Source organism: Stegostoma tigrinum, chromosome 1 (genome assembly GCF_030684315.1).
Source record: "Stegostoma tigrinum isolate sSteTig4 chromosome 1, sSteTig4.hap1, whole genome shotgun sequence".
NCBI classification, from domain to species: Eukaryota; Metazoa; Chordata; class Chondrichthyes; order Orectolobiformes; family Stegostomatidae; genus Stegostoma; species Stegostoma tigrinum.
Window position 1 is genome coordinate 151196396 of NC_081354.1, and position 121896 is coordinate 151318291.

The 121896-nt window shown below is 43.1% G+C and overlaps 1 protein-coding gene across 1 annotated transcript; it reads right to left on the bottom strand.

The window, feature by feature from the left end:
- Positions 1-58358: 58358 nt before the first annotated feature.
- Positions 58359-117329, bottom strand: oacyl (O-acyltransferase like). Its single transcript, XM_048540047.2, has 16 exons — positions 117145-117329; positions 114804-114943; positions 114648-114726; positions 110765-110906; positions 110425-110669; positions 107490-107561; positions 102756-102926; positions 101317-101419; positions 99102-99203; positions 82889-83054; positions 77336-77415; positions 75682-75795; positions 74135-74264; positions 71284-71470; positions 65427-65569; positions 58359-58802 (listed from the first exon to the last, which is right to left on the bottom strand). Exons 1-16 carry the CDS (start codon positions 117287-117289, stop codon positions 58701-58703), a joined length of 2121 nt encoding a protein of 706 aa, XP_048396004.1. The 5' UTR covers positions 117290-117329; the 3' UTR covers positions 58359-58700.
- Positions 117330-121896: the final 4567 nt, after the last annotated feature.

A 121896-nucleotide genomic window follows, 5' to 3' on the forward strand; every position in this document is an offset into this window, starting at 1 on the left:
TCTCCCCTTTCTCATTTTCCTAAAAAAAATTCATACATATATCACTCACTATTTTGCTACATTCATGCAATTTACTACATTCATGCTATTTCAGTTACTCTTGTGTGAACACTACTCATATAGACATTTTCAATTCTGATACTTGCGTTCAACATACTAGTGTTACAATAACAAAAACTTTAGCCATACAACTCTGGCCCAAAGTTCTGCAGCTTCTTATCATCACTCAGAGATTAGAACAAGGCCACACCGAGACACATGCTGCACACCAACCTTTGCAACAGCTTCTATCTGGCGTTTCAGCCTACAGATTGTGCAAGGCCAGCCACTGTTTAACACTGTATTTAGTTTTGCAATCTTCAGCAGGGAATAACAAGTTCTCCCCTCTCTAAACCCTAACTGTGTCCTAACCCCAAGCCTCAAAAGTGACTTGGCCCCCTCAGTCACCTCCAGCCCTGCTGTGCCTTCTCAGTTCACATCCCTGTTGCATTAGCTAAAAGAGGAAAAGTTAAAAAGTGAGACTTCTGAACAATCTTGAAGAAATTGTCAGGACACCAGGACTTTAATGAAAATACAAGATTGTGCTGACAAATTATGCACATCCGATTGTCCACATCAATGCTAAAGTGTTTACTTCTACACAGCGGAGAAAAGTGCCTTCTAATTGATCTCAGTGAGTTTGTTGGTGCAGAGACTTTGGTCAAAATCCCAATGGCAGACTAGCACAACCAGCTAATGCCAGCTGAATCTTTATTGCAGTTTCCCATTTTAAATCATGGTCTATATGAGAGAAATGTGGTCATTGCGTACAGCTGATAATTACTATAATAACTTGGAAGGGATCCATGATTATAAATCATTTCTTTAAGGAAACTAATGATGTGGAACAAAAATGTTCTACATCATCAGTTTCCCTTATTCTTTAAAAGTGATTTATAACCTTACGTATTTTCCAAGTTATCACAGCAATTATCATCTTTAAATATACCAATTACCAGACAATAAATTGAGGTCATTGTATAAATTTAAATGTTACAATAGTATTAACGGTTAAATCGATGCTTCCCTACTCACTTGTATGAGCTTGAGCTCAATATCGACAATTGGATTTGGATAAAGAAGTTGAAACCAGTTCCAGCTCACAGCACAGAGAAGTAAGAGACTCAACTCTGTCGTTTGTCACAGGGCAGCGATCGTAGATTGATTGAGAATAAATTCTGAAAACATTTTATGATGTTTTATTCATGGGCCCCTCCAAATATTAAATGACTCATAATTATTTTGCACTTATAGATCTGTGTGTGCAGAAATATAAACGTCAGAGAGATTTGGCTGGAAGTAGAGATAAGCTTCAACTTTGAAACTAGACTTTGTTCATGTTTGCAACTATTGCCCTTGTAACTGCAAAGTCAAAAACGAAAGTTATCCTCAATCTTTCATTTAAATGCAGGGATTACACTTCCTTGCTGCACTCAGTGTTTGCCAATAAACATCTGCCAGGATCTCTCTTTGGAATGTCAGCCTTTTGAAAACTCTTCTTCCTTTTGATATAGTTGCAGTCTGCACATTATAAATGGAACTTCTTACAGGGGCAGTAAACCTTCTCTACAATATATGGTGTCTGTAGCTACTCAGTTGCAGCAGGACTGGATAAAGATGATCCAAATGAAAAATCTAGGTAATTCCTGATAGAATCAGGGCAGAAAGCTGGTGTGATTATTGTGCTGAAAGATTAGATTAGATTCCCTACAGTGCGGAAACAGGCCCTTTGGCCCAACAAATCCACACTGCCCCTTAGAGAGCATCCCACCGAGACCCATCCCCCTATAACCCACACACCCCTAAACACTAGAGGCAATTTAGCATGGCTGATCCACCTAGCTTGCATATCCTTGGACTGTGCGAGGAAGCTGGAGCACCTGGAGGAAACCCACACAGACACAGGGAGAATGTACAAACTCTGCACAGACAGTTACCCGAGGCTGGAATTGAACCCAGGTCCCTGGTGCTGTGAGGCTGCACTGCTAACCACTGAGCCACCGTGCCACCTGAAAGAGGCAGAATTTTTTAAACTTAACTGATTTTTCCCTGATCAACCTGTTCAGGGATGTTGCTGAGCACCTCTGGAGCAGGTGGACTTGAACCCACGTCAGCTTGGTGCAGGGATAGGAATGTGACCATTGCACCACAACAGGGACCCCTAAAGAGCCAGAGTTACTTTATTAAGCCAAACAGAACCAGCTGAGAATAGAGAAGTGAAAAATGTCAGAATTTATTGAGTGTGGGCAAACAGATGCTAATGTGAAATTGTCCAGGAGAAAGTGAAAATATTAAAAGACTGATAGGAAGGGGTACAAACATTAGGACACAGAAACAGGAATAGCCCATTCAGCATCTCAAGCCTGTTCCAGCATTCAATAATATCTTGGGTGATAGGTGGCCTGACCACTGTGCCCTGCATCCTCTGCTTAACAAAAGATTATCTCTCTCAGACATAGATATTTTTATTTATTCATTTATGAGACATGGGCATTGCTGGCTGGCCAATATTTATTGCCCATCCTCAGCTGCCTTGAGCAGGTGGTGGTGAGCTGCCTTTTTAAACCACTGCAGTCCATATGCTGTAGTTTGACCCACAATGCCATTAGGGAGGGAATTCCAGGATTGTAGCGACTGTGAAGGAACAGTAACACATTTCCAAGTCAGGATGATGAGTGGCTTGAAGAGGGACTTGCAGAGGTGGTGGTGTTCCAATGTATCTGCCCTCCTTATCCCTCCAAATGGAAATGGTTGTGGGTTTGGAAGGTGCTGTCTGAGGATCTTTAGTGAATTTTTGCAGTGCATCTTGGAGACAATAAACACTGCTGCAACTAAATGTGAGTAGTGTCGGGAGTGGATATCTGTGGATGTGGTGCCAATCATGAGGGCTGCTATGTCCTGGACGGAGTCACTAGTCACCCCCATCTTAGATATTGTCTGATCTTGTTGCAATCGAACATGGACTCCTTCAGTATCCGAGGAGTTGAGAATGCACTGAACATTGTGCAATCATTGGAGAGCATCCCCACTTCTGGCCTTATGATGGAGAAGGTCAAAAATCACATGACATCAGATTACAGTCCACCAGGTTTATTTGAAAACACAAGCTTTCAGAAACCCTCTCCTTCAGGTTTTCGTGAGAGAGGAAGCAAAAAAACCCAGAATTCATAAGTAAAAGATCAAAGGGTCATACACTGATGCGAATTAAACAAACCTAAGATGCTGTTAAATCTTTAAACATTTTGAAAGGAGATCCAGGTTTTGATTCGTTAAGATGCAAATTCCTGAATTTCTGCCTGGAGAAAAGTAAAGATCTTACCTAAGAAGACATCGCATCTCAAGTCAGACAATGCATTTTAGGTATGAGGCCCTATTTAGATTCAGATTTCTAGAGTAGTAACTTATAAGATGCCACATTAACAAATTGTGTGTTTTTTGAACAAAATAAAATGTATCTGCAAATATAAATCTATAAATGCAAATTCACCCACAAGTGTGTGTGTGTTTGTCTGTGTGTGTGTGTGTGTGTGTGTGTGTGTGTTTGTCTGTGTGTGTGTGTGTGTGTGTGTGTGTGTGTGTGTGTGTGTGTGTGTGTGTGTTTATGAGAGAGCGAGTTTGTGAGTGAGTGAGAGTATATTGCGGTGGGGTTACCTGCAGTGCAACATGAACCCAAGATCTCAGTTGAGGCTGTCCTCATGAGTTCTGAACTTGGCTATCAGCTTCTGATTGGTGACTTTTGTTGTGGATCCCAAAGTTCACCTTGGAGGACGTTTACCCAAAGACCCAAGGCTGAATACTCTTGACTGCTGAAGTGCTCCCCCACTGGGAGGCAACATCCCTGTTTGGTGATCGTTGCGCCCATTCATCCATTTTTGTTGTGTCTGCATGATCTCACCAATATACCATGCCTTGGGGCATCCTTGCCTGCAGTGTATGAGATACACAACATTAGCCGAGTCACATGAGTGTATGCTGTGCTCGAGGTGGGTGGTGGCCCCACGAGTGATAGTAGTGCCCATGTTGATGATCTGACACGTCTTGCAGAGGTTGCCATGACAGGGTTGTATATTGTGGTGTTCAATGTTGTCCTGAAGGCTGGGCAGTTTGCTGTGGACATAGGTCTATTTAAGGTTTCATTGGTGTTTGAACGTGAGAAGTGGAGGCATAGGGAAGACCTTGACGAGGTGTTCATTGTCATCAACAATGTGTTGAAGGCCGTAAGGAACATAATGTAGTTTCTCCGCTCCCAGGAAGTACAGGACGATGAAGGGTACCCAATTGGTGGCATTCCATGGCCGTCCCCTGAGGGGATCAATTTGGTTTCTTGCTGTGGCACATCAGAACTGATGATCGATGATTTGAGCATCGTATCCTGTTCTTATAAGCGTATCATTCAACAATTCCATGAATCAATCATGTTCCTCCTCATCTGAACAGATCCTGTGTGTGTGTACTACTTAGCCATAAGGGATGGGTCTTTTAATATGTTCACAGTGGAAGCTGGAGAAGTGCAACATCATGAGGTTATCCGTAGGCTTGCTGTAGAGTGAAGTATTGAGCTATCCTTCCTTGATGGAGCTGTGCATGCCCAAGAATGAGACCGATTCTGTAGAGTAGAACATTGTAAGTCTGATAATGGGATGAAACTTGTTGATATCACTGTGTGGTTGATTCAGTGATTCCTCACCATGAGTCCAGGGGAAGAAAATGTCATCAATGTGTCTGGTGTATAGTGTGGCTTAGAGGTCCTGTGCAGCAAAAACGTCTTGTTCAAGCATGTAAATGAAAATGTTGGCATATTGGGGTGCAAATTTTCTCCCCATGGCTGTGCTGTGTGTCTGGATAAAGAACGGGTTGGTGAAGGTGAAGACACTGAGAGAAAGTCATTACTGATGTTTAGACCCAAGACATTGTGCTGAGGAACTCCTGCAGAGATGTCCTAGAGTTGAGATGACTAACCCCCAACAACCACAACCATCTTCCTATGTGCCAGGTACCATTTGATAGCCAAGGTAATCAGAACTGCAGATGCTGGAGAATCCAAGACAACAAAGTGTGGAGCTGGATGAATACAGCAGGCCAAGCAGCATCTCAGGAGCACAAAAGCTGATGTTTCGGGCTGAGACTTTTCATCAGAGAGCTGATGAAGGGTCTAGGCCCGAAATGTCAGCCTTTGTGCTCCTGAGATGCTGCTTGGTCTGCTGTATTCATCCAGCTTCACACTTTGTTACCATTTGATAGCTATTGATTCCAGTTTTGCTAGGGAACCTTGCTGCCTCATTTGGTCAAAGGCAGCCTTGATACCAAGGTCTGTTATTTTTACTTCACCTCCGACAATCAGCTCTTTTATCCCTGTTTGAACCAAGGCTGTATTTGGGTCAGAAGCTGAGTGGTCCTTGTAGGAGCCAAACTGTGTATCACTGACAAGGCTATTGCTGAGCAGGTGCTGCTTGATAGCTCTGTAAATGACACCCTCCATCACTTTACTGATGATCAGTCTCATATTGATGCAGCAATATTTGGCCAGGTAGCATCTTCCCCATTGTTGGTCGGATTGCAGTGTTGTAACTGTCCTGGAAGAGCTTGGCTGGGGCTGTGGCAAGTTCTAGGGCACAAGCCTTCAGTACTATTGCCAGAATGCTGTCAGGGCCCATAACCTTTGTAACATCCAGTGCATCCAACATTTCTTGATATCACATAGAGTGAACTGAATTGGCTGAAGACTTTTGTCTATGATGCTGGGGACCACGGGAGGAGGCTGAAATGAATCATCCACTCAGCACTTCTGACTGAAGATTGCTGCGAATGCTTTAGCTTATCTTTTGCATTGTTGTACTGGGCACCACCATCATGGAGGATGGGGATATTTGCAGAACCTCCTCCTCTGGTGAGTTGTTTAATTGTCCATCACCATTCACAGCTATATGTGACAGGACTGCAGATGTTAAATCTGATCTAGCCCTGCTTGGTAGCTTCACCAGGTTGACACCTCATTTTTAGGTATGTCTGGTGTTGCTCCTGACATGCCCTCCTTCACTCTCCATTGAACCAGGATTGATCCCCTGGCTTGATGGTAATGGTTGAGTAGGAAATATGCCAAGCCATGAGGTTACAGATAATGCTAGAGTACAATTCTTCCACTGTTGATGGCCCACAGTGCCTCAAGGACGCCTAGCATTAAGTTGTTAGATCTGTTTGAAGTCTCACATTTAGCATGGTGACAGTGCCACACAATATGATGAAGGGTATTTTCATTCTGAAGGCTGGATTTTGTCTCCACAAGGACTGTGCATTGGTCACTCTTACTGAAATTGTAACAGACAGATGCATCTGCAGCCAACGGATTAGTAAGGATGAGATCAAGTATGCTTTTTCCCTCACTTGCCTCTGCAGATCCAGTCTAGCAGCTAGGTTCTTTAGAAGCCGATCAGTAGCACTATTGCTGAGCCACTCTTGGTGGTGGACATTCAAATCCCCCATTCAGAGTACATTTTCTGCCCTTGCCACCCTCAGTGCTTCCTCTAAGTCTTGTTCAACATGGACAAGCACTAATTCACCAGATGAGGGACGATGGTACGTGGCAATCAGTAGGAGTTTTCCTTGCCCATGTTTAATTTAAAGTCACGAGACATCATGGGGTCAGGAGTCAATGTTGAGGATTCCCTGTCCCATCTATGGTGCCTGGGACATTGTCTGTTAGGTATGATGCCATGAGCATGACTATGTCAGGCTGTTGCTTGAGTAGCCTGTCAGAAAGCTCTCCTGATTTTGACACTAGCCCACAGATGTTAGTAAGAGGATTTCCCAGGGTTGACTGGATTGTTTCTACTGTATCCACTGTACCCGGTGCGGCTTCCTCTACATTGGGGAAACCAAGCGGAGGCTTGGGGACCGCTTTGCAGAACACCTCCGCTCAGTTCGCAACAAACAACTGCACCTCCCAGTCGCAAACCATTTCCACTCCCCCTCCCATTCTCTAGATGACATGTCCATCATGGGCCTCCTGCACTGCCACAATGATGCCACCCGAAGGTTGCAGGAACAGCAACTCATATTCCGCCTGGGAACCCTGCAGCCATATGGTATCAATGTGGACTTCACCAGTTTCAAAATCTCCCCTTCCCCTACTGCATCCCTCAACCAGCCTAGTTCGTCGCCTCCCCCCACTGCACCACACAACCAGCCCAGCTCTTCCCCCCCACCCACTGCATCCCAAAACCAGTCCAACCTGTCTCTGCCTCTCTAACCGGTTCTTCCTCTCACCCATCCCTTCCTCCCACACCAAGCCGCACCCCCAGCTACCTACTAACCTCATCCCACCTCCTTGACCTGTCCGTCTTCCCTGGACTGACCTATCCCCTCCCTACCTCCCCACCTATACTCTCTCCACCTATCTTCTTTACTCTCCATCTTCGGTCCACCTCCCCCTCTGTCCCTATTTATTCCAGCTCCCTCTCCCCATTCCCCCTCTCTGATGAAGGGTCTAGGCCCGAAACGTCAGCTTTTGTGCTCCTGAGATGCTGCTTGGCCTGCTGTGTTCATCCAGCCTCACATTTGATTATTCTGGTCAATCTGCTCTGCTTAACTAACATCTTCTATTAAATGTTTTGACTAATGAAAGCAAGTATTCCACATGCCTCCTTAACCACCTTATCACTATCCTGTTGCCGTTACATGTGAACACATACACCAAGGCCCCTCTGGTCTTCTGTTCTTCTTACAATTCATCGTGTACTCCCTTGCCTTGTTAGTCATCTCCAAATTCATCACCTCACGTTTTTCAGGATTAAATTTCACTTGCCATTGTTTTGCCCATCTGACCAACTCAGATCTGACCAAAGTCTAAGGCTTTCCTCCTGACTGTCGGTCCGCCTCCCCCTCTCTCCCTATTTATTCCAGTTCCCTCTCCCCATCCCCCTCTCTCCCTATTTATTCCAGTTCCCTCTCCCCATCCCCCTCTCTGATGAAGGGTCTAGGCCCGAAATGTCAGCTTTTGTGCTCCTGAGATGCTGCTTGGCCTGCTGTGTTCATCCAGCCTCACATTTTATTATCTTGTTTCTACTTCTGTCTTTTCTAGTGCCTAATTTGATGCCGAGTGGTCCATCCAGTTTCATTTCTTCGTCAAGTTTTTGTAGCGATTGATACACCTGAATGGCTTGCTAGGGCATGTTTGGGGTGACATGTAGGCCAGACCAGGTGAGGGTGGCAGATTTTCTTTCCTGAAGGACATTACTGAACCAGATGAGCATTTCTGACAATTCACAATCAGCAGATTCTTAATTCCAAATATGTTTTCATTGAATTCGAATTCGATCAAGTGTCATGGTGGGATTCAAACCCATGTTCTCAGAACATTAGCTGAGCTTCTGAATTAGTCAACTAGCGATACACCACTAGGCCAACACCAACCACCATCACCACACCTCCCCAACAACCCCACCCTCACCAATTCAATAATTTAAAATGAGCAACTGCTCCTGCATCCACTGCTATTTGTGGAACAGCATTCAAGCATCTACCACCCTTTGTGTGTAGAAGAACTTCCCAACATCTCTCCTGAATAGTTTGACTCTCATTTATCGGCTATGTCCCCTTGCTCTAGAATCCCCAACCATTGGAAATAGATTACCTTTATCTACCCTGTCTTTTCCTGTTAATATTTTGAAGATTTCAATCAGATCACTCTTCATCCTTCTAAATTCTATAGAAAGCAAGCTTACTCTGTATAATCTGTCCTCATAACCTAGCCTCTGAAGGCCAAGTGTCATTCGTGTAAATCTAAATTGTACTCCCTCCAAGGCCAATATATTATTCCTAAGGTGTAGTGCCCTGAGTGCTCCAAGTGAGGTTTAACCAGGATAACAAAGTGTACAGCTGGATGAACACAGCAGGCCAAGCAGCGTCTCAGGAGCACAAAAGCTGACGTTTCAGTCCCTATGAACTATGAATCTGCACCCCAAGGTCTCTTTGTTTGGCAATATTTCTCAGGACTCTATCATTAAGCCTGTAAGTCCTACCCTGATTTGACCTACCAAACTGCTACATTTTACATTTATCTAACTTAAACTCCATTCCTCGGCCCTTTGGTCCATCTGATCAAGGTCCTTTCATACTCTGAGATGACATTCTTCACTGTCCACTACACTATCAATTTTGGTATCATCTGCAAACTTGCTAACCATTATATATTGACAGCCAAGTGATCTACATAAATGACAAAAAATAATGGACCAATCCCTATGACACACTACTGGACACCAGCCTCCGAATCAAAAAAAAACCCTCCACCACCACCCTCTGCCTCCTACCTTCAGTTCAATTCTGCATCCAAATGGCTAGATCTCCCTGTATTCCATGTGATCTAAGCATGTAAACCAGTCTACCAGGCAAAACCTTGTAAAATGCCCTGCCGAAGTCCACATAGATAACATCCACCACTCTGCCTTCAGCAATCTTTTTTGACACCTTTTCAAAAACCTTAAACAAGTTAGATTAGATTCCCTACAGTGTGGAAACAGGCCCTTTGGCCCATCAAGTCCACACCACCTCTTGGAGCATCCAACCCACACCCATCCCCCTATAACCCACAAACCCCTGAACACTATGGGCAATTTAGCATGGCCAATCCACCTAGCCTGCACATCTTTGGACTGTGGGAGGAAACCAGAACACCCGGAGAAAACCTACGCAGACACAGGGAGAATGTGCAAACACCGCACAGACAGTTACCCGAGGCTGGAATTGAACCCGGGTCCCTGGTGCTGTGAGGCTGCAGTGCTAACCACTGAGTCACCATTTGAAATCTTGCATCAGATCTCCTGCTCTTCTTCTTTCCAAGGAGACCAGTCCCAACTCCTTCAATCTATCCTGTAATGGAAATTCCTTATCCCTGGAACCAATCTTTTCTGCACTTTCTCCAATGCGTTCACATTCTTCCAATATTGGTGTGTCCGGACTCCACTCAATATACCAGTTGAGGTCGAATAAATGATATATACAAATTCAGCATCAACTCTTGCTTTTGTACTCTATGGTTCTACTAGTAAAGCTGAAGATGTTGTGTGCTTTATTAATTGCTCTCTTAATATACCCTGTTACCTTCATTAATCTGTGCATATATACACGCAGATCCATCTTCTCCTGCACCACCTTTAGAATTGTACATTCTAATTTATTATCTTTCTATATTCTTCCGAACAAAGTGCATCACCTCAAATTTCTCTGCATGGAACCCCATCTGCTGACTTTCCACTCACTCCACCCTCTTGTCTATCTTATTTTGAAGTTCTATGCTATCCTCCTCACAATTCACAATTCTTTGAATTTTTGTGTCATGGTTTCCTTCTTATGCCTGCAAATTGAAAATCTGAAACTGGTCCAGTAAGGATTTTTAATTCAATCCACAGCACTTTAATGGAGGTGTAGCAGGTTCCAATCTACCTGTCCTCCCACTGAAAATTGTTACAGATACAGCCCAACCAATGCCACTGTCCAGGAATGCAGTTAACAAATGCAGTATCGATTCGTTGCCATACCCACGACGTAAAAGGACAAAAAACAGATACATTAACTCATTTAATGGAGAAATAGCTAATGCATTTAGTAGCCCATCGAACTTTCAAAACATTAGGTTATGAAAGTACATATTTTCCTGCATCTTCAGTTGTGTTTATTCAGAATTTTATTCAATTTCAACTCCATCTGCTTCTCCATTCATTGATTGTTTTGCCCATTACATCAGTTAAGAAGTGCTTTTAAATTGTCTTGTTACCCTATAACAAATTCATCTTTATGATCTCCTGGTGAATGTTTTTTTCTTAAATATTTAGGCGAAGCCTTACATTTTGTTAGTCAAGTGATATGTATTGATTGTATTTCTCTCCATAATTATAAAGCTGGCACCGTGAACTGCAAGGTGTCACACGAGGAAAGTGTACGTGACACCATATGTCAAACTTGGCTTGTGAAGAATGAGCAAATCATTATCAAAAACTAATTGTGGTTTCTTGAGTTACATCTGACCAGGTAGAAAGACAGGTTGGGAATCTATTGATAAACAAGACATATTCATTTGTGATCATTATCAACAAAAAACATAAAATAATTTGAAATAAATAATCAGCGTAAGGAGGAAAAAGGAAACAATGAAACTACTTAAACTACTTTTGAAAATATTAAAAACATGGGTAGTGAAGGTATCCTTCCAACATAGGGAATTATTAAGGGGACTTTGAAAGCATGGAGACCTGAGAACAGAGAAGCAATTGCCGTTGATTATTCTAGCCTTATTCTGACTTAGCCCATACATTTGCTCCACTGCATGGATTCATTGTCGATTGAAACTGACCTGGTTCTGGAGTATCTATCATGTGAGCATTTTCACTCATGCACTCTTTTAGTGTTCCTCACTGTGACTCACAGAATATCTACCTGAATAGTCGCAGATTGTAGACCTTTGCCAGAAACTTCGTGAGACGCTACATTTTTAAAACGCTATTAACTTTACTGCACCAAGCAACATTTTTCCAACAACCTAAATTTTAACCTCACTGCGAAGCATCTTCCACGGCTACCTAACCTGCAGAAGTTACCCTCCTCCCTCCAGACCAACCTCAGGGGATCTCTCTCGCACTGCAACTATTTCAGAACCCTCTCCCCATCCCCATTTTCTGATGAAGGGTCTAGGCCCGAAACATCAGCTTTTGTGCTTCTAAGATGCTGCTTGGCCTGCTGTGTTCATCCAACTCCACACTTTGTTATCGCTTAACTTATCACAGATTGTGGCTATAAGTCAACATACATGCCAAGTATAAAAGCAAACCATTGTGGGTTTGGGTGGTTGCCATTTGGAAAAATGAAAAGAATCAGTAGTTTGTGTTAAATTGATGAGGCCTGGTTTATTTAGCCAACTAATTGTACAAAGTTACCTTTAATTATCAAAGTACCTATTCCATCTTTAAACTGACCTCTTCAATCAAACATTTGTCCTTCTACTCTACTAATACTATATGTAATAAAATGTGAGGCTGGATGAACACAGCAGGCCAAGCAGCATCTCAGGAGCACAAAAGCTGACGTTTCGGGCCTAGACCCTTCATCAGAGAGGGGGATGGGGAGAGGGAACTGGAATAAATAGGGAGAGAGGGGGAGGCGGACCGAAGATGGAGAGTAAAGAAGATAGGTGGAGAGAGTATAGGTGGGGAGGTAGGGAGGGGATAGGTCAGTCCAGGGAAGACGGACAGGTCAAGGAGGTGGGATGAGGTTAGTAGGTAGCTGGGGGTGCGGCTTGGGATGGGAGGAAGGGATGGGTGAGAGGAAGAACCGGTTAGGGAGGCAGAGACAGGTTGGACTGGTTTTGGGATGCAGTGGGTGGGGGGGAAGAGCTGGGCTGGTTGTGTGGTGCAGTGGGGGGAGGGGACGAACTGGGCTGGTTTAGGGATGCAGTAGGGGAAGGGGAGATTTTGAAACTGGTGAAGTCCACATTGATACCATATGGCTGCAGGGTTCCCAGGCGGAATATGAGTTGCTAGAATACACCTCCTCCCACCCACCCTCCTGCAAAAATTCCATCCCCTATTCCCAATTCCTCTGCCTCCGCCGCATCTGCTTCCACGATAAGACATTCCACTCCCGCACATCCCAGATGTCCAAGTTCTTTAAGGACCGCAACTTTCCCCCCACAGTGATCGAGAACGCCCTTGACCGAGTCTCCCGTATTTCCCGCAACACATCCCTCACACCCCGCCCCCGCCACAACCGCCCTAAGAGGATCCCCCTCGTTCTCACACACCACCCTACCAACCTCCGGATACAACGCATCATCCTCCGACACTTCCGCCATTTACAATCCGACCCCACCACCCAAGACATTTTTCCATCCCCACCCCTGTCTGCTTTCCGGAGAGACCACTCTCTCCGTGACTCCCTTGTTCGCTCCACACTGTCCTCCAACCCCACCACACCCGGCACCTTCCCCTGCAACCGCAGGAAATGCTACACTTGCCCCCACACCTCCTCCCTTACCCCTATGCCAGGCCCCAAGATGACATTCCACATTAAGCAGAGGTTCACCTGCACATCTGCCAATGTGGTATACTGCATCCACTGTACCCGGTGCGTCTTCCTCTACATTGGGGAAACCAAGCGGAGGCTTGGGGACCGCTTTGCAGAACACCTCCGCTCAGTTCGCAACAAACAACTGCACCTCCCAGTCGCAAACCATTTCCACTCCCCCTCCCATTCTCTAGATGACATGTCCATCATGGGCCTCCTGCACTGCCACAATGATGCCACCCGAAGGTTGCAGGAACAGCAACTCATATTCCGCCTGGGAACCCTGCAGCCTCATGGTATCAATGTGGACTTCACCAGTTTCAAAATCTCCCCTTCCCCTACTGCATCCCTCAACCAGCCCAGTTCGTCCCCTCCCCCCACTGCACCACACAACCAGCCCAGCTCTTCCCCCCCACCCACTGCATCCCAAAACCAGTCCAACCTGTCTCTGCCTCCCTAACCGGTTCTTCCTCTCACCCATCCCTTCGTCCCACCCCAAGCCGCACCCCCATCTACCTACTAACCTCATCCCACCTCCTTGACCTGTCCGTCTTCCCTGGACTGACCTATCCCCTCCCTACCTCCCCACCTATTCTCTCTCCACCTATCTTCTTTACTCTCCATCTTTGGTCCGCCTCCCCCTCTCTCCCTATTTATTCCAGTTCCCTCTCCCCATCCCCCTCTCTGATGAAGGGTCTAGGCCCGAAACGTCAGCTTTTGTGCTCCTGAGATGCTGCTTGGCCTGCTGTGTTCATCCAGCCTCACATTTTATTATCTTGGAATTCTCCAGCATCTGCAGTTCCCATTATCTCTAATACTATATGTAGTTCAGTTTCACTTTTTCCTTCATAGTATTCCTGTGAAGGGATCTGGAGCAAGTTATTTGATTGTCAAGGTGATCAAGGGATGTGGGTTTAAAGCGGGAGAATGGGTTTGAGAAACTTATCAGCTATGATTGAATGGTGGAGCAGTTTTGATGGGCTGAAGGGCCTCATTTCTGCTCCTATGTCTTATGGTTTTATAGTCTTATTACATTAAGGGGTATGTATAAGTATGAGTTGTTGCTTGTTTGAAGCTGTTATTATTGTTCGATTCTCCTCATGTAAAAAAGGTAGAGTCCAAAAAGAGGAAGGTGCGAAGCGACCGGGAAGAATGAATTTGTCAGTTCTATTTAGTTTGTTATATATCTCATAGAGTCATAGATGCAGAGATGTACAGAACACAAACAGACCCTTCATTCCATCTCATCCATGCTGATTGGATATCCTAAATCAATCTAGTCCCATTTGCCAGCATTTGGCCCATATCCATCTAAATCTCTCCTGTTCTTATATCCATCCAGAAGCCTTTAAATATTGTAATTGTACTCGCCTCCTTTGCCTCCTCTGGCAGCTCATGCCGTACTTTCACCACCCTCTGCATGAAAAACCTGCCCCTTAGGTCCCTTTTATATCTTCTATAAGGTCACCCCTCAGCCTCTGATGCTCCAAGGAAAATAGCCCAAGCATATTTAGTCTCTCCCTATAGCTCAAACACTCAAACTCTGGCAACATCCTTGTAAGTCTTTTCAGTAACAAGTAAGCAACTTGTAAGTAACAAGTTTCACAACATCCTTCCAATATCAGAGGGACCAGAATTCAACACAGTATTTTAAAAGCGGCCTAAACAATGTCTTGTACAGCCACAATACGACCTCCCAACTCCTATACTCAAAGCACTGGCCAATAAAACCATGCACACCAAATGCCTAACAAAAACTGAAAGAACTGCAGATGCTGTAAATCAGGCTGCCGATGTGCTGTAAATTAGGAGCAAAAACAAAGTTGTTGGAAAAACTCAGTAGATTTGGCAGCCTCTGTAAAGGAGAAAACAGAGATAACATTTTGGGTCAGCGACCCTTCTTCAGAATTATTTCTGGAGAATGTCACCGGACCTGAAAAGTTGACTCTGTTTCCTCTTTCACAGATGCTGCCAAACCTGCTGAGTTTTTCCAGCAACTTTGTTTTTGCTTTGTATACCAAATGCCTCCTTCACTATCCTATCTACCTGGGACTCCAATTTTAAGGAATTATGAACCTGCACCCCAAGGTCTCTTTGTTCGACAACACTCCCACGAACCTTACCATTGAGTCTAGAAGTCCTGCTCTGATATGCCTTACCAAAATGCAGCACCTCAAATTTAATTAAATTAAACTCTATCTGCTGTTCTTTGGCCCATTCGCCCATCTGAACAAGGTTGTGTTGTACTCTGATATAATCTTCTTTGCTGTCCACTAATTTTAGTGTCGTCTACAAATTTACTAACCATACCTCCTTTGTTCATATCCAAATCATTTTTGTAAATGATAAAAACCAGTGAACCCAGCACCAATCCTCAGGACACACTGCTAGCCACAGGTCTCCAGTCTGAAAAGCTACCCTCATCCACCACACCCTGTCACCTGCCTTTGAGACATTTTCACATCCAAATGGCTAGCTTTTCCTATATTCAATGTGATCTAATCTTGCCAACTAGTCTACCATGCAGAACCTTGTTGAACAGTTTGCTAAACTCCATGTAGGCAACATCCACCATTTTACCTTCATCAATTGACTTTGTCATTCCTTCAAAAAACTCAATCAAGTTAGTGAGACACAATTTCCCACTCATAAAGCCATGTTGAATATCCCTAATCAGTCCTATCATTTCTAAATGCATGTAAATCCTGTCCCCCAGAATTCCCTCCAACAAATTACCCATTATTGACTTCAGGCTCACCAGTCTGTAGTTCTCTGGCTTTTCCTTACAGCCTTTCGTAAGAAGTGTCACCACGTGAGCCAACCTCCAGTCTCCTAGCACCTCACCCATGCTTATTGATGATACAAATATCTCAGAAAGGGGCCCAGCCAGCACTTCCATTGCTTCCCTCAAAGCTCTGGGAAATACCCGATCATATCCTGGGATTTTATTTCCCTTTGGGCATTTTAAGATATCCAGCACCCCTTCCTCTGTAATATGGATGCTTTTCAAGCCATTACTATTTAATTGCCCAAGTTCTCTTAATTCCACATCCTTCTCCACAGTAAACACTGAGGTGAAATATTCATTTTGTATCCACCTTTCTCCTGTGGTTCCACACGTTGGCCTTGCTGATCTTTAAGGGTCCCTATTCTCTCGCCAGTAACTCTTTTGCCCTTAATGTGTTTGTAAAATCCCTTTGGATTCTCCTTAACCCCATATGCCAAAGCGAATTGATGCAGTGTGACATTTTGTTGCCTTTCAGCATATTTCAGTGATGGTATTGTTACTGCTAATTTCCCCTTTTTGTCCTCCTAATTTCCTCTTTCGTGTACTCCTACTGCCCCTATACTTTTCTAGGGATTCACTTGACCCCAGCTGTGTATACATGACAAATGCCTCCCACTTTTTATTGACCAGAGCCTCAATTTCTCCAGCAATCCAGCATTCCCTATATCTACCAGCGTTGCCCTTCACACTAACTGGAACATACTGTCTCTGGACTCTTGTTATCTATTTTAAAGCAATGAGCGTTTGTGCTATGCACAATCAAAAATAGCCCAATATTCTCTGAATTCCTTTTCTCTAACTCCACGTTTCTGTATGACCTATGAAAAAATAAATTCACCATCTCTAATATGTGGTCAAAACAATTAATGTTGCTATTTTTAATTCACATGTTATCTGAAATATTCCAACCTCTATATGTATGTAAATCTAAATGTTCGTTCATGGCTTATAGCTCTTTATCCAGTCTCAAGCTTTAACTTTGCTCTTCAGAAGTCTATCAGAAGCCTTTAATTTGATTACTGCACTAAATAATATGTGAATGTTCAACAGATAAAAGATAAATGCTCCTTGAACAACAAACAATTTGACAAGTACACAGTTCTATTACAGATTTATCTCTATGCTGCAAGATAGAAAAATCAGAACAGAGAAAATATAAATAAAACATCTGTAGAGAACATCAGAATGTTCAATTTTACTTAGCAGTAACAATACCATCACTGAAATATGCTTAAAGGCAACAAAATGTCACAATGCATCAATTCACTATGATAGTAAAAGTAGGAAATAGTTTATAGCTTCAATTTCTCACATCCTTCTAATCTGTCGCCTGCTGTTTCCAATGAACAAATGATGGAAGAACTCAGCTATATGTAGCTTCAAGGTGTTCTTATGCACTTTCAACAGCTTCTCAAGACTAACTATACAGACAGCTCATATCAAGTTGCAAATCTTATCCCTCAGTCAATGTTGTCATTTTTCAAATACAACAAACACTTTAGCTATATGTAAAAAAAAGCCATTAGATACACTGGCAATTCCTTTTTCACAGATTACTCCATCACTGGAGATCTTGTCTACCTGCCTTTCTCCCTAAGTCTCTCCCTAGTTTTACTGACACCACCAAATTCAATACTGCTAAGAATTTGCCTTACTCATTTTTTGACCTTCAAGTACCTGTTATTTCCTTTCATTTCACCCCCACTGATTCAAATTTAAGATATATCATACCTTCTTCAAATCATGCAGAACGTCAAAATCTTTAACCAGAGGTCCATGCCTGAGGTGAGGGGATAGTTTGAGAAAGATAATCCTTCACAGTAACCTCAGCCAGTGCAGGAATTGAACCCACGCAGTCAGCATCACTTTGCATCTCAGAATGGGGATCCAGCCAACTAAGTGAACCAAACCCTTCATGATTGAACGGCCATGGAACTCAAAAACAAAACATCTGGGCATTATTGACAACTCTGGGAAAACTGCTACTGTCTGCAAATAAATTGAGTACAATTACAAAGTGCTGACAATGCCAATGAAATCCTACAACACAGACATGAATGTGTGTAAAATTTTCCTTCTGAACATTTATCTATTTCAATTCCTCTTTATGGCTGTTAGAATTGCTACATTATAACAGAGGTTGCATATCAGAAAGTACTTCATTGACTGTAAATGATTGGCAACATTCTGAAATGATGAAAGGCCCAGCAAAAATGCAAATTCTCTCTTTCATTTTCATTTTCTAAATTTATTTTATGTGATCGTGGGATGTGAGAGTCACTGGAAGGGACAACATTTATTGTCCTTCATAAAACAACAATGAGATTTCTTCTTAAATCCTATGGTGGTGGTACATCCACAGTGCTGTAGTGAAGGAAGTTCTAGATTTTTAACACAATGGCATTGTAAGAACAGTGTTATAGATTCGAGTCAGGGCAAAATGTGGTCCAATGCACCTGCTTCACTCGTCCTTCCAGGTGATAGAGCTCGCAGGTTCTATTGAAGGAGCTTTGGCAAATAGTTGTGGTGCTTCCATTGAGTGCAGTGGTGGAGAGAGTAAGTGTTTAAGGTGATGAATGGGACTCTGATGCAATGGGTTGCTTTGCCCTGGATAGTGTCGAGCTGTTACAGACAAGGAACTGATCTGTAGATTGTGGCAGGTGGATGGCACTTTGGAGGTTTGCTTCAGAATTCACAGCTTCTGATCTCCTTTTGTAGCTGCAGTATTTGTGCACTTCAGTTTTTGGTCAATGTTGAATGTTGAGATATTAAGGCCGTGAGATTCAGTAATATCAATAATGTTGGTCAAGGGAACATGGTTCAAATTTCTTGTTGACAATGATCGTTATCATGTTGTTGTGTGGTATGAAAGCTGTTTTGCAGTTGCTAGCCCAAAATCATTAATTCATAAGACAGAGGAACAGAAATAGGTCGCTCAGCCCATTGAGTCTTCTCCACCAATCAATGACTTCGTGGCTGATCTGATAATTCTCAACTCCACTTTCCTACTTTTCCCTGTTATGCTTGATTCCTTTACTAATTGAAAATCTATTTGTCTCAATCTTGAATATATTTAATGGCCCTGAATTGACAACCCTCTGTGGCAACAATTCCACAGATTCATTACCCTCTAAGAGAAGACATTCCTCTGCCTTAAATCTCTGCCTTAAATGTTAGACCTTATTCTGAGATTGTGCCTGCCGTTCTAGACTTACCCACAAATGGAAACAATCTTTCTGCATCTACCCTATCAAGTCCCCTAAGAGTCTGGAAGGTTTCAATCAGGTTGCCTCCTAGTTCTCGCAATCCCAATTTGTGCAGGCCTAAGCTACTCAAACTCTCCTTTTAATACTGAAAGAACTGCAGGTGCTGTAAATCAGGAACAGAAACAAAGCTGCTGGAAAGCTTAGCGGGTCTGGCAGCATCTGTGAAGGGAAAAACAGAGTTAACATTTTGGGCCCAGTGACCCTTCTTCAGAACCTCTGAGGAAGGATTTCTAGATCCAAAACATTAACTCTGTTTTTTCCTTCACAGATGCTGCCGGACCCGCTGAGCTTTTCCAGCAACTTTGTTTCTGTTCCCCTTTTAAGACCCCTCCGTACCCAGTATTACCTGAGTGATGCTTCTCTAGATGTCTCTAATACCGAAATATGTTTCCTTAGATAAAAGGCCCAAAACCGTTCACAGTATTCCAGTTGTATGACCACTGTATCGTATAGATTTAGCAAAATCTCCCCATTCTTATATTTAAAAGCCTTTGAAATAAAGGTCAACATTCCATTTGCTTTCTGAATCATGCACTGAACTTGGATCCTAGCTTTTTGCATATTACGTGTACTTTTTATATTACATTCAATTGTCTTTTCTTTATTTGTTCATTTGCGGGATGAGGGTGTCACTGGATGGCCACCATTTATTACTCACACCGAGTTGCCCTTGAGAAGGTAGTGGTGAGCTTATCCAAGTAATTAATATATATTTCAAATAATTGTCTGCAAGTTATTCATGTCAACTAGCTTCAAAAGCGCTCCTAATGACCTTCCTCCATCACAAGGCTAGAAATAGAGATACCCTCTAATGATTGCATATTGTTCAGGGACATTCTCAACTCGTCAAATATTGAAGCTTCAGGTATTGAAAAAGCTTGTGTTTATATGTTGATAAGTGTGGGGTCATCCATATTGGTAGGACGAACAGCAAAATGGACTATGTTTTAAATGGTAAAAAAAATTCCAGCATGCTGGTGTGCAGAGAGACTTGTGTGTCATTGTGCATGAATCACTAAAAGTAGGATTGCAGGTGCAGCAGGTAATTAAAAAGACAAATGGAATTTTGTCTGTCATTGCTAGAGGGACGGAGTTTAAGAACTAGGAGCAGGAGTAAGCCATCGGGCCCCTCGAGCCTACCGTACCATTTAATAAGATCATGGCTGATCTTGAGACTCAGGTCCACTCTCCCGCCCACTCACCAAAACACTTCATTCCCTTACTGTTCAAAAATTTACCTAGCCTTGCCTTAAACATATTCAGCGAGGTAGCTTCAACTGCTTCACTGGACAGGGAATTCCACAGATACACAACCCTTTGGGTGAAGAAGTTCCTCCTGATTCTGTCCTACATCTGCTTCCCTTTATTTTGAGGTGATGCCTTCTAGTCCTAGTTTCACCTGCTAGTGGAAACAACCTCCCTGTCTCCAGCTTATCTATTCCCTTCATAATCTTATATGTTTCTATAAGGTCCGCCCTCATTCTTTTGAATTTCAATGAGTATAATCCTAGCCTACTCAGTCTCTCCTCATAATCCAACCCTCTCAACTCTGGAATCAACTGAGTGAATCTCCTCTGCACCCCCTCCAGTCCCAGTACATCCCTTCTCAAGTAAGGAGACCAAACCTGCACACAGTACTCTAGGTGTGGCCTCACCAGGACCCTACACAGCTGCACCATAGCCTGAGATAACAAGGTGTAGAGCTAAATGAACACAGCAGGCCAAGCAGCATCAGAGCAGCAAGAAAGCTGACGTTTTGGGCCGAGACCCTTCTTCAGAAATCTAGGCCCAAAACATCAGCTTTCCTGCTCCTCTGATGTTGCTTGGCCTGCTGTGTTCATCCAGCTCGACACCTTATTATCTCAGATTCTCCAGCATCTGCAGTTCCTACTATCTCTGCAGCAGAGCCTCCCTTTTTTAAAACACCATCCCTCTAGCAATGACAGACAAAATTCCATTTGCCTTTTTAATTACCTGCTGCACCTGCAATCCTACTTTTAGTGATTCATGCACAATGACACACAAGTCTCTCTGCACACCAGCATGCTGGAAATTTTTTACCATTTAAAACATAGTCCATTTTGCTGTTCGTCCTACCAATATGGATGACCCCACACTTATCAACATATAAACACAAGCTTTTTCAATACCTGAACCCCTGAACAATATGCAATCATCAGAGGATATCTCTATTTCTAGCCTTGTAATGGAGGAAGGCCTTTAGTAGTGCTTTTGAAGCTAGTTGAGCCGTGGGCATTAGCCTATAAAACTCTACAGAGATGTCCTGGAAATGAAATAATTAACTTCCAACAGCCATGGCTATCATGATTTGTGCTGTGTATGACTCCAATCAATAGAAAACATTCTCCTGAATTCCATTGTCTTCCATTTTAGTTTGCTCAAGGCACTTTACTAACTTCCAGTTTCCTGGCCCTTACTATTTTCTAATCCTTCCACATCTTCTGCCCCCCCACCAGGGAACTCTGAGATCCATCCACTTCTTCCTTGTCCCATGTGAAGGTCTAATGGTAGTGTTCAATTTTAAGAATGATAAATGTCTAATAAATAATACCCTATGGTTATTAAGAGCAAGGAAAGATACAGAATAAGTTGTGTAATTGAATAATAATTAGAATAGGTTTATTGTCACGTGTACTCAAGTACAGAAGTACAGTTGTACAGTAAACAGCTTACAATGTCATGTGGTGCCATCTCAGATACAAAGTACCAAGATGCAGAACTTAGATACTAAATAGAGAGATAAAAAAGAGTTACAATACCTTACAGTTATTCACAGTATAAGTTGGAAAAATAAGAACTGAAGTTAAAAAGATAAGCATTAGGGTCTTTCTATAAAGGATCTGCAGTAGATCAGCACAAGGGATTTCCACTGCTACTCTGACTGGGCTCGCAAACCTACACCAGGCTCCAGTCCAACAACCGTCCTCGCTCCAGGCACAATGACCATCCTACACAGTGTGAGCCTCCAGTCCCCTGGCCATCCCCACATCACGCAGGCCTCCAGCCGGATGACCGTCCCCACATCACTCAGGCCTCCAGCCGGATGACCGTCCCCACATCACTCAGGCCTCCAGCCCCCTGGCCATCTCCACATCACTCAGGCCTCCAGCCAGATGACCGTCCCCACATCACTCAGTCCTCCAGCCTCCTGGCCATCCCCAATCACTCAGACCTCCAGCCGGATGACCGTCAACACATCACCAAGGCCTCCAGCCCACTGGCCATCCCCACATTGCACAGGCCTCCAGCCGATTTTGCTCTGGTCCACAGCTGCTCTGATGGAGTAACCACCTCTCCAAAGTAAATGTTTTTTTTAAAAGCTAAAAGGATACTTTAAAGGGAGAGAAGAAGAAGAGCAAGCAAAGAAAAACCAAAAGAAAATGATGGAATGGACAAGCCCTGGACTGGGGATCCCAGATGCCTGGTGGCATGGTGGCTCAGTGGTGAGCACTGTTGCCCTGTAGCACCAGGGACCTGGGTTTGATTCCATCTTTGGGCAACTGTCTGTGTGGAGTTTGCACATTCTCCCTGAGTCAGCGCAGGTTTCCTCTGCGTGTTCCAATTTCCTCCCATAGTCCAAAGATGTGCAGGTTAGGTGGATTGGCCTTGCTAAACTGCTCATAATGTTTAGGGATGTGTAGATTAGGTGGACTATAGGTTGATAGGTCTGGATGGGATGCTCTGAGGTTCAGTGTGGAATTGATGGGCCAAAGGGCCTGTTTCCACACTGTAAGGATTCTATGAGTCTATGCCATCTATACTGTTGCTGCCATCTTGGAATATTAGAAAGCTATAGATTTTTCATGATATAACATCCATTTATTCAGGCAGTACTTGCTTAGCCTGAATTTATGGTTGAACATATATTTCTCCACTGACTTACAGTCAGTGAAAATTCAAGAAACAAAGCAAAATGGGCTGGAGGCCTGTGCATTGTGGGGATGGCCTGTGGGCTGGAGGCATAGGTGATGTGTTTGACGGTCATCCGGCTGGAGGTCTGAGCGATTGGGGAAAATTCAAGAAACAAAGTGATTTATGCAAAAGATTCTTTAAATAACTTTTCAATTAAAGGCTTCCATTAAAACATGAAATGCTAAAATCATACATTGTCTGTCCCCTAAAATAATTGTTCTAACGTGTGGTGAATATTGACAAGACTGAGATTTATTTCTCATCCGTGTTTGGTCTGAAAAACAGCTTTCTCCTTGAAACATGCAGTCATTGTGACAGGACCACTGTGGTACTAGGTGGGGAGCCTATTTGCATACCTTTTGTAAATAACATGACTGACACAACTATCAATTGATGGCTCATTCTGCTAACCACTTAAAAGTCAAGCTGCATTTTCAGGCGATCTGGATATAGCTTTATTTAGACTTTTTAAAAAAAAAGTCTCACAGCAAGTGGATTTTGCTGGTTGGGTTAGCATTTATTAGCCATTCTGAATTGCCCCAGCGAAAGTAGTGGTGAACTGTCTCCTTGAACAGCTACTGTTCATTTGGCACACGTGCAGCCACTGTGCTGTTTGTGAGGGAATTCCAGGATTTTGACCCAACCACAGTGCAGGAATTTCAGTCTGACTTCAAGTCAGGATGGTGTGCGGCTTGAGCGGAACGTGCAAGTCATTGTGTCCCCATGCATTTACCCTTACTTCTAGGTGGGAGAGCTGCTTGTGATTGAGGGTATGTTAATGAGTTGTTGTACTGCATCTTGTGATGCCACTCTGAGTTGCTGACAGAGAGTGAACATTGAAGGTGAGGATATGGTGTCAATCAAGTGGAATGGTGTTGAGCTTCTTGAGTTTTGAAGGAGCTGCTCCACTCCAGGCAAGTGGTAATTATGCTATCACACTCCTGACTTGTGCCTTGGAGATGGTGGAAAGAATATGGGGAGTCAGGAGTCAAATTGCATAATTCCCAGCCTGTTATAGCAACAGTATTTAAGTGGCTGGTTCAGATCAGCTCCTTAGTTCTTCATGAGTGTATATTTGTGATTGTTATCTTTTGTTTAATGATTAAACTAATGGATGGGGTACAAGATTTATCACTTGAAATGAACATATTTTAATAGACAACCTTTCACTTGACTACTGTGAAAACATTTGCACCATTTTGCTCTTGATAATCCTTTTTGATGAAAATGTACATCAATTATTTGTTTTCATTTTTCAACTTGTTTTTCCTCGAGAAACTTTTGTTTTGATCTATAAAAAGGGTTTGGCCTAGGTAAGGTGATTGTGAAAACAGAATTCAGTAGTTTACTTCTGTATTTTTATAGCATATCAATGCTAAAAGCAATAAAATTTTAATTACCGTTGTATTACAGAAAGAAACAGACTTCATAGAGAGGGACGTAAACATAGAACATAGAACAATACAGCGCAGAGCAGGCCCTTCGGCCCTCGATGTTGCGCCGACCTGTGAACTAATCTAAGCCCCTCCCCCTGCACTATCCCATCATTATCCATTTGCTTATCCAAGGACTGTTTAAATGCCCCTAATGTGGCTGAGTTAACTACATTGGCAGGCAGGGCGTTCCACTCCCTTACCGCTATCTGAGTAAAGAACCTCTGACATCTGTCTTAAATCTATCACCCCTCAATTTGTAGCTATGCCCCCTTGTACAAGCTGAAGTCATCATCCTCGGAAAAAGACTGTCACTGTCCACCCTATCTAATCCTCTGATCATCTTGTATGTCTCTATTAAATCCCCTCTTAGCCTTCTTCTCTCCAATGAGAACAGACCCAAGCCCCACTGCCTTTCTTCATAGGGCCTGCACTCCAGACCAGGCAACATCCTGGTAAATCTCCTCTGCACCTTTTCCAATGCTCCCACATCCTTCCTGTAATGGGGCGACCAGAACTGCACACAATGTTCCAAATGAGGCCGCACTAGCGTTTTGTAAAGTTGCAGCATGACATTATGGCTCCGGAACTCAATACCTCTACCAATAAAACCTAACGCACCGTAAGCCTTCTTAACAGCACTATCAACCTGGGTGGCAACTTTCAGGGATCTATGTACATGGACACCAAGATCCCTCTGCACGTCCACACCACCAAAAATCTTTCCATTGACCCAGTATTCTGCCTTCCTATTATTCCTCCCAAAGTGAATCACCTCACGTTTATCCGTATTAAACTCCATTTGCCACTTTTCAGCCCAATTCTGCAGTTTATCCAAGTCTCCCTGCAACCTGCAACATTCTTCCACAATGTCCACCACTCCACCTGCAAACTTACTAACCCATCCACCTATGCCTGCGTCCAAGTCATTTATAAAAATGACAAACAGCAGTGGTCCCAAAACAGATCCTTGAGGCACATCACTAGTGACCTGACTCCAGGCTGAATATTTTCCATCAACCACCACTTGTTGCCTTCTTACTGAAAGCCAATTTATAATCCAAACTGCCAAATCTCCCTCAATCCCATGTCTCTTTATTTTCTCCAATAGCCTACCATGTGGAACCTTATCAAAGGCTTTACTGAAGTCCATGTCCACCACATCAACTGCCCTACCCTCATTCACATGCTTGGCACCTTCTCAAAAAACTCAGTGAGGTTTGTAAGACATAACCTGCCCTTGATGAATCCATGCTGACTATCTCCAATCAAATTGCCAAGCAACAGAAACATAAAGCACAATTGTATCGGAGATAATGGGAACTGCAGATGCCAGAGAATCCGAGATTACAAAATGTGGAGCTGGATGAACACAGCAGGCCAAGCAGCATTTTAGGAGCACAAAAATGCTGCTTAGCCTGTTGTGTTCATCCAGCTCCACACACTTTGCTGTCTCACATTAAGCACAATTATTTACATTTACATTCTTTAAAAGTGTAACAGTTTCTTATCACTTTCACAATCTCTACAAACTTCCAACATCATTGCATCCTTGGTAGTACATCCAACCATGATATTACTTTTTCCAGCAATGTAACAATTTTCATTTTTGGATGATCTAACGAACAATGGCTACATCATATGAATTAACAAAGGAATTCATTTCTCCTGTGATAAAGGCAAATATATAGTTTACTATTTGCCTTTCTAACTGCTTGTTGCACCTGCCCATTAGCTAGTAGTGACTTTGTATAAGGGTACCCAAATCCCTTTGGATATCAACACTTCCAAACCTCTGATCATTTCAGAAATTCTCAAGACAACAATCAATAGATTGCTAGATACTCATGAGATCAGTTAATTAAGAACATTATTAAGGTAGATTGATCATCCATATATCAACCGGAATGGAGGAGCAGGCTTGAGGAGCAAAATGGAATACTCCAGCTCCTACATTCCTCTGTTCCTATGTACTCTGCACCCCAATCTATAAACTCACATTACATTCCATCTGCAATCTTATTTCATACACACTAACTTGTCTAATTCCCCATAAAGTCTCTTTGCATCCGTTGCACACATTTCCATATATTTTTGTGTCATCCATAAACTTGGAAATACTATATTTCTTCCCCATTTCAAAATCAATGTTCTGGATTGTGAATAACCGGGGCCGAAGCATTGCCTCTAAATGTATCCCAATCATTGCAACAGGGCAACCTGAGAATGATTCTATAGGTATGTGAGGAATAAGAGGATGACTAGGGTGGAATAGGGCCAGTCAAAGACAGAAGTGGGAAGTTGTGTGTGGATCCTGTAGAGATCGGAGAGGTGCTAAATGAATATTTCTCATCTGTTTTCACTCAGGGAAAGGAGAAGATAAGACTGAGCTATGGGCTACTAGAATTGAAAGGATTAAGATTGGTAAGGAGGAGGTGTTATCAATTCTAGAAGGTGTAAAGGTAGATAAATCCCCTGGGCTGGATGAGATTTTTCAGAGGATTCTCTGGGAAGCTAGAGAGGAGGTGGCGGAGCCTTTGGCCTGGATCTTTGAGTCCTCATTGTCTACAGGTTTAGTACCAGAGGACTGAAGGATTGCAAATGTTGTGCCCTTGTTCAAGAAGGGCAGTAGAGATGACCCAGGTAATTGTAGACCAGTGAGCCTTACGTCTGTTGTAGGAAAGGTTTTGGAAAGGATTATAAGAGATAGTCAACATGGATTCATCAAGGGCAGGTCATGTCTCACAAGCCTCATTGAGTTTTTTGAGAAGGTGACCAAGCATGTGGATGAGGGTAGGGCAGTTAACGTGGTGTACGTGGACTTCAGTAAAGCCTTTGATAAGGTTCCACATTGTAGGCCATTGGAGAAAATCAGATGCACAGATTGAGGGAGAATTAGCAGTTTGGATTAGAAACTGGCTTTCTGCAAGAAGGCAATGAGTGGTGGTTGATGGAAAATAATCGGCCTGGAGTCAGGACACTAGACGTGTACCTCAAGGATCTGCTTTGGACTGCTGTTTGTCATTTTTATAAATGACTTGGACGCAGGCATAGGTGGATTGGGTTAGTAAGTTTGCAGATGACACTAAAGTCGGTGGAGTGGTGGACAGTGTGGAAGAATGTTGCAGGTTGCAGGGAGTCTTGGATAAACTGCAGAATTGGGCTGAAAGGTGGCAAATGGAGTTCAATGCGGATAAATGTGAAGTGATTCACTTTGGAAAGAATAATAGGAAGACAGAATACTGGGTCAATGGAAAGATTCTTGGTAGTGTGGAAATGCAGAGGGATCTTGGTGTTCATGTACATAGATCCCTGAAAGTTGCCACCCAGATTGATAGTGCTGTTAAGAAGGCTTACGGTGTGTTTGGTTTTATTGGTAGAGGTACTGAGTTACGGAGCCGCAATGTCATGCTGCAACTGTACAAAACACTAGTGTGGCCTCACTTGGAGTATTGCGTACAGCTCTTGGAAGGATGTGGAAGCATTCATTGCAAAATGTGCAGAGGAGATTTACCGGGATGATGCCTGGCCTGGAGCGAAAGCCTTATGAAGAAAGGCTGTGGGACTTGGGTCTGTTCTCATTATAGAGCAGAAAGCTAAGAGGGGATTTAATAGAGACATGCAAGATGATCAGAGGATTAGATAGGGTGGACAGTGAGAGTCTTTTTCCGAGGATGATGACTTCAGTTGTACGATGGGGCATAACTACAAAGTGAGGGGTGATAGATTTAAGACAGATGTCAGAGGCAGGTTCTTTACTCAGAGAGTGGTAAGGGAGTGGAACACCCTGCCTGCCAATGTAGTTAACTCAGCCACATTAGGGGCATTTAAACAGTCCTTGGATAAGCATATGAATGATGATGGAATAGTGTAGGGGGTTGGGCTTAGATTAGTTCACAGGTTGGCGCAACATCGAGGGCCGAAGGGCCTGTTCTGCGCTGTATTGTTCTATGTTCTGTGATTTATTTATTCCTACTCTTTGTTTTCTTTCCATTAATCCTCAATCTATATACTAATGCTTAAGCGTGTGCTCAAATTTTCATTAGAACTTCTTGTGTCAGACATTATTGGAAGTCTTCTGAAAATTCAAATAGTCTACATTCACTGGGTTCCTACCTATCTATAAGTAACACCCTCAGAAAAGTTTTTAACAATTTTGTCCAACATCATTTTCCCCTTCATGCGTCCATATTGTGTCTGTCCAATCAATCATTAATTTCTATATCTCCAGTTGTCTCATTTTTCCAGTAGATTCTAGAATTTCTCCCATTACTGACATCTGGTTAGCTGGTCTACACTTGCTTCTTTTCTCTCTCCCTCCGTTCTTAAATAGTAAGGGTCACATGAGCCAACTTCCAGATTGCAGGCACCATTCCAGAATTTTGAAAGATAATCAACAATGCATTAACTATCTCTGTAACAGTGATGAAAATAGAGAAGGCCAGTGGGTGAATTTCCCCTAGGAGTCTTCAGAACTTCCTAGAAACTACAATGGGGACAACCAGGCAGAGAAAATTCACTCCAGGCGTGGAACAGTTCGGATAGCTGAGTAGCCTGGTCTTCCAACCACTGGCTGTTTGTATCGCCTATTTGCTGCTGACAGGATCATAGTAAAAGCGGGAGAGAAATATTCTGTGATTCGAGGCACATTGAGAACATGATCATAGATCACAAAACGGTATAGCACAATACAGGCCTTTCGGCCCATGATGCGGTGCCGACCTATTATCCTAATCTAAGATCAAACTACCCTGCATACCCTACATTCTACTATTTTCCATGTGCATATCCAAGAGTTGCTTAAATGTCCATAATGTATCTGACTCCACTACCACTGCTGGCAGCGCATCCCATATACCCACCACTCTCTGTGTAAAGAACCTACCTCTAACATCCCCCCTGTACCTTCCTCCAATCACCTTAAAATTATGCCCCCTCGTAACAGTCATTTCCACACTCGGAAAATGTCTCTGGCTATCCACTTTATGCCTCTCATCATCTAATACACCTCTATCAAGTCACCTCTTATCCTTCTTCGCCCCAAAGAGAAAAGACCTAGCTCCTCAAAAAACCTGCATCCTGGTAAATCTCCTCTGCACCCTCTCTAAAGCTTATACATCTTTCCTATAATGAGGCGACCAGAACTGAACACAATATTCCAAGCATGGTCTAACCAGGGTTTTACAGAGCTGCAGCTGCAGCTCTGAAACTCAATTCCCCTGCCAATGAAAGCCAACACACCATAGACCTTCTATCAACTTGGAAGCAATTTTGAGGGATCTATGGATGTGGACTCCAAGATCCCTCTGTTCCTCCACACTGCTGAGAATCCTGCTGTTAACCCTGTATTCTGCATTCAAATCCAACATTCCAAAATGAATCACTTCACACTTTTCTGGGTTGAATTCCATCTGCCACTCCTTTGCCCAGCTCTGCATCCTGTCAATGTCCCATTGCAACTTACAACAGCCCTCCACACCATCCACAACTCCACCAACCTTTGTGTCATCAGCAAACTTACTAACGCACCCTTCCACTTGCTCACCCAAGTCGTTAATAAAGATCACAAAGAGCAGAGGCCCCAGAAGAGATCCCTGCAGAACACCACTAGCCACAAAAGCTCCAGGATGAATACTTTCCATTTACTACCACTGTCTGGATAGCTAATTCTGTACGAGACAGCCAAATTTCCTTGAATCCCATGCCTCTTAAATTTCTGAATGACCCTACCATAGGGAACCTTATCAAATGCCTTGCTAAAATCCATATAGGCCACATCCACTGCTTGACCTTCATCAATGTGTTTTGTCACATCCTCAAAGAGTTCAATAAGGCTTATGAGGCATGACCTGCCCCTCACAAAACCATGCTGACTATTTCTAATCAAACTTGTGCTTTTCCAAATAACCATAAATACTATCTCTCAGAATCCTCTCGAATAATTTGCCCACCACAAAAGTAAGACTGACCGGCCTGTAATTCCCAGAATTCCCAGGGGAGGCAATGGCCTAGTAGTATTATTGCTAGACTGTTAATCCAGAGACTCAGATAATGTCCTGGAGACCCAGGTTCAAATCCTGCCATGGCAGATGAATTTGAATTCAATAAAATATCCAGAATTAAGAATATAATGCTGACTGATCAATCCATTGTTGATTGTTGGAAAAACCCGTTTGGTTCACTAACGTCCTTTAGGGAGGGAAACTGCCATCCTTACCTGGTCTGACCTACATGTGACTCCAGACCCACAGCAATGTGGTTGACTCTCAGCTGCACTCTGAGCAATTAGGAGTGGGCAATAAATGCTGCATAGCCAACGACGTCCTCATCCCGTTAATGAATAAATTATTATCCCTATTCCCTTTCTTGAACAAGGGAATAATATTTGTCACCCTCCAATTATCTGATATTACCCCACTAGACACTGAGGATGCAAAGATCATCGCCAAAGTTACAGCAATCTCTTCCCTCACATCGTGCAGTAACCTTGGGCATATCCCGTCTGGCCCAGGGGACTTATCTATCCTCATGTTTTTCAAAATTCTCGCACAATCTCCTTCCTAACATCAACCTGTTCAAGCATATCAGCCTGTTGTCCTTACAAATGTCAAGGTCCCTCTCCCTGGTGAATACTGAGACAATATATTCATTAAGGACCTCCACTCTCTCCTCCGACTCTGCGCACAAGTTCCCTCCACTATTCCTGATCGGATCTACCCCAGCTCTGGTCATCCTCTTGTTCCTCACATAAATACAGAACGCCTTAGGGTTGAATAGGAATGTGGCAAGAAAATGAATGTGGCAGTGAGCAAAGCTGCTGTACCAAAGGGTTGAGGCCAGAGGCTGTGAGATGGGAAGTGAGTCTAGGCATAGGTGGTGGAAAGAGGCCAAGACTGCTTGGCTGGGTATGGGAGTGGCTGGGGGAACGGAGATAGCAACATGAGGAGGGGGTGTAATTGGGTGCTGGCAAAAGGCTGCCAGTTCAGAGGAGGGGAGCAAGATGAGGGAATTTAGAGGCTGTGAAGATAGTGAAGCTTCAAACAAGGGTGAGGACTAGAAAGGGGAAAAAGGAGTGGCATGAGGGCAAGATGGCCTGCAAAGGGCAATGAGGGTAAGCAAAGAGTAAAAGGAGGCTGAATAGGAGGGAAAGGGACTGCAAAAGGAGTGAGCTCAAGTTTCTGATATAAGATGCTCTTGTCCTAGTGAGAACTTGCCGCAGGCATGAATGCATTTCCTTTGGATGATTCATTTATATATATCATCATTAAGGAGCAAACAGGCACACAGGAAAACAAAAACAGGGAATAGCCTTGTAATAGATGTTTTTATAAATGGGAGTTGCCAAATCTAGTTCAGGGTTTCGTTGCAAATTTGGCATCTGCTTCTATTTGGCGGAAATTCTTACTGAAATGGAACATTATTTTTCTTCATGCCAGTAGATGTCAAATAAACCTTGCTAGCTCATGCTACAGACTATTCACGGAAGTTGTGACAGAGTACTACATGAGAGTTACATTGCTAATTTTTGTGAGAGAAATCACATTTGATGCTGTAATGGTCTTCTTCAAGGTGACATTTTCAACAGCAGTTTCTGCACAGTCAATTACTTAACATCAGAAGCAATAATTTGCTCTTCTCTCAATCACTAAAATGGTTGATAATAATGAAGTTGGCTAAGGCCAATCCTAAAGATGATTTGAAACTTTTCAGAGATAATGGGAACTGCAGATGCTGGAGAATCCGAGATAACAAAGTGTGGAGCTGGATGAACACAGCAGGCCAAGCAGCGTCTTAGGAGTGCAAAAGCTGACAGGGCCTAGGCCCGAAACGTCAGCTTTTGTGCTCCTAAGATGTTGCTTGGCCTGCTGTGTTCATCCAGCTCCACACTTTTTATCTTGAAACTTTTCAACTCTTTTTTAAAGCTTTTCTTATGTAAATACATAAAAATAACTGAACTATTTAAATTTATTCTTTTATTACCATTGCTCAGTTGAAACGTGGGCCTCATGGGCAAGACCAGATGTTCTCATCCCTAACTGCCCTTGAGAAAGTGTCAAAAATCTGCCTTGTTTAGTTGAAGAGCTGTGTTGTAATGTAATCCTCGAATTGTATTGTTGGAAGGGAAATGCTATGATTTTGATCTAACAATAATATTGTGATCAGAAATGAGATAGGAAGAAGGTTTCTCCTTTCTCCACCACATAATTAACTGAAAGAAAATGTGTTAGGAGAAGTTCTTTTTTTAACTCCTGGAGTGCTGGTTTGAGAACAGGTTTTATGTGGATTAAAATTGTTTATTTATAAATGTTCATTTTACCTAATAGGAAGAACAGTCAGGGCCAGGTTAATGAACATGGGGGAACTGATGGTCTAAGTGTATTTATTTCAATGCCAGGAGTATAATGTGTAAGGCGGATGATTATAGAACTTAGATTAGTACGTGGAACTGCAATGTTGTAACCATTACAGAAACTTGGTTAACTGAAGGGCAGAATTCAGGGTTTAGCTATTTCAGGCATGACAAGGAGGGATGTGAAAAGGGGTGGAGGAGTTGCATTACTGACTAAGGAGATTGCCACAGTTGCATTAAGGTAGAATATCTTGGAGGGCTCATCCAGTGAGGCCATACGGACAGAATTCAAGAATAAGAAAGGTTTAATCATAATGATGGAGTGATTCTACAGGCCTCCCAATAGCCAGCCGGAGAAAGAAGAAAAGATTTGTAATGACATCATGGAAAGATGTAAAAAACAACAGGACTGTTGTAATGGGTGGCTTTAACTTCTCCATTATTGTCTGGGACTCCCTCAGTGTCAGGGCTTAGAGGGGGCCAAATTTGTTATGTGCATGCAGGAGAGTTTTTTGTAAAACAATATGTAGATAGTCCAACTAGAGAAGGGGTCATACTCTACAAGGGAATGAACTTGACTAGGTATTCAAAGTTTTAGTTTGGGGGGGGGGGTCAAAGAACCAATTTGGGAACAGTGATCATGATTCCATGGGTTTTAAGATGGTATGGTTAAGGATAAGATTGATCCTTGGATGAAAGTGCTAATTTGTGGGAAGGATTACTCCAAAAAATTAAGAAGGAATTATAGAAATTAGATTGGAGGCAGCTGTTTGAAGGTAAATCCGTTTCTGACATGTGGGAGCATGTTTAAAAAGCAGGTTGATCAGAGTTCAGTACCAGCATGTTCCTGTGAGGATGGAAGATAATGGTGACTAGATTCATGAATCTCAGATGCCAAGAGATATTGAAACTTTAGTCAAAAAGATAAAGGAATCATATATAAGGTTCAGGAAACTGAAGTCAGACAAGGCTCTTGAGGAAGGCCAGAAGGGAGCACAAAATGTCCTTGGCAAGAAGAAGGGCGTGGATGATCGTAAGATTAGGGAGGGGTATGTTGATACTTTAGGATACGTTGATATTAAGAATGAGGAGGTGTTGGGCGTCTTGAACAATAATAAGGTAGATAACTAAGCAGGGTCTGAGGTGAACTATTCCAGGATACTGAGGGCGATAAGGGAGGAGATCGCTGGGGCATTGACAGAGATCTTTGCATCCTCTTAACCACAGGCAAGTTCCCAGGAGACTGGAGAACAGCCAATATTGTTCCTTTGTTTCTGAAGGCCAACAAGGACAACCCAAGAAATTGTTGGCCAGTGAGCCTTACAACAGGGAAATCATTGGAGAAGCTTCTTAAGGGCAGGGTTTACTTGATGAAGGATGAATGAACTTACTAAGGATGGTCAGCATGGTTTATGTGGGGAGGGGAGGTCTTTCTTACAAACATGATTGAGTTTTTGGGGAAGTGACAAAGCTGATTGATAGGGGTAGGACAGGAGATGTTGTCTATATGGACTTTACTAAAGCATCTGATAAGGACCCTCATGGTAAGCTGTTCCAGAAGATTAAGTCACATGATATCCACTAAGTTGATAATTTGAATACAAAATTGGCTTGGTCATAGAAGACAGAAGGTAGTTGTTGAAAAGTGTCTTTTTGACTGGAGATCTGCGACAAGTGATGTTCTGCAATAATCAGCATTGGGACTTCTGTTGTTTGTAATGTATTTAATTGATTTGGATGAAAATGTAGGTATTCTTCTTAGTAAGTTTGCAGACATTACAGAAACCTGTGGAATTGTGGGTTGTGAGGAAGGTTGCCAAAGGATACATCAGGGCATAGATCAGCAAGAAAGCTGGGTGGAGAAAAGGCAGATGAAGTGTAATCTAGACAAGTGTGAGCTGGTGTATTTTGGAAGGTCAAATACAAGAGGGAAGTCTACCTTAAATGGCAGGACTCTTAGCAGCATTGATATACAGAGGGATCTTGAGATACAAGTCCATAACTCCCTTAAGGTGGCAACACAGGTCGATAAGCTGATAAATAAAGCATGTTTGCCTTCATTGGTGGGTCCTTGAGTATAAATGCTGCAAAGTCATGTTGCAGTTTTATAAAACTTCAGTTAGGCAACATTTGGAATATGTTTTGCAGATCTTATCACTATGCTATGGGAATGATGTGGAGGCTTTGGGGAGGATGCAAAAGAACTTAACCAGGATGTTGCATGGATTGGAGTGTATTAACTACAAGGAGAGGTAGGAAAAACTTGGATTGTTTTGCCAAAGCAGAGGCTGAGGGGTAACCTGATAGATGTATATCAAATTACGAGAGGCATGAATAGTATAGATAGTCAGAGATTTTCTTCCAGGTTGGAAATATCACATACTAGGGAGGATAGATTTAAAGTGAGAGGCAGAAAGTTTAAAGGGGATGTGCAAGGCAAGCCTTTTACGCAAAGAATGGTAGGTACCTGGAATAGGTTGCTAGGAGAGGTGGTAGAAGATGATATGATTGCAACAGTTAAGAGCCATTTAAATAAACACATGAACAGGCATGAAACAGGGGGATATGGACCACGTGCAGCCAGATGGATTAGTTTAGAATGGCACTGTGGTCAGCACAGGCATAGGCTGACGGGCCTATTCCTGTGCTGGACTGTTCTATGTTCTATGTTCAAATTTGCTTACTCTATGTGACAGCAGATATCTGGCTTTTCCAATTGAAGTTGTGTTCAAGTCCCTTGTTGGAAAGTGATATTCTGCAGGTGAAGGAAAAAACCCCTTCTATGTCTGTCACAAAACATCATGCAGAGCTGTGTCCTCATTCCAGACCTTGTCCCTGCAATGTCCCCTGGAAGCAATCCCCTATGCCCCCACCACTGGAACTGATTCCCCCATCCCCTTACTTTTCATTCTGACAGACCCATACTGCCTGCCATGCTGTCTGACCCGATCCTCCTTCCTTCAGTGTGGAACACTGGGCTTCTCCCAATTTGCCTCTTTCCCTCCTTACCATTGGATCCAACTCTCATTCCCTGATGGACCTAAACACCTTCTGCACCCTGTAAGCCAGCTGAATAGCGAAGTGTGACAGAGATTACAAATGGAGGTTGAATACAATTCTGCTGCTTCAAATGGCCAACTCACTTGTACCTAATTTTACTTTATGAAACCTGGCCTGAAAATAGGCCTGATTTGCTCTGATGGCAGAAGCCCTTTTATTTCATGTAGCGTTACAATCAACTGTGTTCTCATCATTCCTGTAGTCCTAGTGAGTTTGCACTGTGTTGTCGAACGCAGCAACCTTCAGTTAGAAGTCTGGAAAATGGGGTAGAAACTGGCACACTAGAGCCCCTCCCATGATCACATTTGGAGGTTTCCTCAATATACCTTAGAGTTTCTCTATGCAGTGGGGGCCTGTCCCAACCCTAGTGAAACATAATTGGCCACTTAATTAAATGATTTGCCCTTTCATCTCTGTTCCCCTTTTGGGAATATGCAGTGGCAGTGGGAAACATCCAGTTCTCTTTTCCCTCATGTCTTAAATTTTATGTTATAAACCCTTCCCCTCTCCCAGCCTCTCCCTGCAGAGCTGGTAAAATTCCTGCTGTTGTCACTGGTGTCGATGTTGCTGTGCAGATTGCTTCAAATGCTGGGAGACTAAACATTGCCCAGGGTATCAAGGAAAATCTCTGCAGTTCTTCAAGTATTCTCGAGGATTGGCTATGTCACTGCGTCAAACAGCTGGGGCTTCAATTTTATGTCCTATCTGAGCAATGACAGCATTTGCTCAGTACTACACTTAAGTGTCACAATAAATTATGTGCTGTACAGCTTCGCATGGCATTCCAAACCATCACCTCCAAACACAGACTGTAAAAGGCTATTAGCTCAGCCATGTTTCACTGTTCAGTTGATCTTACCAAACAGTCATGCAGGTTAACAACTCTGCAGGATTCAGATACGAGAAGGTAGCTTTAGAAGGATAGCGACAACTGTTCCTTATGAAGGACATAACACAATGTACAAAACCCTCCAGGCACACATCCTGAAGGACAATAAAGCTGCAGCACCAACAATAAGCAATAGTACAAGTTCAATTTTCAATGCTTCCATAAAATGTTCAAAAGCATTTAATAAAGGTATAAACTAATTTCTGTGCCAAAGGAGAAAAGCATGTGAAATAATTGCACCAAGGATGGTATCCCATTACCAAACCATGCATTATTTTGGATGTGAGTTTGCTCGCTGAGCTGGAAGGTTCGTTTTCAGATGTTTCATCACCATTCTAGGTAGCATCATCAGTGAGCCTCTGAAGAAGCGCTGGTGTTATGTCCCGCTTTCTATTTATCTGTTTAGGTTTCCTTGGGTTGGTGATGTCATTTCCTGTGTTGGTGATGTCATTTCCTGTTCTTTTTCTCAGAGGATGGTAGATTGATTTGGAGCCAATGTGTTTGTTGATGGAGTTCTTGTTGGACGGCCATGCCTCGAGGAATTCTCGTGGGTGTCTCTGTTTGGCTTGTCCTAGGATAGATGTGTTGTCCCAATCAAAGTGGTGTCCTTCCTCATCTGTATGTAAGGATACGAGTGATAGTGGGTCATGTCGTTTTGTGGCTAGTTGATGTTCATCTATCCTGGTGGCTAGCTTTCTGCCTGTTTGTCCAATGTAGTGTTTGTCACAGTTCTTGCAAAGTATTTTGTAGATGACGTTCGCTTTATTTGTTGTCTGTATAGGGTCTTTTAAGTTCATTAGCTGCTGTTTTAGTGCGTTGGTGGGTTTGTGGGCTACCCTGATGCCAAGAGGTCCGAGTAGTCTGGCATAATACCCTTACTGGCATAACATTCACAAAAGAGGAGGAAAACAACACAAACTGCCATTCCTAGATGTCACAGTCAAGCGAACAGCCATTGGGGAACTTCAAACCAGCGTCTACAGGAAAACAACACATACGGACCAAATACTGAACTACAGGAGCAACCATCCCAACACCCACAAACGAAGCTGCATCAGAACATTATTCCAACGAGCCACCACACACTGCAGCACAGAGGAACTACGCAGAGCAGAGGAAAATCACCTATACAGCATATTCAAAAAGAATGGGTACCCTGTGAACACAGTCCGCCGATTTCTCAGCAACAAACCCAAACAAACAGACAAAACGGGCTCAGAAACCATAACCACTCTCCCCTACATCAAAGACATTTCCGAAATGACTGCCAGACTACTCGGACCACTTGGCATCAGGGTAGCCCACAAACCTACCAACACACTAAAACAGCAGCTAATGAACTTAAAAGACCCTATACAGACAACAAGCAAAACGAACGTCACCTACAAAATACCTTGCAAGAACTGTGACAAACACTACATTGGACAAACAGGCAGAAAGCTAGCCACCAGGATACATGAACATCAACTAGCAACAAAACGACATGATCCACTATCACTAGTATCCTTACATACAGATGAGGAAGGACACCACTTTGATTGGGACAACATATCCATCCTAGGACAAGCCAAACAGATACATGCAGGAGAATTCCTAGAGGCATGGCATTCCAACCGGAACTCCGTCAACAAACACATTGATTTGGACCCTATCTACCATCCTCTGAGAAAAAGAACAGGAAATGACATCACCAACACAGGAAATGACATCACCAACCCAAGGAAACCTAAACAGATAAATAGAAAGCGGGACATAACACCAGCGCTTCTCCGGAGGCTCACTGTTGATGTTACCTAGAATGGTGGTGAAACATCTGGGAACAAACCTTCCAGCTCAGTGAACCAGCTTACATCTGGAACAAAATAAAGACCCACTCTCTTGTGGACCAAGAGGAGGAGAGCGCTGTGTTGGAGGTGGAAGGAAGACGTCAGGTTGGCTGTGCACCCTTGCAACCGGTGGATCTTAATGCTGGCTTCAGCCTAATACTTGTTCAGGGGAGCAGCCAACCTGCAACGATGGCTGCGGCAAGTGCTCGTGCCCCAGGTCAGGGGGTCCAGAACACCATCCGTGTTTCCTTGAAGAAGGTGGATGAAGGTGCACCTGTGGACCGCACCTTCTTCGTGAAGAGGGTCCTGTTGGACTGTTGTGGGTTTGCTGCTGCGGGCATTTACTGCCTGCAGGATTTCCCCGGAGGAGGTTTTTATGATGTAACCTTCAGGAGTGCCAAGCTTTGCGAGCGCTTCCTGGAGGTTTTCAAGGAGAAAGGAGGTGAGGGCCCTTTCTCTGTATTGACCGCTGTCCCACTGTTCGTAATGCCAGCGCAGAGGAGCCGTATGGTGACTGTACATATGTACAACCCGCATGTGCCAGCAGTTGATGTCCTGACCTTCCTTGGAAGGTACGTGAAGGTGGAAGGGGACCTAACTGACATCATGGACACCTTTGGCATCTGGACTAGTAAGAGGCAGGTCAAGGTGACGCTGAGGATGGGTGCAGACGGGAACATCATACACCCACCATCCAGCTTTGTGATCGGAGGGAGCAAGGGCTACCTGACCTACGCAGGGCAACCTAAAGTCTGCCATGCCTGTGGTAGGTTAGGTCACGTGGCGGCCGACTGCAAAGCCACCATCTGCAGGAACTGCAGGGAGGAGGGACACCTTGCAAAGGATTGCCCACAAGAAAAAAGCTGCAACCTTTGCGGGGAAGCGGGCCACCTCTACAGGGCATGCCTGCGGTGGGGGATCACCTATGCCCAGGTCGCCGGCAGGGGCAATGCAGGGCAAGCCCCCCCGGAGGAGAGGAAGGCACCAGGGCCCTGCAAGGACCCCACTAATGTGCAGGAGGGCCCAGCCCTGCAGGATGGGCCCGAGGCCAGCAAAGCACCCCTCCAGGCTCCGCATCCCCTCGACAACCTGGAGTCGATGGAGGCGGTGACAGGCGACCCAGGGGAGTGGACGACAGGCCGGAAAGTGAGGAGGAAGGCGTGTCGGTGGGCCCAGGAACTGCAACCATCCGGCGGGAAGAGGCAGCTACAGGGGGGCTATAAGAGCTCCTCTGATGAAGGAGATTCGGAGGAGGCCTGCCCAAAGCAGAAGCTAAAGATCTCAAGGGAGAAGGAAAGCAGCACCCCGCTTCCAGGTGACGGGAGGCGTCCTGCGGCTCCCTCCGACACCCAGTCACGCGCCGCTGGGGCCCTGGAGGGCCCCCTGGAACTTACGGGCGGGAAGGATGAAACAGCGCGTCCCCAGCCTGACCCAGAGCCGGACTCTCCTGCCTCCGTACCCCCGATGTGGAGATGCCACCCAGAAGGCAGCACGGATGGTTTCCTGAGCCCGGAGAGTGTCCAGCAGTTAGCCCGGGCAATGGGCATGAAGGGACAGATGGAGGGGCTGGACCTTGGACTCGGGGAGGGTACTGCGGTCACTGCCCACAATGGGGGTACGAGTTGCGAGCATTAATGTGCGCAGTGTCAAGTCCACCGCAAGATGTGTGTCCACGTTGGCCTACTTGACCACCGTCAAGGCAGACCTCCTGTTTCTGCAGGAGTGCGGGATACCGCACCTCAGCAGGTACGGGAAATGATCCGGCGCCTGGACCTGTGGGCCTTCGATCTGGTCGGGGGGTAATGACTGTTGCTCCTCGGGCCTGGCTATTCTGCTGCAGGGGCGCAACTTCACCATCTCTCAAGTTCAGGAGGTGGTTGGGGGGCGCCTCCTAGTAGCTGACGTCACCTACAGGAACACTCCCCTGAGGCTGATCAACGTGTACGCCCCAGCGGTACGGAGTGAGCGGTTAGCCGTCCTGCAGCGGCTTCCACCCCTGCTGGCTACGTTCAGGCTGGTCATCCTAGGCGGAGACTTCAACTGCATCATTGATGCAGATGGAAGATCCGGCGTGGGGACAGCAGGTGGGGGATGTCAACTGGAGGTCACGGCCAGATTCCTGATGGGCACGGTGAAGGACACTGAGCTGCTCGACGTCTTCAGCACCCCTGCAGACGGAGCGCAGCGGAGGTACACCTGGTCGCAGCCAGACGGGTCTATTCGCTCAAGGATAGACTTGCTGTTTGTGTCATGGGCGTTCTCGATCAGGTCCATCGGCGTCGAGCCGGTGTTCTTCTCTGACCACTGCCTCCTGCTGGCCGACTGTCACTTACAGGACGACCAGCCGGCCGGCAAGGGGACGTGGAAGCTCAACACGACTCTGTTGACCCCAGAGAACGTCGAGGAGCTTAAGAGGGAGTACGCCGGTTGGAGAACCGTGAAACCCCTCTTTGAGTCTCCGGGTGACTGGTGGGAGATGGTGAAGGAGAACATCATGAGGTTCTTTGTCCTCAAGGGTGTTCGGAAGGCGAGAGAGAGGCAGGGAAAGCTGTCGCGACTCCAGAAAAGGGTGCAGAACCTGCTCCTTCTGCAGTTGATGGGGGTTGATGTCACGGAGGACCTCCGTGAAGTCAGGGGCCAGCAAGCCTCGCTTTTTGCCGCGGAGGCCTCCAGGATAATCGTCCGGTCCAGGGTCCGCTCCGTGGAGCAGGACGAGACGTGCTCGCATTTCTTCTTTCAGAAGGTGCACAAAGAGAGGTCTGTGCTTAGCCGGCTGAAGGAGGACGACGGCTCAGTGACGTCGTCTCGGCCCGACATTTTGAGGATCAGCAGATCCTTCTATGCCGGACTGTACGACACGAAGCCCACAGACAGCATGGCCTCCGAGTCGTTCCTGTCGTCTATCATGGAGGTCTTAGACGACGGCACAAGGGAGTGGCTGGACCGGCCGATATCCCTGGACGAGCTGACCAGAGCCCTCAAGTCCTTGGAGAGGAATAAGATTCCCGGGAGCGACGGCTTACTGGTCGAGCTGTATTCCACTCTGTGGGACCTGGTCGGCCAGGACCAGCTGGAGGTGTATGATAGTGCGCTTCGGGCAGGGGAAATGTGCAAGTCCATGAGGAAGGGCATCATCACCCTCATTTACAAGAGGAAGGGGGAGAGGGAAGAAATTAAGAATTGGCGTCCCATTTCACTATTGAACATGGACTACAAAATCCTGGCCAAGGTCATAGCCAACCGGGTCAGGTCTGTCCTGGAGTCGGTGATTCACCCTGACCAAACCTGTGCTGTGCGGGGCAGGAAGATCACTGAGAGCCTCGCGCTCATCAGGGATACGATCACCTACGTGCGGGACAGGCAGGTGGACACCTGCCTCGTCAGTCTGGACCAGGAGAAGGCCTTCGACAGGGTCTCTCATGCTTACATGAAGGACGTCCTCTCCAAATTGGGGTTCGGGGAGGGCATCCGCAATTGGATCCGGCTCCTCTGCACCAACATCTTTAGCGCAGTCTCGGTCAACGGGTGGGAATTGCTCAGTTTTCTCGTCAGATCTGGAGTCAGGTAGGGCTGCCCGCTCTCTCCTGCCTTGTTCGTGTGCTGTGTGGAGCCCTTCGCTGCATCCATCAGGAAGGACGTGAGCTTGAAGGGCGTGACTATCCCAGGCAGCGGAGGCCTTCAGGTCAAGACCTCCCTGTACATGGATGACATCGCCGTCTTCTGCACCAATCGTCAGTCGGTGAGTAGGCTGTTGGACATCTGCGGCCAGTTTGAACTGGCCTCGGGTGCCAAAGTCAATAGGGCTAAGAGCGAGGTCATGTTCTTCGGGAACTGGGGCGACCGCTCCTTCATCCCCTTCACCGTCAGGACAGACTACCTAAAGGCGCTGGGTGTTTGGTTCAGTGGAGCTGGGGCGTGGACTAAGACTTGGGAGGAGTGTATCACCAAACTGAAGCAGAAGCTGGGCAGGTGGACGCTCCGGTCCCTCTCCATTGCGGGTAAGAACCTGGTTGTCAGGTGTGAGGGGCTTTCGGTACTGTTGTATGTGGCGCAGGCCTGGCCTATTCCCTGGACCTGCGCCACTGCAGTCACCCGGGCTATCTTCCACTTCATTTGGGGAGGATGGACCGGGTCCGCAGGGACACCATGTACAAAGACCTGGGAAATGGGGGAAAGGGCGTACCGAACGCCACCCTCGCCCTGACGGCTACCTTTGTGTGCGGCTGCATGAAGCTGTGCATAGATCCTCAGTACGCAAACACCAAGTGTCACTACTTACTGAGGTTCTACCTGTCCCTGGTGTTGTGAAGGATGGGCCTGGCCTCGGTGCCGTGGAACGCTCCGAGTAGTTGGACCGTCCCGTACCACCTGTCCTCCGTGGAGAAATTTTTGAAGGGAAACACCTTTGACCACAAGGCCGTCAGGCAGTGGTCAGCACGTAGTATCCTCGAGACCCTTCGGGAAAAGGAGAGGGTGGATCCCGTCGTGTGTTTCCCCACGCAGACTGCCAAAGTCGTTTGGCAGAATGCCTCATCGCCAGAACTTTCAAACAAGCACAAGGACATTGCTTGGCTGGCGGTGAGAGGCGCTCTGCCAGTGAGATCCTTTATGCATGCCCGGAATCTCTGCGCCACTGCACACTGCCCTCGAGGTGGCTGCAGGGGGGACGAGACTGTCGATCACCTCCTTCTGGAGTGTGCCTATGCGCAGGAGGTCTGGAAGGGGATGCAGTGGTATTTGGCCAGGTTCATCCTGAGCAGCTCCTTGACGCGGGACTCCATGCTCTACAGGCTGTTGCCCGGGATGCACACCGAGACCAACATCAACTGCGCCTGGAGGACCATCAATGCGATGAAAGATGCTCTTTGGTCTTCCCGCAACTTGCTGGTCTGCCAGCTGAAAGAACTGACCCCGACCGAATGTTGCAGACTGGCGCACTCCAAGGTCCAGGACTACGTGCTGAGGGACGTGCTAAAGCTTGGGGCAGCCGCCACCAAGGCGTGGTGGGGAAAGACCACGGTATGAAACCCCTCGTCCAGAATAGAAAAAAGGGCCCTATCTGGTAACTGGGCCCAGCTGGCGCCTTCCCCGACTGGTCAGGGGGCTAACGGGGACTGTGCGGGGTGACGACTGTCAGGGTGTTTTCTTTGCTTTGTTTTTTTTTCCCTTTAGTTGGTGTATGTACCCCCTGGGTAACCCGGAGCGGCTTGCATGACTGGGTAGGTGTGTAAATATGTTTATTTTTGTACATCTTATGAATAAAGTATATTTTTTCAAATAAAAAAAAGGTGATGAAACGTCGGAAAACGAACCTTGCAGCTCAGTGAGCAAACTCACATCCAGAACCTCAACCTGAGCTACAAATCTTCTCAAAACTCACGCATTATTTATTTGGGCACAGTACTCAGGCTGTGGCCAGTTAGATTGGAATCAGTCCCTTGAACTGAGGAGATTCTAAATCCCCTGTTTTATATATTTTTTTCCTGGTTATACTCTTTCTATTAAACTGTACAAAAACACAAACCAAAAACAAGGTAACAGTCAACAAAGGAAACAACAATTTACAGTGAAATGGGGAAATGGGGATGGTAACCAAAGCCCAAATCCCACCATAACTCGCCATAAGAGAAAACCTCAGACAAAAGTACATACAAGATAAACCCATACAAACAAGCAATATGAAAGCAATACATACAACACTAACACCCCTGGCAAACCAGCAATCAGCCCACCCTCACTCGCCTTCCAATCACTTTTTAGGGCAGCCTGCCCCAACACATCCTCCAGTTCTCGGCCCACTGGTACACAACTTCCAGCTCCTAGCCCAACCCTACTCTCACCTTCTGGTCACTTGATGTCATCCTGATCCTTGACTCATCGACAAACTCTTGTGGAAAGGGATAAGGGTTGTGCAGAAGTTAAGTGTCTACATTGGGGGAAGTCCAATTTCAATATCATTCAACAGGATCCGGCAAAAATAGACTTGGAGCAGCTACTTGCAGTTAAATCTATGTTTGGAAACTAGGAGTCTCTTAAAAGTCTTAGAGAGAATTCAGGGCCTGGTGATTCTTTAAGAGTGAAGGGCAACGTCAGCAAGTCCAAGGAGCCCTGGATGTCAAGGGATATCAAGAATTTGGTAAAGGAAAAGAAGCATATGTCAGGTACAGTGCATTAAAAACTGCAGAGGCCCTTCACAAGTATAGCGGAAATTAAGCGAGCAAAGAGGAACCACAAAATATTTTTGGCAGATTAGATCTAGGAAAGCCCGAAGAATTCTTAGAAACACGTTAAAAGTAAGGGAATTACCAGGGAAATGGTGGGTCCTATCAGAGGCTGAAAGGTCAACCTTTGTGTGGAACAGTAGGCAAGAGTGAGGTCTTAAATGAATACTTCTTGTCTGCATTCATGGAGGAGAAAGACATTGTAGCCAAGGATGTCAATTGGGAGGGTTCTAGAAAACATTAAGATTAATAGGGAGGAGATACTATATAATTTAATGGGCATAGAGGTACATAAATCCCTGAAGCATGATGAGATGTTTCTCAGGCTGCTATAGGAGGAAAAAGAGTAGATTGCTGGGGTCCTGGTGGAGATGTTTAATAATTCAGTGGCTCAGAAGAAGTGCTGGATGCCTGGAGGATAGCTAATGTGGTTCCTTTGGTGAACAAAAGCAGCAGGGAAAGATTAGGTAATTACAGAACAGTTAGTCTGATACCTATGATAGGGAAATTATTGGCTAAAAGTTCTGAAGAACAGGATTAAACAATTCTTGAAAAGACAGTAATTGATCAGGGATAGTCAGCACAGATTTGTTAGAGGGTGATTCATTTAGTTGAGTTTTTTTTTAAAAGGTGACTAAATATGATATTGAGGGTAATGCAGTTGCTTTAGCTTACATGGACTTCAGTAGGGCTTTTTATAAGATTCCATGTGGAAGGCTACTCTAAAAGATAAGATCCCCTAGGATCCAAGGCAAGCTGGCAAAGTGTATCCAAAATTAGCATACAAAAAGGAGTCAAAGGGTGACGGTTTTTGTGACTGAAACTTTATAACCAGCGGTGTACTACAGGATTTGTTGCTGGGACCCTCGTTGCTTTTTACATGCAATAATGATTTACATATGAATGTAGAAGGTATAATTAGTAAAATTTGCATATTACATAAAAATTGGTAATATTGCTGATAGCTAAAAGGATGGTGTTAGGCTACAGTCTGATATTGATCAGGTGTTAAATTGGGACAAACATTGGCAGATGGAATTTATTCCTGGTAAGTGTGAAGCGATGCATTGTAGGAGTTCTAATAAATGGAAAGATATGTACCATGTATCATAGGTCCCTAGGAAGTACTGAGTAACAAAGGCACCTTGGTGTACAAGTCCATAAATTTCTGAAGAGCTCAGCATAGGGAGACAGAGTGATGAAGAAGGCACACAGGATGCTTGCTTTCATTATCTGGGCATAGAGTATAGGAGTAAGAAAATCTTGTTACTACTTTTTAAAACATTAGTTAGGTCACAGATGGAATACTGTGTCAAAAGCACAACAGCACCTACATGGGAAATAGGCCCCGAGCCTTAAGAGGGCAATAAGAATCAGAAGTGAAGGTTAGGATCTGACCATGGGGATTGGGCCCTTGGCTTTCAAACTTACAGAATCAGAGTTCTGAGGTTCAGCTGTAAAAGGAAGGGAACTGAAAAAGCATCACAATCACGAGGAGGCATTGACAGTGGCCAAGAGAATATCTTTCTTATTGTTTTAATCAAAGCTGAGGTTTTCAGACAACATTTGTCAAAGACCGCAAAGCATTCATTACCTGGTTTGACAAGTCATATACGTTGTCTAGGATTGTGAATGAAAAGTATTTATTGATATAACAGTTTCAATATATTGGAAAAAATAAATGCACAAATCTAGCGTGGCATCAAGATTGGACAGAATCTTATAAATCATGCAGAGACAGCTTTTAAAAATGAAAGAGTTGTACTTCTAGAGCACTTTGCATGACTGGACATCACAAAATGTTTGTAGTTGATTAAGTGCCTTTGAAGGTTGATGACAGGCGACTTGCAAGGAAGTTGTAATGTTGATTTATTCTTAACTCAAAGCAGTTTTGCTCGATGTGGAATCTGACTGGCATCCACATGAATAGCAACAATTGTAGCTATTTATGAGCAATTAAGTGCCCATTTGAGGGCAAATTGGTGACTGTGCTGGGATTTCCCAACATTGGGTCAGCCCTCACGCAAATTCGGAAACCCATCAGGTAGCAGGAGGCAGCAGCCAGTATCAGGCTAGCATTTGTGAATGCTCCCTTAATTTTACTCCTTTCCCCTATAGTTGCGAGCACCAGGAGGTCATTGCTGTAGCTGCAGATCATGTTCTGAACGCTTCCTCATTCAGAGGATGCCTCCATCTTGAGATGTCACCTCCTGCATTGGCAGTGCCCACTGCCCCAAGTGGGACCTTGGACACATATATTTTTGGGCATTGTGACTGGTTCCTGTCAGCTATTCAGGTCACCCACTGCCATTAATTGGAAGGGGCTCCCAGAAGAATCCTGTAAACTGCCCATTTCCCAGAAGATCATGCAGACGGCACAATTTGGAGACCATCAGAGCCAGGACCCATATGTGGTCCCATTTAAAAACAATACTGAGAAGATTCCATACTCTAGATCTAATGCGCATAAGCAAATCATTTGGTCCATTTATGATGCTCATGAGCTACTGGCCTAATTTGGAGGCTTTTGCTGACCAATAGAGCAAGAAAGAACATGGCTGGCATAGTTTTGGAAATAACAATGACAGTGGTATTTGCTTTTGAACGGAACATACAAAGGAGCAGGCAGAGATGGAAAGATCTGAGAGTGCTAACATTACAATTGCCTGCCTAACTGCCAACTGAACCTGCATGTCAACTTTAAGAGAACCCTGAACTAGGACTCCTAAGTTCCTTTGAGCTTCAGATTTTGAAAGCCTTTCCCCATTTAGAAAATAGTTTACATCTCTATTCTTCCTACCAAAGTGCATAACTTCACACTTTGTCACATTGTATTCCATTTGCCACTTTTTTGCCCACTCTGTTAACCTGTCCAAGTCCTTTTGCAGCCTCCTGCTTCCTCAATATTACCTGTCCCTCTCCCTATCTTTATGTCATCTACAAACGTAACAACTTAGTAATGCCCTACGTTCCTCCATCGGGATTAAGATATAAAGTGAATAATTGTGGTCCCAATACCGACCCCTGCTGATCTCCACTTGTCACCAGTTGCCATCCAGCAAAAGACCCCTTTATCCCCACTCTCTGCTTTCTGCCAGTTGGCCTATCCTCTCACCATGCCAGTGCTTTGCCCTTAGAGCCATGGGCTGTTATCTTATCATGCAGCCTTGGTATGGCACCTGGTCAATGGCCCTCTGGAAATCCAAATAGATCATGTCCACTGGCTCTCGTCTGTCTAATTTGCTCATTACCACCTCAAAGAATTCCAACAGATTTGCCAGGCATGACGTCCCCTTGATGAAGTTACTCTGACTTAGCACTATTTTACCATGCATTTCCATGTACTCCACAATCTCATCCTTAATAATGGACTCGAAAATCTTACCTATGATCAAGATCAAACTAACTGGCCTAAAGTTTCCTGTTTTCTGCCTTCCTCCCTTCCTAAACAAGCATGTTATGTTAGCCATTTTCCAATCCTTTGGGACCCTCCCTGACTCCAGGATTTACCAAAAGATCACCAACAATGGTTCCACAATCTCCTCAATTGTCTCTTTCAGAACTGTAGTGCATCTGGTCTGGGTGATTTATTCACCTTCAGACCCTTGAGCTTGCCCGGCACTTTGTCCTAGTGGTGGCCACTACACTCACCCTTGTCTCCGACTGTCTTGATGTTTTGACATGCTGTTGGTGTCTTCCACTTTGAAAACTGATGGAATGCACTCAATCAGTTCCTCTGACATTTCTTTGCTCCCCATTACTACTTCTCTGGCCTCATTTTCCAGTGGTCCAATGTCACCCTTGCCTCTCCCGTACCTTTAAGACATCTAAAAAAAATCTCTTGTAGTCTTTTTCAACATTACTAGCTACATTACTGTCAAATTTCATCTTCCAACCCCTTTTTGCTCTTTTAGTTATCCTCTTTTTGTTTTTAAAAGCTTCCCATTTCTCTGGCTTCCCACTAATCTTCACCACATTGAATGCTTTTTAATTTGTTGTTATGCTATGCCTGTTTCCGCATCCTCTTGTGAGTATCTTTCTTCTTCCTTGGAATGATTTTCTGCTGTGCCAACAAATCAAACGCAGAAACTCCAGCCATTGCTGCTGCACTATCTTCCCCGCTAGGCTCCCCTAGCCAGCTCCTCCTTCATGTCTTTATCTTTACTCAGTTGTAATACTGTTACGTCTGATTCAATCTTATCCCTATCAAGCTTCACCGTAAATTCTATCATATGGTGATCATTGCCCCTTAGGGGTTCCTTCCCCTTTAGATCCCGAATCAAGTCTGCTTCAGAACACACCACAAAAGCCAGAATTGCTTATTCCCTCATGGGGTTGACCACAAATTGCTCAAAAATAAAATCACATAGATGTTTCACAAATTCTTTTTCTTGGGATTCACTCCCGAATTGATTTACCCAGTCCACCAGCATATTGAAGTCCCCCATGATTTTTGTGTCTTTCTTACATACCTTTTCTATCTCCTGATTTGATTTCTTCCCTCCATCTTGGCTACTGTCAGCGGGCTTGTACATAACTCAAATCAGTGTCATTTCTCTGTTCTGGCTCCTCAACTCTACTGACACAGATTCCACATCTTCTGACTTTATATTACTTCTTGCTACCAATTCCATTTCATTTCTTATGCTCCCTCTGACCATCTGCCTATTCTCTTGATAGGATATGTATCCTTTTATATTCAGTTCCCAGCCCTGATCCCTTTGCCACCACATCTCTGTGATACCCACAAAATCATACCCACCAATTTCAAACTATGCTATGGGCTCATTTACCTTGTTTTGTATGTTATGTGCATTTCAGTACAACACATTCAGTCCTGCATTGACTGCCCTCCTTCTCATAGTAGTTGCTTATCTGTTGTGCCCAAAGTTGAAGCATGATTAGGGTGGAGCCCATCCCATCAGAATAGCTCCCTCCTTCCCAGTACTGGTGCGAATATCATATGGTTTCAAACTCATTTCTTCCACACCAATCTTTCAGTCATGTGCTTGCAACTTTAAGCTTGTTGACCCTGTGCCAATTTGCTCATGTCTCAGATAGTAATAAACAAAGAAGCAAAGAAACCTACAGCACAGGAACAGGCCCTTCGGCCCTCCAAGCCTGCGCCGATCACGATCCTCTGTCTAACCTGTCATCTATTTTCTAATGGTCTGTGTCCATTTGCTCTCTGCCCATCCATGTACCTGTCCAAATATATCTTAAAAGACGCTAATGTGTCTGTGTCGACCACCTCCGCTGGCAACGCATTCCAGGCGCCCACCACCCTCTGTGTAAAGAACTGTCCACGCATATCTCCCTTAAACTTTCCTCCTCTCACTTTGAACTCATGACCCCTAGTAACTGAGTCCCCCACTCTGGGAAAAAGCTTTTTGCTATTCACCCTGTCTATACCCCTCATGATTTTGTAGACCTCAATCAGGTCCCCCCTCAATCTCCGTCTTTCTAATGAAAATAATCCTAATCTACTCAAAGATAATGGGAACTGCAGATGCTGGAGATTCCAAGATAATAAAATGTGAGGCTGGATGAACACAGCAGGCCAAGCAGCATCTCAGGAGCACAAAAGCTGACGTTTCGGGCCTAGACCCTTCATCAGAGAGGGGGATGGGGGGAGGGAACTGGAATAAATAGGGAGAGAGGGGGAGGCGGACCGAAGATGGAGAGTAAAGAAGATAGGTGGAGAGAGTGTAGGTGGGGAGATAGGGAGGGGATAGGTCAGTCCAGGGAAGACGGACAGGTCAAGGAGGTGGGATGAGGTTAGTAGGTAGCTGGGGGTGCGGCTTGGGGTGGGAGGAAGGGATGGGTGAGAGGAAGAACCGGTTAGGGAGGCAGAGACAGGTTGGACTGGTTTTGGGATGCAGTGGGTGGGGGGGAAGAGCTGGGCTGGTTGTGTGGTGCAGTGGGGGGAGGGGATGAACTGGGCTGGTTTAGGGATGCAGTAGGGGAAGGGGAGATTTTGAAACTGGTGAAGTCCACATTGATACCATATGGCTGCAGGGTTCCCAGGCGGAATATGAGTTGCTGTTCCTGCAACCTTCGGGTGGCATCATTGTGGCAGTGCAGGAGGCCCATGATGGACATGTCATCAAGAGAATGGGAGGGGGAGTGGAAATGGTTTGCGACTGGGAGGTGCAGTTGTTTGTTGCGAACTGAGCGGAGGTGTTCTGCAAAGCGGTCCCCAAGCCTCCGCTTGGTTTCCCCAATGTAGAGGAAGCCGCACCGGGTACAGTGGATGCAGTATACCACATTGGCAGATGTGCAGGTGAACCTCTGCTTAATGTGGAATGTCATCTTGGGGCCTGGGATGGGTGTGAGGGAGGAGGTGTGGGGACAAGTGTAGCATTTCCTGCAGTTGCAGGGGAAGGTGCCGGGTGTGGTGGGGTTGGAGGGCAGTGTGGAGCGAACAAGGGAGTCACGGAGAGAGTGGTCTCTCCGGAAAGCAGACAGGGGAGGGGATGGAAAAATGTCTTGGGTGGTGGGGTCGGATTGTAAATGGCGGAAGTGTCAGAGGATAATGCGTTGTATCCGGAGGTTGGTAGGGTGGTGTGTGAGAACGAGGGGGATCCTCTTGGGGCGATTGTGGCGGGGGCGGGGTGTGAGGGATGTGTCGCGGGAAATGCGGGAGACGCGGTCAAGGGCGTTCTCGATCACCGTGGGGGGAAAGTTGCGGTCCTTAAAGAACTTGGACATCTGGGATGTGCGGGAGTGGAATGTCTTATCGTGGGAGCAGATGCGGCGGAGGCGGAGGAATTGGGAATAGGGGATGGAATTTTTGCAGGAGGGTGGGTGGGAGGAGGTGTATTCTAGGTAGCTGTGGGAGTCGGTGGGCTTGAAATGGACATCAGTTACAAGCTGGTTGCCTGAGATGGAGACTGAGAGGTCCAGGAAGGTGAGGGATGTGCTGGAGATGGCCCAGGTGAACTGAAGGTTGGGGTGGAAGGTGTTGGTGAAGTGGATGAACTGTTCGAGCTCCTCTGGGGAGCAAGAGGCGGCGCCGATACAGTCATCAATGTACCGGAGTAAGAGGTGGGGTTTGGGGCCTGTGTAGGTGCGGAAGATGGACTGTCTACATCTACATCGCCGAGGCCAGACGCCAACTCTCCGACACCACCTCCTACCGCCTCCTCGATCATGACCCCACACCCGAGCACCAAACCATCATCTCCAACACCATTCACGACCTCATCACCTCAGGGGACCTCCCACCCACAGCCTCCAACCTCATTGTTCCCCAACCCCGCACGGCCCGTTTCTATCTCCTTCCCAAAATCCACAAACCTGCCTGCCCTGGTCGACCCATCGTCTCAGCCTGCTCCTGCCCCACCGAACTCATCTCCACCTATCTGGACTCCATTTTCTCCCCTTTGGTCCAGGAACTCCCCACCTACGTCCGTGACACCACCCACGCCCTCCACCTCCTCCAGGACTTCCAATTCCCTGGCCCCCAACACCTCATATTTACCATGGACGTCCAGTCCCTGTACACCTGCATTCCGCATGGAGATGGCCTCAAGGCCCTCCGCTTCTTCCTGTCCCGCAGGCCCGACCAGGCCCCCTCCACCGACACTCTCATCCGCCTAGCTGAACTCGTCCTCACACTCAACAACTTCTCTTTTGACTCCTCCCACTTCCTACAGACTAAGGGGGTGGCCATGGGCACCCGCATGGGCCCCAGCTATGCCTGCCTCTTTGTAGGTTACGTGGAACAGTCCCTCTTCCGCACCTACACAGGCCCCAAACCCCACCTCTTCCTCCGGTACATTGATGACTGTATCGGCGCCGCCTCTTGCTCCCCAGAGGAGCTCGAACAGTTCATCCACTTCACCAACACCTTCCACCCCAACCTTCAGTTCACCTGGGCCATCTCCAGCGCATCCCTCACCTTCCTGGACCTCTCAGTCTCCATCTCAGGCAACCAGCTTGTAACTGATGTCCATTTCAAGCCCACCGACTCCCACAGCTACCTAGAATACACCTCCTCCCACCCACCCTCCTGCAAAAATTCCATCCCCTATTCCCAATTCCTCCGCCTCCGCCGCATCTGCTCCCACGATAAGACATTCCACTCCCGCACATCCCAGATGTCCAAGTTCTTTAAGGACCGCAACTTTCCCCCCACGGTGATCGAGAACGCCCTTGACCGCGTCTCCCGCATTTCCCGCGACACATCCCTCACACCCCGCCCCCGCCACAACCGCCCCAAGAGGATCCCCCTCGTTCTCACACACCACCCTACCAACCTCCGGATACAACGCATTATCCTCCGACACTTCCGCCATTTACAATCCGACCCCACCACCCAAGACATTTTTCCATCCCCTCCCCTGTCTGCTTTCCGGAGAGACCACTCTCTCCGTGACTCCCTTGTTCGCTCCACACTGCCCTCCAACCCCACCACACCCGACACCTTCCCCTGCAACCGCAGGAAATGCTACACTTGTCCCCACACCTCCTCCCTCACCCCTAACCCAGGCCCCAAGATGACATTCCACATTAAGCAGAGGTTCACCTGCACATCTGCCAATGTGGTATACTGCATCCACTGTACCCGGTGCGGCTTCCTCTACATTGGGGAAACCAAGCGGAGGCTTGGGGACCGCTTTGCAGAACACCTCCGCTCAGTTCGCAACAAACAACTGCACCTCCCAGTCGCAAACCATTTCCACTCCCCCTCCCATTCTCTTGATGACATGTCCATCATGGGCCTCCTGCACTGCCACAATGATGCCACCCGAAGGTTGCAGGAACAGCAACTCATATTCCGCCTGGGAACCCTGCAGCCATATGGTATCAATGTGGACTTCACCAGTTTCAAAATCTCCCCTTCCCCTACTGCATCCCTAAACCAGCCCAGTTCATCCCCTCCCCCCACTGCACCACACAACCAGCCCAGCTCTTCCCCTCCACCCACTGCATCCCAAAACCAGTCCAACCTGTCTCTGCCTCCCTAACCGGTTCTTCCTCTCACCCATCCCTTCCTCCCACCCCAAGCCGCACCCCCAGCTACCTACTAACCTCATCCCACCTCCTTGACCTGTCCGTCTTCCCTGGACTGACCTATCCCCTCCCTACCTCCCCACCTACACTCTCTCCATCTATCTTCTTTACTCTCCATCTTCGGTCCGCCTCCCCCTCTCTCCCTATTTATTCCAGTTCCCTCCCCCCATCCCCCTCTCTGATGAAGGGTCTAGGCCCGAAACGTCAGCTTTTGTGCTCCTGAGATGCTGCTTGGCCTGCTGTGTTCATCCAGCCTCACATTTTATTATCTCCTAATCTACTCAACCACTCTTCATAGCTAGCACCCTCCATACCAGGCAACATCCTGGTGAACCTCCTCTGCACGCTCTCCAAAGCATCCCCATCCTTTTGGTAATGTGGCGACCAGAACTGCACACAGTATTCCAAATGTGGCCGAACCAAAGTCCTATACAACTGCAACATGACCTGCCAACTCTTGTACTCAATACCCTGCCCAATGAAGGAAAGCATGCCATATGCCTTCTTGACCACCCTATTGACCTGCGTTGTCACCTTCAGGGAACAATGGACCTGAACACCCAGATCTCTCTGTTCATCAATTTTCCTTAGGACTTTTCCATTTACTGTATAGTTCGCCCTTGAATTTGATCTTCCAAAATGCTTCACCTCGCATTTGCCTGGATTGAACTCCATCTGCCATTTATCTGCCCAACTCTCCAGTCTATCTATATTCTGCTGTAATTTCTGACAGTCCCCTTCACTATCAGCTACTCCACCAATCTTAGTGTCATCAGCAAACTTGCTGATCAGACCACCTACACCTTCCTCCAAATCATTTACATATATCACAAACAACAGTGGTCCCAGCACAGATCCCTGTGGAACACCACTGGTTACAGGCCTCCAATTTGAGAAACTCCCTTCTACTACTACCCTCTGTCTCCGGTTGCCCAGCCAGATTTTTATCCATCTAGCTAGCACACCCTGGACCCCATGTGACTTCACTTTCTCCATCAGCCTGCCATGGCGAACCTTATCAAACACCTTACTGAAGTCCATGTATCTGACATCTACAACCTTTCCCTCATCAATCAACTTTGTCACGTCCTCAAAGAATTCTATTAAGTTGGTAAGACATATCCTTCCCTGTACAAAACCATGTTGCCTATCACTGATAAGCCCATTTTCTTCCAAATGGAAATAGATCCTATCCCTCAGTATCTTCTCCAGTAGCTTCCCTACCACTGATGTCAGGGTCATCAGTCAATAATTACCTGGACTATCCTTGCTGCCCTTTTTAAACAAGAGGACAACATTAGCAAGTCTCCAGTCCGCTGGGACCTCACCCGTGTCTAAGGACACTGCAAAGATATCTGTTAGGGCCCCGGGTATTTCTTCTCTCGTTTCCCTCAGTAACCTGGGATAGATCCCATCCGGACCTCGGGACTTGTCCACCTTAATGTCTTTTAGGATACCTAACACTTCCTCCTTCCTTATGTCAACTTGACCTAGACTAAGCAAGCATCTATCCCTAACCTCAACATCCGTCATGTCCCTCTCCTTGGTGAATACCGATGCAAAGTACTCACTAAGAATGTCACCCATTTTCTCTGACTCAGCGCATAACTTTCCTTCTTTGTCCTTAAGTGGGCCAATCCTTTCTCTGGTTACCCTCTTGCTCTTTATATATGAATAAAAGGCTTTGGGATTTTCATTATCCATGTTTGCCAGCAACATCTCATGTCCTCTCTTCGCCCTCTTAATCCCTCGTTTCAGATTTGCTCTACATTTCCGATATTCTTGCAAAGCTTCGTCTGTCTTCAGTCGCCTAGACCTCATGTATGCTTCCTTTTTTCTCTTGGCTAGTCTTACAATTTCACCTGTCATCCATGGCTCCCTAATCTTGTCTTTTCTGTTCCTCATTTTCACAGGAACATGTCTCTCCTGCACGCTAATCAACCTCTCCTTAAAAGCCTCCCACATATCAAATGTGGATTTACCTTCAAGCAGTTTCTCCCAATCTACATTCCTCAGATCCTGCCGAATCTTGGTATAGTCAGCCTTCCCCCAGTTTAGTACTCTTCCTTTAGGACCACTCCTATCCTTGTCCATGAGTATTTTAAAACTTATGGAATTGTGGTCGCTATTTCCAAAGTAGTCCCCGTCTGTAATCATTATCTGGAGATTATGACCTTTTTGGCTCTGCTTTTTAATTTAGCTTCCAGTTGTTCATATTCATTCAATAGAACCTCTTTCTTCTTTCTACCTGTATTGCTGGAACCTACGTGTACCACACCAGTTGGATCTTTCCCCTCCCACTCCATGTTCCTCTGCAGCTCAGATAAGATATCCTGAATCCAGGGACGAGGCCGGCAACACAGCATTTGGGACTCTCAATCCTGGCCACACTGAACAGTGTCTATTCCCCTGGCTATACTATCCCTGATTACAACTACATCTCTTTTCTCTCCCCTCTTGAATGGCTTCCAATGCCATGGTGCTACGGTCAGTTTGCTAATCCTCCCTACAAACCCACTCTCAGGCACACAGGGAGAAATAATCTCAAACCTGTTAGACAAGCTTCAGGGTGAGTGTCCTTCAGCAGTACCTCCTGGATCCCTCTACATGCCTCGCTGGTGGTCACATCCTCCTGTCCCTGATGAGTGACCAAATTCAAGGTAGTTAATCTAACAGGCCTCCTGAAACACCGGCCAGGTAACTCTCCCACTTCCTGATGTGTGATGTGGAGATGGCGGTGTTGGACTAGGGTGGACAAAGTCAAAAGTCACGCAACACCAGGTCATGGCATCCACCTGGTGATGGAACAGCACTCTGAAAGCTTGCGATTTTAAATAATCCTGTTGGACTATAACTTTTGATTTTGACCCTGATGTGTCACACTGTTTGAAGCCCAGATTTCAGCAAATTCTGAGCTGGAGTTCCTCAAGCAACCAACACCGACAGTATAGATGTGGTCACTGTGAACCACAATGGGGTCCACCAACTGCCACATCATGCAGATACAAAACATCGACTAACCCAGCATCTCTATTTTAATTACTTAGTTCTTAATTTTATTTTTAAAACTTTTATATTTGTCTTTTAGTTTGTAGCCTGTAAATATTTCCCCCACTTACCTTTAATCTGAAAGCAATCTATAATAGATCATCAAGTTAGTAGTTATGAGCTTTCAATGAACTTACAGTTTTCCTGTGATGTTTTGTGCTGGCCCTTAATCCTGATCTTCAATTTGTCCAGTTAATAAAAAAAAACCTTACAAACTGTGAGCCAAAAAGAAACAAGAAAAAAGCACCACTTTTCCCCTCTGCATTGAATTCCCATGTTGTCTCTAAATTTCCCAAACTATATGCTTACTCGGACATGTTTTACTCTGGATGTGATCTCTCCTTCCTCATCATACAAAGCTTTAATAATTACATGCTAAATATTACTATCATGTTTTATGTTGTTTTGTTTTTCTTGGCGTCTGGAATTGCGTTAATTTTGAAGGGTTAAAACTGTTGCCTCACACTTGGTTCGAGGTAACTGTCTCGGGTAACTGTCTTCAGGTAGCTGTCTGTGTGGAGTTTGCAGTATCATCTCGAGGATGATGACTTCAGCTTGTACAAGGGGACAAATTGAGGGATGATAGATTTAAGACAGATGTCAGAGGCAGGCTCTTTACTCAGAGAGTGGTAGGGGTGTGGAATGCCCTGCCTGCCAATGTAATTAACTCAGCCACATTAGGGGCATTTAAACAGTCCTTGGAAAAGCATATGGATAATGATGGGATAGTGTAGGGGGAGGGACTTAGATTAGTTCACAGGTCGGCGCAATATCGAGGGCCGAAGGGCCTGTTCTGCGCTGTATTGTTCTCTGTTCTATGCATATTCTCCCCATTCTGGGTGGGTTTCCTTTGGGCGCTTCAGTTTTCTCTCACAGACCAAAGATGTACAGGTTAGATGGATTGACAGTTCTAAATTGCACATAATGTCTAGAAATGTGCAGTCTGGGTAGATCTGCTATGGGAAATGCAGGGTTACGGGGAGAGGGCCGACCCATTGGTCAGGGTGGAATGCTCTTTGGAGGGTCAGAGTGGGCTCGATGGGCCGAACAACCTGCTTCTACGCTTTAGGGATTTTCTATGATCTATGAAATTGGAATCCTATTGGGAAATAATTTGAGGAAGTATTCATCTGGAGTAAACTTCATGAAAGGGTAGAACTACATTCGTATACCTGTGAAGCTGTTTGGCCTGATTTCATTACTTATAACTGTAGCATATATATCCACTTATGTACACACACATATATGACATGTGCTTTTTGAGTAACAGTATCAAATGCCCAATGAACAGGAATCAGTTTCTCAATATCCATGTTTCTACATCTAAAGCAGCAATTTTATTTACGAGTGGTTTCCATAAGGCTATTATTCAAAGCTTATTAAAAAGTTTTTCATGCAGTAAATTTTAAAGAAAATCGCCATTAACAAGTCACATACATAAAAATCAATCCTCAGCTGTGTTGCATTAACAAATAAATTCAAATGAGTGACATACATCTCAAGCAGAACTGTTCTAAGACAATAAGACCAGGGCTAAGACATGAACCTCGTGCTAAATATACCTTGTGATCACCTTTTCTTAAACAGTGTCAAGAGTACAAGAAGTGTTAAAAATTATCTTTGCCTATGCCATCAAAGATTTAGATCTTCTTTAAAAGTTGGGCCTTGAAGATTCAATATTTCAGTCCATCACAGCCTTGAAGACAAAATCAAAAAGTTGGATCTTCAGGTGAGGATGTACTGAAGACATGATTGGAGCTCTGTAGAACTGAATCATCAGAAGTATTTTCTTAACATTTGAACAGGATTTTCAATGAGTATACATAGCACCAGTCCTAGAATGTGTGCCAAAACTGTATGACCTATGAAGAGGTAAAGCTAGGAAGAGGAAAGAAGAGGAAAATATTATTGGCATAAAAGTTGTATAATTAGTCATTCCTTTTGAAAAAAATGACTCTCCCAATACATTAATGTCCATGTAGTGCATTGATTATTAAGTTTGGAATTCATTCAGCACTGTGCCAACTCTGTCATTGTAATTTTACTGGATGAGAAGTGAAAACCCTGATTGCAAATCCAACAATGATGAAAATGCAGCTCTGAGGATATTCATGATACAAAATATTAGAAAAACCTACTGAAAGGAATAGCTTTTATCCAGGCATTACGTAACACTGAGGGTCATAGGTCTAGGATGATTTTGTTTTCAAAACTTCAAACTTATAAACCTGTAACCCTGGAGTAAGTTTTTCATTCAAAATTGTACCTGTTTTAGAAACAATATCGTATCTCTACCCACCCACAAAATGTTTATGTCAACTCAAATTTATTTAAATATCACAGTAAACAAACTAACTGTCAACCAGCATAATATGGCAGCATTTTAAAACATAATTTAAATCAGCATTGTCTTTAAATAATATCTCTTCATACATATGAGTGGTAACATTGAGACATTTGGATTATAACTGCAAATGGGCTCATAATAAACATTGCAAATCACAATGTCAAAACACCTGCTGTGTGTAACCTGCTTTTAAATTACTGAAAATTATTTTCAAAAATGTATAAAATAATATTCTATTTATTTTGGGGTATTATAGGTTATTCATTATTTTTTAAAATTCATAACGTACCCAGTATGGTCTTTCCGCTGAAAGGTCCAACTTTAAGTCTGGGGACTCTTTGAAAAGTTGCAGAAGATGAAGTTGCAGGAATTAGGGAAATTTCGAGGGGTGATTTCTTTACCTCAAGGGTGTAACCAGTTTAATGGGTAGTACAATGACTTTACAGCTAGTGCAAAAGACTGTGAAAAGGCAAGTTGCACTGAATGCCATTTGAGTTGAAAAATTTTACCCCTGATACCGATATCAGGGGAAGTTGTGCGAATCAAATCAACAATCCAGATCCAAATTTATCAGGAATTTATCATATATCCTGATAAACTTTTCTTTAATTGCTTAGAAATTAACATGTTTTAAAAATCAAAAGAATGGTCATTGTTCAAATTAATATTATTATTATACAGTCTACATTTAATGCTCATTTACATTGAGAGGGGTGCAGGTAAACAGAATATTGCTCTCACTCAATGTCCCCATACTTTATAAACAAAATTATTGGAAACAAATAAACAAGTTGTAATTAAATACCATCTCTCACAACCTCGGGATATCTCAAGGTGTTTTGCAGTCAACAAACTACTTTTGAAATGTAGTCGTTGCTGTAATTTATGCCCAGCAAGGGCACCAATCACCAATCAGCTCAACCTGCTTTTGTTGCAGTGATTGATGAACCAAGGCATCAGGAAAACTGCCAATTTGTTGTCAAATAAATTTGAGAGATTTTTCACATCTACTGGGGCCTCTGCATGTTGAAGAAAGCACCTTGAGCATTGCAACACTCCCTCAGTAATTATCCAGATGACAAAATGTGGAGCTGGATGAACACAGCAGGACAAGAGCATCTTAGGAGCACAAAAGCTGACATTTCGGGCCAGGACCCTTCATCAGAAAAAATGAATGAAGGGTCTAGGCCTGAAATGTCAGCTTTCCTGCTCCTAAGATGCTGCTTGGCTTGCTGTGTTCATCCAGCTCCACACTTTGTTATCTCAGATTCTCCAGCATCTGCAGTTCCCGTTATCTCTCTCTCAGTAATTACCTTCTTGAAGTGCAGCATTCCCTCTGTACTGACGCTCCGACAATGCAGTACTTCCTGAGGACTGACCCTCTGATGGTGCAGCATTTCTTCATTACTGACTCTCTTATAGTGTAGCAGTCCCTCGGTACTGACCCTCCAACAGTGTGGCACTACCTCCATTCTGACCCTCTGACAGTACGGCACTTCCTCAGCACTGACCTTCTGACAGTGCAGTGTTCCTTCAGTACTGACGCTCTGAAATGTGGCATTCCCTCAGCACTGACCCTCATACAGTGCAGCACTCTCTCAATACTGCCCTCTGACTGTGCAGCACTGCCTCAGTACTGACCCTCCAACAGTATGGCACTCCCTCAACACTGACCCTCTGACAGTGCGGCATTCCCTCAGTACTATACAAGTACCAATCTAGATCTTGTGCTCAAGTCTCCGGAATGGAGCTTGAAGCCAAAATGTTCTGATTCTGTGGCAAAATTACTGACACAATGTCAGGCTGAAACATTAGTTGTTGGTTCGAGGGCATGAATTTTTTTTCTCTTGCTCCCTAAATTTTCCTTTTTGGTTCAATCCTATCTCACAAGAGCAGCTCACTCTCAGCCCAGTACCGGTGCCAGAACTCCATGAACAAAAACCCACCCACTCATACCAATCATCGAGGCACGTAGTTAATTCCTTGACTTGATCTGCTCTATCCCATTTTGTCTGTGGCTCAGGTAGTAATCCAGAGTTTATTGCCTTCGAGGTTCTCCGCAGAACACCTGCAGTGTGGAAACAGGCTATTCGGCCCAAAGGGTCCACACCAACCAAACCTCTAAAGATCTGCTTGGCCTGCTGTGTTCATCCAGTTCCACACCTTGTTACCTCTGAAGAGCAGCCCACCCAGACCCATCCCCCTACCCTATCCGTTCATTTCCTTTGGCTAACACATCTAGTCTGCACACCTCTGAACACAAAAGGCAATTTAGCATGACCAATCTACCGAACCTGCGCACTTTTGGACTGTGGGAGGAAACTAGGGCACCCAGCTGGAACCAACACAGACCCGGGAAGAATGTACAACTCCATACAGACAGTCACTCGAAGGCGGAATTTAACCCAGGTCCCTGGTGCTTGCGAGCCAGCAGTGCTAACCACTGAGCCGTCATGCCGCCCTTTCTAATTTAGCTCATAATTGTTCAAAATCTTTCACCAGGACCTCCTTCTTAATTCTATTAATGTCATTGGTAACAACATGGACAATAACTATTGGGTCCTTCCCTTCCTCTCTTCAAGTTCTTCTCCAGCCCAAAAAGTATCCTTAATGCTGGCACTGACAAAGCAACGCAGCCTTCAGGATCGCGCTCAAGACAGACGGAAACAGTAATTATCTCCGAATTACATTGTGCCATGATTGTACTGTCTCCTACCACAATGATATTCCTATTTCATTCCCTCTACTTAAATGATTCCCTCTGATGATCAGCAAGCTTAACCTCACTGCAGCTTCCCCTCTCATCCTTACAAGAATCATTTAACTAATATTCTTAAGTAGATTTGTAGCTTGGGTTGTCGATGTCGTGGTTGGTTCACTCGCCGAGCTGGTTCATTACTTTGCAAACATTCACTACCCTCCTGGGTAACATTATCAGTGCAGCCTCCGATAAAGCATTGCATTTTCCGGCTTCCAATTTAAATTCTGGGGTCCGTTGGAGTTGATTATCTCATTTCTGTTTTTTCTTTGCAGTGTTGTGTATATAGGGTCTAATTCTATGTGTTTATGGATGGCCTTCTTGGTGGAGAACCAGGCCTCTAGGAAGTCCCATGCTTGTCTCTGTTTGCTTGTCCTCGGATCCTGACGTCCCAATTGACCTAGTGGTCCTTCTTGCCTGTGTGTTTGGAGATGAGTGAGTATTGGTTGTGTCTTTTGGTTGCTAGTTGGTATTCCTGTATTCTTGTCGCCAGTTTCCTTCCTGTCAGTCCAATGTAACATTTGTCGCAGTCTTTGCATGAAATCTTGTACGTTACATTGGTTCTGTCCATAGTGGGTAAGGGGTCTTTGGTTCTTGTTAGCAGGTGGCATAGCTTGATATAGGTTTGTGTGCCACTCTGATGCCCAGCGGCCTAGGAGTCGTGGTCAATTCAGATATGTTCTTGAAGTATGGTAATGTGACTGGGTAATGTATGGTGTTGGGGCGGCACGGTGGCTCAGTGGCTAGCACTGCAGCCTCACAGCGCCAGGGACCCGGGTTCAATTCCAGCCTCAGGTGACTGTCTGTGTGGAGATGCACATTCTCCCCGTGTCTGCGTGGGTTTCCTTCGGGTGTTCCGGTTTCCTCCCACAGTCCAAAGATGTGCAGGCTAGGTGGATTGGCCATGCTAAATTGCCTGTAGTGTTCAGGGGTGTGTGGGTTATAGGGGGATGGGTCTGGATGGGATGCTACAAAGGGGCAGTGTGGACTTGTTGGGCCGAAGGGCCTGTTTCCACACTGTAGGGAATGGAAGTCAAGTGTGTTGAGACGCGTTGTATCTTCCTGTTGAAACAGTTTGACATTTGCAGGGTTCAAGTCTCCTCAATACTAACCCTTATATCTGTCTCACCTGCAGTCACACTCTCCTGTTCCTGATCACAGACCAGTTTTGAATTACCCAGTTTGGGGGGTACGATTGTCATCTGGAGTGAAGTGTCCAGGTCACTTTTCCCTTCTCTGATGTAGCACCATGACTGCAACTCAGACTCAAGGTCAAATCAGATCCAAAGTTCCTCGAGCTCAAAACACTTACAGATGTATTTGCTCTGGATCACATTGGAGTCCAGCAGCTTCCACATACTGCAATAGCAACACATCATCCATCCTACCATCACTATAGGATTTGAGTTAACTTATAGTGCAGCGAGGGAAAGGTCTCAGGCCCAAACCCAGAAACAAGCTGCTGGCACCACTCTTTCTCTTTATTGGGTGCAATGGTCTGTTTGGGTAGGCAAAGTGGCTTCAAAAACATGTGATGATAGAATGGATAATGTGCTGCTACTGCAGTATGTGGAAACTGCTGGACACCAATATGATCCAGACCAAATGCATCTGGCTTCAAAAACACGTGCCAGCTACAAACTGTCAGTAAGAGCATCTTGAACATTACTAGGTTGTCTAGATTAGATTAGATTCCCTACAGTGTGGAAAAAGGCCCTTTGGCCCAACAAGTCCACACCGCCCCTTGGAGCATCCCACCCAGAACCATCCCCCTATAACCCATATGCCCCTGAACACTACAGGCAATTTAGCATGGCTAATCTCCAAAAGGAGATATGTGTGGAAAGTTCTTTACACAGAGGGTAGTGGGTGCCTGGAATGCGTTGCCAGCGGAGGCGGTAGACGCAGACACGTTAGCGTCTTTTAAGATATATTTGGACAGGTACATGGATGGGCAGGGAGCAAATGGACACAGATGGTTAGAAAATAGATAACAGGTTAGACAGAGGATCTTTATCGGCGCAGGCTTGGAGGGCCGCAGGGCCTGTTCCTGTGTTGTAGGTTTCTTTGTTCTTTCTAATCCATCTAGCATGCACATCAATGGACTGTGGGAAGAAACCGGAGCACCCAGAAGAAACCAAGCAGACACGGGGAGAATGTGCAAACTCCATACAGACAGTCGCCTGAGGCTGGAATCGAACACGGGTCCTTGGTGCTATGAAGCTGCAGTACTAACCACTGAGCCACCGTGCCGCCCTATTGTTACAGAGTATCTGCGAAGTATGTGGCCTCTTGAGCCCAGGAGCCCAAAGATCATCTACTCTACCCGCTTTTCCCTTTGCCTTTTTATCTGCTTATTTTTAACATTGACCTTACTTACCTTTTGTGGCAAGTTCGGATAGTACCAAGGTGTCCAGCACATCGGAGGCACAGTTTGTTCCCAGTGGTGTCGAAGGAGTTGACATTGTGCTTCTGGCGATGGTGGAGGAAAGCAAGTTTGGGCCCACTGCCCAGTGTGGGACCCTGCAGCTTCAGCGGTGGCTGCATTGCCGAGATCAGCCCAGCTCATTCTCATGGCAGCGGTGGCACAGCGAAGGAACCTGAGTCTGGCCAACTGTTTTTGCTAATGATGGTCTCAGCATCAGGTGGAAGACCTCAGATCCAGTCCCACAGTTAAGCACTTAGGAAGGACTGTAATGTTGAAATTTTTGCTTTATTTTTACTTTTTCTATTTTATACTTAAGAGTTTGTACCTACATATCTCTGTACTTAAGATGGGGCTGGAGAAGAGCAACCTTATACGTTTTTCACAGTACTCCTGTATCCCTGTATTTGAGGATATGTGACAATAAAATGTAATTCTAATTCTAATTATAAATTAATTACTCAAGAGTCCCTGCTCTTTGCACTTCATTGTAATATCTCACTTTTACAACTGAAAAAAAAATCACCTGTATCAAGTTAATACTTGGGCAGTTATTTTTAAGAAAAAGAAAAGAAAAACACTGGAGACCTAAACAGAAACTGAAGACCTTACATTTACTTTAACGGTTAGGAATGTTCACCAGTCCTGTTCACTGATCAGCTTCTTTCTCTGCACATGGTTCATGCTGTTATTTGTGGCCTCATTCCATCACTACTCATTATACATTGGCGTCTCAATCCACACCTTTTGAAATCTCCCACTTACCTTTCACTCTGAAGAGTTTACTTCTTCCAGAAAACCCTTGTTAAAGTATCTTTATCTGCCTTTGTACTATATTTCCACTTTGAACCAAATTTCCAACAATACATGCATGGGACTCACCCAGCCTTTGTCTTGTTCTGCTGCAGGCCCATAATGACTATGCTTGAATATTCCTAGAATTAAATGAAGGGAAATTCTGGGATTACTCACCATGTTGATGTCTGTGTAATGAAGGAGTGTCTCTTGCAGCCCATTGTACAATTCAATGAGAGCAGGATGTATTAGAAAACACGCATAACTGAGATTGGCTAGTGGGATCCATAACTTGCTGGATAGCAAACTCTGAATAAAACCTAAGGGGAAAATTAACTTAAAAAAAATCAATTACAATATTGTACAGAATTTAGCACAGGGTTTCAATGAACAGTAGGCTACCAATTACACACACTGATTTTCATCCCTTATTGAAAAATGTAATTTATTTCCAAATTGAATTAAAGTTGTCATGAGGGCCAGAGACCTGCTCTCATTAGAGAGAGACAACTGGTGGTGGTTTAACCTGAGGGTCATAACATCTCAGACGAGGGGCAAAATTGAGCAGGAAAGTCCTTCTGGGTGACCTTAGCTAGGTTGTGGAATTGTAGCCACACTGTTGACATCACTCTGCATTGCAAACCAGCTGTCCAGCCAAGTGAGTTAACCAAACCCGTCCCAGCTTGAAAGTATTCCGAATGATTGAAGATAAATAAGAACCATATGAAGTAGGAGCAAGAATAGGTCATTTGGCTCCTCAGGCTTACTTTGCTATTCAATAATATCATGCCTGATCTGATTACGGCCTCAATTCCACTTCCCGCCTACCTCTGCTACTCAATCAATCAATCATAGAACCCTACAGTGTGGAAACAGGTCCTTCAGACCAACAAGTCCGCACCAACCTTCAGACCATCCCACCCAGATCCATCCCTCTATAAACCTACCTAATCTACACATCCCTGAACACCACGGGCAATTTAGCATGGCCAATACACCTAGCCTGCACATTTTTGAACTGTGGGAGGAAACTGGAGCATTTGGAGGAAACCCACGCAGACACAGGGAGAATGTGCAAACTGCACACAGTCGCCTGAGGGTGGAATCGAACCCAGGTCCCTGAAGCAGCAGTGCTAACCACTGAGCCACCATGCTGCCAACTATTGACTCCCTTGTTAGTCAAGGCAAGATGAGATTAGAGTTAACTTTGCAGAATGTTTGGCAAAATAAGGTCCCAAGTCTTCTATTTTTTTTTCATTTCTTCTACCTTAGATTTTCTTCCCGCTTCTCCTGTTATGCTGACTCTTCTTGAAACACAATTTTGTAGTGTCATTAGCCCTCTTCTACCTGAGGCAGTACATGTTGGCCTTCTATTCTTGGTGGGAATGTCCAATTCTATTGTCTATTTTCCAGGTGATGTCATTGGTTGGCAATCCAAAGCAGAAGCACTTGTTAATATTGTTTCCTTTCACATGGTTTGAGACATGGTCCTCAGCTGCTTTGAGACAATTGCTTTTGCCAACACCAGGAATTCCAAGAGCAAGATTCACTGAGGATGCTTGGAACGGACCTCATTTCACTTGGCGGTGCCTCTAATCTTGCGGATTTCATAGAATGTTAGAATCTGTACAGTGTAGAAGCAGGCCATTCAGCCCATTGAGTCCATACCATCCCTCTGAAGAGCAAGCCACCCCGACCCAGACCTCTATGCTATCGCTGTAACTCCACACCTACCCTGGTGAATTCACCCAACCTACAGATCCCTGGACATTATAGACAATTTAGCATGGCCAATCCACCTAACCTGCACATCTTTAGACTGTGGGAAGAAGTCGGAGCATGCAAAAGAAACCCACACAGATATGGGGAGAATGTGCAAACTCCACACATACAGTCACCCAAGGCTGGAATTGAACCCAGGTCCCTGGTGCTGTGAAGCAGTAGTACTAACCCCTGAGCCACCGAGCCACCCCGTGCCTTAATCTTGATTGACGACCTAATAGCCCTATTACTCCTTTGTGGGGGTTATCCACTTCCTTTTAAAATGAAAGCGTCCTTTAATTCTGCAGCCACTGCACTGCTTTGACAAAGGGAATATGCTTTTAGTGGTATGAAATCTTCATATCCATCTTAACGGCTCCCTCCTTTGAATAAATAAGAATCCAGTCATCCAAACTGAAGATATTCGTGTGATAAAAGTACGTAACATATTATCATCATCTTCAGAATTTGTATTTTGTGCATGTGCCATGCATGAAGAAGAAATGAAGCCAAAATTTATCCCAAGTTGAATACTCACTTTGTGTCTGTGGTCATTTTAACACAATTCTCTTTGATAAGATGCAAGAATTGCAAGTTGACAATTAATTGGTCTTTCAACTCTCTCTCTCTCTCTCTCATGTTTCTATCTTAACTTAATTTATTTTACTATAGTTATTGCTCATCTGCGCTTTCCTTTCATGTTATACCTAACTTTCAAATGTGCCATGTCAAGAACTCTTTCTCCTTCTCGGATTGCCATTGAAGACTTTGGTTTAAGTCTTTCTAAGGGTTTCAGAATTATTCAACTTCCGTTTTTCAGCTTCTCCTTTTTTATTTAACAAGTTACAGACATTCAAATTTTAACATGCCTATTTCTCAATTTGCTACTTTATTTCTCCTCATCTTTTTAGCTTTGCTGTTCTCCTATACTAGAGGTTTTGACTGTTCACCTTGATTTTTCATTGAAAGAAACAGGCATTGCAGTTTGTTAAAGAATTACAAACAAATAATACAGCTAAAAAAAACTTGGAAAACAATTAAATATTTGTTAAATAAGTAGTTTGATAGCACAGAACTTGAGGATTACTGAAAAAGACATATTGTCAAAGCTCTTTAACTTTTAACTTTTTAACAGGACATTTCACAAGAATACAAATTCATAGGCAAACCAACATTGATAGTGCAAGAGAGGAGAGTGCTGATTGGTCGGCAAGTGGAGTCTGATTGGTAGAGGTATTGCCATGAAGAATTCTAACATTTTCAAAAATGTTTTGCTGATGGGTCCCAGAATGCAGACTTGGAAACTCAATGGAATGCATTCTCATTGGAAGAAATCAAACCAAAAAAAATCACGTTCTAGAGACTAACACTTCGAAAATGAGAATTGGAAATGGCTACATAGGCGACAAAGTTGTAATGAGATTTGGTGACTCGTTACCGGTAATGTTAGGTAGATTCAGCTTTGGTTGTATTAACCATTTAAACTCCAATCATTGGGGTGCTAGGCTACAACATGTCTGCTATTCAATAATTGCCTGAAGTTAATGCCAATTGTTTAATCTGAGATTTATATGCATCCACATACAGACATAGTAAATAATCTTACTTACCTAACATTGTGTAGTAAAGTTTGGTTTGTTCAAAACTGTGAAATCTCATATTTTCATTCTCTAAGTGCCTTTCATTTCCATTTGTGCACTTTAACCAGATAAAAATATTAGTCTCTGACAGGATTGTATCATAAAAGTAAAGAGTGATTGATTGGATTACTGCACCTATTTGTTTTTGCATTACACATGTTCCTGCAAGTGACAAGCTATTAGAATTCCTCACCTGCACTATGGAAGTCCTAATTTGCACACATCTTAGTGAATTAGAAAAAAAAACCAACTAAAACATGCCCATTCATTAATGAAGTAATCCTGTCATTTTATTAAAGCCTTTGCACTACACAGTCAGTTTATGGAGTTCACACAAGCTCCATTCTTTACCATCACAAAGAGTCCAAAACAGGGTGTGACTTTAAAGCTGACAATAAAGGCTGTGGGCAGTCAGCAGAAGTTTACATAGAAGTGGAATGTATCAGATATTGGCTGTTTTCTAGGTATAATCTGCTTGTGACAGGTACCACATTTGTGCACATTGCTCAGCTCCCATCTAACAACTGATGAGAAACTGTTTTCCCTAATAGGGCAGGTGATTAGCATATTTCTTATTGATTCATGTTTCTTTTTTAAAAATGTATTTAAACCATATTTTCTGAGAAAAAACATCTTATGAATACAACAACTTCTCATAAAATTATTCTACTTTAAAACTGTTTTCTAACCTTTCACTGTCCTGATGATGGCTGTCAGTGCATAGGTCACTGCAGATAGTTAGAGCTTCTTTGTAGTGAAACATAGCATAGCTGCCACCATTGTAAACTCTATCAATTAGAGAGATTGACTTCAGATTCTGGTATAATCTGTGTAGCCTGATAGGATTTATGGATGATTGTGTTAATTCACCACCTTCTTAGAATCTACTTGATGTAAACTTTAGGGTAGAAAGACAGGTGCAATTGGTTCTGTTACTATATTTCTGAAGACAATCCAGAACACTATGAGGTTTAATATAACAAAGTGTCGAGCTGGATGAACACAGCAGGCCAAGCAGCACCTCAGGACCACAAAAGCTGACATTTCGGGCCTAGACCCTTCATCTTTCAATAGAAAAAAGTCTGGAATTAAGAGTTTAATGGTGACCATGAATCCAATGTCAATTGTTGGAAAAACTCACCTGGTTCATTAACGTTCTTTCAGGGAAGGAAACTGCCATCCTTACCTGGTCTCGCCTACACGCGACTCCAGACCCACAGCCATGTGGTTGGCTCTCAACAGCCCTCTGGGAAATTTATGATAAGCAATAAATGCTGCCTGGCCAGTGACACCCTCGTCCCATGAATGAATTAAAAAGCTGTAATTTGTGGTCTGGAGTCTAATTGTCCAGGAATAAGATGGGCCCATTCCAAACTGCAGGCAGAGGGCGCAGAAAGTCTGGAAGTCAAAGGGACGGCTGCTTCAAATCATTGTGTTTGTTAGGTGTAAAAAAAACGGATCAGAACATGCTGTTTGTAGACAAACTGTACAAAAAAAAAGGCCTCTCCTTTGTGAAATGTAGTGTTCAGTTATTCTGTGTTTGATTACTTGAGCCTGGTCTGTATCCCTGTGCTGGACTGATTATGATTGGGTGTGGATTCAGAGCAAACAAAAAGAGAACAGACAGCACAGATGGTGCTAGGAGCTGAAGCTGAGAAAAGCACAGTTCAGACATTTTGTGGCTGCAGAGATATTTTAAAACTTTTGTAAATAAAACAATTGAAAAATTTAAAAAAAGGATGAAGGGTCTAGGCCCGAAATGTCAGCTTTTGTGCTCCTGAGATGCTGCTTGGCCTGCTGTGTTCATCCAGCTCCAAACTTTGTTATCTTGGATTCTCCAGCATCTGCTGTTCCCATTATCACTATGAGGTTTAATGTTTGGTTTTGGAAGGTCACAGCCAACATGGGAAGAGATTACCCTCAACATGTCTGAACTAGGAAAATGGAAATCCCTAACATTACTGGTCTTGATTGTGGTTCAGTAACTCTTAGAAAGTTGTGTTACAATCCACAATGGTTGATCAATTGGATAGGCACAATTATCAGTCCAAGCCCACAGAGCTAGCTGCACTTAAAAATGGCCTCAGTCTTTGCAGTTTTTAGATGGAGGAGATTGTATCTCATCCGAGATTGGGTATCAGTCAATCAATGTGGTTTTTCAACACCCTTCATGTCGATGCCCTATCGTCACATTGTAACTTACTTCTAAACAGACTTCCCTGAACTCTGCTTTTAATACACTGAGCCTGTGCTTGAAAATTCCTTCCTTAAAACCCTAGTGCTTTTACAACTTGCCCCATAAATTTCAGAAAAATTTTAATTATTTCTTCTGATCTACTTGGCTTTGACTCTGAAATATTTCTTTCAGATATATTTTGCAGTGAAGTGCTTTATCAATGCATGCTGTTCTCAATTCTGTTCGCAACTCAATATAATTGCCAGAAGGCGTATCAGTATCATTGAGATGGACTCACTCTTGTTCCTTTGGAGTAAAGGTCTCTGCCAGATTGCCTTGCAGGGAGTCACAGATGTTGTCAAAAGAGAAAATCTGAACGCATCTTTGAAAAGCCTAGTCTGGGATTTGACAATTGTAAAAGGGCTGTTTGAAATTCACAGCTACTCAAGAACTATACCTGCATATCCTTCTTCACATGCAAGTATGATCCACCCTACTGCAGCAGCCCATACCGATCTGTGAAGTGCCTGGTACAGCACAGGAAGAACAGAGTAGTATTCAATTGAGTCATCCAGTGCATATCCAAATGCTATCACAGCAGTCATTGTCGCCAGACAGCACAGCCAACCAGCAAGAACAGAAGCCTAGAAAGGAAATAATTCACTGTTGTTAATAAGCAGTAATGATAATTTCCATTGAACAGAAGTCAACATGCAGTGGAACATTACAAAGAAGAACGATGAGCCTTTATGAGAATATTAGAGCAGATCACTGAAGGTTTGATCACAAGGACGATTTCAGGAAAGTGCATAGGGAGGTTGTGAAATGGAAAGGTTTAGGTAAGAGCTCCAGAAGTGACAGAAGCAGTTGAAGATTCTAGTGCTATTGCAGGAGCAGGGGGAGAAGACTTACACAGAAAACCAGATTTGGGGATCCAAGTGTACATGCGGGGTACAAAGAGCAAAGAACAAAGAAAATTACAGCATAGGAACAAGCCCTGCGGCCCTCCAAGCCTGTGCTGATCGAGATCCTCTGTCTAACCTGTCATCTATTTTCTAAGGGTCTGTGTCCATTTGCTCCCTGCCCATCCATGTACCTGTCCAGATATATCTTAAAAGACGCTAACGTGTCTGCGTCTACCACCTCCGCTGGCAACGCGTTCCAGGCACCCACCACCCTCTGCGTAAAGAACTTCCCACGCAGATGTCCCTTAAACTTTCCTCCTCTCACTTTGAACTCATGACCCCCATTAATTGAGTCCCCCACTCTGGGAAAAGTCTTCTTGCTATCCACCCTGTCTATACCCCTCAATCAGGTCCCCCCTCAATCTCTGTCTTTCTAATGAAAATAATCGTAATCTACTCAACCTCTCTCCATAGCTAGCACCCTCCATACCAGGCAACACCTTGATGAACCTCCTCTGCACCCTCTCCAAAGCGCCCACATCTTTTTGGTAATGTGGCGACCAGAACTGCACACAGTACTCCAAATGTGGCCGAACCAAAGTCCTATACAACTGTAACATGACCTGCCAACTCTTGTACTCAATACCCCGTCCGATGAAGGAAAGCATGCCGTATGCCTTCTTGACCACCCTATCGACCTGCGTTGCCACCTTCAGGGAACAATGGACCTGAACACCCAGATCTCTCTGTTCATCAATTTTCCCTCGGACTTTTCCATTTACTGTATAGTTCACCCCTGAATTAGATCTTCCAAAATGCATCACCTCGCATTTGCCCGGATTGAACTCCATCTGCCATTTATCTGCCCAACTCTCCAGTGTATCTATATTCTGCTACATTCAACTGGAAAATGTTGCCAGGGCAGAGATAGGCTATTCTACAAATGAGGTCTTTAAAGATAATATATTGTTCAATGGATCTTTCATAGGTCAGAGAGGATATTAGTAATTGCTAAAATGGGTGCTGTGTTTAAGACAAAAGCTGACGTTTAGGGCCTAGACCCTTCACCAGAATGTCAGCTTTTGTGCTCCTGAGATCCTGCTTGGCCTGCTGTGTTCACCCAGCTCCACACTTTTGTTATTTTGCATTCTCCAGCATCTGCAGTTCCCATTATCACTGTGTTTAAGTATATGGAGTCATGAATGGTGACTATCAGGATTCTAAATGGATCCTACTGTCAGCATGTTACTACCTAACCTCTGACTTACGTTAGTAGCTTGGGACGCATGCCATGATGGCCCATTTTTGCCCACTTTGATTTCTGTAATTTTCTCTTTCAAGAGAATGAGTAGGTGTTTGACCATGCAATGGCAAATTTGTTGGCAATACAGGAAAGGCGATGGTGGTTTGTGGTGAAACCTAAGGAGACAAGGAAGGGTAGCATTCCAATGTAATGATCACAGAGACTAGTATTGGTGGCTTTAGCAATTTGATGCTGTGACCACTATGGAAACTGAATGGATATACATGAACTGTGGGAGTAGTGTGGAACTCATTTGGAACTGAGTAGAGGTCAGAGGATCAATGACCAAAGAAATATTGATAAAATAACAAATATGTAGGAAAGTAAACAAAATTGAAGAGTTACATCCTGCCCAGTGACATTTTTAAATTTAAAATGATCCAGGCATTTCATCAAATTAGTGAGTTAGCTGCTATATGCCCACATGTTTTATTTTAGGCAGAACAGCAATATCCAGGCAGCAAACTTACTGTTTGCAATTTTTATTGATATTTAGAGGGTTTACTGCAGGATGCCATAACACATTAAGTTACTGGAACCCTGTTTTGTAAATGCTAGAAGGGGGATTACAGTATTGTGCCAAGCCCTGAGACTGCATTCTCAAAACTGCTAGTCTACCTGGATTGTATACATCATATAACCAGAAAGCTTTAGAATACAAACAGAAAGAACTGCAGACATTGTAAATCAGAAAAAAAAACAGAAGTTGCTGGAAAAGCTCAGCAGGTCTGGTAGTATCTGTGAAGAGAAATCAGAGTTGACATTTCAGGTCAAGCAACCCTTTCCTAAGCACTCAAGAGTTCTGATTTATCTCCAAAATCAAACTCTTGAGTTCTTAGGAATGGTCACTTGACCTGAAACATTAATTCTGATTTCTACCCACAAATGCTGCCAGACCTGCTGAGCTTTTCCAGCAATTTCTGTTTTTGTCTAAGCTTTAAAATATATCCAATTATAGGTTAGCTTTACGTGATTTGCTTACAAAGAATATCCAAATTCTTTACAAACAGATATATGCTTTCAGTTCATTGCCACCACACAAACACAGCATTAATGTCAATTCCTAATGTTTTTCACCTCATTTGTCTTAAACTAAGTACCTTGGTTTTCAGCAAAGATGTTTCTCTGTGATGCAATAAAATGCCCAACATAATTCCAATTAAAAATGGACCATAACGGCAATAAGGCTTTGTATAGTATTGTACATTGTACACTTCATGTGTAAGCAGTCTGAAGACAAATATAAAGTCATATTTAGTAAGAAAACCTGAATGGATATTAAAACAACGTTGTCAATTCACGATGGGAACATCCAGATTCGTTTCGTTCAAACTTTCAATATCATCATGTATGCATGGCTTCAAGATTGATCCTGTGTCCTCATGGCACACTATTATGTCATTTGATGTCATTTTCAAGATTTACACCTTCCATAAGATTTTATTTCTTATTCACTCTGTGAAATGATTTCTCAGCCATTTCCTTTCAGAACTAAATAAATGGCCAAGGATTCTTCAGCCATTCTTCACATTTTGAGTTCATGATACAAGGAATTAGTGGCATAAATCCCCTTTGAATCCCATCAAAGGCTTAGTTCTCTCTCTCTCCCTCTCTCTCTCTCTCTATCTCTCCCACCCGCATCCCCCCACCCCACCCCAACCCCACTCTCATTCTCTCATCATTATAACCAGAACTGGACACATCAATAAAGAAGAGCTTTTACAGAATGTTTTAAGATCTAAATTCTGGTGCAACATTGGTGGGTTCCCTAGAGAAATAGTTATATTCTGAGATTTTGATATTCCTCCTGTCGTAGGATGTCACCTCCAGGTGTTGCCCTCTTTCCCACCTTACGTGGTCATTCAGTAGCCTCACCATTCCCACCCTTCATCCTGTCTTCAGGAAAATGGCAGACAGCAGGATGGTGCCTCGGAACTAGCTGACAAGTAACACAAGTTTCTACACCTAGCTATCCCTATCAGGGCTTAAAAATTCAGCTCATTTGAATAAACTGGACAGCAAAAGCTCGTACATGAGGTATGTATCAAGTGACTCCAAAATATCCTCCAAAAACAGTGGTAGCAGAGTCTGGAAAATCTTTTAGCAATGGGTAAGATAGATTCTTCATCACCAAGGGGTGAAAGGTTATTTGTGGGAGATGGAAGCGTGACATAATCAGATCAGCCATGATCATTTGAATGTGGAGCAGGTTTGAGGGGCAGAATGGTCTTTGCCTGTTCTTAATTTGTAGGATTGTTTATTCATTTAACCCTGCCCTATGTTGACTATGGCTTCAGATTATTTCCTGGAAATGATTGTTGCTGATCTGAGTGGTTAAATGCATTTGTACGATGTTCATCCTTCTGCTACTTTGTTGGACACATTAGCCAAGAATTATCTCAGATCCTGTCCTGCTGCCCAGTGGTGTGGTTTTACAGAGATCTGAAAGCAGAGCAGGACCAGCTCTAAATAAATTTTAAAATAGCTTAAGAAACAAACAGAATATCACTTTGATTAGCAAATGAAGGAATGTCATATCATCTCATCAAACATTTAATCCTTCAATGTTTTGACAGTAATATCTAGGTGTATATCTGTCCAGAATGAACTCTTAGGTCGATAACAGTATATTAGATTCTATACTTACCTGGAATCAAAGTGAAGTCCTATTGGCAGTTTGAAGAACCAGGAGATCAAAGCAGTGGCAATGAAACAAGTCAACAACAGAAATCCTGCAAGGGCAATCATGAACAACCTATTCCTGGACACAGACAGAAAAGTTAATATGTCTGATCTTCAGCGTAAGAGGATCCTACTCAACCTGGTGAGCAATGGCAAAGACAGTTATTTTCCATCACTGATTGACACCGTGAAAAAATTCTTTCAAGGTCAAATCATACGAATTCTAATCAAGTGAACAAAGATAATTTTCCCAGACCCTCCCTCTGAATCAGCATCAAAACCCTCAGCCCGATTTCCAACCAATCACCCAATATTTTATCACCATTTGATTATTCCTGTGACCTCTTGGAGTTTGTGAAGAAATTCCACAGAATAATTTAACATTAGCACCAAGGATTTCTTGAGAAAGACTTGTTCATGAAAACGTATTTCAGAAATTTACAACAGAACTAATTGTGGCAAATCTTGCACTCTCCCCCATCGTGACTATTTAAACAGACATGAAGATGGATGAGTGGGATCCCACTGCCTTCATGGATGACCTTCTAATGCCAATTTTCGGTTAATATTTAATGCCTTGAGGGCTCATTCTCCCATTTTTGGTATTAAACCAGCTGTGGGAAGGTCTCACAACACAGGGAATAGAACAAACATCTGCTGTGCTGCTTGAGAGCTTCCAAGGAGATGAGAGGGCTCAAAGGCAAGGGATCCAACATTAGGAAGAGTAGATACAGTCCCAAGGGAGGCACAGAACAGGCATGCCAAGTCCTGGGTGGTGCACATTGGAGTAGGGCATCCTAAAAATTTGTGGCAGGAGAGATGCATTGACCAACTCTCAAACCAACAGCCAACATCTCCACTGTCTCATTAAGTTTCTGCACTTCTGTTTCCTACCTTTGAATGTTTTGTTTCTTTAATCTGTGTCCATACTTATTAGAAAATCGACCCAAGAACCATGGCTCCTGGATTTTTAGAATCGCCACAGTGTGGAAGCAGGCCATTGGCCCATCGAGTCCATACTGATCCCCCAAACAGCATCACACGCAGAACCACCCCATCCCTGTAACCTTGCATTTACCTTGACTAATTCACCCAGCCTGCACATCCCTGGATACTGTGGGCAATTCAGCGTAGCCAATGCACCTAACCTCCACATCTTTAGGCTTGCAAAGGAAACTGGAGCACCTGAAGGAAACCCAGGGAGAAAGTATGAACTCCACGTAGACACCCGAGAGTGGAATCAAACCCAGGCCCCTGGTGCTGTGAGGCAGTAGTGCTGACCACTGAGCCACCGAGCCACCTCTAAGCAGCTCCATATAATAACTTTGCCCATCCCCTGAATATAGACAGTCTATAAGCACTCCTTATGAATGATTTGTTTTGCCTCCCCTGACAAGTTACTTCTATAGGCTTAAAGTGATCCAGAGATTGCCAACATTAAGTAAATAGAGCTCTGGAAAGTAACTGAGATCAACACTCCAATATCTGATTTGGTGCTCAAAATCCATCAACTTAGAGGTGTGCAATCAGGAAATCAGGGAGCAAAATGTAACAACCACTGAGCGTTCAATTTTTTTCTTAATAATAGAAACCGCATACCACTCAAGAATAAAACTTACCTGTACAGTAGAAAGACGAAAAGCGGTGTTGTGATGTAGAACTGGAAGTCGTTTGCAAGATACCATGTCCAACCCATACACTGCAAACATATTTTTTTCTTGGTAAATTATGTCATGTTAAATCTGCAATGGTTTCTTTAATTTCACAGAATGTCCTAGCCAAAAATCCTCCATCATATTTGGAGTGGAATTTGAGCACAGTGAAGAATTAAAGTTGGGGACTAATGTCCAAGTCTCTAGCTCAAGGTAGCCAGCACCAAAGATTTCAGAGGAAACTTTCTGCTCCTCTCGTACAGCAATTTGAGGCCATCTCTCTGGGCGCTTCCAGAAAATCTTAGAAATCCTGTCAGATAGTATTCCTGTAGACCTATTTGTATTGTCTACAGAAAGCATGTCTTGATACCAACTCGGGCTACAAGCAAATACCGTCGGGGATATCATTGAACTTCAACTGAGATTAAAGGAAGATGAAGAGCATTAAGACTTGTCAGCATGATTAGAGCTCTAGCCTAACCAGGCTGTGGGGGATCACCATGAGGTGGTAAAATGCATGGTCATTCAGTAGTGTGCCTGTGACACTCTTTCAAGGACTTGAGGTCAAATTCTGACAGAACCAATGAACTAGACAGAAATTGTGCTGTAAAAATCAAAAATAACTCCCTAGAGACAATATCAAGTTAGCAAACAGGTTCAAGGGGAATCACAAGGCTTTTTATGCATAGATTAGAAGAAAGAGGGTAGCAAGGGAAAGACTAGGCCCCCTTAAGGACAAACGAGGCAAGTTATCCATAGAGCCACAGGAAGTGGGAGAGATCCTTAATGAGTACTTTGTATCAGTCTTCACCAAGTTATGTTGAGGTCAGGGATGAGTGTGTGAATACTCTAGAGAATGTCAATATATTGAAGGAACAGGTTTTGGGTATCTTAAATTGCATTGAGGTAGCCAAGTCCCCAGGGCCAGATGGTATCTATTGCACATTTCTGTGAGAGGCAAGGGAAGAAATAGTTGGGGCATTAGCAGATTCTTCACATCCTCATTGACCACAGGCGAGGTTCCAGAGGACTGGAAATTAGCCAATATCGTTCCCTTGTTTAAGAAAGGAAGCAGGGATAATTCAGTAAATTATAGACCGGTGAGTCTGACATCTGTGGTGGAGAAGCTCTTGGAAAAGATACTGAGGGACATGATACATGCACATTTGGAAGAAATGGACTAGTTGGTGACAGGTAGCATGGTTTCATATGCAGAAGGTCATGTTTTTAGAAGTGACAATGATAATTGATGAGGGAAGAGCTATGGATGTAGTCAAGATGAACTTTAGTCAGGCATTCTATAAAGTTCCATGTGGCAGATTGGTATAAAAACTAAAATCACATGGGATTCGGGGTGGCCTTGCTAGATGGATATAAAACTGGCTTGGTCATGGAAGGAGGATAGCAGTGGAAGGGTGTTTTTTAGAATGGAGGCTGGTAACTCATGGTGTTCCACAAAGATCAGTCTTGGGTCCTGTATTGTTTTTGTAGTATGTATAAGTGATCTGGAGGAAAATGTGAGTGGGGTGATTAGTAAGTTTGCAGATGACACAAAGATTGGTGGAGTTGCTGATAGTGCCAACAATTGTGAAAGGATACAATAGGAACTTAGTTACAGAAATGGCAGATGGAGATTAATTCGGACATATGCAAGGTGATGCATTTTAGAGGACCAAATTTAGGTGTGAATTCTACTGTAAATAGCAGAACCCTTAGGAACATTAACATACAGATGGATCTGGGTATACAGGCCCACAGTTCCCTAAAAGTGGGAACGCAGAAGGCTAAAGTGATTAAGAAGGCATATCATTAGCCAGGGCATGGAATACAATAGACAATAGACAAAAGGTGCTGGAGTAGGCCATTCAGCCCTTCGAGCCAGCACCACTATTCATTATGATCATGGCTGGTCATCCACAATCAGTATCCTGTTCCTGCCTTATCCGCATAGCCCTTGATTCCACTATCTTTAAGAGCTCTATCTATCTCTTTCTTGAAAGTATCCAGACAGTTGGCCTCCACTGCCTTCTAAGGCAGAGCATTCCATCTATCCATCACTCTCTGGGTGGCAAGAGATGGTAAAACTTGTTGCAGCTATATATAACCCTTGTTCCACCACATTTGGAGTATTGTATACACTTTTGGTGCCCACATTACCGGAAGGACGTGGAAGCTTTGGAGATGGTGCAGAGAGTGTTCACCAGGATGTTGCCTGGTCTTGAGGGCATTGACTATGAGGAATGGTTAAAAAGACTAGGATTGTTTTCACTGGAAAGACAGTGACTGAAAGGAGACCTGATAGAGGCCTGAAAATTATAAGAGGCAAAAGCAGGGTGGATAGTCAGAGGCATTTTACGAAGATTGAAGTTTCAATTACAAGGGGGCAGAGGTTCAAAGTGAGACTCCAAAAGTTTAAGCGAGATATGCAAGGGAAGTTTTTCACACAGGGAGTGGTAGGAGCCTGGAATGCACTACCAGAAGCGGTTGTGGAAGCAGGCACTTTAGCAAAATTTAAGAGGCATCTGGATGGTTACATGAAGGATGAGATTTCTAAATTCCTGGAAGTGCAGGGTCAGATTAAAACAAGTCAGCATGGTTTTAGTAAGGGGAGGTCATGCCTGACAAACCTGTTAGAATTCTTTGAAGAGGTAACAAGTATGTTAGACCAGGGAAACCCAGTAAATGCTATCTATCTAGACTTCCAAAAGGCCTTTGATACAGTGCCTCACGGGAGGCTGCTGAGCAAGGTGAGGGCCTATGGTGTTCGAGGTGAACTACTGGCTTGGATTGAGGATTGGCTGTCTGACAGAACGCAGAGAGTTGGGATAAAAGGCTCTTTTTCGGAATGGCAACTGGTGATGAGTGGTGTCCCACAGGGTTCAGTTTTGGGGCCACAGCTATTCACCTTATACATTAATGATCTGGATGAGGGGACTGGGGGCATTCTGGTGAAGTTTGCCGATGATACAAAGATAGGTGAACACGCAGGTAGTACTGAGGAGGTGGGGAAGCTGCAGAAAGATTTAGGCAGTTTAGGAGAGTGGTCCAGGAAATGGCTGATGAAATTCAACGTGAGTAAATGTGAGGTTTTGCACTTTGGAAAAAAGAATACAGGCATGGACTATTTTCTAAACGGTGAGAAAATTCGCAAATCAGAAGTGCAAAGGGATCTGGGAGTGTTGGTCCAAGATTCTCTAAAGGTTAACTTGCAGGTAGAGTCCGTAATTAAGAAAGCGAATGTAATGTTGTCGTTTATCTCAAGATGGTTGGAATATAAAAGCAGCGATGTGCTTCTGAGGCTTTATAAGGCTCTAGTTAGGCCCCATTTAGAATACTGTGTCCAATTTTAGGCCCCACACCTCAGGAAGGACATAATAGCCCTGGAGCGTGTCCAGCGGAGATTCACACGGATGATCCCTGGAATGGTAGGTTTAACGTATGGTGAACAGCTAAGGATCCTGGGATTGTACTCATTCGAGTTTAGAAGGTTGAGGGGAGATCTAATAGAAACTTACAAGATAATGTGTGGTTTAGAAGGGGTGGATGCTAGGAAGTTGTTTCCGTTAGGCAGGGAGACTAGGACCCGTGGGCGCAGCCTTAAAATTAGAGGGGGTAAATTTAAAACTGAAATGAGACGACATTTCTTCAGCCAGAGAGTGGTGGGCTTGTGGAATTCATTGCCATGAAGTGCAGTGGAGGCCGGGACGTTGGATGCCTTCAAGGCAGCGATCGACAAATTCTTGATCTCAGAAGGAATCAAGGGCTCTGGAGAGAGTGCAGGGAAGTGGTGTTGAAATGCCCATCAGCCATGATTTAAATGGCAGAGTGGACTTGATGGGTCAAATGGCCTTACTTCTACTCCTATGTCTTATGGTCTTATGGCCTTATGAATAGGGAGAGAATAGAGAGGTACGGGCTGAATAAGAGCAGAAGGTTTGTTTTTAGTTTAGTCAGGGTATGATGGTCAGCACTGACTTGGAGGGCCAAGGGCCTGTTCCTGTGCCATGCTTCTCTGTTGTTGTTTTTTTGCTTAAAACTGATTGCAGGAAGTCTAGATGAAAGCATCGGCTAAAATTTTGTGGACAGCTTCCTTATGAGCACTGTTGGTGACCATTAAAATTGGGGCATTGTATCACTTATAATCTAATGTCTCTTTCTTCAACACACCTCATGTTCATTCTAACAATATATTCACCATTCATTGAACCATTGGCTCCAGTACCCATCAGGGACTGGGGAGGGTCCAAGGATGGCACTGCAGATCATGGAGCATCCAACACTGATGATGTCACAAAGTCATTGCTGAATACAATAAAATCTAATGTTCAGTCATTGATCAGCTTGACAAGAGACTGTTAACAATAGAAATTTAGGAATTTAGATTTTTGGAACGGGAAAGTTAGACAATCAAACCCAGAAGTAAGGGGCAAACAGAGGCCAAGGTGAGGGTGGTTAGAAGGCTGGAGATCAGTGCATAAAGTGTGGTGAGATGTGGTCACCTCAGTCCGTGTAGGGTAAGGACACAGGGCCTTGGTGAGACCACACCTCGACAAGTATGTGAAGTTTTGGTCTTCCTAACGAAGGAAGGATGCACTTGACATTGAAATAGTGTAGTGGAAGTTCATTAAGTTATACCAGGGATGGTAAGTCTGTTGTATGACGAGAGATTGGTTCTACTGCATTCACTGGAATTTAGGAGATTGAAAGATGGATCTGATTGAAATGTATAACATTGCAACAGGGCTGGACAGATTAGGTCGAGAGAGATTGTTTTTTTCTATTTGGCCAGTCTAGAGCCAAGGTCCCAGCCTCAGCATACATGGTAGGCCATTTAGCACTGAGATGAGGAAAATAATTCTTCAATCAAAAAAAAGCAGTGAACCTGAGAATTCTATATTGCAAAAGGAGGCCAAGTCATTGAATATATTCAAGAAAAAGGTGGATATATTTTTAGATTTTAAAGGCATCAAGGATTTTGGGAGAAAACAGAATCAGCTTGATTTTATTGAATTGCAGAACAGACTCAAAGGGCTGAATGGCTTACTATTGCTTTTAGTTTATATGGTTCTATGATACAGTGACCTGCTGGAGCTGGCAAATAACTATTCTCTTTTGTTTTTCAGACTTTCCAGGCCCTAGAAAACCGGCAAGTCAATCATTGATTTAAATTAGAGCATCAATAGCATTTTAGGAATTCAATTTCAATATCCACACAAGATAAAACCAGTTTCTCTGAAAGCGGCAGCATGTAATTAGGTTGATTAGAATTGCATACTGCATTTTCCAATTTTAACTGTACCCCAACACTTTGCCACTCACCATGCGGATATAAATCCAGGGCATTATCTTTCCTAATAGTTATAGCTCTGGATCTATTTAACAACACATTCACAGATACAGCATAAGTAATTTGACTTAAATAACAATGGAAGCCCAAGATTATACACTAGGTTATCTTGTATGTTATAAATGGCATGTAAATAAGAAACATGTAACCGTTTCTGTAGAGACAGAACCTACACGTTGTTCAATCATAACAAAATTGTTAAGAAACAACAGGTTTGTCCACCAGGATCTCTTGCAGTTATCCAACTGGGACTTTGCATTTTCTCCCAAAGACTTCCAGGGAATAAGTGAACACATTCCAATAAATAAGCACATCATGTATGTATAAAGTGGTAGAATTCTGAAAATAAAGGAAGACAATGTTTAACAATTTAGTTTCATTTTATTTCTGATAGACAGATTCTATAAAATGTATCCTTTTTTCACTAAACAGTAAAGCTATAGAAAAATGATGGAGTGGATAATTAGATCTACCTCTCCTGAAATCTCAGCACAAATATAAAAAACTTCGACAACTAAATTTCTACTTTGCAGTTGGGTAATCAGATACCTCAAATGTCAAATCAAAGAATTCAACTCCCAGGACAGAGGCAGAATGCAAATGACAGATTTTATGAGGTGTCACACAATTGGCAATTTTATCTGGCGTGTCTTTTCCATTGCACAGACATGCTGCAAATGCTCCCTTCACAGTTTGGAAGGAAGTAATTCTACCAATATGACTGGTAACCATTCACACAAAATAACACAGTGCAGTGAAACTGCGTCCCTGAGGCAACAATTTATGTCTCAGAGCTGACATTGCATTCACTCCAATTATAAAATCTTCAATAAGGCAACTGCAAATGAAACAGCTTCATGAGACATATTGATTAATGCTGACAGTTGTACCTACACCTGTCAGTGCTTATTCTTATAATGTACCATTATTATAATTTTTTTAATTAATAGCACTAATTTTAGGTAACTTTTTTTTGATCTGACTCACTTTGGGGCATATTTTCTACCATTTGCTAATTTTAGGAAAAGTGTAGATATGAGTAGAAAAAAAATGCTCTTTGCTTTGTATTCACTGCTACTTTCTTACATTAGTAAATGTAAGGAAATACAGTCTTTAAATGTTAAAGCAAATTCAGAAATTAAGGCACTCTAATGTTTGTCAGTTTTCTTTGAAAGTTTCAGAAGCAGACCTTAAGATAACTTTTCATCACTAAGCTCTGAAAGATCAGTCACAACTAAGGTTGAAAAAAACATGAAACAAAGATAAAATAAACCAAGAGATAGTAAGAAATGCCAATGGTGGAGTCAAAGATAACACAGTCTGAAGAAGAGTCCTGACCTGAAACGTCAATTTTCCTGCTCCTCTGATGCTGTCTGGCTTGCAGTGTTCCTCCAGCTCAACACAAAGTAAACCAATACACCTTAGACATGGGAATGGCGTGGAGGATATCTAACAGAAGGAGAGGACAGAACAATAGCCACTACAGACTAGTCAGCCTAATTGCTAGTGACAGGGAAAACTTTAAAAACAGTAATCTGAGATAGGATTCATTGTTTCTTGGAAAAATATTTTAAAAGAGTAAATGACAGCCAGAATTTGTTGAAACCATTTCTGAAGAAGGGTCACTGGACCTAAAACATTAACTGCTTACTCGCCACAAATGTTGCCAGACCTGTTAAGATTTAGCAGCTATTTCTGCTTTTGTTTCTGATTTACAGTTTTTTGTTTTTTTATTGACTGAGCTGGGGGAACACCATTTGAGTGAAGGCAAAAGCATAGCTTCACTCAAGACATATGCTGTACAAAGGGACTCTGGGTTACCCCACAGCAGCCAAACAGTAAGAAATTTCTTCAGGGTCTGAGCCTACAAACCATTGAAGTTGCTGCAAATAAATGGATAGCAAAAGAGTCCCACTAGAACCAAAGTGAGTAAGAGAACACCTAGGTCAGTATCAGGAGACTGCATACCCTGGAAAGTCCATCTACATCTGGTTTGTAACAATTAAATTGCTTAGCAACATCCAAATCAGAACCAATCAAAATAAATGAAAACTAAAAGAACTGCAGATGCTGTAAATCAGGAAGAAAAACAAAGTTGCTGGAAAAGCTTGGCAGGTCTGGCAGCATCTGTGAAGGAGGAAACAGAGTTAACATTTCGGCTCCGGTGACCCTTCCTCAGAATTCAATTCATATGGCGGATTTTGGTGCCTGGTTGCCTTTGCCACCTGAGAAAGAGAATGAGTTTCTTCTGAGATGTTCCAGGCACATTACATGCTGCCTATGTCACAGGCAGAGGTGTGTTATGGACCAGACCAAAGCCCCTCAAAATATCTTAAGAACATAGCTTAGACCCTAACTTTTTTTATTTTATAAATAAATATTGCCTTCCAGATGCAATTTGATTTGTCAGACTATCAACTTTAAGCAAAATACAAATTGACTTAACTGTAATTCTATTAAATGTTTAAGAAAATAAAATATATATTAACTACTACTAATTAACTGTCCCAAAATAGTAACGTTCCATAGACACACCCTTGGCAAAGGCAAATTCAGTAAAATAGATTGCCTGATATGCATTTCTAGCAGCAGGAGGAGAACTCCAGCTTTTAGCTCTAACAGAGAGAGGAATAAAAGCTTCCACATCCAGTTACAAGATGCCAGCAACTGCAGAAAGCTAAGACTAAAGATCCTGATTCTGTAGGAGCTTGATCCCACCCATTCAGGCTGCTTCTATTGATCTAACTTTAAAAAGAACACCCAAGGTCTCTCAGGCTGTTTACTCTATTGATTTTGAGCAGGCCTCTCATCACCTCTGTCTCAACCATCCCTCATAAATGAAAAACTCGTTCAAAATACACCTTTTAAAGACAAAGTACCATCACAGTTGGAAGAACCTGAGCTGGTACTGAAACAAACCAGCTACAAAAAAGGACATCAGCTGTTGTCCACGGGCTCAGAGGGGTAGGAATGGAATGATTGTAATGCGTTCAGCTATATGGACCTCATAGAATATGAGTTCCCGAATTGGACCTGATTAACACCATCTATTAGGGAGCCCTGGCTGACAGATAAGAACAGAAGTGTCAGAGGTTCTGATCACTCTGAGATCTGGCCCTGAGAGAGCTGGCTCAGTGTGAAGGACTCTCCACAATTAAGTAACGGGTGATTTAATGATGGGATACCTCTGTCGAGCTATTTTAGTAGCCAGGCATGTCTCGTTTATAATCTTAAAACTAAAATTAGCAATCGAAGGGTGCCAGCAGTTTAAACAGAGTGACCTTCTGTTCAAAGCTCATCACTCCTTCATTTATATGGAATCCCTCTAGTGGCTGGCACCTGCTTTTACAAGCATTTCATTTATTAAAGACACTGCTCTAAAGGTGCCAACATTCATTAAAGAGACTACAACACAGCAAAACAATGTAAAATAGAAGCAAGGGAAGGAAAAACAAAAGTAAAGAACATCAAAAACAAAATAGAAAGTAATAACCAGCAGCGGCTATGTGAAAGGTTATATACTATGGTATAAAATCGATAGCAGCGATGTGATCGCAATAGGTTGAATGATCAGATTCAAAGAGTAATTGTTAATAGATATTTTAAGGCTGAAGAAAGGTTTGTAATATTGTTCCACGAGGTTGGCTATTAGGACCCTTACTCTCCCTGATATTCAGTAATGATCCAGATCTTGATACACAGAAATAATTTCAAGGCTTGCAGGTGATTAATTGAAAGATTTTTGTTCTCATATGTACCAAGATACAATGAAAAAGGTTGTTTTGTGCGCTACACAGACAGATCTTACCATACAAATGCATCAGGGCAGCAGAACGGAGTGCAGAATAATGCTACAGCTACAGAGATGGTGCAGAGAGACATGAACATTAATGTTTGAGAGGTCCATTCCAAAGTTTGATAACAGTGGGGATGAACCTGTTCATGCGTTCATTCAAACCTTTATATCCTCTGCCCGATGGAAGAGGGTGGGAGTGTGTAGATCGGGCTGGGAATGATCTTTGATTATGTTGGTTGCTTTTCCGAGGTAGCAGAATGTACAGATGGAGTCAATGGATGGAAGGCTGGTTTACGTGTTAACAAGGTATAGAGCTGGACGAACACAGCAGGCTAGGCAGCATCAGAGGAGCATGAAAGCTGACGATTCGGGCCTGGACTCTTCACAGATTAAGCAGATCTCTGAACATCTTTACTATCATTAAGGAGGGATTTTACAGCTCAAATACATTTAATCTTTCCAAAGGATGATAAAAATAACGTAAGATCTGAAGATTGTTTGAAGACCAGCTCAAGGTATGAGTCAACTTCAGATTTATAGACTCTTTGTCATACAGACAACAACTACAAAAGCTTAAACATCACTTCTTAAGAAGGGTCACCTGATCCAAAACATCAACACTGCCAGGTCTGCTGAGCTTTTCCAGCAATTGGTTTTGTTTTGGATTTTCAGCATGTGCAGTTCTTTCAGTTTTTAACCATGGTCGCTGTGGGATTATGGGGATAGGGTGGGTGTCTGATTGGGATGCTGTTTGAAGGTCAGTGCAGACGAGAGGGGCTGCATGGCCTCTTTCCGCACTCCAGGGATTCTACGATCTAGGAAAACTTCCCATGGAGACTAAGCAAATTGCTAATCATTCCTACATGATTACTAGAGGTAAGAGCTTCTGGGCAAGTGAATGAGCCATACTGTTGATGCCTTACTGGAAGATGGACACCAACAGGAAGTATAAGGTAGGCCAACATCAATTAAATGCTTTATGTGTAGATGACACTATTACGATGGTCAGCATCAAGTGCATAAAACCAATAAGATCTGTCATTGATGTGGATTTTCACAATTATCCAAAATTGCCCAGCTGCAAAGCATACAACATCAAAAGGCATTAGGCATACATGCCCAAAATGTCTAAGTTCCAAAGTAAGCCAGATCCTTTGTTATGGGCTAGTCCAGATCCCATCAAAAGTATTCTAAGAAGTTAGCCTAGACCCTAATGTTTTCATATTTTAAAGGCAAATGTAATATCCTGTGTTCCAGTTGCAATTCAACTGGTCAAACTGCTTGGTGTTAAGCAAAATATAATTTACTCAAACACTATAGTTAAAATACTAAAAAAAGAACTTAGAACACCTTAATTCTATTGGAAAATTGAACAGAATAATTGATATAGTAACTATTACTAATTAACCGTTCTAATACGCATAAAAGACCCCTTAACAAAAAAACAACTTCAGAAATCAGATTTTCTCACAGACAATGCCTACAGTAGGAAGAGAAATCCCAGCTTCTATCTGTAACGAAGGGACTGAAACAGTAGTTTCTACTTCTGCTAGACTCCAGCAGCTTCTGCTGAATCTAAAAGCTAAAAAAAGAGATATCCTGATCTATGATAGCTGGCCACACCCATCCTGGCAGCTTCCATTGTTCTAATATTAAAAAAACCCAAGTCTTTACAATTGTATCAGTGATAATGGGAACGGCAGATGCTGTAGAATCCAAGATAACAAAGAGTGGAGCTGGTTGAACACAGCAGGCCAAGCAGCATCTCAGGAGCACAAAAGCTGACGTTTCGGGCCTAGACCCTTCATCAGAGACTCTCTGATGAAGGGTCTAGGCCCGAAACGTCAGCTTTTGTGCTCCTGAGATGCTGCTTGGCCTGCTGTGTTCATCCAGCTCCACACTTTGTTATCCAAGTCTTTACAAGCTGTTTACATCGCCACAGACTGCGCGGGGCTTTTTGTTCAATCTCTCTTAAAAGAAACCAGAAATACACCTCTTAAAGCCACAACATCATCACACAGGAACAAGGCACAACTAATAAACAAGTCGGTGCAATGCCACAATGCAGGCATCAAGGGCTGTATTTAAAATGTGTACAAACATAAATTAAGTGCAAAATGAAAAAAAATAAAAAGTACATTTCAGAAGATGACAAAGCTTTTCTTAATGTTAACCTTTCGCACATGTGACTACCATCACTGTTGTATATTGTTGAAAGTCAAATTGACACACTTATAAACCAAAATTAGTACGGGCACTAGTGCCAATACGTTACCACTAGATGCTCTAAAAGACATATACTCCAACAAATGGCCCTCCAAGGTACTAAAGACTGCCTCACAGCATTTAATAGATCATTAATTCCATGCAGTGGCACAGTCAGATTGCAGTGCAAATTCAACTTTGCTTCTCGAAATCTTGAACCTGGTTGCTATGAATGGCCAAGCAGTGGCAGGGTTCCAAGTATACACGGATTTATGCCGTCGAGCCATTAATAAGATTCCAACCACACCTACTGAGGAGAGAATGAAAGAACCACATGACTGCCTTGTTCAATGACAGAGGAGAATGAAGCAGATATACTACCAGTGAGCAGATAAAGAACCGCCATAAGGATGCATTAGACTGAGGGCATGACTCAGAAACCCTGCCTCACATATCAGGATGCAATATAAAGTTTCAAAAAGGTCACACCAGCTCAGATTGTACAATGTCATTATTGATCATGCTGCTTAGCTGCAAAGGCACAGGAGCCAGCTCAGGCCATTGAATGACACACTGACTACACATAGAGAAAGGGAGGAAGAAAAAACTAATGATGACTGTGTGATGAGCAACCAACAGCAAGACGGTCATGTTGTAAACTGAGAGTAATGGAGAATAATATATATCTCTCCAAATGGTTTTACGTTCACCAGGTCAGGGCAAGTTGTCAAACCACAAACCATTGTACTGAAATTCTAATCTTGTTACTCTGTTTTATCCGTTTGTATAATTATTGAATTGACAACACAAATCTAGATACAACCACATGCACCTGTCTGGGACTCTTGGAGAGAGGAATGCTGCATTATAAGTCATGTCTAATGAGTGATATCACTTTAAAAGACATGCTGTGATGCTGTCCCTGTATCATGTCGTGTGATCTAATCATAAGAATGTTTCAGGCTCCATCTTTGAGTTCATTTGCGGCATGATATGCTGAGTGTAGCATGCTACAGTTTATATCTAAATTGCTTAGCTTGCCCAGTCAAAAAGTTTCCTGTGATTGTAATGTATAGAGAAATCAGGAACTGTAAGAAAAGTCTATTGAATCCTTTGGCAATATTTACAAAAGTCTTGTCCTTATGTTATGAGAGCTAACATGAATACCTTCACATCAATAAGAATCCCTGCAGAAGGTAATATGCCCATAAAAGCATTTATGGGAGATTATGATGGCAGAACAGATTTAGGTTAGCAGCAGTGGCTGATTGTGAAGAAATAACTCCCTGAGTTACATCATATCATATTAGTTCCGATTGCTATGAGCAGGATATGGAGATCAGTGCTGCACGGTGTGACGTCTTTGGCAATGAAGGCAGAAATGTCCATTTCCATTTTCCAGGAGTCATAGATTCCTGCAGCACATGTTGTCTGTCACCTCTGGTTAGTTCCATCCCTGGGTTTATCTTTGTTGCCTTGTTGCCCTTCTGTTTCCTCACAATACCTCCCACTGCCCAGAGCATTTCCATTCCTGCATCACCAAAGGGCCTGAAATCTGACACTTATCTTCCTGTTGGTAGCTGAAGCCTTCCTTCTGAGTAGCTGAACAATCAATTGTTTTTGGCACCTTGTCTCCTGCTGTTCTGTCCTGACAATATCAGATGGGTGTCAACGCCAATCTTAACACAGGTGATAAGTGCCCACTCTTCCTGACATCTGCGGAAGGCTAAAGGATGCCCCTTGCCAAGTGCTCAGTCCCCATCAACCCCACTGAACCATTTAGGGAGTAGAGTTGGTGCCTACAGCCACAGCTGACTCCACACTCTTTATCCAAATGCATGAACTGGTCAGTTTCTGATGGTGTGGGTAAACCCCTGTCTGGCATTTTAAAACTTGGAGCATGAGGTCCTGGCATGCTCCAGGCTTGGGGACCTCTTTGCAAAACAACTACACTTGGTTCGCAATAAACAACTGCACCTCCCAGTCGCGAACCACTTCAATTCCCCCTCCCATTCCTTAGATGACATGTCCATCCTGGGCCTCCTGCAGTGCCACAACGATGCCACCCATAGGTTGCAGGAACAGCAACTCATATTCTGCTTGGGAACCCTGCAGCCCAATGGCATCAATGTGGACTTCACAAGCTTCAAAATCTTCCTTTCTCCTACCGCATCCCAAAACCAACCCAGCTTGTCCCTGCCTCCCTAACCTGTCCTTCCTCCCACCTATCCCCTCCTCCCACCTCAAGCCCCAACCCTATCTCCTACGTACTAACCTCATCCTGCCCCCTTGGCCTGTCTGTCCTCCCTGGACTGGCCTATATCCTCCCTAACTCCCCACCTACACTCACCTTTACTGGCCCCATCCCTGCTTCTTTGACCTGTCTGTTTCCTCTCCACCTATCTTCTGCTCTATCCATCTTTTATCCACCTCCCCCTCTCTCCCTACTCATTTCAGAACCCCCTTCCCCTCCCCCATTTGGAAGAAGGGTCTAGGCCCGAAACATCAGCCTTCCTGCTCCTCTGATGCTGCTTGGCCTGCTGTGTTCATCCAGCTCTACACTTTGTTATGTCAGATTCTCCAGCATCTGCAGTTCCTACTATCTCTAAAGCTTCATAACACATTTATTTGACATTAATGGGGGTGGAGAGCAGAATTCCTACCATGTCTTTTATGTGCAGGGGATCACACGTGTTGAAATTGACACAAAACGTTTTCTGAAATTCTACTGTAAATAGATAAATCAGGAGGGCAGCAAATGACATGTACTTCAATACTAACAAAGTACATGTTGTGTACGCTCTAGCTTATTAAGTTGAATCAAACTATTACCATCCTTGAGACTTTTAAGAACAAATTATCTTAGACAACTTGTCTAATTGACAGAGAATTTTTCTTAGCAAATTGTTTCAGGATATTCTCTTATTCAGTAAGTCATCAGCTGAGATGAGCTCTAGGATGTAACTTTCCTGTTTCTAAAAGGAGCACATAGATTTAATCTTGGCATCAATGTGTCATCTGATAATTTTCACTTGGTGCAACAGCTGATTATTCTAATTAAAATGGACAAGTCTTACCATTGATACTGAAGAGCGTTGTGAGTTATAAGGCTCAGAGTCCCTGAACTTACCTTTGTGAACAAATTTGAACAAAAATATCATATTGCCCATGGGCTTTTCTTTGATTTATTCACAGGATATGGGTATTACTGGTTGGGCCAGAAATTATTCTCCATCCCAAATGTCCAGGGAGACAGTTAAGAGTCAACCACCTTCTTGATCATCTAACACACAGCAGATATCAGAAAGTACGAATGAATGACAAAATGCCTGGACCTCGGATGTTTGAGCAGAAAAATCTGGGAGTGACAGCTAGTTAGTTAGTATTTCTGAAGAGAAGAGATGAGGGTGCAGATCCTTGATCGACATGTAGAGTTGCAGAAAAGTATCAATAGACAGTCCAATCACAGACAGAAAGACAATGGGTTAAGTAACCTGCAAGCAGGTAGTTAACAGAAAACTAGGAAACCTTTACTTGATGGAATGAAGCATTTTCAGCAATCTTCAGCCAGAAGTGCCGAGTGGATGATCCATCTCAGCCTCCTCCAGTTGTCCCCAGAATTACCGATATCAGTCTTCAGGCTATTTGATTAACTGCACATGATATCAAGAAACGGTTGGAGATGGTGGATACTTCAAAGGCTATGGGCCCTGACAACATTCCGGCAATACTACTGAAGAGTTGTGCTCCAGAATTAGCCACTCCCCTAGCCTAGCTGTCACAGTACAGCTACAACACTGGTATCTACCCGGCAATGTGGAAAATTGCCCAAGTATGTCCTGTACACAAAAAGCAGGACAAATCCAACCCGGCCAATCACCGCCCCATTAGTCTACTCTCGGTCATCAGTAAAATGATGAAAGATGTCATCAGCAGTGCTATCAAGCAGCACCTGCTCAGTGACACCCAGTTTGAGCTCTGCCCAGGCCACCCAGCTCCAGATCTCATTGGAGTCTTGGATCAAACATGGAGAAAAGAGTTGAATTCCAGAAGTGAAGTGAGAGTGACAGCCCTTGACATCAAGGCTGCATTCGACCGAGCGTGGCATCACAGAGCCCTGGCAAAACTTGAATCAATGGGTAACGGGGCAAACTCTCTGGTGGTTGGGGTCATACCTGACACATAGGAAGATGGTTGTGGCTGTTGGAGGTCAATCATCTCAGCTCCAGGACATCTCTGCACGAGTTCCTCAGGGTAGTGTCCTAGGCCCAACCATCTTCAGCTGTATCATCAATGATCTTCCCTTTGGAAAGTGTGCAGAGGAGATTTACTAGGATGTTGCCTGGTATGGAGGGAAGGTCTTACGAGGAAAGGCTGAGGGACTTGAGGCTGTTTTCATTAGAGAGAAGAAGGTTGAGAGGTGACTTAATTGAAACATATAAAATAATCAGAGGGTTAGATAGGGTGGATAGGGAGAGCCTTTTTCCTAGGATGGTGATGGCGAGCACGAGGGGGCATAGTTCCATCATAAGATCAGAATAGGGGATGTTTGCCGATGATTGCACAATGTTCAGCACCATTTGTGTCTCATAGAACATAGAACATTACAGCACAGTACAGGCCCTTCGGCCCTCGATTTTGTGCCGCCTGTCATACCGATCTGAAGGCCATCTAACCTACACTATTCCACGTATGTCCATATGTTTGTCCGAGGATGACTTAAATGTACTTAAAGTTGGCGAATCTACTAGCGTTGCAGGCAAAGCGTTCCATTCCCTTACTACTCCCTGAGTAAAGAAACTACCTCTGACATCTGTCCGATATCTTTCACCCCTCAATTTAAAGCTATACCCCCTCATGCTCGCCATCACCATCCTAGGAAAAAGGTTCTCCCTATCCACCCTATCTAACCCTCTGATTATTTTATATGTCTCAATTAAGTCACCTCTCAACCTTCTTCTCTCTAATGAAAACAGCCTCAAGTCCCTCAGCCTTTCCTCGTAAGACCTTCCCTCCATACCAGGCAACATCCTAGTAAATCTCCTCTGCACCGTTTCCAAAGCTTCCACATCCTTCTTATAATGCGGTGACCAGAACTGTACACAATACTCCAAGTGCGGCCGCACCAGAGTTTTGTACAGCTGCAGCATAACCTCTTGGTTCCGGAACTCGATCCCTCTATTAATAAAAGCTAAAACACTGTATGCCTTCTTAACAACCCTGTCAACCTGGGTGGCAACTTTCAAGGATCTGTGTACATGGACACCGAGACATCTCTGCTCATCTACACTGCTAAGAATCTTACCATTAGCCAAGTTCTTTGCCTTCCAGTTTCTCCTACCAAAGTGCATCACCTCACACTTGTCCGCATTAAACTCCATTTGCCACCTCTCAGCCCAGCTCTGCAGCTTATCTATGTCTCTCTGCAACCTACAGCATCCTTTGTCACTATCCACAACTCCACCAACCTTAGTGTCGTCTGCAAATTTACTAACCCATCCTTCTACGCCCTCATCCAGGTCATTTATAAAAATGACAAACAGCAGTGGACCCAACACTGACCCTTGCGATACACCACTAGCAACTGGTCTCCAGGATGAACATTTCCCATCAACTACCACCATCTGTCTTCTTTCAGCAAGCCAATTTCCGATCCAAACTGCTATATCTCCCATAATCCCATTCCTCCACATTTTGTACAATAGCCTACTGTTGGGAACCTTATCGAACACCTTGCTGAAATCTCGTGAGATACTGAAGCAGTCCATGTTCAAATGCAACAAGATCTGGACAATATCCAGGTTTAGGCTGACAATTGGCAAGTGACATTCATGCCACACAAATGCCAGGCTGTGACCATCGCCAATAAGAGACAATCTAACCACTGCTCCTTGACATTCAATGGTGTTACCATCACTGAACCACCCACTATCAACATCCTGGGAGTTATCTTTGACAGAAACTCAACTGGACTCACCACATAAATGCAATGGCCACCAAAGCAGGCCAGAAGCCGGGAATACTGTGGCAAGTAACTCACCTCCTGACTCCTCAAAGCCTGCCCACCATCTACAAGGCACAAGTCAGGAGTGTGATGGAATGCTCCCCTCTGGCCTGCATGAGTGCAGCCCCAAAAACACTGAAGAAGCTTGACACGATCCAGGAGAAGCAGCACACTTGACTGGCATTACATCCAAAGCATCCACTTCCTCTACCACTGACACTCCGTTTCAGCAGTGTGTACTATCTACAAGATGCACTGCAGAAATTCACCAAAGATCCTCAGGCAGCACCACCTAAACCATGACCACTTCCATCTAGAAGGGCAAGGGCAGCAGATATATGGGAATACTACCACATCCAAGTTCCCCGCCAGGCCACTCACCATTCTGGCATGGAAACATATTGCAGTTCCTTCACTGTTGCTGCATCAAAAATCCCGAAATTCCCTCCCTAATAGCATTGTGGGACAACCCACAGCAGATGGACTGCAGCTGTTCAAGAAGGCAGCTCACCACCACCTTCTCAAGGGCAACTGGGGATGGGCAAGAAATCCTGGCCAGCCAGCGATGCCCACACCCCACAAATAAATAAAGAAAAGATCACCTCGGTGAAGCAATAACATGACTGAAAACCAAACAGCTTGACAATAGCTATAATCTTACTAAAGACCATAGGAAAGGTGCAGGCTTAGTCTGTGACAAGAAATGATGAAAACGAAAGAAAAGAATAAGTAACAGACTTACCATTGCAACGCATTCAAGAGGATAAAAAAGATGATTGACATACATAGAAGATTCACATTTAAGAATACAACAATATGTTATTACACTTCCCAACTATTGGAATAGCGTTCTGAAAAGTTTTCTACCAAAAAATATACTTTTTTTTGTCATGGCTATTCCATGAAGTAAGACAAATAGAAGCTATTGTCTGTTGTGTAATTGTTTCAGGATAGCTGTGCAACCTTTTGATGAAGTAATGGAGCTGCACCTCACAGGGCACAAATAGCACAGTGTGGGCAGAGTTCGAACAAATAAGACAAAACTCCACTACAAAACACTACTGGTCTCAAACATTGTGGAACAGGAGAGTGCCGTGAGAGCAAATAGGCATGAACACACAAGGAAGATAGATTAGTTCCTCACCCAGAGTAACTATAAGTTTAAATCCTGGTATATCTTTGACTCCACGTATTGCAATATTTAGTAACAATGTACAATAAATAATGTTACTTTGAACCCAGACTCTGAGCATAGTTCTTGTCAACCAGTTTGTATTGAACTCAAACTGATAGTGTGGCCTCAACCATATGATGAAAGGAGGTCTAGAGTTGCTGAAGTCAATGCCAGAACACAGGCTACTAAATGCCAAACATGAAAAATGGATGTTAGCTTAAATACCTGATACAGTACATCTGGTTTTGAGACATGTAGATTGGTGATGCTATTTTTCTATAATCTGATTCATTGATCACATTTTCAAACTATCCAGGCAGCACTCATTTGCTCCTAAGTAGTACATAAACATTAATGGATAGAAACAGGCCATTCAAGATGAATTAATGTTTGAATGAGAAAGAAGGAGTGACAACAGCGCTACTGTTTCTATAAATCCAAATCCCTCTGTAGTAGACTATGCTTGCTTCACCACAACAACTCTGCAATGTATTCGTCAATGAAGAGGAGGAGCATGTATTCAAGTAGGTCAGGATACATCTATTCACTAGTATTCCTAGCGGACATGCAATGAGTCACATGCTTCCAGTTTTCAGAAGTGTAGCAACAAATTTGCTAGGGATAGCATCACAAAGTTATGTCTTTATAAATCTGTGTCATATGTTGCGATGAGATTTGCAGTGGTTTGTCTCTGAGTCATTTCAAGTTGGAGACATAATGAACATCTATCAAATAAATGCCCACAAGAATACAAAGTAAAAATAAATAATATGTATGCATGTATAAAGCACTTGGGGTCCAATAGTGACTAAGCACAGTACCCTCATGAGCTCCTACAAGAATGTCCTGGAGCTGAGATGTCTGTGTTCAATTTAGCTGCTACATGTCCTTATGAAACAAATAATTATACTTCAAAATTGAAATTCAATTTAAATATTATATGATTTTGTGTAATTAGAAGTGAAAGTCACTCCCTGACCTTCAGAGTCACCGGGTCAAAGCCAAGAATGCTGGAAATTAAATAAAAACATAAAGTGCTAGAAAAATGTATCAAGGAGATAGAACCTGTTAATATTTCAATCCAATATGGCTCTTCTTTGGAATGGCCAGTTTAACAAAAGAGTTGCATAGGAGAGCAAACAACATAAGAAATTAAGAAGAAAGACCTGTGCTTATGTAATGCTTTTCATGGTGTCATGATGTAGTTTTGAATTATGGGCACTGTTATATAGAGTTGAGTATTATCAGATCAGCAAGAACTCGTTGAATGTCAGAACTGACTTGATGGTCTGAATGGCCTACTTCTTCTCCTATATCTTACAGCCACATGGTAACATGGCAGTCAATTTGCTCACATGACTCTTCTGCAAATAACAATGAATGAAGCTCATGACTGGTTTCAGCAATGTTTGTTCAGCATCATGGTGATGGATCAGGACTCCAAAGTACTTACACATATATCAAATGCTTAAATCCAACATTTGTTTTTTTTCTTTAAGTATTGAGGACTGTTACATTCAAAAGATGACTGTGGATATAACTTCAGTGACTTGTCTGGTAGAGCCCCATGTGGCTCTATTATAGATCATTCCTGTACAGATTCGGAGAAATTCAAACTGAAAGACCAACAAAGAAGGGATAATGGGAACTGCAGATGCTGGAGAATCCGAGATAACAAAGTGTGGAGCTGGATGAACACAGCAGGCCAAGCCCATCTTAGAAGTGTAAAAGTTGGCGGATAATGAGTTGACTATCCACCACCCTGTCAGCAGGAAGCCATCTCCAGCAGAGATGTTCCTGTTTTATCTTTCTCAGAAAGAGATGATTAAAAAAAGCTGCCCTGTTGGTCTAAATGTGTTAGTGGCCTGACATACTAGTGTGTGTACCAATGTGCTGTGAAGGTGATTGCTTGAGAATTGCCATAAAGCAGCCCTGCACTGCAAGCCAAGAAAAGAAAACAATGTTAGCTCACACTCACCGCTGCTAGCTAACCACCATTGAAGGGAACGAGGACAACAGAATCTCAAGCTAACCTGAGAAACCAAGAATCTAAAAACCAATTGTTCAATAACAAATATCAATGCTCCCTATGCCATTCAATGTAATGTCCTCAACATTTTACGATCTACCCTTCATGTTTGACTCAGATATAGATCTGTTTATTTTTTACTTTTAACTTTCTTTGAACTCACTTCTTATTCCTAATCTATGAGTATGTATTGTGTTATTATGTAAACTCATAGAGTCATTGAGTTGCACAGCTCGGAATCCGAAATTAATCAAGTCCCAGCTTTTGGCCCATATCCCTCTAAACTCTTCCTATTCATATACCCATCTAGATGCCTTTTAAATTGTAATTGCATCTGCTTCCACAACCTCCTCTGGCAGCTCATTCCATACATGCACCATCATCTGTGTGATAAAGTTGGCCCTTAGATTCCTTTTAAATCTTTTCTCTCTCACCTTAAACCTATGTTCTCTAGTTTTACACTCCCCTACCCTGGAGAAAAAGCCTTGGTTATTTACTCTATCCATGCCCCTCATGATTTTATAAACCTCTATGAGGTCATCCCTCAGCCTCTGACGTTCCAGGGAAAATAGCCCCAGCCGATTCAGCCTTTCCCTACAGCCAAACCCTCCAACCCTGGCAATATCCCTGTAAATCTTTTCTGAATCTTTTCAAGTTTCACAACATCCTTTTTATAGCAGGGAGACATTTCTTAATGCATTTAGTAAGTAATAAACACACGCTTTGTTAACTTAAGGAAGCCTGATAAAATGAATGCTTTTGAAACGTAAGTTTATTTGGTCAGGGAGAGGGGTATCCAAATGGAAGGGATCCTTTTCAAATTAGGTTTATTGTGGCCAACTACGGGAGTGAATGAATAAAGAAAAAGAGCTAGCTCATTCCCCCTCACATGGGTGCTTTATGATCTGAGGTATCCTGCCTGGACCTTAATAAATAATGAAACTTCACTGAGGGATTAGTTGTATTATCAGCGGTAGATATTGGCGAGAACATTTGGAAAGAACTTTCCTTTGCTTCTTTGAACAGATATGGAGGGAATCTATTTCATCCATTTAAAAAGACAGAAAACATTTCTGTTAATGTTTCATTGGAAAGGCAACATCTCTAACAATGCAGCAATAGCTGAAGCATTGGGTCTTAAACTGTTAGGTGGCCAATGATATTAAACAGCTCCTTACCTCTGTAATCTCCTAATAACATAGTCCTTTAGAATTTTGAAGGTCAGACCTTTCTCAGGTTGATGATGCATATTTAATAGTGTTCTTGCACTCAGCAAACCACTGAAAAAGATCATAATACAAATTGGCATTTGTTCATGGTCACTGTTGTATTTTTAACCATATAGGATTTTTCTTGCTTATTAAAATTACCAAAGGTTAATGTCTTAGTATCTAATTTTACAGGCTGTCACAATACTTTCATCATTCTTAACTGTAATATAATTGTATAGTTTCTTCAGTGTGAAGACAGGACTCTATCCCAGAGGGACTATGTACTGGTCATTCCTGTCAAGGGACCAGATACATCAAGTATAATAGCCTTCTCTGCTTGTCTCAATCAGGTCTAGACAATATCAGTTCTGCCCATGGGAAGGTGCCCTGGAGAGGATCCTCCTGCTATGAATTTGCTGAGCCACAGTCTGATGGAAATGCAGTGGGGAGATGCATCATGTGAGAAGATTTTCTGTCAGTAGAACTGGAAACCACCTGTGGAGTGACCCAGGGATAAGGGGAATTGCCCATGGGAAGTTCAATTAGGTGTGCATCAGCATATCAGGATGACAGCAGTGTCTCAAAGTACACCTTCAGTCACACATCTTGACTCTGATGCTCCATAGTCGAGAGGATCAGGGCCAAATAGATGTCTGGGGCAAGCTGTCCATAGTTTTTGAGTGTTAATAGATGCAGCCTGGAATTTAAAAGGCTGCTTTGCCAAATACAGAGAGTTGGGTATTACCACAGGAAGCAGTCTCTTCTGTTTGGTGGGTGTGCAGGATCTGCTCCCAGTTGTGAAGGAATTCACTAGCATTACTTAAATCAGGTGACCTGTATCTGAACTCTCATAGCTTGGCGTACTCAAGCATAGGGTTCATTGGCTGGTACACCCTAACCTTTATATCCTACAGTCTACCTCATGTCCATTGTTCACCTGTGTGAAGCTTGTGACCTCTTTTCCTTTTTGTTAGACTTTGGTTGAAATGATGCTGTCCTGTAATGACAATTGGATCGATCTGATTCATTCTTTATTCCCATTGCACTCTTCAGAACTTCCGATACTAATCCGAGACCCCGAGCTACCCAACAACATTAGAAACATGCTAAAGAGCATGTTAGACAGTAACTCCCAAACTCACATCCATTTTGAGGGACAAAGGTCGCAGATACATGGGAGCACCACCACCTGCAAGTTTCTCTCTAAGCCACTCACCATCCTGCCTTGGAAAAATATCACTATTCCTTCACTGTTGCTGGGTCAAAAACATAGAATGTCCTACCTAACTGCATTGGAGGCCTATCTACAACACATGTACCACAGTGGTTCAAAAAGGCAGCTCACCACCAACTTCTCATGTGCAACTAGGGACAGGCAATAGAAAACTTGAGATAACAATGTGTAGAGCTGGATGAACACAGCAGGCCAAGCAGCATCTTAGGAGCAGGAAGGCTGACGTTTCGGGCGTAGACGCTTCCCCAAAACATCAGCTTTCCTGCTCCTAAAATGCTGCTTGGCCTGCTGTGTTCATCCAGCTCCACACCTTGTTATATCAAATTCTCCAGCATCTGCAGTTCCTATTATCTCCCAGAAGAAAACTTGATGCTTGGGCTAATCATGTATACTTCCTAGGATGAATGGATTGTTCATCTAGCTACTTAGCAATGGTTTATACTCAGAGAGAAAATGCATTCATTTTGCATCACCTCCAAAACAGTAAATACATTTGCCAGTCTGAAGTCGCAATCTAAATCATCATTAGATTGCCAGAAAAACTAATACCTGACATTTTACTGACATAATGCAGAAATGTATCAGACACAATCTCCCAATTGAGAAGGAAGAATGGAACTGCAGTGCAATCTTCTCTAGGACTGTGTCAGACATGTTTCATGTGATATTTAAAATACATCTTCACCAGTAATACACACAATGCGAAACAGAATTTAATTCAGCCTTGAGGAACAAACATTGAGGATCCCAGTGCTTGATCAGCTTGTTGATGGTAGGTAATGCTTAGTGAACTGTCAGTAATCATAACCAAGCTCTTCTCCTTTTCCTCATCAATGCCTGCACAGCTCCAGTCAGTTGCCTGTGATTTTTTTTTTGCAGGCGAGGAGTTACTAAAGCAGTAAAAGTTACACCACAGTTCGCCTGTTACAATGAAACTGTTTAACTCACCTAATCAGGAACAAACTATCCACTGCCAAATAGAATGGACCGCCAAGAGAGAAAATATAAAGGACATTATTTGGGACAGACACCAACCACTGTACTGGATTATCTAAAGGAAATGAACAAATATATACTTTTGAGGTTATTAAACTCGATCTATTAAATGTATGAGATAACAAGATAAAGAGCTGAATGAACACAACAGGCCACGCAGCATCGAAGGAACAGGAAAGCTGACACACAGTGGCTCAGTGGTTAGCCTTGCTGCCGCTGCCTCACAGCGCCAGGGACCCGGGTTCAGTTCTACCTTCAGGCAACTGTCTGCGTGGGTTTTCTCTGGGTGCTCCGGTTTCCTCTCACAGTCCAAAGATCGCCAGGTTAGGGTGGATTGGCCACAGGAAATTGCCCATAGTATTCAGGGATGCTGCACCTGAGTATTTCTGGAATTTCGGATTTGTATCCTTCTTCAGAAAAAACCCAAAAAGTCAGCCTTCCTGCTCCTCTGGTGCTGCCTGGCCTGCTGTGTTCATCCAGCTCTACACCTTGTTATCTCAGATTCTCCAACATTGGCAGTTCCTACTATCTCTGATAAATGTATGATTTTTTAAGTATGATATAAGCATACGGAGCAAGCTATTTGCTTCACATAAAGCTTAGAGAATACAGCTTGACATCTTCCATGACCTAGTACATTTTGACCTCTCAAGGATTATACTCGTTGCACTCAATCTGTCGAGAAAGGAAACTTACAGCAAAAATAATTTTCAAGAACGTAAATCTCTGAAAGTTTTTCTCCAGTCCCCAAAGACACTGAATGATGACAGTTTCTTGTAATATACAGTCTAACTCTGCTTGCCCTATTCTGCAAGTGAAATACCCTCAGTACTGGTAGCAAGTGAACATCATAGAACTAATTTTATCTTTTTGTGCTCATTTACTCATTAAAAATATTGCACTAACAGACAGAAAATCAAATTGGCTGAATAAAGGCGAATCATTTTACATGGCCAATATAACATATTGCTCTGCTTTAGAATAACAAATGAAGAATATTATTCCTGATGCTCCCTAGAGTGGATGATAATCTGTTATTGTCCTTATTGCCAAAATCCTCAATGTCTGTAATAGATATTTATCTGAGCTACCTATCAAAACCAATTAATTGCTTTGCTTGAAATTCAATTGTAGACATCAGTTAATTGTTGGAGAAAATATTCCCTTTAAACGTGGCACCTATTAACTTTATACTTCCATTGTTACTTTGCCTGCATGTCATATAAGAAAAAATTATTTACAGAAGTAGATCATGACAACCCAATCTTTTTTTAATTAGGAGTAGTATTAATATTTTTCTGTCAAATTTTCCCTCTGTTCTAAGTGAATGTTTCAAAATAAACAATATAAAATATACAAAAGGATACATATGCACAAGTAATCCACTGTACCTAGATTATTAAATAAAATGAAATGACAGACATGTCCTGAAATTATCCAGAGTAAACTCAGCACTCGGATCCCATTTATCACTGAATATGATCTCACAGTGTTCTTAGCGCGAAACAGGACAGGGATACTATTTTGTATGGCAAAGCTCGTCAGCATCCAGTTGAAGAAATCTGCAAAGACCAAATAACATGGAAAAAGCAATTTTAGTATTTTTAGTACAATGATGTTTACTGTAAATTACTGTAGTGTTGTTTTATTCAAAGGACCAGTGCTCCAAGTAATTCCTCATTTATCATCTTGCTTCTTTTATCTTCAGCAATGTTTTGCTTCCACACTAGTTTTACTGGTAAGTTTGATATCAATTTGATGAAGAAAAATTAACCTAGTAAGATTTAAAGAATTAGATAACAACTGAAAGAACAGCAGATGCTGTAAATCATGAACAAAGACAAAGTTGCTGGAAAAGGTCAGCAGCTCTGGCAGCATCTGTGAAGACAAAATCAGAGTTAACATTCTGGGTCTGGTGCCCCTTCCTCAGAACTGATGTTGGCTGGGAAAATTGTATCAGAGATAATAGGAGTTGCAGATGCTGAAGAATCCGAGATAATAAGGTGTAGAGCTGGATGAACACAGCAGGCCAAACAGCATCATAGGAGCAGGAAGGCTAACGTTTCGGGCCTAGACCCTTGGGTGGTCTAGGCCCGAAATGTCAGCCTTCCTGCTCCTATGATGCTGCTTGGCCTGCTGTGTTCCTCCAGCTCTACACCTTATTATCTTGGCTGAGAAAATGTCAGCTGATATGCAGAATAAGGGGAGGGGAATGGGGTAAGGAGTAAACAATAGGATAGAGCCTAAAGAGAGAGAAGAACAGTTGGACTGACCAAAATTTGATAACAATTAGGCTGGGAGGGTGAATAGTTGTTAATGGGAATATTAGTGACTAACAACAGGTGGTGTGTAACGGCAGGTTATGTGGTAACGAGGCCTGGTGGGTGGGGTAGGGGACTAGGACATGGGAGAGTTTAGGCCCTAAAATTATTGAACTCTATATTGAGCCCAGGAGGCTGCAGGGCTCCCAAGTGGAAAATTAACAACTATTCACCCTCCCAGCCTGATCATTATTAACTCTTCGTCTAAACAACTGCTCTTCTCTTTCTTTACGCTCTATCCTATTCTTTACTCCCTTCCCCATTCCCCTCCCTTTTTCTGCGTAGAAACTGAAGTTTCCCAGCCAACGTCAGTTCTGAGGAAGGGTCACAGATTTGAAACGTTAACTCTGTTTTTACCTCCACAGATGCTGCCAGACCAGCTGAGGTTTTCCAGCAATTTTGTTTTTGTTACTAAAGAATTGGCTAAGTAAAAGTGTGTTAAAACAAGGTTGTTGTTCAGGATTAGTGAACTGAAATGTTAAAGTTAATTGCTTCTTGCTCCAAAGATGTTTCCTGACACGATGAGCAGTTCCCAACATTTTCTGTGTTCATTTGTAATCTAAAGCCTTTGCTGTTTCAAGAAAAATTAAGTCATTTTAACTCAGTTAGGATCATTTGCCAATGTTAAGACAATACCAAATTAAAAAATGACACAGCAAGGTAAGGAAAGCTTGTAATGTGTTGCAGATATTTCATTGCATAATTTATACATTTCAGAGGTAAAACTTTGTGTTTTAAAAACATACTTTTTATGTTTAGGATTTTGAGAGATTATGGAATGTAAGAGTTGACCAAACATCCATTAGCTTGTTGAAACTGGGATATCCAAGATAAAACATGACTTTATTATTAGTTTTTTCTCCTGAAACTATTTGTTAAATAATCAACACTTATTGACAATTGAAACAAGATAAAGATGGTGGCATAGTGTTGATGTTTCAGGATTAGCAATCCAGACATAAGATTTATGTTTTGGGCACATATTCCACCGCAGCAGCTGGTTGAATTTAAATTAGGTTAATAAATCTGAAATTGATAGATTAGATTAGATTAGATTCCCTACAGTGTGGAAAAAGGACCTTCCACTCAACAAGTCCATACCACTCCTTGCAGCATCCCACTCAGACCCATCCCCCTATAGCCCACACACTCCTGAACACTACAGGCAATTTAGCAAGGCCAATCCACCTAACCTGCACATCTTTGGACTGTGGGAGGAAACCGGAGCACCTGGAGGAAACCCACGCAGACATGGGGAGAACGTGCAAACTCCGCACAGACAGTTAGCCGAGGCTGGAATCTAAGCCGGATCCCTGGCGCTGTGAGGCTGTAGTGCTAACAAGCGAGCCACCATGATAGATAGGGGACAAGACTAAAATGAGGAGGAATTTCTTCAGTCACAAGATGGTGAATCTGAGTAATTCATTGTCGCTGAAGAATGAGAAGGCCAAGTCATTGACGGGCCAGAAGACAGTGATAGATCGTTTTTGATTAGTTAGGGGATTAAGGGTTATGGGGAGAATAGAGTTGAGAAAGATATCAACCTTGATGGAACGTTAGAGCAAACTCGATCAGGCTGAATCACCTTAGCTGCTCCTATATCTTATGGACTAAGAGTTCACACAAAGCATTTGCAAAGGCATGTGGAGGAATTTCATTGGAGGGAGGCAAAGTATTTGTTTCTGAATGATGCAATAAAGTTTTGTTACTAAATTCTCAGAACCTTTCAGGCTTGTTGGCTTTCCTAACTTTCACAATCAAGAATATCTTTTGCACTCATTGACTTTCCATCATTACATATTAACACCTCACTCTGAGTGGATTCCATTCACAGGCACAATCTTGTTCCCCAAAAACAGAAGATGTGCTCATAAAACCAACCATATATAAAATATACTATGCCTGTGCATGGCTGCGTAAACGTCACCTTCCAAGCCATTGTGATTACAAACTTATTCCGTAACATGGTTCCTTCATAACCAAGCATTTTTTGCCCAAGTACATCCACTGTAAGATTGAAAGCTGACTAGATCAATCAACACATGAGAAGCCTCAGTCATATGCAGTCTTGCTTGTCGTTTTTTAACACTTTGATTGGGAAGTTTGAAGATGACTCTGGCAACAAACCTATTCCAGTGAAGGAACCACAATGCCAGAAAAACTGACTGGGGCAGGCAAGTGGAGCTTAATCCCAGATGAGGTTTAATTCAAAAGGATGCTTAATTCAAAAGCTTCACACAAAAGTGGGTTAGATAGGAAAATAACAGTAAAATTAAACTCAGTGTGTGACTGTGAGGGGGACTGGAAGGATCCTGGGGAATGGAAGGGGAAAACAGGGATGCAGAGGGGAGAATTACAGTGCTCTGGGTGATGCGGACAAGAGAGCAGAGAAGAAAGCAAAGAACTGTTGATGCTGGAAATCTGAAACAAAAACTGAAATGAAGAAGCTCAGTGAGTCAGGTGCAAAGCGAAAAATGGAGTTAACATGTTGAGTCCAGTGACCCTTCTTCAGAACTGTCATGATGCAGCCAGACCTGCTGAGTTTCTCCCGCAATTTCTGTTTTTGTTCAAGGAAGTGTAGGAGTTGCATATTTATGGTGGGAAACACAATGGAGTAATCAGGTGCATTGGAGGAGGACAAAGAATAGGTGAATAAGTAAAAGGTGGTGTAAGGCTAAGGCTGGGCGTGGAGTTGTGGATGGAAGTGGGATCAGGAGGAAGAGCAGATATATGAAGCCTGATAGTGAAAAGGCCAATAGCCATGGGGAATAGTAAGAAGTTGATCAACAGGGATTGCAGAAAAGTGTAGTCATGGTCAATGGATGAAGGCTGAATAAATTAGATTAAATATTTGGAGTCAAAGGGTCAGAGAGATGTACGGCATGGAAACAGGGCCTTCAGTCCTACTTGCCAATGCTGGCCAGATATCCAAAATTAATCGTTTTCTGATGAAAGGTCTAGGCCTGAAACATCAGCTTTTGTGCTCCTAAGATGCTGCTCGACCTGTTGTGTTCATCCAGCCCCACACTTTGCTATCTCGGATTCTCCAGCATCTGCAGTTCCCATTATCTCTGATCCAAAATTAATCCAGTCCAATTTCCCAGCATTTGGCCCATATCCCTCTAAACCCTTGTATTCATATACCCGTCCAGATGCCTTTTAAATGTTGTAATTGTACCAGCCTCCACCACTTCCTTTGGCAGCTCATTCCATACACGCACCACCTCTGCATGATAAGGTCATCCCTTAGGTCCATTTCAAACAATTCCCTCTCACTTTAAACCTATGACTGCGTTTGGAATCCCCTATCCTGGGGAAAAAAAGCTTGGCTATTAACCCTATCTTTGTCCCTCATGATTTTATAAACTTCTATCTGGCCACCCCTCAACGTCCACTGCTGCAGGGAGACCAGACCCAGTCTTTTCAGCCTCATCCTACAGCTCAAACCCTTCGGCCCTGGCAACATTCTAGTAAATCTTTTCCAAACCCTTTCAAGTTTCACAGCATTCTACCTACAGCAGTGAGACATACATGCATCATCTCCTTCTAAAACTGTCATGCAAAAAGATGGCTTCACAGAGAATGTGCAGGACAAATTGGACGGGCCTGAGATCCTGCCCTTCAGAGGGATTCAAAACAAAAACTAAAAAATAGTATGGCTCCAGCACTCCCTTACAGCCTTAGCACTGAAGTGAATTACTCTGCAGAACGAAGGAGATTAAGCTTTATCAATTCCTAACATCAATGCCTCAACCTTGTGCTGTGATTCATTTAGCTCTGAGAAGAAAGGCGTCTAAGACTCACCACCTGAGGTGATGGTGATGGCAGGGGCTATTCCATGTTCAGCTGTGCAGGAGCATTCCAAGACACGTTTATCTGCAAGTTAAGGACATGGAGATGAACCCATTAAGGTATGCTGTCAATCCTATGTTTGAAGGGCTGTATCAGAAAGGATAACAAAGGTAACAAAGAGTCAGGTTGTGCTAATGCATTGAAGATAAAGTAAACACCAAGGCTTCAAAAGTTCCAATTGTATTTCATGTGACAGAATGAAGAAGAAGGAAACCATTCAGAGGTCATAGAGGATGTATCTTACCATGGCTGCAGGGAAGCTTTCATTCAAGATATGAGCAACCTGGTAGGGGCCCAAAAGGTAGCTTAACTGTGTCAAGATCTCAAGTAGAAATAGGCATCTCATTCCTAATCATTCTTTACAGGCCGGTACTTCCATGATCAAATTACCCCCAAAGCTATACAAGTATTACCAAGGTTAAGAAGGAGGAAGAAGAGAAGAATAAGGGCCCAACCCCAAAAGGTTCAAGATGCACTTGTGGATGCGAAACATTGCCTGTAGAGCGGAACCAGGGTCTTCACTGCCATCAACTCCACTGAACAGAGTGTAAACTAAATGAATGGCGATCGAAGTACCATAGAACATAGAATAGTACAGCACAGTACAGGCCCTTCGGTCCACAATGTTTTGTCAAACGTTTACCCTAATCCTAAGGTCTATCTAATCTCTACTCCTACCTTATACTATCATCAATATGCCAATCCAATAGCCGCTTAAATGACCCTAATGAGGCCGACTCCACTACCCTCTCCTGCAATGCACTCCATGCCCCTACCACTCTCTGAGTAAAGAACCCATCTCTGATGCCTCCCCTGTATCTACCTCCATATGTTATTATGGAGGGCATGAGGTCAGCATGGTGGTTTGCAAAAGGTCAAAGTTTGGCTTGGGGGTGGAGGGGGAATCGGTAAAGTTTTTTGAGCTTACTTTACAAAATTTTCATCATCCAGATAATCACCTCTGAGGTGCTGTGAACCACACCTGCTTTAAAACCTGATCCAATTCTAAGAAAATTAGAGTGCTATAAGTGGTGCCTATCCCTGCAGAGGAGTTGGCCAGGTTATGTTGATAGGGAGTGGGTTAGTTATGTTGAAAATTGGGGGTGCCAGGAATTGAATCCTGTTTATTATTTTTAAAGATCTGCAGAGTTTTCCCCAAATCTGTGAAAATCCAGTTCCATGGTCAGATGGCTTACTCTGTACGATAAAATAATTATGTGATAATGCCTTCAGGGTCTGATATACTCATAGTATCACATTAAGGATAATATTCCTTTTACTAATAATGTTTTAAAGACTCAATCATAAGTAGCATAGATGATACCTCTCACAGATTTGCTTATAATGCTGGATTACAGAAGACAATGCTAATGTAACAATTTAGGAAGAGAATAATTAAATACCCAGAACTATGTGTTAACCAAATTTACTACAGCAGTGACTAAAGTCATTTTAACTTAACAACATTATGACTTTGGGGCATTCTCAACTTGCTGTTATAGTGTAAAATTGGCATAGCCTTTAACTAGCTTATGAGAGTTTCTGAAAATCAAACAATTTCTTTCAAGTGATCCACTGAAATTCAGGCAGTTTCTTCCAAATGTTCCACTGAAAATCATGTAGTTTCTCTCAAGGGGTACAGGTTCTAAGTTCCTTGAAAGTTGAGCGACAGGTAGATATGATAGTAAAGAGATGTTCAGTGTGCTTGACTGTATTGATCAGTGCAGGAATATAGGAGTTGGGCGTTAAAACTGTACAGGACATAGGTTCAACCAATTCTGGAATATTACCCACAGTTCTCGTCTCTGTCCTATAGGAACGATGTTGTGAAACTGGAAAGGGATCGGAAAAGATTTACGGGGATGTTGTTAGGGTTGGAGTGTTTGAGATATGAGGAGAGACTGAATTGGCTGGGGCTATTTTCCCTGGAACATTGGTGGCTAAGGAGTGATATTACAGAGTTTTATAAAATCATGAGGAGCATGGGTAAGGTAAATAGTCAAGGTATTTTCCCTGAGGTGGAGATGTCCAAAACTAAAGGACATAGGTTTAAGGTGAGAGGAGAAAGATATTAAGGGGGCCTAAGAGGCAACTTTCTCACGCAGAGGGTGGTGCATGTACGGAATGAGCTACCAGAGGAAGTGGTGGAGGCTGATGTGATTACAACATTTTTAAAGGCATCTGGATGGAGATATGAATAGGAAGGATTTAGAGGGATACAGGCCAAATGCTGGCAAATGGGACTAAATTTAGATAGGAGATCTGGTCAATATGGACAAGTTGGGCCAAAGGCTCTGTTTCCATGCTGCATATCTCTATGACTCTGAAAATCAGGTAGTTTCTTTCAAGTGATCCACTGAAAATCAGTCATTTTCTTTCAAGTGAACCATTGCAAATCAGACAGTTTATTTCTGGTAATCCACTAAAAATCAAACAGTTTCTCTCAAGTGCAGCCAATCTGCAATACTGGTTTTGCATTTGATCATCAAAGGGAAAATATCCTATGATTTCTAATCTGATCCCTGCTTAACTGTGTGTAGCTTATTTACCAAATACAAGTGAAATTTGCAGTTATTGATTGGAAGTGAAGTATTCTTGTAAGTACATCCAGGTACATACATACAGCAAAATCTCTGTTCTGCCCAATAATCCATTTCAGCCACAAATATGGCATAACAACCATCCATGTGACCACATGCCAACTTTGTACTATCTATTAATGTAGTAAGGTAGTTTCATACCATAAATTTAAGCTCAATAAGGAAAACAGATACTGTCCTTGCTAGTGACACTCATATCTATGAAAGAATTTTTTTAAAAATTGCATTAAATTATAACATAAGATCTATTTCATCAATACATTACTATAAAGTTAAATACATCTTACCTACTCCATTATTATTTTCTGTTGTTTCCATTGGATTATGTTCTGGTGAATCAAACTTGGATTTTGGGTTATTTGCTTGTAATTGCTGACCATTTATTTTATAAAATGAAACTGTCCCATAGTGCTTGTGAGCTAAACTTAAGCTGTCCTTCAGTTTGTTACCAACTGATTTTCTCTTCCAATCTTTTATTGTAATAAAAATCGTCCCAGATATGGTCATGATAACGAAAAGGATAACAACAAACCTGTTTTAAAAAAAAAGATTTTATGAGACATTCTCCATGGAAAATATGGAAGTGTAATACTAAGCCATTCGATACTATGTATGTGTAATACGTACATGCAAACACTGACAAAGACATCAACATTAGGAACGTTATTTTGGCAAAACACGTTTTTCACTCTGTATGTATTGTTAGTCACAAGGAATGAAAAAACTGGAGAAGGAGATATGAAAGACATGTTCTGGTACTTGAAAAAACCTGAAAGTAGAAAACAAAGCTAAAGGTTTATTGTTTAAAAATAGAAACATAGATTTGACTCTATGCAGATTAATAAAAGTCATAAATTAACACCAACTCCTATTGTCCACATTTGTACTTGAAACAGTAATTGGAACAGTAATAATATTAACAATAGTCCAAATCTACAACTAAATGTTCATGGTTAACAAACCAAACTCATATTTGATCTAGTCAAAAAATTAGCCTGGTTGTTCAGTAGCTGCTGTCTGGCTAGTTGTAATGATTCAACAGTTGCTGGCATAGTAGACTGTTGCAGAATGGAGGTACCACAAACCACAACTGCTGCCAGGATACTGGGATTCCCCTAAATGATATGCCAAGTATAATCAGACGCTGAAGTTGTGATACATCTTGGGAAACTAGTTTACGAGCAGTCAGTAATAATGTGCAGCTGGAGGAGCCTGAAATTCTCATGACATCTCGTATTCACTTTGCCTTATTCACTATGGAAACAGAATGAGCTGAATTCAGCATATGATGACCTTTGACCCATCAGCAGTAAGGAACATCATGAATTCTGTAATTGTTTTTAAGAATCTTTGGTAAGGACTTGTGTTGATTATAGGGAACAGAGAAGTTGATTACAAGGAACAGCAGGAGAACATTCAACCGATTGTTCCCATCCTGGCATTCTAGATCATGGCTGAGCATTTACTTCAATGCCCTTGAACATTATTTTTGTCCCATTCAGTTATTGGTAACTGAAAATTTATCAATCTCTCTCTTGAACTTCTTCCTCATCTCAAAACTAAATGGATTGTCTTTTTTTTCTGAGACTGCATGCCTGATTGCAGATCCCATAGTCAATAGAAACATTGGGCTGAATCTTACATTGTGCTGGCTAAATCCAAGTTGCATTGGATTTTTGAGGGCTTTCTTCTGAGAAGCCTAGTGGCCTTACTGCACAAATCTTGCTAAGGCCATCTCATCAACTACTTACCCACCTCCTATGGCATCTACCACATTTGATTTCTGCCCCATCTTACCATGCACCATTCGCAGAACAGCTTGCCATTCAGTGGATATCTGTCAGAAGACTGGCACCCTTTGATTCCATGCCATCTTTAAAAAGCTGCTGTGCACCCTGATGAACACTGGCATTCTGAAGCTGCCCTGCTCATTGATGGTAAACAGAAAAGGTCATTGACATTCTTACCGCACTGCTGACCATTCTTCTGCTTCCCAGGGCATTACACCCTTGCCAGCCATGTTTTGCCATGTCTTTCTTGAAGATCCTGAAACTTTCCCCCTTCAAAATTATACTGCTCCCTTCCTCAGAGACCGAAAAACCCAGTGCCAGAGACCAAACTGTAAAAGCTCAGTCCAATGGCAATGACCAGCCTTGCCTCCCCCTACCACAACACCCTTTTCCCTTTCCATTTTATTTTCTCTGGCTGGACCTGATGAACTGACTGTGGCCAACCCTTTGACCAACATGACCAGCTGGTCCTGGGCAAGACATGACTGGCACCTAAGCATTACCTTTCCCTGCAACTGGCAGCTCTGGAACCAAAGGACTAACCATGACTTATGCCCCAAGCCAAAGGGGCACAGATCATCTAAAGGAGAACTCTCCATCCAAATGTCTGAGTGTGGCCAATTCCCATGATCTGTATAGGTAGCTGCCCTTGCCTTACTGTGCCAGGAACTCTTGACTGGCAGGTACCTCCATGGACTTCATGACTGTTTGCTTGATGCACATGCAGTGTGTTTGCTGCGTAAGATGCTGGCACAGGGAGCAGGTTGTGCTAGCTACTTAGTTGTGTGTCTGCACTAATTAACAAAGCAAGCAAGGTAAGGCAGTCAAGGATGGTCTAAGCATGCAGGTAAGCATTAAGTGAGCAGTTGTTAAGAGAGTAAGCTAGCTGCTCGGAGTTTGCAGGTAAACGCCATGCGTAAGGTGAGTGATAAGAGAGCAAGTTAGCAGCTCTGAGATGCAACCTAGTCCAATCTGTGAGCTAGATGCTAGTGCACAAAGTGTCCTTCCTGCAGTGCTAATTGTTGGTGCAAACTCTGCTACGTAAGTCTGTGCTTCCAGAGTGTACTACCGCATCAGAAAGGTGCTAGCATGATCATGACATATTGTAAGATACAACATGCTGATGTCTGTTGGAGAAGGCTGCATGCAGCTGAATTGTGCTCTGGGCTTTAGTTTGATTGTAGGTAACATGGAGGTCCTTCAGATTAGGCAGAGAGCTGAATGTATCATCAGATACATTCAGATACATACACATACAGACCAGGTCTGGTTTCCATTTCACGTTTAGTCTGTTTAATGAGTTTGGTAACAAAGGAGACTGAATATTAATGAGAGGAGTTGACCTGTCACCATGGCACTGAATAAGCAATAATCACCATCAATTGGTAACATGTTGCCGAATGAAAATCTTGCCATGCTGCTTGTGAAAAGCATCAAGGATGATGTAAGCTATTCCTGAAGTAGATTTGGGCCTCACGAGGCTTCTTATCCAATTTTGCTACACATCTTCATAATATCCCACATCACTCAGACCCTTGTAAGATTCTGTCTGGCCTTTCTACATTCTAGTCTTTTAAAATGTTTGTAAACATCTATGAGTTCAAATCTCAATCTTCTAAACCTCAGAGAATACAGATCTAGACTCCCCATTATCTCCTCGTAGGGCATGCATACCACCTCCGGAATCAACCTGGTAAAGCTCCCCTGCAGTCCTTCTATAGCAAGCATATCCTTCCTTAAACACCAGGACCAGAGCTACATACAATGCTGCAGGTGCAGTCTCGCCAATATTCTCTCTTGCTCAAACTAAACTTTTTTTTCTGCTGTACTTAAATCCTCTTTCAAAAAAGACAAGCGTATCAGTTGACTTCTGAATTGCTTGCTGCAGCTGTATGCTGATTTGCAATGACTTATGATCAAGGGCATCTAGGGTCCCTTTCAACATCAGCACCTTCCAGTCTCTCACTGTTTAACAGATACAGTGCTCTCAACCTTCTCTCCTCTTATCAAAGGGGATAATCTCATAAATTATATTATAACCATGTTATATTCTATCAGCCACACACTTGACCATTCACGCAACCTATCCAAATTCCCTTGAAGTCCCTTTGCATAATCCTCACAACTCATATCCCCATTGAGTTTCATAAAGTAAAATATACCTTTTATTTGAAGTATCATTTGCTCTTTATTTCATGTTTTATTTGTTTTGTTTTTGATTCATGATAAAATAAATTACAAAAGTAAACCTGGTTGTCAAATTCATTTGGGTACTGTTTAGTAAATGTGGTTATTTTGGTTTATGGTCTTTCAACTGGAATGGTACACTCCAATATAAACAAACAGTTTTATGAGGAGATTGGAGGTGGAATAAAATGAATTGAATCATGAACAAAATACGAACAATTATGTTAGCTCACATATCAGGAGGGGACAATTAGTTTATGTTCCTCTATTTGATTTGTTCCAAATAATGGGATTAGTTTTGAACTACATTTATCATAAAGAACACATTTTATGGTGTTTTCAATGCAATTTCTAGTGACCTAGCAAAGATTATATTTTAATAGGTCAGATTTGGTCCTGCCTCCCTTCTCTATGAAGGAGTGTTCTCCAATGAATGCAGAATGGAGCCAAGCTAAGATCGAATAAATATCTCCACTGACAGCAAGTGGCAATGAATGCTGTGCATGTGTACAATAAGATACAGCCATCCTTACCAAGCCATTCAAGCATCATTATGTCTTCGTTCTTACAAGAACTGGGAACACAAATAGCAACACTATAGTCAATCTTGCCCTATTAAAAACAACAAAATGTTATTCAAAGATCAGTTCAACGAGCAAGCAATGTTTGTTTAATTGACAGTGATATACCTGTTGAATTGCCAGTTTACAATATTGTCCACTAAACTTTCCAGAAGGATTTTGAGCTGAGGTACACTCACTGTAGGACCCCAGTTGATCGATATTTCCATGGAGAATATTGCTGCCTTCTTTTCCGATGGAATCATACACTGAATTTCCCAAGAAAGAAAATATCTTTATTATGCATTGATAAGGACATTTTTACACATTAAATAATTCAGAGTGTATTAATTAGCCTAAATATATATAACATGAATATAATGAACAGGAAACCACATCTTACAATAGAAGGACTGATCTGCTGGCTGAAGCTTCATAAAGTGTAGCTCTGTGTGGGCTGAGGAGCTGAATAATAACTCATACCAGCTAGCACTTCTCCTAAGTGCATTTTGAACAACTCATACTGTTTTCAAGTCAGAGAAAAACACTTCAAATATAATTCCTGTAGCTGAGTAGAATAGCATAAAAAATCAGATAGGAGTTTTGTTCAAAACAGTGGGAAAGCAATTCCTGGAGGATTGTGGGCAATTTTGTTCACTGTGTACCAACAAAGATCTCAAGGCGTACATGACAGTGCCAAAAAGACACCTAATTAGATAATATTTATTTTAAGATATCTGACTACAGGGAAATATTGCAAGACGGCTAGAATACAAAAGCAAATATATATTGCTAGGGTTGTATAAGGTTCTGATCAGATGGCACTTAAAGTTTTGTGAGCAATTTTGCGCCTTGTATCTAAAGGAGAATATGCTGATTTTGTAGGGTATCCAGAAGAGTTTTATGAGAATGATCCCAGGGATGAAGTACTTGTCATATGAGAAGAGTTTGAAGACTCCAGATTCATGCTCATTGGAGTTTAAAAGGATGAGTTTCTCATTGGAATTTACTAAATATGGAGAGGCTGGACAGAATGGTCATGGAGAAGATGCTTCCACTAGGAGCAAAAACTAGGTCCCGAGATCAAGCCTCAAAGTGAAAGTATGACCCTTCAGAACTAAGACGAGAAAGAATTTCTTCAATCGGAGGGTGGTGAATCTGTGGAACTCATTGCCACAGAAGGTTGTGGAAGCTAAGTCCTTGAGTGTATTTAATGCAGAGATAAGTAGGTTCTTGATTACTAAGGGGATCAAAGGTCATGGGGAGAAGACAGGAGAATGGGGTTGAGAAACATATCAGTCATGATTGAACGTCGGAGCAGACTCAATACATCAAATGATCTAATTTTGCTCCTATATCTCATGAACATATTGCTTGGAGAAGTCAAAATTTTACACTCTGGAGAAGAGAAGGCTGAGGAAAAAGAAAATAAGAAATACTTGCATTAATATAGAACTCTCCATGACCATAAGATATCTCAAGCTGTTTACGGCCAGTTAGGTACTTTTGGAGTGTATTCAGTTACAACGCAGGAAACATGAAAGCCAATGTAAGCACAGCAAACTCCTATAAAAATAATGTGATAAGGACTGATAATTTATTTTTTGCGATGTTGTTGAGAGATACATATTAATAGGACATTAGGGGTAATTCCCCTGCCATTCCTTGAAATTATGCCACAAGGTCTTTGCCTTTTCTGGGCAACCTCTCCTTATGTAATTCAATTTCTAAGCTGAAAATTGACAAATGAACAAGGTGAATAGGTACCAGACACATCCTCCCAAACAGCTATCAAAAATAAAAGATTCAAAATCACCCTCTTCTGCAGCTCTAAAGAACCCTAGCACATTCCGACCCCATTGGCTAAGAAATACTACACTAGACATGTTTTTGGTGCAGACTACTTCCAGGAGCATGACAGATGATGTATTTCACAAGCACTGTACTTGTCAAAGGGAAGGTGCCCTCAAATTCAACCCCTTCACAGGGATGACTGCTGGAAGGGCTTCCGTCAGATGGGCACAATGCCACAAGTATTAGGGATAGGAATAAAGGCTGCCTTGCCAGCATCAGTCAAACCTTGTGAACAAATACAAAATTATTCAAGTTATGCTTTGCCATTCAGCCATCACAGATAACCATCCAAGAGGGCACTCGCAATAAAATAGGACTCTCAATTTCTGAAAACCCAGGCTTACATCTATTTTTTATGCTTTTTATACTCTTTTCATGCCATTCTGTTTCTCCCCTGCTATTGTCTATTTCTTTGAGTTCGTGTCTTTTCCTCCATACAATATTTAACGCACCTTCCTTCTGTTTACTTTCTCTCCACTCTTATGAGGTTGTAGTTTATTCCATGCAGTCGTTTGACATGGAATTTCTATTTTAAACTCTTCTGCATAGGAAATCAGCTTTTTAAAAAACATTTCACTGTACTTCACAGCTGAAGAAATACATTTAAAGTACTTACTTAATAAGGCGTACATTTGGGGCGTTTCAGACTGAAGGTCCTCTAGAAATTTATTGGTATCTTCTAGACATTTTGAAGAGAAATTTCTCTCAAAAGTTCCAAATTGGGGCAGGGACAGCACAAGCAATATCCAGGTCCTCAGCATTTTGCTGATAAGTTAAATCTTCATACTACAGTCCTCTGCAGAGATATATACTTTTACACTTGAACGGCTCTGATGTCATTTGACCTTAGGTCCTGATACTACCATCAAAATGGCTCATCAACAGATCTATAATTCCACGTTGTGCATGAAATGCATGAAATTAGTTATATTCAATGGAGTATGAACAATTCAAATCCTTGTAGCTACTTGGCTGAACATCTGCTCAATTCACAAACAGGCAAATTCACAGGAAAATTTTCCATGCTGCAAATATAACATCACACTATCTTTTCAGTTAGATAATCATTTGTCACGTCACTGTCATGGTCACCGCTTCTGAAAGCAAATTTGTCCGAGTTAGTTCAGTGCTTACTGCATGAAACTGATTTGCAATGACAGCAAGTCCCCAATACCAAATCAGCATCAAGGAGACAAAGGGTTGATGCCCTGCTAAATGTCAGTTTCAAAATCAATCATTGCAAGGAAATAATGACTGAAATACAGAAAGAAAAAATATTTTAAAGCAATTTTGCAAAGGAAAATCCCTTCATACAACATTTTATCAATTTTTCAGAAGCTTCTCCAAATTCTTCACAGCCTAGGAGTACTTTCAGAGAAGGAGATAGCAAGACCTGCAGATGTTGGAGTCAGAGTGAATACCGTGTGGAGAGCTGGAGGAACACAGCAGGCCAGGCAGCATCAGGAGAGCAGGAAAGTTGATGTTTCGGGTTTGGACCCTTCATCAGGACTGCTCCTGTTCCTGCTCCCCTGATGCTGCCTAGCCTGCTGTGTTCCTCCAGCTCCACACTGTACTTTCAGAGTACAGTGTTTGCTAATATTTAGGAAAACCTGCCTGGTTAGAGATAAGAACTAGGGCTCCAGGTTTACTCAGTCACTTAGAGTGAGTTTGGAATTGGTGGTTTTAGGGTGGGGAATGTAAAATGATAGTGGGCTCTTCTTTTTCTTTGCCTAGAAGACCAAAGATTTGACATTGCTTCAGGATTTTGCCTGAGAGAGTCATGGAGGTTGCTCTTCGGACAATGAGGCAGTCAGGCTTAGATTATGGTACTTGAAAGGGCAATTAACTGCATTTCTGTGTATTTCAAATTTTATCTTGGCTCACTGGGACTAAGAGGCTTTGGTGCTTGGCCAAGTTAAACAAAGCGCTAAACAAAGTTGGCCTAATTTCTGTCTATCTCAGACTGTCTGAGCTGAGTTTTCTCCAAATTTCTAAGCAACAGTGTCAGTGGAGACCATAGATCTCTAGGGAGGCCATCATTGGTCTCTCTGCTGTATTGCAGCATAAACTAAGATTTGCTGAACACCCAAATCCATCAGAGCTAAAGCTCACTATTGCTATCCACCCCTACACTAACGTGTCTTTCGAAGGATCTTACAGTCCTTACAGTCTATAGGCCATCTGTGTATCAAGGAGATGATCAATACACTATTCAAAGTGGCCAATAACAATGTGAAGTATTGAATAATCTAGCAGTGAAGCAAAGAGGTTCATCAGGTTTCCCCCAAATACAGGGTGTCATTGACTTCAGGCCTAATGCCATTAAGGCTCAAACAGTTCAGCCAGTAGGCTTCATAAACAGAAAGGGTTTCTATTTCCTCAAAGTCAAGGCATTACCCCAAGGCATGTTATACATATGTTAGGAGCAAGAAGGCAGCTAGGGAATGAATAGGCCAGCACAAGGATAAAGGTGGGAGGTTATGTGCTGAGCTAGAGGAAACAGGTAAAATTATTAATAAGCACTTTACATTGATATTCACCAAAGAGAGGAACGTGAGGGATGTTGAGGTTAAGAAGAGTTGTGTGAATTATCTTGGGCAGGCCAAAATACTGAAGGAGTAAGTGTCGAGTGTCTTGACATGCCTTATGATAGACAAGTCCCCCAGGGCCAGATGTGATCTATCCCAGGATACTGTGGGAGGCAAGGGAGGAAGTAGCTGGGGCCTTATTTTTGCACCCTCTTTAGCCTCAGGCATGGTTCCAGAGGACTGGAGAATGGCCAATGTTATCGCTTTGTTTAAGAAGGGAAAAAGAGACATTCCAGGTATATATAGGCCGGTAGGCCTGACACCAGTGGTGAGGTAGCTATTGAAGAAGATCCTGAGAGACATGATTTATGATCACTTGGAAGTGAATGGACTTGTTAGTGATAGGCAGCATGGGTTTGTAAAGGGAATGTCATGTCTCACCAACTTGATTGAGTTTTTTGAGGAAGATACAAGAATGATTGATGAGGGAAGGGCAGTGGATGTTGTCTACATAGCCTTTAGTAAGGCCTTTGCTAAGGTAGCTCATGATACCCTGGTACAGAAGCTAGAGTCTCATGGGATCCAGGATGTGCTAGTTGGATGGATACAAAACTGGCTTGGTCGGAGAAGACAAAGGGAAGTAGTGATGCTTTTCAGAATGGAGATCGGTAATGAGAGGTATTGTGCATTGATCAGTGCTGGGACTTTTGGTGTTTGTAATATATATCTGGAGGAAAATATGGGTGGCTTGATTACTAAGTTTGTAAATGACACCAGAAAAGGCAGGGTTGCAGATAAGTGAGGAGGATTGTCAAATGGTACAGCGGGAGATAGAGAGAATGTAGATTTGGGCAGAGGAATGGCAGATGGAGTGATATGTTTTATAAGAACAAATTCAGATCTGAATTATACAATAAATGGCAGAACCCTTAGAAGTATTCACATACAGAGGGATCTGAGTGTACAGGTCCACAAATCCCTGAAAGTGGCCACGCAAGTGGATAAGATGGTTGGGAGGGCATACAGCATACTTGCCTGCATTGGCTGGGGCAGCTGAGACATAAGTTGCGAATCTATGTTATAGCTGCACATAACTTTAGTTAGGCCACGTTTGGAATATTGCATGCAGTTCTGGTCGCCACACTACCAGAAGGACATGGGTGTTTTGAAGAGGATGCAGAGGAGGTTCAGCAAGGTGTTGCCTGGTCTGGATGGCTTTAGTTATGAGGAGGGGTTGGATAAATTCAGAGTGTTTTTTCTGGAAAGATGGAGGCTGAGGGTCGACCTTATAGATGTCTACAGAACTATGAGAGGCACAGATAGGGTGAACAGTCAGATGCTTTTTCCCAGGGTGGAAAGGTCGATTACAAGGGATACAGGTGCAAGGTGAGAGGGAGAAAGTTTAGGGGAGAAGTGTAGGGAATATCTTTCACACAGAGGACGGTGGGTGCTTGGATGCCCTGTCAATGGAGGTAGTGGAAGCAGGCGCTTTAACAATGTTTAAGGTGTGTCTCGATAGACACATGACTGAAAGGTGAACAGAAGAGTGGATGCAGTGCAAGGGAATAAGTAGTGGGTCTTAGTAGGATTAGGAATCGGTGCAGGCTTGGTGGGCCAAAAGGTCTGTTCTTGTGCTGTATTGTGATGTCATTTTTCATTTTCATTTCATTGCCAGTCTCTCGCAGATGGAGATGATTCTCTTCCACTCTCAGGGTGAGTCTGTACATGGCTCTACAGACTGATATGGCTACCGCAGGCTCAGTTACACCAGGAGTAGAGGTGGCCACAGGAAGAGGTAGGTGGGGGCATTGATGTGGCAGCCCGCTCCTTTCACTGTTTTCGTTTGGCTTCTTCTTTTTCCCGACAGAAAGTCGCGAGGTGCTCACTGCCTTCCTGGATGGTCCTCCTCCATTTTGGATGGTATGGGGCTAGTGATTCCAAAGTGTCAGTGGGAATGTTGCGCTTCACCAGAGAGGTCCTGAGAGTATCACTGAGGCACTTCCTCTGGCCAGCTGGGCCTTGCCTGCCATTTCAAAGCTGGGAGTACAGCACCTGCTTGGGGATTCTCATGTTGGTCAAACGGACAACATGCCCACCCACCAGAGCTGATCAAGGGTCGTCAGTGTCTTAATGCTGGGGGTGTTGTCCTGGTTGAGGAAGTTTGTGTTGGTGCATCTTTCTTCCCAGTGGATTTGCAGCACCTAGTGGCACTGCTCCAGCACTTTGAGGAGTCTGCTCTAGACAGTCCACATCTCAGAGCCAAAAAGGAAGGCGACAACCACCACAGCTCTGTAAACCATGAGCTTGGCGTTGGTTCTGGAATGCCTTTTGCCTCAAGTGGCCAAAGGCTGTGCTAGCACTATGGGGACAGTGCTGGATCTCTTCATCGATGGCTGTTTTGGCTGACAGGGTACTCCTGAGGTATTGGAAATGGTCAATGTTCTCTGAGGCCTCCACACAGACCCTGTTACATGTGTGTTTGCTCCACTACACCAGGCCACGTTGGTGGAGGACCTTCAACTTATGGATATTCAGAGTGAGACCCATGCTCTCATATGCCTCTATAAAGGTGCTAACAAAAGCCCAGAGTATATCCTCTGAGACTGCACATTCACAAGCATCAGATGTGTACTGCAGCTCGATGACACTGGTTGAAGTGACTTTGGTTTTGGTTTGAATGGCAGTAGAGGTTAAATAATTTCCTGCTGATTCTGTAAGTTAGATCCACTCCAGGAGGAAGCTTGTCAACAGTGAAGTGAAGCATTCCAGCAAGGTAAATCAAAATTAGTGTTGCAGTGATGACACAGCCCTGGTCGACACCAGTCCAAATGGGCAATGGG

What these genes read in the sequence shown, in the direction of transcription:
- oacyl (XM_048540047.2), bottom strand. Translation starts at nt 117,289, where the DNA reads ATGCTGAGGACCTGGATATTGCTTGTGCTGTCCCTGCCCCAATTTGGA. An exon ending in AGAAAATAATAATGGAGTAG is followed by an intron (nt 107,562 to 110,424) that starts GTAAGATGTATT and finishes CTTAACTTGCAG; the next exon opens with ATAAACGTGTCTTGGAATGC. An exon ending in CATCACCATCACCTCAGGTG is followed by an intron (nt 102,927 to 107,489) that starts GTGAGTCTTAGA and finishes TGGTCTTTGCAG; the next exon opens with ATTTCTTCAACTGGATGCTG.